The following is a 138776-nucleotide window of genomic DNA, read 5'->3' on the forward strand; positions in this document are numbered from 1 at the left end:
AATGGGAATGGGGTCTGCAGAAGCCCCTGAGATGGCAGGGGAGACTCTAGCAGGGAAGTCTGTTTGCTTGCTGGTGGGACCTGGTCTCCAAGCCACGGAAAAAAAGCTGGCGGACTGCACCTCACCACAGATACCTCAGAGGAAGGACTATTGTTAGGAGGGTTTTGTTTCTTGTTAGGAAGCCTTTGGGTATGTCTACCGTGCAATAAAAAATACATGTCACCGAACCTCAGAGCCCAGGGTCAGTTGACTCAGGCGACAGAGCTAAAAGCAGCAGTGTAGGCATTCAGGCTCAGGCTGGAGCTTGGGCTCTGAGACCCATCACCTCACGGTTTCAGAGCTTGGGCTCCAGCTTGAGCCTGAACAGCTACACTGCAATTTTTAGCTCCTCAGCCTCATCCCTGAGAGCCTGACTTAGCTGACCCAGGCCAGCCACTGCCATGCCACAGGTCTTTTACTGGAGTGTATACCTACTCTTTGTTATCTAGTGGGGAGGGGTGGAACTGGTGGAGGGTAATTTAAAGGGGTGAGGGAGAAGCACAGCACAAGCCCTGTAAGGAAGGGTATGAAATCCCCTTAGCAAAGAGGGCAGGGTCTGAGCCTAGAAGGCCACTAGAAATGGTAAAGACCAAATAAATTATACCCTAGAAAAGGAATCTTGTTCTAAATACTTTGGATAGTGGAAATTTAGTGGGACATGCAGGAGGGAATTGAGGGGGGTGCTGTAGGGTACCCCATGCACTGGAGATGGCGGTGCTGCTACATTAACAAAAGAAATTATCTTCTTACTGAATTTTTTTCAATATGACTAGTCCTGAAAAGGGACTGTCACTAAATGATGCCACAAATGTTTTAGAGGCAGATGAAGTCATATATTTTATTGGACCAACTTCTCTTTCACCAACAAAAGTTGGTCCAATAAAAGCTATTACCTCCCCCACCTTATCTCTCTAATATCCTGGGCTCAACACGGCTACAAAACTGAAAGTCACAAACATAGGTCAAAAAGAAAAGGAGTACTTGTGGCACCTTAGAGACTAACCAATTTATTTGAGCATGAGCTTTCGTGAGCTACAGCTCACTTCATCAGATGCATACCGTGGAAACTGCATACATAGTTTCCACGGTATGCATCTGATGAAGTGAGCTGTAGCTCACGAAAGCTCATGCTCAAATAAATTGGTTAGTCTCTAAGGTGCCACAAGTACTCCTTTTCTTTTTGCGAATACAGACTAACACAGCTGTTACTCTGAAACATAGGTCAAACATCCAATGAAGTGAGCTGTACCTCATGAAAGCTTATGCTCAAATAATTTTTTTAGTCTCTAGGGTGCCATAAGTCCTCCTTTTCTTTTTGCGGATACAGACTAACACAGCTGCTACTCTGAAACCTGTCATTTTGCATCCGATGAAGTGAGCTGTAGCTCACGAAAACTTATGCTCAAATAAATTTATTAGTCTCTAAGGTGCCACAAGTCCTCCTTTTCTTTTTGCAAACATAGGTAGGTTCACTCCTGTCATTCCAGGAACATTGCTGCCCTCTGCTGCCACAAAGGGAACATAGCATGAATATCAGCACACCAAAATTCATTTCATAGGGTATGTCTACACCGCAATAGAACAGCCAACCCATGGCTGGCCCACATCAGCTGATTCAGGCTCCTGGGGCTTGGGCTGCGGGGCTATAAAATTGCACAGAAGATGTTCAGGCTTGGGCTGGAGCCTGGGCTCTGGAACATCATGAGGGGGAAGGGTCCCAATGCCTTGGCCCAAATGTCTATATTACAATTTTATCGCCCTGCAGCCTGAGCCCTGTGAGCCCAACACGAGACAGCCAGGGGTGTTTCATTGCCATGTAGACATACCCATAGCGGTCCCGCAGAACAGATTCTACCACAATGGAATGGAACTTGTGACAGTTTAGGGGTGGCTTGATTACAGTCTGTATGTATCTGCATGGGGAACAAATATTTAATAATGGGCTCTTCCATCTGGCAGAGAAAGGTCTAACACAACCCAATGGCTGGGAGTTGAAGCTAGCCAAATTCAGACTGGAAATAAGGTGTCAATTTTTAACGGTGAGAGTAGGGTTGCTAAGCCTCCAGGATTGTCCTGGAGCGTCCAGGAACTAAAGATTAATCTTGAATTAAAGATGATGTCATGTGATGAATCTCCAGGTTTCATCCAACCAAAATTGGCAACCCTGGGTGAAAATAATTAACCACTGGAAGGTTTCAGAGTAACAGCCGGGTTAGTCTGTATTCGCAAAAAGAAAAGGAGTACTTGTGGCACCTTAGAGACTAACCAATTTATTTGAGCATAAGCTGTAGCTCACGAAAGCTCATGCTTAAATAAATTGGTTAGTCTCTAAGGTGCCACAAGTACTCCTTTTCTTTTAACCACTGGAACAATTTCCTGGGGGGTCGAGGTGGGTTCTCCATCACCGATCACTTTAAAATCAAAACTGGATGTTTTCCAACAGGATCTGCCTAAGGAATTCTTTGGGGGCAGTTCTCACACCGGGTCAGACCGGATGATCTGGTCCCTGCTGGCCCTGGCCTCGGGGACTCGGGGCAAGCAGCAGGCCGGAGCAGGGAGCGTCGGCAGCTGCTCCTCCAGCGCACTCTGGAGCAGAGATGAAAACAAGCAGGGGGTCCTGCTTTGGCCTGAGGTGGGAGCCCCGGGCCCCGCACCGCCGGGGGGTTCGGCTCCGCCGCCCCCTCGTGGGCCACAGGCATTCACCCCTCACCGGCCAGGAGTAGGAAGCAGCCAGTGCTCCTGAGGTGCAGGTGCAGCTAAGGGGGGGATTTGGGGGTGCAATGGGGCCCAGGGTTGGAGGGAGGGAGAGCCACCCCCTTGTGACCCTGCCCTTTGCCCAGGGGAGATGGCCCCAGACAGAGACACTGAGCCATGCACCCCGTGCGCATGCGCGCCAAGCACAGCTGCGTCCCTCCGTCCCCCCCCCCCCCCCCCGTTGGCATCCTCTCCCAGCATGCTCCGCGCTGCGCCGGCGGAGCCAGCCGATGGCAAAGGGGCGGGGCAGGTGTGTGACTGGCGTTGGGAAGAGCCAGTCAAACGGCGACGTCCGCGCCCCACGGCCGTCCCCGCGAGCCAATGGGAGAAAGGAGGGCGCGGCGGTCGCCGGAAGTGGGGGCGGGACGGAGCGGTGGGGGTTGCGCTCGTCTCTGCTGCCGGGACGGTCAGGGGAGCCGCCGCCGCCGCCAGGTGAGCGCTGGGTCCTGCCGTGGAGCGCCTCCCCCCCCCCTCGCACCACAGAGCCCAGCCGCCCCCCCCCCCCCCAAGAGCCTAGCTCCTTGCCCCTCCCCCCCAGCTCCCTCCGGGCACTCTAGAGCCCAGCCGCCCCCCCCGCACCACAGAGCCCAGCCGGCCCCCCCCCCAAGAGCCTAGCTCCTTGCCCCTCCCCCCCAGCTCCCTCCGGGCACCCTAGAGCCCAGCCGCCCTCCCCCCACAGAGCCCAGCTCCTTGCCCCTCCCCCCCAGCTCCCTCCGGGCACCCTAGAGCCCAGCCCAGCCGCCCTCCCCCCACAGAGCCTAGCTCCTTGCCCCTCCCCCCCAGCTCCCTCCGGGCACCCTAGAGCCCAGCCCAGCCGCCCTCCCCCCACAGAGCCCAGCTCCTTGCCCCTCCCCCCCAGCTCCCTCCGGGCACCCTAGAGCCCAGCCCAGCCGCCCTCCCCCCACAGAGCCTAGCTCCTTGCCCCTCCCCCCCAGCTCCCTCCGGGCACCCTAGAGCCCAGCCCAGCCCCCCCCCCCACAGAGCCTAGCTCCTTGCCCCTCCCCCCCAGCTCCCTCCGGGCACCCTAGAGCCCAGTCCAGCCCCCCCCCCCACCACAGAGCCCAGCCGCCCTCCCCCCACAGAGCCCAGCTCCCTCCGGGCACCCTAGAGTCCAGCTGCCCCCGCCCTCCCCGCACCACAGAGCCCAGCCGCCCCCCCCACCACAGAGCCCAGCTCCTTGCCCCTCCCCCCCAGCTCCCTCCGGGCACCCTAGAGCCCAGCCCAGCCCCCCCCCACCACAGAGCCTAGCTCCCTCCGGGCACCACAGAGCCCAGCTCCTTGCCCCCCTCCCCCCGCACCACAGAGCCCAGCTCCTTGCCCCTCCCCCCGCACCACAGAGCCCAGCTGCCCCTCCCCCCAGCTCCCTCTTGGCACCCTAGAGCCCAGCCACCCGCCCCGCACCACAGAGCCCAGCTCCTTGCCCCTCCCCCCTCACCACAGAGCCCAGCCTCTGCCCCCCCCCAGCTCTCTCTGGGCACCCTAGAGCCTGCCCGCTCCCCCCCCACCACAGAGCCCAGCCTCTGCCCCCCCCCCCCCCCAGCTCTCTCTGGGCACTCTAGAGCCTGACCCCCCACACCACAGAGCCCTGCTCCTTGCCCCTCCCCCCAGCTCCCTCCGGGCACCTAGAGCCCAGCTGCCCCTCCCCCCCGGCTACCTCCAGGCACTCTAGAGCCTGTCCCCATCTCCCTCCGGGCACTACAGAGCTTGCCTCTTCCCCCCAGCACCCCTGTGCCCAGCCAACCCCAGGCAGGTGCTGGCAGCGGTGTCTGGGGCTCACCTAAGATGTACAGGGCCTGTCGCCGGAGGCACTGGGCCGCTCGCAGCCCCTAGTGGTTCCTCCTCACTGCCAGGGGCACAGAGAGGGGCGCAGTGACTTGCCTCAGGTGATGCAGGAAATGAGTGGAGAGGTGGGTGATTACAGCCAGGTTTCCTTGGTGCCAGGCAAATGCTCTAACCGCTGTACCACCCTTCCCCCGGGCTGGGGCTTTGCTCACTGCTGACAAGGGCTTGGGGATGGGTGCGGCCTGTCACTGCCCAGGGCAGACCATATCAGGGTGGTGTGTTGACAACTCAGTGCCCGGCCTCACTCGCAAGGATGAGAGTTGGGGATCCTCCCTCATTTTGGATCCATTTAAAGGGAAGGATTTAAAGTTTGTCTTTTTGAAGGGCAGTTATGCTGTGTCTAATTTTAAATTGATCGTTGGAGTGACTCATCCAAAGCTGGGGGCTGTGTGGTCAGGGGGCTGGTTATGGACGTGATGGAACCTTTTATCTTTGTGACCAGTCTCTTTGTGACCAGTCCGATGTGGCTTAAGGTGGCAGGGATGGAAAGTGTCTACATCCGATGGCTGCTTACTGGCCTGTGTGAAATTTAGGAAGGTTTCTGCCTCATTTGTAGCGGACAAGCGTCTGACTCTCAAAAAACACCAAACATAGCACCCTCATCTACAGTCCGAGCGGAGATCCCAAGCACTGAATGAGTGTCAAGGCTGAACCCTGCTTGTGCCTCTAGAAGCCCTTCGAGACCAGGGCACGTTAACTAGTGGGAGAAAAGCTTGTTCTGTTGCCATACCTGTTCTGTGGATAAACCAAGAACTTCAGCTTGTAATTTTGATAGACCAGTCCCTACCATGCTTGGTAAATACTAAATTTGTATCTAAAGAACAACACTGGTTTTAAAAATGTATCTTGTAGCATTTATAGTAGTCCATTTTCCTATAGTTGCCAGTATAAGAAGTGATTAAAGAAATCACTGTAATATTGAAAGCCAAGGTCTAATTGGAGATCTTGATGGGACAGGTGGTATCTTTCTAGCAGTGACCTTACATCACATTTGCTGAAAGAGGTAGCTGCACTATATTTAGATATGCTGTAAAACTAATTTATAACTAGCCTAATCCTACATTTTTATGGGTTATTCCACAGGTACTTTCATGCGCCACAATGGGTGAACCTCAGCAAGTGAGTGCTCTCCCTCCACCTCCAATGCAGTATATAAAGGAATATACAGATGAAAATATTCGGAAAGGTCTAGCCCCTAAGCCTCCACCACCTGTGAAAGACAGCTACATGATGTTTGGTAACCAATTCCAGTGTGATGATCTCATTATTCGACCCTTGGAAAGCCAAGGCATTGAACGATTGCATCCCATGCAGTTTGACCACAAGAAGGAACTAAGGAAACTCAATATGTCTATCCTGATAAACTTTTTGGACCTCTTGGATATCTTGATAAGGAGCCCAGGCAGCATAAAACGGGAGGAGAAACTGGAAGACTTAAAACTGCTTTTTGTCCATGTCCATCATCTTATAAATGAATATCGACCCCACCAAGCCAGGGAGACTCTAAGGGTTATGATGGAGGTGCAGAAACGTCAGCGTTTGGAGACTGCTGAGAGGTTTCAGAAGCATTTAGAGCGAGTTGTAGAAATGATCCAGAACTGCCTGGCCTCCTTACCTGATGATTTGCCTCATTCAGAGGGTGGGATGAGATTAAAAACTGAGCCCATGGATACTGATGACCGCAACAATTGTATTGGACAGAATGAACAGCAGAGAGAGCGCGCTGGCTGCAAGAAAGATCAGGTTTTAGACAAAGATGCTGCTATGTGTAGCATTATTGATGAAATGACATGAAAAGACACTTTTGTAATTGTATAAAGTTTTGGGGGGCAAGAAGTGGACTTGATGCTAGAGGTCATATGGCATGGGGTTTTTTGTTGGATTTCTTTTTCTTCTGCTTTTGGTATCTATGTAAATAAACAATCACGGAATTTAGTGTATATAAAATAACCCAGAAGTCTTTATTTTTGTAATCCTAGGTAAGAATTTTGCAGGTGACCAAACAAACAGAAGCATTGCTTGATATTTTGTAGATGCAATTTGTGTGGCGTGCTGTTCAGAACAGAAAAGAATAAGTCTTATAATATTTTGTTGAAATAAGTGAATCATGTCAGTTGAAGTAAGCTTTATTCCATGGCTTTATTATATTTTCATCAATCATTTGCTGGTTTTATAGATGCACTTATTTTGTGAATTTCCATAAAATATGGGATTGAGAAAAGATCAGCCTCTGTAGGAAATCTGGAGTTGACAATTTCAAATAAGTTAAAAGTACCTTGTAAAAATGTTATGGTAAGTAACTATATAAAAGTATATTCTGGTATAAAAGATGGGTTTATTATTATTGCTGACAATGTTGGTAGGTCAAAATTTCATTCTCTCCTTTTTAGTTTTGTAAAGTCAATATAATTCTTGTCTAAAAATGCTTGCTTTCATTAGTGGCTTAAAAATTCAGTGTTGGTAGCCTAACATTCATAAGTAACTCTACAATAAACTCTGTGCATGAGACAGTCTCGGTAACAAAATAGATTTAAATTTTCCAAAGACTAATAAGCAGTAGTTCTTTTAAAACAGGAGATACCTAGATACTCACTCCTTTAAACATAACAGGGAATATTCTTTAAATGCTAACTCTGAATTAAATATACACGTTCACTGAAAATAGCTGACGTGAGAGCACGTGCCACTTCCCTCTTAGCCAGGATCAAGTCACAGAATCAAGCCCTGTGTAAAGACAGGAGGATTTAACCAATAATTTTTAGTATTTATTATTTTCGTCTTGTGAACACTAACAAATTAATCCCAGCAAAAAATCCATTTTGTACAAAGACTTTACAGCCTGTTTTGAATAAAACTTAATCTAATTCCTTTCAGTGACTGAGAGGTGAGTCAGGCCCTGGTACAGTACAATTGTTAAACAAAAACAAAAAAACCTTTTTGTGCAACTATTTTTCAGAATGTTGCAGCCTCCCGTAATCCCTCTTACATGCTAGATTCCATGTGATGCACCAGTGTATATCCGTGACTCTCTCCCCCACCCCACTTGTTCCTTTTAGAAACATCATAGACTTTCAGGGAGTAACGTTAGTACAATATCCATGCCCTTTGCAATGAAACCGCATTGAGTACTATTTCCCAACTGAAACTAGAGCAGCATACATGTTACTCCTACCCACTTATCCTCTAATAACATGCAGGCAGGAAAAACAGGAAGGTTCTAAAATAAAAACTTACATTTGCAAACAGATGAAAAGACTTTTACTTCAAAACCCCTTGAGACTTGTCTCTGATTAAATTCTTTGTTTTTAAAAATCTCACCCACTGTATCTTGGACTTAAAGACTGATTCAGGTCATTTCAATGGCGTTGTACATAATTTTTTTGGTGTAAAAACTTCCTAGGTTGACAGACTGTTGTAAAATGAAGACCTTCAACCATGATCCTCCTCCCGCTGGAATCAATGAGAAATTTTGACACTAAGTTCAGTAGGAGCAGGATCACACACTTTAATCACAAAAGTATATTGCTAGCAGCGATGAAGTGCCCCAATTTGCTGTAGTGAGTTGAGACCTATGCCCATCTCTACTGCCAGTAGAGTCACCAGTCAGGGCAATCTTTATCTTGTGGACAGTTGCTGAAATTTAAACAATGCTTTTAATAAGTTTGTAGCAGATAGTGTTGAAATAAAGGTCATTCAACTGAAGAATCTATTAACCTGTGCTTTCTGTATAAAATGAATGTCTGGGTAAGCTCTTTATTTGGTTCTTAACCCTGATTAGAGAGGTCTGGAAGTGTTCGGTCACAGCTAACAAGAATGACTAGATCCTGAACTTTGACATTTAAGGTTCAAAACCAAATGGCGTATGTCTAATCATACTTGCTCATTTATTAAAGTGCCCAGTATCTCTTTTGGGTTTCAGAGGCCATCTATGCTTATTGGTTTCAAGGGAGCTGTAAATAACAATTTTGCACTACTCTAACTCCTTAGCTACGGAAATGTTAAGATGGGTGGTTCAGAAATATGTTTTGTTAATTTAAATCCACGGTCGAGGTTTAATTCTAAGATCTCGTACACAGTCATGTAACATGATTATTGACATATTTTTGAGCTAAAGTAATTTTTAAGATCATACAATAAAACTTCTCATCTAGTAACAGAAATTTTATATGGCCACTACTGACCCTTTGAGGCAAGATTAGAAAAAAGCAGCGTCTCCCATCAACTTTCCACCAGAAGAATGAAAAAAGTAAACCTTGGGCCAGCTTTACAAAGGTATTCAGCTGCATAAAGATCCAGACAGGCAGCTAGTAGGAATTTCAAAAGCACCTCCTAAGCAGGATACATGTTTAAGTCCTATTGAAAAATCTTTCAAAATCTGGCTCCCTAGCCACACTTGACTGTACAAAATGAAACAATGAGCAATAACTGAAAACTACTGTTATTATCGGAGGTCAAGATGACTTTCAGTTTTATTCTGTGTAATTTAACCTTTTTAATGATGTGCCTTCTAAAGTGCTAATGGAAACCTTTCCAATTACTCTGCCTGAGTCCTAACATTTTTGAAAATATAACACCACTCCTAGGATCACATAATGCACTATCAGATCTTTATATGGGCATCAAACAGTATCAATGGTTAGGGCCAACAGATTTATGGGACAGTTTGCATTGATTACTGCCCCCTGCCCATTCTTGATAAAAATACCTATTAAAGTCTTGGGCTCAAACACATTTAGAAATGCATTCTGAAAATACCGCACTCCCTGTACCCTGTTCAAGGGAAAGGTGCACTAACAATGGTCCTGTGAAGTTGTCCAGTAGGCCGGTCACCTTACCTATTTCTTGAGTGTTTGTTTAATAACACCCTGCACCGCCCTGCAGCGGTTTAGCAGGTGGGGTTTTCCAATGTTTTTTGGTGACCTATAGACTTACCTGGATGATTAATAATCTGCTGCAAAAATACTGTGACCAATCTGTGTTCCACCACATGGAAGTAGCCAAAATTACATTTGATCAAAAAATTAATAATTTGAGGTATGTTTTGGGGGTAATTTAAATTATAAAAACTAGGGAATCGATTAATAAAAACTGATTTTTCTCCTAAGAACTCTCTAGCCCTCTGTCTCCTTTTCCTCTTCCATTCTGCAGTACACATTAGGATAATCACTTTTCTGATATCTATGCAATGTGGCTAAGCAAAAGGGGAAAATGGGCAGAGAACCATCAAAAATATTCTACCATCCACCATTGTTTTGGAGCCAGTGCTTGTTTCCTTCATATTATTTGATGTAATGTAGTTATGTTTTCTTGTGAATTCAGTTTCCTTTTTATTTGTCAGAATGGACAATTAAAAATAGTCATTTGTTGGGATGACAGAGTTGGAAAAAGGAGTTTCTCCTGTTGGACAAAATTTTCATGTCCTCACTTAATTTAACAATCTGTTGCCTTTTCTTAATTTTGCAAAATTGCCCATTGTTGTGATTGGGTGTAAGGTTCCTCTATTTTAGGAAGAGAGGTCATGGTTAGGTCAGGATTACCCAACCTATGTTAGCCTCCTACCTAACCTTGATCTCCTTTTCCAGTTTAGACACACCCTAATTTATACTCAAGATGGTTGGAAAAAAATTGCATTGGAATTCTGCCTGTGTAGCATCAGTTTTCAGAGTAACAGCCGTGTTAGTCTGTATTCGCAAAAAGAAAAGGAGTACTTGTGGCACCTTAGAGACTAACCAATTTATTTGAGCATAAGCTTTCGTGAGCTACAGCATCCGATGAAGTGAGCTGTACTCCTTTTCTTGTAGCATCAGTAGGTGCTTGAGTGAGGAATTCAAGCAATTGAAACATTTCATTTCATAGGATGTTTATAGTACCAGTTATGCCAAAAGCAGTTTCCTTTGAAATATAAGGAGTTAGAATGAATATCCAAAGCTCCCCGTCGGCTGATGGTGTCCAGTGATGGGGTGGCTTTGGATCGTCTGACTACCAATGACTTACGTTAAATCTTCTGTATGAAGAATGGTAATAAGTTTGGATTCAGAGTAACAGCTGTGTTAGTCTGTATTCGCAAAAAGAAAAGGAGTACTTGTGGCACCTTAGAGACTAACCAATTTATTTGAGCATGAGCTTTCGTGAGCTACAGCTCACTTCATCGGATGCATACCGTGGAAACTACAGCAGACTTTATATACACACAGAGAATATGAAACAATACCTCCTCCCACCCCACTGTCCTGCTGGTAATAGCTTATCTAAAGTGATCATCAGGTTAGGCCATTTCCAGCACAAATCCAGGTTTTCTCACCCTCCACCCCCCCACACAAATTCACTCTTCAGTTTGGATGAGCTATTACCAGCAGGAGAGTGAGTTTGTGTGTGTATGGGGGTGGGTTTTTGGAGGGGGGTGAGGGAGTGAGAGAACCTGGATTTGTGCAGGAAATGGCCCAACTTGATTATCATGCACATTGTGTAAAGAGTTGTCACTTTGGATGGGCTATCACCAGCAGGAGAGTGAATTTGTGTGGGGGGGTGGAGGGTGAGAAAACCTGGATTTGTGCTGGAAATGGCCTAACCTGATGATCACTTTAGATAAGCTATTACCAGCAGGACAGTGGGGTGGGAGGAGGTATTGTTTCATATTCTCTGTGTATATATAAAGTCTGCTGTAGTTTCCACGGTACGCATCCGATGAAGTGAGCTGTAGCTCACGAAAGCTCATGCTCAAATAAATTGGTTAGTCTCTAAGGTGCCACAAGTCCTCCTTTTCTTTTTGCGAATAAGTCTGGAGTGTCTTGTAGCAGTTATAGACAAAGACTCTTTCTGGCCCAGATATGTAGCTGCTTTCTAGAACTCTGTGCTCTGGATGTACCTGTGAATGTGTTAGAATTACAGGAAAACCCAAGTGTTTGTTACTGCGGGATTAGGTGGCTGCAGAAAGTTTCTCTTACTCAGAATATGTGAATTAAAGGAAGACGTTCAAAAACAAAGTACCAGTGCACCTTGCCCCAAACGGTTAGCCAATATTCAGGGCCTTACTGGGATTAGTTGTTAGGAGGAGAAAATGATAGTCGGGTATTTCTATGGTGAATCCCTGTTTATGAAAAATTTACAAAGTCCTGTTAACCTGAACTCAGTATGAATAAACAGGAGACAATGTCCTTGTTCAGAAATCCAAGTCTGCCTCTTGCTATTCCTGTTCCCAAAAGAAGTCTTGGCTTCTTGCTAGAGCCCCACTACATTACTACAATGCTGATTTGGGTTTCTCCCTGCTTTGTTGTACCTTTCATGTGCAGACACACACAGGTGCAATCAAATCAATGTCCTGCCCCCTGAATTTTGCTGTCAGTCTCAGGGAAATCTCTGAGCTAGCATGGCACAGCTTATACTCCAGGCTTTCCATGCTGCTCTGTGCATTGGGTGTTGACTTCTATTTTAGCTGTCACTAAACTAAATAGCATTCAACTGCTTCTCAAGTTAGGCTGAATGAAAGGTGGCTAGCAGTCCCCCCATCTGCAAGGAGGTCTGTGGCATTGGTCAGAGACGCTTGCTGGCAGCAACCACCAGCCTCCAGCATAATAATACAAAATAACGGAATAATAATCTAAACTGCATTGATATGAGTTGGGCAGCTGTGTAATCTACGAGGAGGTTTCAGAGTACTAGCCGTGTTTGTCTGTATTCGCAAAAAGAAAAGGAGGACTTGTGGCACCTTAGAGACTAACCAATTTATTTGAGCATAAGTGAGCTGTAGCTCACGAAAGCTCATGCTCAAATAAATTGGTTAGTCTCTAAGGTGCCACAAGTCCTCCTTTTCTTTCTACGAGGAGGTGGAGTGCTAGAATGGCAGTCATTCTAAAAGGAATTGCTGCCCAAGGGCTTTTTTTTCTCCGATGAAGGTGATGGGGCTACAGGGTCAGTGGGGGATTTCACAGCATCTAGAATGAGTTCTGTAGTTTGTTGTTTCGTAGTGCATGAGAACACCCTAAATCAAGGGGGGGGGGGGGGGGAAGAGCTCACTTAAAGGGTTACTACATTTCCAAAGAGTTTGTGCTACTAACCTGGCCATATGCAAACACCATTTCAGGCGCAATGGTGCGGCAGCTCCCAACCACTTTTAAAGGAAAGTGCCACAGAAGGTCCAGGATAAAGTTCAACCCTGTGTACGGAGTCGGCAGGAGGTTTAAATCCTGCTCAACGAAAGGAGAAAACGAATAAGCAGGACTTGCGCTCTGAATTTGTGCTGGCCCTCTTTTTGAATTTCAGCAGGATTAGCTTGAGGAATAAGTCCAGAAATTGTGTGCATCAAGGAATTTTCAAACCACCCCATGTAAGTGGGACCTAGAGGTCTGTGCCACCATTTACACCTGGTATTGCCTCCACCAAGAGACGAGCCCATAGCAACTGTCCTATTTTGGCTCATCAGACCAGTCGTGTTACCCATCACAGAGACAAACACCCAGTAACATTTGTGTCCCCACAGCGGTAACATGCTCCCTCCTCACGCTGTGTCCAGCCTCTGGCCCAGCAAGGGCAGAAAAATGGATGAGGGTCATGGATTGAGTAGAACCCTGCCAGATCCACACAACAAGAACTACAGGGCATGAGTTAACAGTTCCAGGTACCGCAGGGACAAGTCTTGCAAAGATACAGGTGAGGCTCATACTGTGAGTAATCAGTTACAAGGCGGTCTGGAGAACTGCATACAGACAAAAGCCATATAATAGCTATGGTGGTGGTTGTCATCGCTGTCTTGGGATGTCCTGCAGAAAAGTGCCTGTGAGGACCATCAGTGGACCCTTCGGGGTTGTAACACGCTGTGCCTCTTCCATGAGCATGGAGAAGTTTGAGAGCCGCTGTCAGGAGGATTAGTCAGGATAGCTTCCCCCAGAGACGAGCAACACCAACATCAGTGCAGACTGTGAGCCTTTGCATGCTTCCCAAACTGTCCTGGGTCCTGACAACTGAATTCCGGTTAGGTCAGGGAGCCGCACACACAGCTGCTGAGAGAATCAACCCTATGTAAGCTGGACAGATCAAAGAACTGCTCTCTCTCTCCCTGCATTGTCCTGGCTAGGGTCAGGAGGGTGAGACTATGCGGCAGCTGGGCACATCGGTGCTTCCTGTGCTTGGACAGAACCACATCTTGGGCAAAAGCACCATAGCTTTGGTATGTGTCCTGCTGTCACCTTCACCCTGATTTGGCAGTTGGGGGGGGGGGGAACACACATCAATAGACCCACCTGAAATGGAAATATGTGGCAAGCTTATTGGGATGGTGGTGTGACTGAGATGTAAAGCAAGCCCCATTACACTGAATTGTATCCTATCCCCATTTCAATTACTGTTGTATCTTTGTCTGCAGGTTCTGCCGTATCAGGCTCTCCATTGAGAGGAGTGGTGGGTCAGACTGTCGTTTTACCCTGTAAATACCATGTTGATAACAAAAATAACATCAGAACAATGTACTTACCCAATCATAAGGGAAGCGACAGTTGCTTTCTGCAGTTGCTACTTTCGGTTGAAAGTTCCCCATCAAGGTACTGTATATGCTTTAGTAACTCTTGGGTGAATTTGTCCTCTGAGGCTTTGAGGATCTTGATTAAAATCTCCTGTGGTCAAGCAGGTTTTAACTAAGGTTTCTGAAATACTGCTGAACAGTTTGCTTTTGAAGCTAACCCATTTCAGGTGCAGCCATTGCTAATGTGGACAAGGAGAAAGGAGCAAAGGGCTAACTACAGGAAAAGGCAACCCTCATTAGGGCTATGAGAGAGTATTCAGTATGGCAATAACTGACATCATTTGGAAAGTGAAAATCATAAGTTTTTTCGGAAATGAACATTTTTTTCTTCAAGCCCTTGGAAAGTTTAAAGAAGGCTGTTCTCTGCCTCTTTTTCAGTGATCACGATGGCTCCTTGCTTCATCCTGAAGAGGATCCTAATGGTCCTATTTACAGGTAACTAAGGTGAATAAGAGAATAACAGATAGTGGATGGGGCTGTGATAGGTAACTACTGCATAATAGAAAAGGAGGACTTGTGGCACCTTAGAGACTAACAAATTTATTTGAGCATAAGCTTTCGTGAGCTACAGCTCACTTCATCGGATGCATAATAGTTACTGAGTTTTCCTGGAGAGTAACTAAATATGGACTAAACTGGATGTCTCCTAAAGAAGGCTGGTCATGTGTCACAGTGTTGTAATTTGCCACAGCCGCTGCAATCTTCTGCAATGTAAATAATAAGCCAGAGCGGCTCAATACCCTTCTGTGGAGCTCCTCTAGCTTTCGTTTTGTTTTATAAAAAATAAATTTCTGGGCATTGTGGTTGCAGAAATAACCATCCAAATGTGAACCGTGAGCAGCGGGGTCTGAAAGGCCTACTGACAAACAGCAAATGCACAGAACTTTTTCCTTTCCATACTGTTTCACCTGGGTTCCAAGATCTATGTAGCCGTGTCATTTAGAAATGTATTGAAAGACCTACTTTCATTTTTGTAAAAGTTTCATCGGTAGTCTGTCTGCATTATGCTTTTCCTGGATGCTAACACATCCATCTTGCCCAGCTAAATCAAGGTTAAAGGTGTAAGACTTTGTTTTCACTGGGAAAAGGTCAGGATTAGCTTAACTAACTGCTACCTAATATTAATCTTCTTTCCCATACAAACGCTCATTTATATTGGACCTGTTTGGAAAAATTGCATTGGGAAGTATTAACACCCACTGCAGAGCATTCTACCCCAGTAGCGTTAGGAGTTACTTGAGTGACGAATTTAGGGTATCAATAGCCTTCTATTTTATTTGAGAGGAAGCTTCCTTTGAAATGTGAGGTGCTAGAATGAGTATTCAAAGCTCCCCTTTTGTGTGCCCGGTTAAGGGCTGGCTTTGATTGACATTTGGATTATCTGACCAGGAATGACTTTGATTAACACCCTTAGCACAAAAGATTTAATGCACTGGAGGTGCAGTAAATACACAGGTTTCAGAGTAACAGCCGTGTTAGTCTGTCTTTGCAAAAAGAAAAGGAGTACTTGTGGCACCTTAGAGACTAACCAATTACTAACCAATTACCAAGTACTCCTTTTCTTTTAGTAAATACACAATATCCTGTAACTGTTACAGAGAGAAACAGTCTAGCTGGCACAGAAATACTGTTGCTTTCTACAGCTCTTGTGTGCTGGTTTTGTCTGTGAGTACACTAGACTTGCAGGGAAACTGAAGGGATTTTTACGACTGAATTAGGTGATTAGACAAAACTTCTCATACACAAATATGTGAATTAAATATAGAAGTGAACGTTGAAGTTGTGTAATCTGGTGGGAGTGCAGAATGATATTCATGGTAATTCAAACAGGAAATGCAATCTGATGCCATGTATTATTCAAAAGGGAAGATGGTTATAAGGAGCATTGGGGGTTTCCACAGCATTTTTAAAGTGAGTTCTGTATTTTATCCACTGTTCTATTGTCTCATGGTGGGTATGCTCATGCACGTGCTCAGTCAAGAAAGCAAGAGAGAGCTAGCTCACTAAAAGCTCTGTTACATTTTCAAAGGGTTTATGCCACTTAACTGGCCACTTGCAAACACAATGTCCAGTCTAACATGCAAGTTTACCTGCCCAGCACTTTTCAAGGAAGGTGGAACTGGAACTGAACATCCAGGGTGAATCTGTTCCCTGTACGTAGGACATAAGAATGGCCAGGCTGGGTTAGACCAATGGTCCATCTAGCCCAGTATCCTGTCTTCTGGCAGTGGCCAGTGCCAGGTGCTTCAGAAGAAATGAACGGAACACGTAATCATCAAGTGATCCATACCCTGTATCCCAATTCCAGCTTCTGGCAGAGGCTAGGACACCCAGAGCATGGAGTTGCATCCCTGACCATCTTGGATAATAGCCATTCATGGACCCTATCCTCCATGAACGGATCTCATTCTTTTTTGAACCCAATTATAGTGTTGGCCTTCACAACTTCCCCTGGCAATGAGTTCCACAGGCTGACTGCGCGTTGTGTGAAGAAATACTTTCTTTTAAACCTGCTGCCTATTAATTTCTTTGGGTGAAGGAGTAAATAACACTTCCTTAGTCACTTTCTCCACACCAGTCATGGTTTTATAGGCCTCTCTCATATCCCCTCTTAGTTGTCTTTTTTCCAAACTGAACAGCCCCAGTCTTTTTAATCTCTCCTCATCCGGAAGCTGTTCTGTACCCCTAATCATTGTTGTTGCCCTTCTCTGTACCTTTTTCAATTCTAATATACCTTTTTGAGATGGTGTGACCAGAACTGCACACAGTGTTCAAGGTGTGGGAGTATCCTGGATTCATTTTAGCATTATGATATTTTCTCTCTTATCTTTTCCTTTCCTAATAGTTCCTAATGTTGTTAGCTTTTTGATTGTTGCTACACACTGAACAGATGTTTTCAGAGAACTATCCACAATGACTCTAAGATCTCTTTCTTAAGTGGTAACAACTCATTTAGATCCTATCATTTTATATATATATAGTTGGTATTATGTTTTCCAATGTGTGTTACTTTGTATTTATTAACATTTAATTTCATCTGCCATTTTGTTGTCCAGTCACCCAGTTCTGTGAGATCCCTTTGTAACTCTTTGCAGGATGCTTTGAACTTAACTATCTTGAGCAATTTTGTAACATCTGCAAATGTTGCCACCTCACTGTTCACCCCCTTTTCCAGATCATTTATGAATATGTCAAATAACAGTGGTCCCAGTACAGATCCCTGTGGGATACCACTAGTTACCTCTCTTCATTCTGAAAACTGACCATTTATCCTACCCTTTGTTTCCTATCTTTTAACCAGTTACTGATCCATAAGAGGACCTGCCCTCTTATCCCATGACAGTTTACTTTGTTTAAGAGACTTTGGTGAAAGACCTAGTCAAAGGCTTTCTGAAAGTCTCTAAGTACACTGTATGCACTGGATCCCCCTTGTCCACATAGAATCATAGGACTGGAAGGGACCTCGAGAGGTCATCTAGTCCAGTCCCCTGCACTCATGGCAGGACTAAGTATTATCTAGACCACCCCTGGCAGGTGTTTGCCTAAACTGCTCTTTAAAAACTCCAGTGATGGAGATTCCACAACCTCCTTGGGCAATTTATTCCAGTGCTTAAGCACCCTGACAGGAATTTTTTCCTAATGTCCAACCTAAACCTCCCTTGCTGCAATTTAAGCCCATTGCTTCTTGTCCTATCCTCAGAAGTTGAGAACAATTTTTCCTCTCCTGCTTGTAACACTCTTCATGTACTTGAAAACTTGTTATCACATCCCCTCTATCTTCTCATCTCCAGACTAAACAAACCCAATTTTTTCAATTTTCCCTCACAGGTCATGTTTTCTAGACCTTTCATCATTTTTGTTGCTCTTCTTTGGACTTTATCCAACTTGTCCACATCTTTCCTGAAATGTGGCACCCAGAACTGGACACAATACTCCGGTTGAGGCCTAAGCAATGCAGAGTAGAGTGGAAGAATTACTTCTCATGTGTTTTGTTTTGTTTTTTGACCCCTTCAAAGATTTCTAATACATTTGTGAGTCATGACTTCCCTTTACCAAAGTCATGTTGACTCTACCACAACAAATAATCTTCATCTATATGTCTGATAATTCTGTTCTGTATTATAGTCAAATAATTTGCCTGGTGCTAAAGTTAAGCTTACCAGCCTGTAATGGCCAGAATTGCCTCTGGAGCTTTTGTGTAAAAATAGGTGTTACACTATCTTGCCTCCAGTCATCTGGCAGAGAAGCTGATTTAAATCATAGGTTACAGACCACAGTTAATAGTTCTGCAATTTCATATTTGAGTTCCTTCAGAACTCTTGGGTGAATCCCATCTGATCCTGGTGACTTATTACTGTTTAATTTACCAGTTTGTTCCAAAACCACCTCTATTTACAACTTAACCTGGGACAGTTCCTTAGATCTGTCACCTAAACAGAATGGCTCAGGTGTGGGAATCTGTGTCACATCCTCTTTAGTGTACACCAATAAAAAGAGGTTTCAGAATAGCAGCCGTGTTAGTCTGTATCCGCAAAAAGAAAAGGAGAACTTGTGGCACCTTAGAGACTAACCAATTTATTTGAGCATAAGCCTTCGTGAGCTACAGCTCACTTCTCCGCTTCCTTCCGTGCTTCTTAGGTCCAGCACAAGTTGGCTCTTAAATGATCGATGGGATTCAAAGTGAGCAGGATGTAAGTGGTGCATATACTTTGTGCTGGATCTCTGCACAGGGGGTGAATTTCACATGCCCTGAGGGTTATCTTGAGAATCTAGCCCAGAATATGTGCCCATTAGGGAATTTTCAAACTACAGCATCTTCATGCAAATGGAATCACTCGGGAGAAGTCTGTCACCATTTTCTCCTAGTATTGCCTCTACCAGGCAATGCCAGCTGACCTATGCTGGCTCATTAGACCAGCCAGGTTTCGTTCTGCAGCCAGACACAGACAGGCAGTAATCTGGTTTGTGACCCTGCAGCCACGGCCGGCTCTAGGTTTTTTGCCGCCCCAAGCAAAATGCCGCTGAAGCGAAAAAAAAGAAGGCTGGAGTGCCGCCCCAAGCACGTGCTTGGTTTGCTGGTGCCTAGAGCTGGCCCTGCCTGCAGCAGTGACATGCCCCCACCTCACACTGTGTCCAGACTCTGGCTCAGAAAGGTCAGGGAAGGGGAGGGGAGGATCATGGACTGAATAAAACCCAGACAGATCCACTCGGCAAGAACTACAAGGTATGAGTTTGCAGTTCCAGGTACTGCAGGAACAAGTCTTCCAAAGGTACTGGTGAGGCCCATTTACTACACTGAACCCCTGTGAGTGAGGAGAGACAAGGGGGTCTGGAGAACTGCATATGCACAAAAGCCATATCATAGCTGTGGTGGTTATAGTCACCACTGTCAGGGGATCTGTAACCATTGTCTGTGGGAACCATCCAGGGACACCTCAGGTGTTGTAAGCCACTGTGCCTCATCTCTTCCATTAGAGTGGAGCAGTTTGAGAGCCACTGTCAGGTGGATTAGCCAGGATAGCTTCCCCCACAAACAAGTGACACCAACCTCAACACAGACCTGTGTGCCTTTGTGTGGTACCCAGACTGTCCTGGGTCCTGACCATGGGACTCCCGTTAGGTCAGGCAGCCGCACACATAGCTGCTGAGAGAACCACCCATCTGTAGGCTGGGAAGATCAAAGAACTTCTCCCTGCATCTTCCTGGTTAGGGTCAGGAGAGCGAGGATGTGCAACTGCAGCATGCATGAGTGCTTCCTGTGCTTGGACAGAACCACATCATGGGCAAAACCACCATGGCCGCGCTGCGTGTCCTGCTGTCATCCTCCCCTGTAGAGAGGAGATGGGGAGAAGAGGGGAAACACACACCTCAGTGGATCCACCTGCAATGGAAGCATGTGGCGAGCTTACAGGGACAGTTTTGTGTTGTGCCTGAGATGCCAGGCAGGTCCCATTAGCCTGTGCATTGTATCCTAGCCCCGTCTCAATTACTGTTGTATCTTTGTCTGCAGGTCTCACAGTATCGGGCTCTCCAGTGAGAGGAGTGGTGGGTCAGAACGTCACTTTGCCCTGTAAATACCGAGTTAATCGCCAAAGTGACATCACAACAATGTGCTGGGGTCGGGGCAGCTGTCCTTCTTTTCAGTGTTCTCAGCCAATTCTCTGGACAGATGGACGGAGGGTAACCAAGCGTCAGTCCAGCAGATACCAGTTAGAAGGGAATCTCGCTCAGGGGGATGTGTCCCTGACCATAGTGAATGTGGCAGAAGCAGACGGAGGGGTGTACTGCTGCCGTGTGGAGATCCCTGGTTGGTTCAATGATCAGCGGAAGAATCTGGAAGTTGCGATTGAGACAGGTGAGCAGAGCTTTTCTTTTGTATGAGTGTCCTTGAAGGGTAAAACTCCTGCCCTCTGGCTGACTCTCTCAGCTTGTGACAGAAACAATGTATTAATGTCCTGCAGTGTTAACCATTATGACTTTGAAGCTGTACCGTTACCACTGTGGAAAGGAAGCAGCCTCTGCCATCAGTGTAACCCAGCAGAGCCAGTGCACGGGAATGGAGACTTCAGGTCTTTGAGCCATGGCACGTGACTCATCAGCATTCTCAGCTTTTCCACATGTAGCATCCAAAAGAATGGGCCATGGAGTAGGTGTCTTTCCTGGCTTATGCACAGTAATCCTCCCATTGATGAGGGGCATTTTTAGCAACCAGCCAGGTGCCCAAACCACTGTCAACTGCCAGTCCTGAAATATCGATTATTTTGCTTATTGCCAAAAGTAGCTACGTGGCAGGCCTTTGCAAGAACTTAACTAAGGCAAGCCGGGTGGGGGTTAGCAGCAATCCCATGGAGTAAACCTGACTCAGTCTCCTCTCTGATGTGCTGGGGTAAATGTCTGTGGAAAATCTGGAAGTCTATCTATATTTGATTTTTGGTGTGAGTGTGTTGGGGCCCATGAGGCTGCAGACCCTGCAAAAACACATCTGTATACCTAATGGATTAAAAAGTGCTTCCTTAATGGTTTTTCTATGATTGACATGTTGTTGAAGTAATTGTAGCAAAGCAGAGTCAGGGTGAGCTCCACCCTGACATCTGGTGGTGAGGTGTGGCAAATTGTGGAAAAGAACTTCAGGGGCTGATCTCATTTGCATAGGCACACCCACCCCGCCTAGAATGAGGCCAGAGCTGCCCAAATGGTCACTTTGGCTACTGTGGGATCCCCAGTGTCTCTGTTATTGGGGTAGGAAGAATAAATTGTTATTATCCTGATTATGAGAATCAAGGACAGTGGAACTGCACTTGGCCTTTTGTTATGATGGAGGGACTCGCCATCAACTAAGTAGCACTCGCTAGGCAAGGGACATGGGTTCCAAAACTGTGAATTGAGAGAGGCTGGGAACAGGTATTAACACTTGGTGGCATGGGCCCCCTGGGGAGGGCCTTACATGCTAATTGCACTTCCTCCTCTCTCCACTGTGGAATATCAGAGCTAATTTTGATTCCATTAGGAGTCTAGTTACAGGCTGCTGAGCTGAATTCACTTTGGGCTAATGGTGCACCAGCACTGAGGCTCCCCTACTACAAGCTGAAATCACTGAGCGTTGTGTTAAGTAGTGGGGGAGCCTGAAGATATATGGTGGAGCAGTTTGTGGGAGGGCGAGCGGAGTGGCTGGTGGAGCAGAGCAGTTTGTTGGAGGCCTAGAGCAGCCCATGGGGCGGCTGGCAGAGCGAAGCCCCATGGAGAGGTGGGGGCATCAGCTTTGGACCACGTAAGGTGCCCCTTAACCCCCCCCCCAATCTCCACCCAGGTTGGGAGGTAAAACTCTGCAGATAAACCTTTGGACCTGGGGCTGCCTTGATCAGGGACAGAGACTTTTGGGTCGTTGGACTTTTGGGACTTTGGGTGATTTTGGGTTGCTGGACTCAAGAACTAAAGGGAAAGGACATGCCCCAATTTGCTTGGGGTGGGTTTGCCTATGCAAATGAGATCAGCCCCTGAAGTTCTTTTCCACAACTTGCCACACCTCACCACCAGATGTCAGGGCAGAGCTCATCCTGACTCTGCTTACACTAACATAAAAGGGGTAGACAGATCTGAGGAATTTGGATTTGACCTTCTGGACATCTCTTGGAATCCCCAGTGACAGGTGGATAGCTGGCCAATTGTCGTTTGACCACTTGAAACCCTTCCAGACTGTGGGTAACTATTGTTTGGGGGTGATCTATAGTCTGTTGTGTTTGTATGTGCTTGAGACTAAATAAGGCAGAGACTTTGGGTAGAGGCATTCTGGTGAGAGTTCTGGAGAATAGTAAAGTGAGTGCTTTAAGTAAAAGCACTTGATCTTGATTAGTTTGTGCCTGCGAATCAGAGAAGAACTGTCATCTGTATTAAGTGATGTTTATTTTCTATTTGCGTAGTTGCTGCAACTGTCACCCAGGTATCCTCTTCTGTCACACCAAGATGGCTATCTATTTCTAGCTCAGAAGCCCCTCAGGCTGTAAGTATCTCTGTTGTCAATTAAATGGTGCATATATCTTCCCTACGGGTCACTACCGGTAGTGCTCTAGTTTGATTGGAACAGAGAAATGTTCATAAGTAGTCTTTTAGTTCGGGTGACCAGACAGCAAGTGTGAAAAATCGGGACAGCGGATGGGGTGGGGGCGTAATAGGCACCTATATAAGAGAAAGACCCAAATATCAGGACTGTCCCAATAAAATCGAGACATCTGGTCACCCTACTTTTATTGGGTCAACTTCTGTTGGGGAAAGAGACAGCCTTTCGAGCTACACAGAGCTGTTCTTCAAGTCACTGGACCTTGAAAGCTTGTCTCTTGGTCCAGTGAACGATATGACCTCGCCCGCCTTGTCTCTCTAATATCCTGGCATCAACACAGGTACAACACACTGCAAACCACATATTTAGTCTGTCCATTTGCTGTCTCAGAAATAGTCCTGATGGTTTAACTGTCAAAAGAAAAACAACTCTGATAACAAATCTAAGGGACTAATCCTGCAGTTCTTATTCCATCCTTATGAAGGCAAAAACCTCAGATTTCAAGGCTAAACTTAAAATAAATATTTAACTCTGACTCCTGGTTCATGTAACCTAATATAGCAACTCAATGGAAGTAGAGCATTATCTCCAGTTGGGTGCATCACCTCAAGTGTGTGTCTACCATATTTTTCCAAGATGCCCAAATGGCTTTTGAATCATGCATATAATTAATACCCACTAATACCTTCATGTCTGTGTTTCAGTTTGCTGTGTCTACATCAGTCCATCTACTGGAGCCTGAATCCAGGGGGACAGGGATGTATATTAGAATTGGTGTCATTCTGTCACTTCTAGTCCTCCTAGTTTTTTCCCTGTTAATCTTCACATGTAAGTAAAATCAGAGAGAGAACAACTCAAGGGCATTAATATTTTTATTTCTCTAACTCGACCAACAGCAACTTGTAGGGGGATGCACCGAATCAACTCTTCCCCAAGCTGCCCTGGAAATGGCCCTTCCTCGGTCATTGCTGTCCACTTTTCACACTGTGCTGCCATGGCCCTGCCCAATCATAAGGGGAGCGGCAGCTGCTTTCTGCAGCTACAGACACTACCTTCCCTGGGAAACTCCCCATTAGGGTGTCCAGTGGAGTCAGTTAACCCTTTATGCTCTGAGGACCTGGGTTTAAATCTCCCTTATTGAATTTCTCTCACTTGGCTCTTTTTCCTGTCCTTGCTGCTTTTTTAGAACTTCTGTTCTCATAACCATGTGCTTCTCTCCCCCCCACAGCACTTACTTTGGATAATCTTAAGGGTATTTGCACAATACATAGAAGCTGGGGAATTTGGCCAGGTAAGTGCTATTCATTTTGTCTCTTCTGTACCTATAAGAAGAAGCCAGTATTGCTATATCTTTGTTAGGTTGTTCAGAACAGACAGTCCCACACTCACGCTGGCTTCTCACACGTGCATTCTTTTAATTTGAGTGGCTTTTTCATACCAGGATAGATAAACTTTCTTGCATTGTTATCTGCAATTTCATTCAATGAGGCATGATCATTGCTATTTGTTTTTAATACGGCTGGCAAGCAATTACAAAAATTAAGTGCGATTAATCACGTGAATAAAAAAATTAATTGCACAACTAACCACGTTATTAAACAATCATGGAATGCCATTTATTTAAATATTTTTGGATGTTTTCTACATTTTCAAATAGATTGATTTCAATTACAACACAGAATGCAAAGTGTATAGTGCTCACTTTATATTTATTTTCTGTTACAAATATTTGCAGTGTAAAAAACAAAAGAAATAGTATTTTTCAATTCACCTCATACAAGTACTGTAGTGCAGTCTCTTTATCATGGAAGTTGAACTTACAAATGTAGAATTACGAAAAATAACTGCATTGAATAATAAAACAATGTAAAACTTTAGAGCCTACAAGTCCACTCAGTCCTACTTCAGCCAGTCGGTCAGACAACCAAATTTGGTTACAATTTGCAGGAGACAATGCTGCCCGCTTCTTGTTTACAATGTCACTGGAAAGTGAGAACAGGTGTTCACATGGCACTTTTATAACCGGCGTTGCAAGATATTTACATGCCAGATGTGCTAAAGATTCATATGTCCCTTCATGCTTCATCCACCATTCCAGGGGACATGGGTCCATGCTGATGTTGGGTTCTGCTCGATAACGATCCAAAACAGAGTGGACCAATGCATGTTCATTTTCATCTTCTGAGTCAGATGCCACCAGCAGAAGGTTGATGTTCTTTTTTGGTGGTTCGGGCTCTATAGTTTTCACATCAGAGTGTTTCTCTTTTAAGACTTCTGAAAGCATGGTCCACACCTCGTCCCCCTCAGATTTTGGAAGGCACTTCAGATTCTTAAACCTTGGGTCTAGTGCTGTAGCTACTTTTAGAAATTTCACATTGGTATCTTCTTTGCATTTTGTCAAAACTGCCGTGAAAGAGTTCTTAAAATGAACACGTGCTGGGTCATCATCTGAGACTGCTATAACATGAAATATATGGTAGAATGCGGTAAAACGGAGCGGAAGACATGCAGTTCTCCCACAAGAAGTTCAGTCACAAATTTAATTAACGCATTATTTTTTAACGAGCATCATCAACATGGAAGCATGTCCTCTGGAATGGTCGCTGAAGTATGAAGGGTCCTATGAATGTTTAGCATATCTGGCATGTAAATACCTTGCAATGCCAGCTACAAAAGTGCCATGCGAAAGCCTGTTCTCACTTTCAGATGACATTGTAAATAAAAAGCAGGCAGCAGCATCTCCTGTAAATGTAAACAAACTTGTTTGTCTGAGCGATTGGCTGAACAAGAAGTAGGACTGAGTGGACTTGTAGGCACTAAAGTTTTACATTGTTTTGTTTTTGAGAGAAGTTATGTAACAAAAAAAAATCTGCATTTCTAAGTTACACTTTCAGAATAAAGAGATTGCACTACAGCACTTGTATTAGGTGAATTGAAAAATACAATTTCCTTTGTTTATCATTTTTACAGTGCAAATATTTGTAATAAAAATATCAAGTGAGCACTGTACACTCTGTATTCTGTGTTGTAATAGAAATCAATATATTTGAAAATATAGAAAAACACAAATATATTTAATAAATATCAATTGGTAGTCTATTGTTTAACAGTGCAATAATTTTTTTAATTGCGATAAATTTTTTCGAGTTAATTGCATGAATTAACTGCGATTAATTGACAATGAGGCATGATCATTGCTATTTGTTGTTAACCAGTAAGCAAAATATGAGCATAACTGTTTTTGCTTGCATTGTATTAAGAAGCAGACCTTTGGGCTTGGAATTCTTTCTAAATACTCAAGTATTGATTATAAGTATTGTTTAATAAGTTCTGCTCTGATTCCCATTTTCTTAGTGAGCTGGTTGATTTCACTACCCAGCCTGTTGTGTTACTGTCAAGACCTTGTTATTTAAAGGTCTGGGCTTATTACTCTTGCTCCAACCCAATCTCATTTTGTGGCACAAAACATGGAGGGATCTGAAGCACACTGGAAGCTGGGATCAATGCAGAGGAAAATGAGTACAGGATGGATAGATATTGTGTGTGACTGTTCTGAGAATGCGTCTGTCAGTTTACGCTTCTCCTTTTGTTTTGTGAGTATCGTTTGTGGTTGTAAACCTGCATTCAGGGTTATAACCGTCATTTTGTGAATCATCCTACAGTGTGTCGTGGGCGGAGAGCCGGTTTGGACTGGGGTGTGCATAGCCTGAGGTGGTGATCAGCGAGGAGGTGGTGTTTCTCACCTTACGCAGAACTAACACGGGATGGGTCACCCGGATGGCTGCAAAGAATTATTGACTTGCTTATGACTCTTATCAGCCTCAGCCCCTCCAAACCATGGCTGGGACATGAGGTATCACACTGGGGTTCAAGACCAAGTTCATGTATATAAACGAGGGGGCTTCTGTGTAGAGGGAGCCACCGATCGCCAGCAGCAAGAGGGACAAGGGAGTCTCCACCTCACCTGACCAGGCACACCTCAGACCCAAACGGAAGGAAGAGATCATCTGTGGGGTGGGGCCGTTGCATTCAAGTCTTTATTTTTTCTGTAGCTCTGTAAATCTCTTGTGCAGTCTAAAGTGTGCGTGTGAAATTCCTTTGCAAATTGTTCCTTGATTTAACTGTCACATGGTCTCTGAAGGGTTAAACCATAAATTGGAGTGCCGCAAGGGTAGAATTTGGCGGGTAGAGTGCATAAATTACCAGGGACAGTTGGGGGCTTCAGCAGAGGTCATGGGGCCTACGACAGCTGCATCCAACATCCCAAGATGGAGGTGCCTGACAGGCCAAACCAGAGACTGTGTCTTGACACTGCTCAGACCCAGTGGCATGAAAGCATGCAGGATCCAAAGGTTGAGGCCAACACAGCAGGCTGAAAACTGTCCATAGAAAAGATGTGAGTGCAGAGAGCCGCCCTGGCTGAAAAACCGTAGTATTAGCCACTAAAGACAAAGAGAGCCCATTTTATGCTGCTCCCTGAACTGTATGTTCCACTGACCATTGTTAGTCATTGTTTATACATATTCTTAGTTCTATCAAGCAGCAAAACTAAGAGGGATGCTCCCTGTGTTGGGAAAATTGACTGCCAAATATTACAAGTATCACCTCCAGTCAAGCTACAAGCTTCTATGGGTTCTAAGCTAAACCTTCACCAGTCTAGCCCAGGCTCCAGTCTCTGAATGTAAGAAAGCAAACCATCTTTCTCAGAATTCGTTCATTCAGTCATGGAGCACAAAAATATACTTATTATCAGATGCAAACTGTTCCTTCTTTTCTTTGAATGAGAGCAAGTGCCACAGTAACTGAGCACCTGAGAAGAGGAAACCACAAAGCTCATGCGTCCCCACAGAGAACCATAGGGATCCCTGTAGAAATCAAGACAATCTGCACAGAAGCTCTGAATCTCCATAGCGACTCTGGGTTTCTAGCAATCCTCCAGATGTGGCAACATGGTTCTTTTCATATATACCGAATCAAGCTGTGTGCAAGGACCTCAGGATTTAATGCAATAATACCTAGTATTTACAAAGTGCTTTTTCATCATGCGAACTTTAACTAATTAGTCCCAACGCCAACAAAAAACAAATACATTTGTGCAAAAATATTTTTATGCTCTCTTGACAAAGGGCCTGATCTAATTCCTCTCAAAGTAAATGGGAGTTGGATCAGACCCTGTCAGACAGTGGCAATTGTTGACCAAAACATACATACCCTTTCCGCAGCTATTTCCCAGAATGTCCCAGGGTCCCTTTATCCCTTTCACCCACTAGACCAGGGGCAGGCAAACTTTTTGGCCTGAAGGCCACATCCGGTTTCTGAAATTGTATAGAGGGCCGGTTAGGGGAGGCTGTGCCTCCCCAAACAGCCAGGCATGGCCCGGCCCCCGCCCCCTATCCGACTCCCCTGCTTCTTGTCCCCTGACTGCCCCCCGGGACTCCTGCCCCATCCAACCCCCCTGTCCCCTGACAGCCCCCCACAGGACTCCTGCCCCATCCACCCCACCACCCCCTGCTCTCATTCCCTTGACTGTCCCTAACTGCCTCCACCGCCCCATCCAACCTCCCCCTCCTTCCTGATTGCCCCCCCGGGACCCCTGTGCCATCCAACTGCCCCCCACCACCCCATTCAACCCCCCTGTTCCCTCCTGACTGACCCCCCCCAGGCGCCCTGCCCCATCCACCCTCCCTGTCCCCTGACCACCCCCCACCACCCCATCCAACCCATCCTCTCCTTCCTGACTGCCCCCCTGGGACCCGTGCCCCCATTCAACCCCCATTCCTCGCCCTGTGCCCGCCCCGACCCCTATCCACGCCCCTGACCACCCCTGAACTCCCCTGCCCTCTATCCAACGCCCCCTGCCCCCATTACCATGCTGCCTGGAGCACCGGCGGTGCGACTGCTCCAGGACAGACAGCCATGTCGCGCAGCACAGAGCACCGCGTCAGGCCGGGCTCTGCAGCCCCACCGCCCAGAGTATTGTGCCGTGCGGTGGCGTGGCTGCGGGGGATGGGGGACAGCCTCCCGGGCCAGGAGCTCGGGGGCCGGGCAGGACGGTCCCGCGGGTCGTAGTTTGCCCACCTCTACGCTAGACTCTGCCTGCGCACCTGTATGTGTCCCTGTGATTTTTCTCACATCTCTGAGGCACCATAGATTTTTCAGGGGTTAACTTCAGTGCAATATCCCTCTAGCCCTTCTCAAGGAAACAGCCCAGGGTGCTGTTACCCAGCTGAGACTAGAGACGCACCCAGCATCAGTGGTTCGGCTCCTGTGCTCCACCCACCTCATAACAATTTATCCTCCGTTACCGTGCACCCAAGAGACGCAGGAAGGTTCCAAAATCCAACCATTTACATTTGCAAGCAGATGAAAAGACTTGTCAGACTTCCAGACTCCTTGAGCCCTGTCTCTGATTAAATACTTAATTCTTGTGGAAATCTAACAATGTTTAATTTTCAAAAATGTCACCCACTGTGTCTTGGGCTCACTGAAGGACTTGGATCATTTTATTGACATTGTAGATCATTTCAAATGTGCAAGTGAATTCTAGTGGATGCAGAAAACTTCCGGGTTGACAGACTGCTGTAGAAATAAGTCCTTCGAGGCCTGTGCCCACCTCTGCTGCCACTGCCGGCAGAGTGGTCAGTCGCCATAGTGATCTTTATGCGGTGGAGAGCTGCTGAAGTGAAACAAAGATTTTAATTGGTGTGTTGCCAATTTCTGGTAGCAAACAGAATTAAATAAAGGTCACTTAACTGAGGACTCTTATTAACCTGTGCTTTTGGTATAAAATGAATGTCTAAGTAAGCCCTTTATTTGGTTTTTAACCAGAGGTGAAAGTAAGCCAGTACGGTGTACCAGTAAGACAGTGGCCGTCGGTACACAGGCGACCGTACTGGCAGGGCCACTGATCGGGGCGGGGGAAGGGGCAGCTGTCCCAGGGCCCAGTGATTTAAAAGGGCCCGGAGCTCCCAGCAGTGACCAGAGCTCTGGGCCTTTTAAATCGGGCAGCGCTGAAGGGCTGGCTGGGGGAGTCTGGCCGCAGCCCCGCCCCTTCTGCACGAGGCCACGCCCCTTCTGGGGGCACAGAGTGGTGTGCCCCCCCCACCTTGCGCAGGACCGCAGCCTCCCTGCGTACTGGTAAGTCCTTTAAGTTATTCACCCCTGTTTTTAACCCTCATTACAGAGATCTGGAACAGTTTGTGGTCACAGCTAACAAGAATAACTAGAGCCTGATCTTTGACATTTACGCTTCAAAACCAAGTGGCACATGTCTAATCATACTGGCTCATTTATCTCACTGCCTGATATCAGTTATAGGATTCACAGCCCCTCTCTGCATAGTGGGTTCAAGTGAGTTGTAAATAGCAGAATTTTGCACAACTCTCACACCTCAACTATGGAAATGTTGAGGTGGATGGTTCAGAAGTATGGTTTTGTTAATTTAAATCCATGGTAGAGGTTTAATTTAATTATAAGCAATTTGTTGCAGAGTCACGTAACTGATTACTGGAAAACTTGCAGGGGCTAATAGGTGCTAGATGTAGGTATTTTTAATTAAGATCATGCAATAAAGCTTCTCTACTGATCATCTGGTAACAACAACTCTATATGCCCTTACTGACCCTGTGAGGATAGAGATTAGAAAAAAGCAGCATTTCCCTCCAAGATGCCACCCGAAGAATGAGAAAAGTAAATCTGTTAAAGACTTAGGCTCAAAGACATTTTTAAAGATGTTTTCTGGGAATCCTGCACTCCCTGTATCCTGTTGAAGGGGAAAGTAGCTAAGCAGTGGTCCTGAGAAGTTGTCCAAGAGGCCAGTCATCTTTTCCATCACTTGAGTATTTTTAGTGACAACATGCTGCAACTCCCTGTAGGCTACAGCAGTGGAACAGTGTGAGTCTGCCAATATTTTTTGGTGGTGGGTCTCACAGTCTTATCTGGGTGGTTAATAATCTGGATGGTCAAAGTATTTTTGCAACATCTGCCAGCCAGATGGAAATAGTCAGAAATATATTATTCCAAAAAATGAACAACTGTTAGGGTAGTATGAATTGTAAACGCTTGGGAATCCATTAATACCAATGTTTCTCCTAGGAACTCCCTCCCCTGTCTCTCTTTTTCATCTGTCTCTCTGCAGTACATACTCATGTGAACTCTTTTGCTATATCTATTCAATGTGGCTAAACAAAGGGGCACGATGGGGGGCAGGGAGAAACATCAAGAATATTCTACACTTCACCACAGTTTGGGTGTAAGAAACGGGTGCAGCTGAACAGAGTTTAACTGCAAGTGGCAATAAGAACAATCTGAGCTCAATGCTATTTCAGAAACTGTGGTCAAGCAGGTTGTAACCAGGGCTTCTGAAATGCTTCTGAGTGGTTTGCTCTTGCAGTTAAACCATGTGCACCCATTGTCAGCAACAGCTAATTGCTAGTGTGGACATGGAGAAAGCGAGCAAAAGGCTGCTAACCACAGGAAAAGCCAACCCTGATTAGGCCTATGAGTAATATTCAGTCTATTAAGTGTGACATCATTTGTGACATTAGGGAAGTGAAACTATAAGATTGTGTCAGAAAAGAACATTATTTTTTTTCCTCAAGCCCTTGCAAAGTTTAAAGAAGACTGTTCTCTGCCGCCTTGTCAGTTATCACCATGGCTCCTTATTTCATCTCGGAGTGGATCCTAATGGTCCTGTTTACAGGTAAGTAAGGTGAATAAGAGAATAACAGATAGTGGATGGAGCTTTGATGGGCAGTTAGTGAATAATAGTTCCTGAGTTTTCCTGGAGAGTAACTAAACATGGACTAAACTGGATGTCTCCTAAAGAAGGCTGGTCATGTGTCACAGTGTTGTAGTTTGCCACAGACTCTGCAATCTTCTGCAATGTAAAAAATAAGCCAGAGTTGCTCAATAGCCTTCTGTGGAGCTCCTCTAGCTTTCGTTTTCTTTTATAAAAAGGAAATTTCTGGGCATTATGGTTACAAAAATAATCATCCAAATGTGAACCATGAGCAGTGGGGTCTGAAATACCGACTGGCAAACTACATTTGCATAAAACTTATTTGTCTTTCTATACTCTTTAGAGATGAGCATAGATCTATAAACCCATGTCATCTAGAAATATATATAAAACAAGACCTAATTTACCGTTTGTGAACATTTCGTCTGTATTATGGACTTTCCCTCTGTAAACGAATTGAGTGTTTTTAGTGCACTTTTAAAATGAACCGTTAATATATTAGAGAAAAAATGTGTGCTGTGACTTTGGGTGGGGAGCAGTTGTGAAGATAATGGGCCACCTAATGCCGTCAGGCCAGGGAGATCTGCTTTAAATACAAAAATTAAAAATGGCAGGATATGGTCCATATGCTGTAAAAGTGAGATGACAGGTTCTGTCTCCTTCTGTTTTTATTTCAAAATATTTCTTTTTGCTAAATAAGAGGTGGGATTCAAAAATGTTTCTTTATGAACTGCTAATACCATATGTTGTCAGAGCTGAGTTTCTCACAGGTTACTGTGGCAAAGTTGCAGTAGGAAGCAGTTGTATTACTGAAAAGGTCCCTCTTTTTTAGGAAAAGAGGTTGATTAGCTAACGTTATCCACCTTGCCCACCTAAATCAAGGTTAAAGGTGTTCAACAGTGTTTTCATTGGGAAAAGGTCAGGATTAGCTTAACTAACCCCTACCGAATATTGATCTCCTTTCCCATACAAACCCTCATTTATATTGGACCAATTTGGAAAAATTGCATTGGGAAGTATTAACACCCACTGCAGAGCATTCTACCCCGGTAGCATTAGGGGTTACTTGATTGAGGAATTAAACCTATTGATACCCTATTATTCAATTGGATAGGAAGTTTATAATACCTGTTCTATCAAAAGCAGAGCTTCCTTTGCTCTTCCATGAGAGATGAAATTCAAAGTGAACAGGATGTAGGTGATGCATATACTTTGTGCTGGATCTCTGCATGGGGGTGAATTTCACATCCCTAAGGGCTATCTTGAGAGTCTAGCCCAGAATATGTGCCCACTAGGGAATTTTGAAACCACAGCATCTTCATGCAAGGGGAATTCAGCCATTGAAGCCTGTCTCACCATTTTCTCTTAGTATTGCCTCCACCAGGAGACCAGCCCATTCCAGCTGCCCTGTGCTAGCTTGTTAGACCAAACTCGTTACCCGCTCCCACCTGCAGCCAGAGACCGACAGAGACAGTAATCTGGCTTATGACCCTGCAGCAGTAACATGCTCCTACCTCACCCTGTGTCTGGGCTCTGGCTCAGAAAGGACAGGGAAAGGAAGGAGAGGATCATAGACCAAGTAAAACCCAACAGATCCTCCCATTAAGAACAACAGAGTCTGAGTTATCAGTTCCAGGTACTGCAGGAACAAGTCTTGCACAAGTCCTGGTGAAGCTCATACTATCTTGAACCCCTGTGAGTGAGGAGTCAAGAGGGGGTCTGGAGAACTGCACACCCACAAAAGCCGTATTATAGCGGAGGTGGTTATAGTCACCACTATCATAGGATCTGTAACAGTTGCCGGTGGGAACCATCCAGGGACACCACAGGGGTCGTGGGCCACTGTCAGGAGGATTAGCCGGCATAGCTTCCCTCACAAACAAGTGACACCAACATGAAGACAGACTTGTGTGCCTTTCCATGGCTCCCAAACTGTCCTGGGTCCTGACAACTGAACGCCTGTTAGGTCAGGGAGCCGCACACACAGCTGCTGAAAGAATTGCCCATAGCTAAGTGGGGCAGATTCAAGAACTGTTCTCCCTGCATGGTCCTGGCCGTGGTGAGGAGGGTGAGGTGCGGCAGCAGCTGGGCACATCAGTGCTTCCTGGGCTTGGACAGAACCACATTGTGGGCAAAAGCGTCATGGTGTGTGTCCTGCTGTCATCCTCGCCTGTTGGGGGGAGGAGGAGAAACACACACCTCAGTGGATCCACCTGCAATGGAGGTATGTGGCGAGCTTACAGGGACAGTTTTGTGTTGTGACTGAGATGTCAAGCAGGTCCCATTAGCCTGTGCATTGTATCCTAGCCCCGTCTCAATTACTGTTGTATCTTTGTCTGCAGGTCTCACAGTATCGGGCTCTCCAGTGAGAGGAGTGGTGGGTCAGAACGTCACTTTGCCCTGTAAATACCGAGTTAATCGCCAAAGTGACATCACAACAATGTGCTGGGGTCGGGGCAGCTGTCCTTCTTTTCAGTGTTCTCAGCCAATTCTCTGGACAGATGGACGGAGGGTAACCAAGCGTCAGTCCAGCAGATACCAGTTAGAAGGGAATCTCGCTCAGGGGGATGTGTCCCTGACCATAGTGAATGTGGCAGAAGCAGATGGAGGGGTGTACTGCTGCCGTGTGGAGATCCCTGGTTGGTTCAATGATCAGCAGAAGAATCTGGAAGTTGCGATTGAGACAGGTGAGCAGAGCTTTTCTTTTGTATGAGTGTCCTTGAAGGGTAAAACTCCTGCCCTCTGGCTGACTCTCTCAGCTTGTGACAGAAACAATGTATTAATGTCCTGCAGTGTTAACCATTATGACTTTGAAGCTGTACCGTTACCACTGTGGAAAGGAAGCAGCCTCTGCCATCAGTGTAACCCAGCAGAGCCAGTGCACGGGAATGGACATTTTGTTCCCTTGTGCCATGGCGCACCGCTCTTACTAGCAATCTTCGCAATACTGCATGTAGCATCCAGGAGAGTGGACAGCATAGTATGCTTCTCTCATTAGTTAGGCACAATAATCCCCTCTTGTGGGTAGATGTGTTCACGTTCCTCCTCCTTGGGCAGATCCAGCGGCCATTACAATGAATGAAAGGTACCCATCCACCTTACTGGGCTCTGGGTCACACCCTAATTCATGAAGATAAAAAGGATACTATTGTGCCCGCTGTGACAGACATCACAAAGTTCTGCAGGGCTCCCGAGCCCCTGGCGACATGTTCTCCTCGGAAAGCCTGGTCCCCTCTCTGGTTTCTGGGATTCCAATGTTATAAATCCTCACCCTGGTGCCGGGAAACCTGCTTGGAGCAGACCCTAACTGACTTTTGTTCCTACCCCTAGAAACCTAGACTTATCTGTTTGCCCTACCACAGAACCTCTATATCTTCCCCTACCAAGCCATGTTTCCTTTCAAACTTGTGGGGCCAAATGCAGACCTGGCATCAGCAGGTGCAGCTCCGTTGAACTCAGTGTTGTACTCTTGCACCAGGTATGAATCTAGCCCTCTCTCGGCTGAGGAGGAGTTAAGCGGTGCCAGGGCCTGGCTTTCAACATATAGGTGAATTCCAGCCCTCGGTGAGCACTCATGAAAGTACTCCTGTTGGAGCCAGTGCTCATCAACGTAAGTCAAGTTTGTACAACCCAGCCTTAAGTCATGACTGATTTTTATACACAGAAGTTTAATCTCAACACGGGCTCCCTACAGCTCTGTTGTCTGGCAAATAACACATTTTAAAATGTACAACTCCAGTTGTGGCAACAAGCAAAATCAAACCTCAAACTTTACCCCAAGCCAACTTTTTTACCCAGAAAAGGCAGAAGTCCAGACCCTCCAGGAAGTCTGCTAGGACCTTCGTTAGTGATTTGACATGGAAGGTGCTCAGAGGCTATGGTGACAGGTGGCAGGATAAAACCCCCAAGCAGATACATCGATAGTGTAACTGTGATTTTCATTCTCTCTCCTTTTGCTGCACTGTATTGTCCTGCAAATAAAAGTTACAAAGTCATTTTCTTCTTGCAATAAACCAGATGGATAAAGGGATATGGTTTTATTGCTGGTGATATGTTGTTGTTAAAGCATTTTATTTCTTTCAGTTTGTTGGACACATCTTGCTGACTGTTGTAATATGTGTGGTTTTTGTTTTGTTTTTAACACCAGCTAGGACCTCCACTGCAGGCCCTCACACTTACACATCTGAACACACTTCAGGTAATGGTTATCCAAGTATTCCGCCTCTCTGGTGTGTGTGAGTCCCTTTGTAATGGGATCCCAGAAGGGGAACTAAATAACAAACAGTAGTTGAAAATATTCCCTTTGACTTGTATATTATAAAATCTGATCCCCTGTGATCTAACAATAAGCCCCAAGCAAAGATGGGAAGGTCTGAAGGGGTCTTTTAAACAATTTGCAGCCCGCTAAAACTGTTTTATGTTTTAATATTTATTTTTTATATTTTGCTTTTGAGCCTTCTGAGCTCAGCTTGAACTTGAAACCAGAAATGCCAGCTTCATTCATCTGGATTTTGTGAGCTCAGCAACTCGAACATGTTTCCACATAGTTCTGTTGCCCTCTCAGAAGAGGAAGTGAAAACTTTCTCAGCATGTGATGTGTCTCTAGCTGCAGAGAAACTTGTATACTTATGTGTATAATGGACACATCCGTGAAGAAGCCTCAAAAAGAGACAGACAGTTGTGTTACTTTGATGTCAGGAAATGCCACCCTTTCCCGAGCATAGACAACAGCTGAAGCAGACCATCTCATTTAGAATCAGTCCCCTTAAAATAAACAGGAGGGGACTCCATTTTCACTAATTGTAGATCCTCAGATAGCACATTTTCAGTCTTGGGATTGGTGGGTTGGTTTTATTGCTTGTGGGGTTATTCAGTAATCAAATGACACATTCACTGAACCATTGTAGTAAAGTTTTTGCATTTTCTAGCCCTGTGTTTTAAATGTTATACGGTGCTGCCTTAAGCCGGGAAATAGGCACCGCGTCAAGATGCTGTAGTTGCAAGTTTTGCAAGTTTGTCTCACTGTGGCCAGCCTCAATGCTACATAAAAGTGTTCTCAGCTTTGTGAAGCCTTGTATGCAACACCACTTGCCCTTTACAGTGCCGTCAAAAGCCCATCGGTTCTCAGGAGAAATCAGTTCACTTTAGATAGAGAAGTTGGTGTTGTCTAGCTATGAAGACGGAAAGAATTATTAGCTGTGCTAAGTGAGATGTTGGTTTATCTTATCATTGCTCAGCTGCTGCGAATGCCAGTGACACACCTTCCACCGTCGCCCCACAATGGCCGTTGGTTTTCAGTTCAGAAGCCCCTCAGGATGCTTCAATTGTAAGTGGTCAGGTCGGAATAGTGACTATATTGTCTCTGCAGATCACTTTCCATGCTCTCTTTTGGTTGGAAAAGAGAAATACTTCTATTGAGTCTGTCCCTCTGGTGCCCGGGAAATAGCGCTGATGCCTTTGTTACCAAAATGCAAACAAACTCCAGTGACATGTAGAAAGGGCTAATCCTGGAGTCCTTACTCGCTCCTTACTGAGCTGAAAGGGAGTTTTGTCTAATTAAAGACTGAAGTCAATAGGAATTGAAGGCATGCGTCGCTTCTCAGGATCAAGGCTTGAATAAGGGCTGCAGTGTTTGGCCTTAAATGCAGGCTTTTGGAATGAAGAGCTGCTTCTTTAAACTATAAATAAAATTAGAATATACACCTATTCTACATAAATGAATGGGGTTTGGACACCTCGCTCCCTCTAGGCACTTTTGAAAATCCCAACCGTAATCAGAGTCCAGCTGTATGGAATCACACACTGTCTCAAGTTGGGTGCATTATCTCTAGTGTGTGTTTACTGTTTACCTTGCAGCCAAATGATTTTTCAAGTCGTCTATATGATTTCTATTCCTGCCCCTCATACCCTCGTGTTCTGTGTTTCAGCAGACTATGTCCACGTCAATCCATCAGCTAATGGAGCCAGAATCCATGGGGGCAGGGATGCATGTTGGAATCAGCATTTTTGTGGTACTTCTAGTCATCCTGGTTTTGGCCCTAATTCTATCCAAAAGTAAGTGATTTGAGATAGACGATAATCCAAGAAGACTGATAGTTTTATTTCTCTGCTTCCCTAGGACCTTGGCCAGTGGTGGCTACTCAGAGGATGCCCTATATCGGGGTGGCCAGACTGCAGCTCCGGAGCCGCATGTGCTTTATTACAGTTAAAGTGCGGCTCATGGAGCCCCCCCGCCCATTCTCCGTCTACCAGACTGGAGCGGGAGCTTGGGGCTTCTGCCCTGTGGTGGGATGGAGGGGCTGGGGGCTTCTGCCCAACAGGGATGGGGGTCTCAGGACTTCAGCCCTACCGGAGGCACCTGCTGGGGCTTCAGCCCCAAACCACGGCAAGTCCCTCCCCTGAGGCAGAATTTCCTAGCCCACAATGCCACTGCAGGGCAGGAGCACTGGCAGGTGTGCCCCACAGAGCTGAAGCCCCGAGCCCCAGCAGTCACGCCCAGCTCTCGAACTTCTGAAGATTATCGTATCAGAGGGACAGTAAGTTTGGCCACCCCTGACCTATATCAATCCATCTCCATGCTGCACTGGCCATGCCCCCACCCCACTCAGTGTGGGTGCTGTGCTCTCCTGGCCTTTCCTGATCACAAGGGAAGCTGCAGCTGCTTTGTGCGACGCCAGCCACGATGTTCCCTTTTGCAGACTTTCTCCCATGGCGGCTCTCAATCAGGGTACACACGTGGGTAGCCCCTACGGGAGTTTGGCCTCTTGTAAACAGTGGGTGTTTCACATATTTAAAAGACCCACTTTAAAGCTCCCTTATTTCAACTTTTGCACTTGACTTTTTCTCATTGAACCTGCTGCTTTCTTTTTTTTTAATGATTTTCAAACACATTTCTCCCTCCCCCGGCTTTCCTATTTTGGACGATCCTCAGGGTATTTCCACAACAGACAGAAGCTGAAGACTTTGGCAAGGTAAATGCTATTCGCTATGCTGTTTTCTGCTGTAGCCATAATCAAAAACTAGGTCCCAAAATGTCTGCACCTTTGGTAGGACAGAAAGAAATGTGCCAAACAGACACTCCAGGACACACGCTGACATTTCCAGAGCTGCATGCTTTTACTTTGATTGGCTTTGTCATATCAGGACAGATAATCTGACACAACAATGCAAAAAGAGAAATTCATTATCATTGCTATTCCTCATGTGCTTCTTTTTGTTTACTAAGCAAACGGTTGATCTGGCTCGTGGTTTGTATTTCTTGATTTTACATTAAGCAACAGGAGATCTTCAGGCCTGCGGTGCCTTATAAATACATAATGATTCATTATTACTAGCGTCTAATAGTAAATGTTACTATAGTTCATATTTTCCCAGTAAACCATCTGCTTTGGATATCGGGTGTCTTGTGTTTCTGGTTTGTTGTTTATGTTTTAATGGTCTGGGTCTGTTACTCTCTCTGCAGCTCAGTCTCATTCTCCAACCCAGAACATGGAGGCTTCCAGAGCACGCTGGAAGCTGGGGTCCATGCAGAAGAGAATATTTATACGATGGACTAAAGAATGGTTGGATCCGTTCCCTGATCAACACTGTGGCTTTAGCCAGTTACTATAAAACTAGCCCAGTTTATACAACACTCTAAACTATATGTTCTACTGACCACTTTTAACCCTTGTTTGATACAACTGAGAATTTCGAAGAGGGGTGTTCCTGGTGGAGGGCACATGGACTGACAAACTAGTATTTGCATCACTCCAGTAAAGCAAGAAGTGTCTACAAATTCAGGGCTAAGACTTTGCCAGTCTATTGCAGACACGAGGCTCCACAGTTTAGTGCCATTCTCAGCATCCATTCTCCGAATGGAAGCGATACGTGTATTACATTTGTTACCAGATACAAATTGCCACTTCTGAGAATGAATGAGAGCAAGACCACAATGCCTAAGCAGCTGAGAAGACAGAAGCTACAGTCCACTTTCATATTTACCCGTGTCTCCAACACTGTTGTCTCTACCTTGATGCTGGATTTCCTGGGGCAGGATGGCACAGCCAGGAACCATACCATGCCATCTGCAGGGGGAAGCAGGCTGTGGCAGTTGTGATGATGTAGCTGTAAAGAGGAATTTGTTTGTGAATGTTTCAAACAACAAAAGTTTAACTGTATTTTTGCTAAGGCAAAATATATTCATTCTTCGTTACCAGTGAGAGTTCAATCCTGCTGGATCCTAAGTGCTTTCAGGAAGATGCTGAAACTTCTCAACTTCTAAGAAGTCATTAGGAATGGAGAGTACTCAGCACTTCCCAGAAGGCGTTCAGCACCTTGGCAGGTCAGGCTCTTAATACATAGAATACATACATTTTGTTGTCTCAGTTAATTATGACTAAGCACGTTTTACTCTGGAAACAATACATCCGGTTCTTCCTCTGCGCTTTTTAAAAAACGGATATGATTCATACCATGAACCACATTAGTGACAGGATCTCCCATTTCCAGAACTCTAGGAAACTAGAAAAAACACTAGCTACCCTGAAGAATGAATAATAAATTCCTCTCACTGCTATTACCAAGGGGAAACCGAGTCATGTTGGAAGAGTATGTCAGAGATCTTGGTAACTCAACAAATGCTGGGACAAAATCTGCTCTTCACTTACATCAGTATAAATCCAAAATAACTCCACTAACCATACTGAAATTTGAATGGGATTTAAGCCGTGTAAGGGGACAGCAGGCTGAGACAAATTCTGCTTCTCACATACACGACTGTAACTGGCACCCCAGTTAATGGAACTGGTATTGGACACGTGACCCCCATGCTTTTTGGTCGAGGGACACTGCAAAACAAAGATTGAGGCTGTCCCACAATGAATTGGATTGGGATGAGCCAGCATATTTCATTTTGTACGGTCATGCAATAGAACACAACCTAACTGATACAAATTCAGGCAGTTCTGGTGGGAAGAACAGTTTTGCTCAGCTGTTTTTTAAAACCCACTTTTTAGCCAGCTATATCTAGGAAACTAGAGCAGATTTCCTGAGAATGCAAAGACCTAGTATGTGCAAGAGAGAGCCAAATATCTCCTGATATCAGTCATGATAAACTTATTAGAGTTAGTCCAGCTGGTGATGCAGAAAAGCCAATGTGGGGGGTACTTTTAAAGGAATGATTAGGAAAATTAAAGTAAGCAAACTTTCCATCCTCAGTCATTGCTTTCAATGGAGTTACACTAGGCATGACCTTCATTCATTCTTATTGTCCGCCAAGCCGTAGAGAGACAATAATGCTGTGTTGATTTTAATCACATCCTGTATGTGAGATTCGCTGGCTCAGAGAAAGTGTTTAGAATAAATAGGAAATCAGGTCTGGAGTCTCTCTCCCTAAACTCTGGGTTAAGAGAGCAGCGGTATCTGTCAATGAGAAACAAAACACAGGACGAGATTGAGATTTAGAGAAACTTCACCTTCTTAGTCGTTATTATTGTAATAGCCTAATTATTTTGCTATATCACTGGGATTGTCAGAAAACCAGTATGTATTTTACTGAGACATTAAAATGAGCTTCTGGTCTCTCACCTCCATTACTTCTGTATTACACTGGTGTGAGTGAGGTCAGAATCTGTCTTCGAAAGTCAAACAGTGAGATCCTATCCATAGTCTGACAGCAGGACTTCCAATAGCACTTACTGTTGACTTCACTAGGAGCAGTGAGGCCAACAATGAAGGATTTTTAAAACCCCATGCTGAATGACCATTGCAGCACTGACTGTTCTTTGGATCAGCTGTGTGTTGCACCAGACCGAGTCCTAACCAGTCACTCTTCCAATAGTTTAACAATTGAGTCTGCTCATCTCTTACTAGAAATCACCCTGACTACCTGAAAATCTTTGTGTTTGTTTGTTTTAAATCAAAATTACAAAATTTTCTATGAGAAGCACCTTCGGGGATCTTTGTACAAAATTATATATAGGTTATATGATGATAAAAGTTATGGTTACAGCATCCTTCCGGTTTGTCTACTCCACATCCTTATCTGTAAAATGGATCTCTGTTAATGTTGTGAAACAGTCTGAGATTGTATTGCATGCTTATAAAAATGTGCACAGAGTTCACGGCTCCTTCTGCTTTTGCATGCCAACTGCAGGAAGTCTCTGAACCCCCCAATACCTGAAGTTACCTGGTAACAAGACAAAGTGGTTCCAACATTCAACTTTGGTCAGTAAACAATTAATGCTGCAAAAACTTAAATCGCTCCCCATCAAACATTGATGCGTGGCTCTGTGATACAGCTGGAATGCACAGCTAACAAACGACTGGCATTCCGCAGAAGAGGAATGCCCAGAAAATTTAAAGCAATATGGGCTGGCTTTTTAGAGGTCAATGATTAATGTAGATCCTGAAGATAGAGATGTCACTTCCCCTGTCCTTCTTTTATCCTACCTCTCTTTGCTTACTTTGTGTATTATGATGAAACTGGTATTTGGATATATTTGTATTTGGAATAATAAAACATTATAAATATACATAAAGGAAGGTCCTGATTCCAACCTCCCTGCAGTCATTGCAAGTCTTTCTGCTGATTTCAGTGAACTCTAGATCAGGCCCTTAGGGTATGTCTCCACAGCAAAAACACCCCAAACCCTACAGTGCTGAGTCTCAGAGCCCCAGTCAGCTGACTCAGGATTGCGGGACTAAAAATAGCAGTCTATGTTTGGGTGAGGGGGATGGGTCTCCGAGTCTATGGAGGCTCGGGGGCTCTCTTTCCAGCAGGTTTTTTGTGGTGGGGACGTACCCTTAGTGATCAGCAACAGAGATGTCCAGATCTCAGCAGGAAGCTGTCTTCCTCTTAACTTCATGCATACTCTAAAAAACTGACACGTTCGTTAGCGTGATGACAGTGAGCAAGAAGTATTGGGAACTGATTCTCAGAGAAGCTGGCATTTCCTTGTCCATCTGTGAGAAGCCCCCACTTGGCAGCAGTGTAGGGGTTAGCTCTTTAGAGAGCTCTTATCAGGTTGTCAGTTTCCAGTCTGCACAGCTCCTGTCCCTCATTGGATAGTTTCTCATGGCTGGTACAAAACACTGTGCTGAACTGAGTCCCGTATTTGTTTTGCCCGATCCCTCAATGTACAGTTATTGATCGGTAACTGAATGCAGTTTGCTATAAGGCAGATAGTAACATAGTGCAGTCTGCCTAGCCCTACAAATTCCTATTTACTCTGTACTGCAGTGCATTAAAGATCTGAGACTCCAGCTGGTAGCCAAAGCAGGATCCTTTGAATACTCGGAGAAGGATCCAACGGTTTTGACTGGACTTTCTCTGCCCTGAGCTGACTGGATGTTTGCTCCAGCCCACCTCTCCTCCTTCACAGTCCCATCACCTCTGTTTTGCTGCACTCCTGCCCTTCTTTTCCTTTTCTCCCCTGCCCTGACCCCTTCATCCCTCTTTTCTTTCCATTTAGCTCACCCCCCACCCCCCGACTAAAACCACCTGCCAAAACAACCCTGGGACTCATATTGTTCGCTCTTCTTCGGTTTCCTACCCCTTCTCCCACCCTGTATCTGGCTTGTCTATTTAGACTGTAAGCTCTTTGGGGCAGGGACTGTCTACTACTCACTCTGCGTTTGTACAGCGCCTAGCACAATGTGCCCCGTTCTTAGCTTGCTCTTAGTCCCCACATGTTAAATAATAATAATTAGATACAGAATGACAGTGCAGTTCCTCTCAATTTCCAAGTGAGCGGTTAATGCTCTTTGAGCGTCAAGGTGCAGTAACAAGTCATGAACAGTGAAGGTTGGGTCATGGCAGGCTCCATGGCAGTAGTCTGTGGTGGAAGAACCCACAGAGACTTGACTGGGGCATGCTGTGATCCCTGGTTATAGTCAGCAATAACTTGTTTCTGGTGGTCAGTGTGTGTGAAAGGGTACAGCAAAGGCTAATGTTCCTGGAGCAGAGGACGGGGAGGTCGGTGAGAGAGCCTGGAGCAAATCCAAGAGATCTAAAGAAAACCCCCAGAAGACCATTTTTGCACTGGAGATTGAAATGGGTGGCACATATGAGAAGGTGGAAAGTGGCATTTGCACACACGGGTCCAATCTGTAGGATAGAACTTTGGGAAGTGTCCAGGATTCCCATGTAATAAAGGTGCATGTGATGAACTGGGGAATCTCTCTAAAACGAATTCTGGTTGATGTTATGGAGTTGTATCACAGAATGCCTCGATGTGGAGTCAGGGCTGTACTGAGTTCCTCCCAGACCAGGTGTCACGGTGGATCATTAGCCCGTTCATGGTCACCTATTCTGTTGGAAGCACCTTGGCACAATGGGTTGGCTGAAGCTTAGGGAAATAGTTTTACTAAGTTTCCCTACAGAGAGCTGGAGAAGTAGAGAGAGGAAAATCCCCAGCAGTGGAACAAAAAAAACCCAGGCCTGTTGATGCAGGCCTTTAAAAGCCACAGACTCAGTACTCTGCAGCCCTCTGCTGGGCCAAAGTGCCCTATTTAACCCTGGAGTGTGACCCACAAAGTTGTCTGGGCAAGCACACAGACTTTAGACCTGGTGCGACTCCAGACATAGCCTAATCTCTGATCCCAGCATGACTCTGACCCAGACTCCAGCCGGGTACTACCGCTGGTCTCTGACCACAGCCTCACTTTAACCCCGACTCTTGCTAGGGTGACCAGATGTCCTGATTTTATAGGGACAGTCCTGATTTTTGGGTCTTTTTCATATATAGGCTCCTATTATCCCTCACCCTCTGTCCTGATTTTTCACATTTGCTGTCTGGTCGCCCTAACTCTTGCTCATTGAATGTGGCTCTAGCGATTCCTCTGACCCTTGCGCACCGACCACCATCCCTGATGTATGGACCTCAGCCCAGCCATTCTGACCACCTATGCTCTGGTCCTTTACACCTCAGTTTTTACTCAGGTGGTACCCAGAAACCCTTCCTTGGAGCAGGGCTAAAGGAGAAGTTTCTCTGAATCTCTTATATCATGCTGGATGCTGTGTCGTAAACCAAGAAAATGATAGACAACATTTAACAGTCGGGTGTTGGGGGAGAGCAAAAACTAAACCATACTATTATACGGTAGTGGGTTTAGAAGCTTCATTTGCCACTAGGGCTGCATTGTGCTGGGCACTGCAAAAGGATACTGTGAGAGATAGTCCATTCCCCAAAGAGCAAAACAGACAAGTCAGAAAAGAGTGGGAGGGGAAACTGAGGCACAGAGAGGGGAAGTGACTTGGCCAAAGTCACATACAGCCGATCAATGGCAGAGCCAGGACTAGAACTTGGTTTTCTTGCCACCCCCTGCACTAGACTATGGTGACTCCACCATCAAATTTCCTGACTCTGGCAACAGCTTGTACAAAGCTCGGGGCTGTTTAGTTACATGTTCACATCCAGACTTTGGAGCTCTCAATCCAAACCAGCAAAAATAAAGTTCTCTCAGACAGTTCCAACTACCTCGTTTATTATGGTGTAGTGCCTGGGGCCCAACCAGCAAGCGTGCTAGGCACTGTACAGACACAGAGTAACAGGCTGGGCCGGTCTGTAATTACCAGCTACAAAGCAGCTCACTTGAAATGAGGTGTGAATGAGCAGATCAGGAACTGACAGACTGATGCAATGTTATTTTTTCAGAGGCCTTTTTTGATCTCAGACCACTTATTTTGCGAGACACAATTCTCATTTCAGCTGGGCAAAGAGCTCTTACCTTAGAAACAAAAGAGAACAATTTTCAAAGCATCCCGCTGTACAAGGAAAGCTAGATGAAAGAATGACGAAGCCAGTCATTTCCCGAGGGATTTGACTACAAATTAGTGAAATAATGTTACCCCCTTTGACCCAAGCAGTTAACCAGTATTCAGGTTCTTGTGGATTCTTTCTCTCAGGGGAGAAATTGATGATGGAGTCAGGTATTCTTTGATGCAATCTGGTTTGTTTGCAAAGAATGCACATAAAGGTCCTGTTTCCCTGAACACAGCATGTGTAGTTAGTCATTGGCTCCGTGTGTGTCCTCTCTGGTTCTGACCAGATAGCCCGTACAGCATGCTCTGATCAAATTGCCCAACAAGACCCCAAGACATGGTTTAGTAGCAAAGCCACCCAGCCAGGTTTATGGTTGACAAACCATGGCCTAGCTCCCCGGATCAATGTCTACAGTTACTCTGGCACATGTATGTCCGTTGCAATGGACACAGCACAGTGAATGTCAGGACTTTCCATTCCCACCTCGGCTGGCCAAAGACACCCTGTAGCGGGGTCGTTGTGGAAAACCCGGGGAGTGGGCGGGTGCAAGACCACCCACTGCTAAAGGCCCTTCCCCCAGCCTAGCAGGAGGGGCCCCTGGAGCCAGGGACCAACTGATTACGGGGGACAACTAAAGAAAAACAGGGATCGGAGTGAGGGTCAGAGGTTCAAAATGAGGAGACCAGATGGGGACACCGAGCAGAGAACCCCGGACAGCACCCACTGCTCCTCAAAGCTGTCGAGGGAGCCGGCGGACACTGCCCAGTGGAACTCTGTCCAGATGCGTGCAACTAGAGAGGAATGGAAATAGGCCCCACAGTCACAGAGCACCCCCTCTTCCAACATCCTCCTCCTGGTATTATAGATGGAAACTTTGGCCAGAGCCAGGAGGAGGTTGATGAGGAGGTCTCGCAACTTCGTGGGGCCATGGATAGGGTGTGCAAAGAGGAACAAGTGTGGGGAAAAGTGCAGCCAGAACCTCTACAAGAGGTTCTGGAGGAGCCGGAATAGGGGCTGCAACCTGGCACATTCAAGATAGGCGTGCGCCAGGTTCTCCCTCACGCTGCAAAAAGGGCAGGCCTCTGGTATAGGGGTGAACCGCACCAGGTGCACACCCGTGCTCACGGCTCCATGAAGGAGCCACCAACTAATGTCCCCGGCGGGCCGTGGGACCAAGGTGGAATAAATGCTGGCCCACCGGGGCTCCTCACCCTCTTTAGGTGGAAGATAGTCCCACCATTTGGTGTCGGGTCGGAACATGAGGGTGAGGAAATGCAATGTATGAAGCACGAGCGTGTACAGATGGTTTCTGGGCGCAGTTTGAAACCGGACCGGCTGCAGGGTATGCAGCTGGCTCGGAGTGTGGGAGCGGGGAGGCCGGGGTGGGGGGGGAAACGACTCGCGGAACAGGGGCCCAAGAAAAATGTCCGGAGGGCCAGGGGTGAGGGGTGGGCGGGGAACGCCCTCTCGCAGGGCTCGCTGCAGGAAAGCGAGAGAATCAGGTGACAAGGCGGCCTTCACCTCCTGGAGTACACGCCTACGGGTCGGAAGGGTGGAAAGCCCCATGCGTCGTCCGAGCGCGCAGGGCTCCACCCAATGCCCCCTGTCATAGTCCAGGAGGTCTCTGACTCTGGTGGTTTCCGCCAGGACCAACCTCCGACACACTGAGGGAGACTCTGCCATCTGCACACGGAGATCGAGGTTGTGTAGCAGGAGCTCCGCAAGGAGGTCCGCTCCCTCGGTGGCCACAAGTGACCTGGTCGCCGAAAAGAGCTTCCAGGTCTGGAGGAGGTCCTGGTAGAAGACCGGCAGCTCAGAGAGGTCTCGCGGAAGGCCTCTCGGATGGAGGAAAAAGAGCCACCGGTCATATCAGAGCCCTCGGAGGCGGCGGAGGAAGGTGTGCACCAACGTGCTCCACGCCGGACAACCTGCACCATAAAGGAGCCTCTGCAGGGCCTGGAGGCGGAAGACATGGACCTGGCTGCGCAAGCAAACCAGGCCCTGTCCTCCCTCCTCCAGGGGAGGACTCAGAACCCCTGCAGAGACCCAGTGCAGACACCTGCTCCTGCCTTAAAAGGCTTAAAACAGCCTGGGGAGAGGGCTGTGGCAGGGAAGGAAAAGCGGGGCTGACTGGGAGAAGCAGCCTCAGCTGGGGGCAGGGCCAGCTCCAGGCACCAACTTTCCAGGCAGGTGCTTGGGGCGGCATTCAGAATGGGGTGGCCGGCCGTGTCCTGCGGCGGCCATTCGGTGGCAGCTCCGCGGCTCCTCCCGCAGCGACAGCTTTTGGGCGGCAGGCCCGCCGCTCTTCTGGGCGCAGCGGCCATCCGGCGGCGACTGCTTGGGGCAGGAAAATTGGTAGAGCCGCCCCTGGCTGGGTGCCACGCCCCAACCAGGCCACGGGTGGCTTAGTCAGGGCCCAGCTGGCCCTTATAAGAGCTGTGGAGGGAGACGGGCTGGGCTGGGCTGCTGGGAGCATACCATAGTAGCTGAGGTGGAGCAGGGCTGGGGGAAGGCCAGGAAGCTCCGGTCTGGAAACCCCCCTGGCTGCAGGCCTAGTGTAAGGCCAAAAGGGGTACTGCGGTTGCAGGGGGCAGCCCACGGGTAGGCAGGGGCAGCAGGTCCAAACCCCGCTTCCCTATGATGACTGGCTTATACAGACTGCAGTCAGTCCCAGTCAAAGGGGGCTAGATGGTGACTGGCAGTAGCCCATAGGCTGAGGCAAGGTGGGGATAGAGGGTGGGGGGTTCCCTGGGGGAGGGGAGACCCAGATCTGTGGGGGTACTGCCATGGGGCAGCACCCTGACCTGAAAGGGGCACTGGGGTCCAGGAGGGACTCGGGGCCAGTGATGGTGAGACACCGGCAGAGGGCGCTCCGGAGCTGGTGAAAAGAGCTAATTGCCAGCCAGCCAGCAGGAGGTGCCGCAGGGGTGAGTCCCACCCCTTGCACACCCCCTCTGAGGCTCCATTTTATACACCGATACAAACAAGTTACGTATTGACCCTCTGACGTGGTTAGTTGCCATCCTTTACCTTGCACATGTTGGTTTGATCAAAACATCTCTCTCCATCATCCTGTCATCCTGTCAGTGTGTCTTTGTATCCTCTTCTGGGAGTGTGTTGGTATCATACTTAGTATCAGGGTGTTCTGGTACCACCCTTCTGGAATGTGCTTGTATGGGTGTCCTGCGCTTAGCGCGTCTCAGGAATGTGTGTGATTTTGCAATACCAGCCCTGTTCTTGCCAGTTTCTGTGAGCTTGCAAGCAGGCAGAGCCTGGCTTCTGCTCACAGCCTGACTGTTGCTAACTTTGCTTTATAGTAGCAGGGCTTGACCACTACTTTGCTTTATATTAGAGTGGCTTGAACTCTACCTTAGGCCTCATACCAGGCCTCTTATTACGAGGCCTTGATGTCTCATGCTCTCTCTTTCCACTACAGCATGAATCAAACAGCAGGAGGCCGCTTGCTCACAGTTCCAAGTCTCTTTTCAGCCAGCACTCTACCCAGAAGCTCTCTTTGCCTACATCTACATTACGAGCTGGGTGTGTGATTCCCCTGGCTGGGTAGACATACTCATGCCGGCTCTCCCTGGGTAGCCGCGGTAGAATGGGTTGTGGCAGCAGAGGCGTGGTGGGGCTGTGCTGAATACAGACCCACTGGTTTCAGGCAGGTTTGTACTTGCGGCCACTAATTGTGCTACCATGGCTACACTGTCAGTGAGGGCAAGCAGGACTGTGTGTACTCAAGCGAGGCATCACATGCCTCCCTCGTAGTGTAAAAATAGCCTTAGCTGTTTTCTCAGGGTCATTCTACAAGTGCTTCTCTGGCTGTGTCTGGGGCTTCCTTGCTGCCTTCTCTGTCTGCTTCCATCACATATCTGCTGCTCTGTCTCATACAACTCCCTCAAACAACGCCCAGTCCCCTGCATTTGCATTCAGCCCTCCACCCACATAGCTAAGATTCCTGAAAGGTCTTTCATGTAGCCAGTATTTTGGGTGGTGGGTTCTACTGTGGCAACTCTGTATTCCAGAAAGGAGCTTAATTGCTTTTTTTATATTTATCCTGAATGAAGAGCAGCTGCTATGCCCCCTAGCCACACCAGGGTTTCACCCAAACCGTGGCAGAGCAATAATTTCCACCACACCAGGGTTGACAAAAATATGCCTGCTGTGCTTTTAACCATCTGTGGTTAAGATCTGCAAAGAGCTTAAGGGGTTTAGGCACCCACATACCATTGAAAGTTGAGGGGCTATGGAACTTTGGAGGCTTTGAAAATCCTAGCCTGTAGTATTAAACAGGAAGGCCACACCATACATCCTCTTCTGAGGTCAGTTCTGAGGTTAAGTGAATCTCTGAGAACAAGGCCCAAAAACCAGAGCTCTGTCACCTGGTCAAAAAAAGAGCAAAAAATGTTTGTTTTCATATGTGACTTGGCAAGAGTTTTGAGGAGGGATTTGAATCTGGTGAGGAAGTGCCTTGCTGAACACGTTTTGAGAGGCCCTCCAGGCATGGAGGATGCCATGGAAGAAAGCATGGAGGCAGAAGGAGCGAATGCGGGAGTCATCAAGCAGAAGGCAGCATTGGCACAATGTAGGGGACCGGGAAACTCCTAAAGAGACAAGGTCAGTGGCATAGACTGGGTTGAGGAGTCGTGAATGCAAGGACAGGGAGCTTTGTTCTTCATACCCTGTACAAAGGGGAGCTAGTGGAAGGACTTGAAGAGGAGGGTTACTTCCTACTGGAGAAGAGGAGGTTGCAGTATGTAAAGTTTTAAAAAAGGAGAAATTGCACTACAGCCAGGCTCACTCAGCATTTCTGAAAAGTATACGGTCTGGTCCTCTGTCAGTTCTGGTACATTCCTGGAGTTTCTAATCAGCCTAAATGGCCCATTCCCTGTTGCTTCCCTGGATCATGCTACAGCTGTATATAGGTGAGTGTTTGCTTGCTTTACCACTGTATTTCTTCAGAAGACAAAGTGAGATTCATTTGAGTTTTGGAATGTTACAGAGCAAATGGTATTCATTGTTTCTATTTCTATATACACCCCTACCCATGTATAAGGTTGTAAACATGTATGTGACTCGCATTCATTGTTTCTGTATGCGTATATACAGTATATTCCTTTTCGCATATGAGATTGTAAATATATGTCACCTTTTAGAAGATTGTAAAAATTATTTGAATTAGTGCCAATGCAGAAGAATGTATTAGTTAATTAGTTTAGTAATTATTCAGGCGTACTATCTGGTTCCCCTTTATATGCAAAAGTTGTGTGTAGGGTCTGTTGGTTATTAAGACAGATTTACAAAAAAAAATTACTTCTGTGTTGTTGTTATAGTTATGCAAAGCCAACGTTTCCTGTCTGCCCTGAGCTGAGCTGCCAGCCCCAGGTTGGAGCCATTATTTTTAAATATTAATGGAGAAATGTTTTTATAAAATGAGACAAAGCATGGGATTTTGTAAAGCTCTCTGCCTTGGCTGCACTCTGTTCCAATTAACATCAACGGCAAAACTCCCAATGGAAGGAAGGTGGGAGCAGAGTTATAGCAACACGCAGCACTTTCAGAAATCCCACCCAAAACATTTAATTATCTTCCATGTAAAATCTGGCGCAGAAGTACTACAAGAAATGCATGTTACAAGGAGAATTAGAAAAACTTGAGAGACTGGGTAGGATACTGGCCACAATTTCCAAACCTGGGTGCCTAGAGTTAAGCTCCTAAATCCATATTTAGGCATCTAGGGGAATTTTCAGAAGAGCCAATGGCCTTAGGAGCACAGTGGGCTTTGCTCCTAAATCAAACTCCTAAATAAAACTTTCAGTGGGCCTTGTGCTCCTAAATCACTTAAGTACTTCTGAAATTCTGTCCTAGGTGCCTAAATATGGACTGAGTAGCCTAACCTTAGTCACCCAGGTTTGGAAATATTGTCCATGATGTATAGAACTGTTAAAATGCCAAACAGGAGGAAGTAGCCATTCTAATGCTTACAGTAACTGCAATATTCGTAAACCACTATCTGTCAACCAGGGAAAGATCAGGAAATTGGTAGAAAACAGTGAGAGACAAAAGTTGATTTTATCCCTTCACCAATTCCCATTGAGATTCAGCGGGCAAGATAACATAGCACCAGGGTACATGATGCTTTCTGTGGAGCCAAAACCACATCGGGATTTGCTGCAGCCACAGGGAATCCAAAATATTCCTAACCTATTACCATGCCCCTTATGGACCTAATGAGGAGGCCCCTGAGGACCCTTTACCCACCACTCCTTCAACCTGAAAGAAAGTCAGTTTTTAGGCCTTCATTTGTGGTTGCTTCAATAATATCTTCATATGGAAACATACTTAGGGGTCAAAATGACCGTTAGTCTCGTCTCACCCATCTTAACTTAGCTCAGCATTGTTAAATCTTGGAACTGCCAGGTTTCGACACAACAGAGCGAGAAGTCAAACACTATATTTATCCTTTTATCAACTCGGCCCCTGGAGAACCTGTTACTCATGCTATTATCTAACTTGCTCTAAGCGAATATGAACAATGGAGCTGGTAGGGGAAAAAAAATCAATGTTTTTTCAACAAAAAAGGCAAAGTTTTTTTGCAAAAATGATCCCTTTTTCAACCAGCTCTAATGTACAACCCACACTAGAAGCATATGCATCTTTGCGTCCCCTTTAGTAGCTAGTCTACATAATAGGAAAAGAGTCTTTTATAGTTACCCCTTAGTGGAGTTACTCCCTTATATCAAGTAGCAGAGATGTATGCTTTTAGCACTGGAGGCCACAGGTTCAAACACTGCTGATGACCCAAAAGAGACATTGATAAATATGGTGTGAGTAGCCAATTATGAGCTCAGTTGTGTTTTGACCTTTATATGACTTTAATTGCCCTTCTCTGTTTAATCAACAATTGCACTGAGTAGCACTTACTGGGTAGACACACTGACCTCAGTGGGACTGCTCATATGAGCAGTTGCGACTTAATGTGAGTATTGGGCCAAGAATCAGGCCCCAATGGAGGTATTAAAGTGTTTAGATATAGCTAGGGCCCTACCAAATTCATGGTCCATTTTGGTCAATTTCACAGTCATAGAATTTTAAAAATAATAAATGTAATGATTTCAGCTGTTTAAGTCTGAAATTTGACAGTGTTGTAATTGTAGGGGTCCTGACCCAAAAAGGAGTTGCGGGGGGGGGGGGGGGTCACAAGGTTTTTGTAGCGGGGGGGTTGCCTACAGCCACCGCTTTCTGGCCACCCAGCTCTGAAGTCAGTGCAGAAGTAAGGGTGGCAATACTTGACCTCCTACAATAACCTTTGGTTTCAGAGTAACAGCCGTGTTAGTCTGTATTCGCAAAAAGAAAAGGAGTACTTGTGGCACCTTAGAGACTAACCAATTTATTTGAGCATGAGCTTTCGTGAGCTACAGCTCACTTCATCAGATACATACCGTGGAAACTGCAGCAGACTTTATATATACACAGAGAATATGAAACAATACTTCCTCCCACCCCACTGTCCTGCTGGTAATAGCTTATCTAAAATAATCGTCAGGTTAGGCCATTTCCAGCACAAATCCAGGTTTTCTCACCCTCCACCCCCCCACACAAATTCACTCTCCTGCTGGTGATAGCCCATCCAAAGTGACAACTCTTTACACAATGTGCATGATAATGAAGTTAGGCCATTTCCTGCACAAATCCAGGTTCTCTCACTCCCTCACCCCCCTCCAAAAACCCACCCCCATACACACACAGACTCACTCTCCTGCTGGTAATAGCTCGTCCAAACTGACCACTCTCCAAGTTTAAATCCAAGTTAAACCAGAACATCTGGGGGGGGGGGGGGAGGAAAAAACAAGAGGAAATAGGCTACCTTGCATAATGACTTAGCCACTCCCAGTCTCTATTTAAGCCTAAATTAATAGTATCCAATTTGCAAATGAATTCCAATTCAGCAGTTTCTCGCTGGAGTCTGGATTTGAAGTTTTTTTGTTTTAAGATAGCGACCTTCATGTCTGTGATTGCGTGACCAGAGAGATTGAAGTGTTCTCCGACTGGTTTATGAATGTTATAATTCTTGACATCTGATTTGTGTCCATTTATTCTTTTACGTAGAGACTGTCCAGTTTGACCAATGTACATGGCAGAGGGGCATTGCTGGCACATGATGGCATAAATCACATTGGTGGATGTGCAGGTGAACGAGCCTCTGATAGTGTTAATAAACAATGGTCACATAAACACCACCCTATACCGGAAACCTACTGACCGCTATTCCTACCTGCATGCCTCCAGCTTTCACCCTGACCACACCACACGATCCATCGTCTACAGCCAAGCTCTGCGATACAACCGCATTTGCTCCAACCCCTCAGACAGAGACAAACACCTACAAGATCTCTGTCAAGCTTTCTTACAACTACAATACCCACCTGCGGAAATAAAGAAACAGATTGATAGAGCCAGAAGAGTTCCCAGAAGTTACCTACTACAGGACAGGCCTAACAAAGAAAATAACAGAACGCCACTAGCCGTCACCTTCAGCCCCCAACTAAAACCCCTCCAACGCATTATTAAGGATCTACAACCTATCCTAAAGGATGACCCAACACTCTCACAAATCTTGGGAGACAGGCCAGTCCTTGCCTACAGACAGCCCCGCAACCTGAAGCAAATACTCACCAACAACCACATACCACACAACAGAACCACTAACCCAGGAACTTATCCTTGCAACAAAGCCCGTTGCCAATTGTGCCCACATATCTATTCAGGGGACACCATCACAGGGCCTAATAACATCAGCCACACTATCAGAGGCTCGTTCACCTGCACATCCACCAATGTGATTTATGCCATCATGTGCCAGCAATGCCCCTCTGCCATGTACATTGGTCAAACTGGACAGTCTCTACGTAAAAGAATAAATGGACACAAATCAGATGTCAAGAATTATAACATTCATAAACCAGTCGGAGAACACTTCAATCTCTCTGGTCACGCAATCACAGACATGAAGGTCGCTATCTTAAAACAAAAAAACTTCAAATCCAGACTCCAGCGAGAAACTGCTGAATTGGAATTCATTTGCAAATTGGATACTATTAATTTAGGCTTAAATAGAGACTGGGAGTGGCTAAGTCATTATGCAAGGTAGCCTATTTCCTCTTGTTTTTTCCTCCCCCCACCCCCAGATGTTCTGGTTTAACTTGGATTTAAACTTGGAGAGTGGTCAGTTTGGACGAGCTATTACCAGCAGGAGAGTGAGTCTGTGTGTGTATGGGGGTGGGTTTTTGGAGGGGGGTGAGGGAGTGAGAGAACCTGGATTTGTGCAGGAAATGGCCTAACTTCATTATCATGCACATTGTGTAAAGAGTTGTCACTTTGGATGGGCTATCACCAGCAGGAGAGTGAATTTGTGTGGGGGGGTGGAGGGTGAGAAAACCTGGATTTGTGCTGGAAATGGCCTAACCTGACGATTACTTTAGATAAGCTATTACCAGCAGGACAGTGGGGTGGGAGGAAGTATTGTTTCATATTCTCTGTATATATATAAAGTCTGCTGCAGTTTCCACGGTATGTATCTGATGAAGTGAGCTGTAGCTCACGAAAGCTCATGCTCAAATAAATTGGTTAGTCTCTAAGGTGCCACAAGTACTCCTTTTCTTTTTACAATAACCTTGTGACCCCTCCCCCCACCCCCACAACTCCTTTTTGGGTCAGGACCCCCAATTTGAGAAACACTGGTCTCCCCCGTGAAATCTGTATAATATAGGGTAAAAGCACACAAGACCAGCTTTCATGGAGGGTGACCAGATTTCACCGTCTGTGATGCGTTTTTCTTGGCTGTGAATTTGGTCGGGCCCTAGATACAGCCAATAGTGTGATTTTGCTTAACTGAACTAAAGGTACAGTTACACTGCCGCTGGGAGGTACTTCCCAGCTCAAGTAGTCTGCTCAAAATAGCTGTGAAGCTGGAGGTAGCATGGACGGTTGCTCGGGCTGCCCTGCTGAATGCATGCTCGGGGGTTCAGGCGGGTTAGCACACAGGCCATTCTGAACTGCCACCCATGCTACTCCCTGCTGCACGGCTCTTTTTAGCTCCGACAGAGTTACATGTGTCTGTTTCCTCAAACTGGGAAGCACCATCCCAGCTGCAGTTTAGATGAGGCCTAAGATTAAGAGATGCTGTAACGAGCCGTTGGAAAGCCCTTAGCTAATTTAAAAGGTGGTTATTGGATTCATATTCTTCCATCTTTGCTAGTCCTCTCAGGAATGTTAGTAACACAGGAAGAAAAGAAGGAAGGGAAACTCCAGGGACCACATTTTTCTAGTGCCAGTGCTCTCTGGAAACAGTGTCTTAGACATTCTGGTGCCTCATTCCATTTTTTTGTAAACTTCAATTTCCGCTGCTCTCCAGGGTAGAGAATGCAAATGAGAGACATTTTCTCATTGAAAGCGTTTGCCGAATGGCGCTCCCCTTGCGTCATGCAGGGTTGGATAACATGAAGGTGGACAGAAGATGTTCACATTCCCAAAGCCGTAGGGTTCCTACTTCCTAGCAGCTTGGAAATGAACAGGCTGCACTCCATCTGGTCTTATTTTATGCACCTCTGAGCTGGGCTACCCTAATATGTATTAATGTTTTCCGCTAACTAGCCCCTTCTCCTGGCTCACCACCTTGGGCTGCCAAGGCTGGTTAAGTGAGTTACTTTGCTGTGAAACCATGGCAAAGAGGGCTGAATTCCCCATTGCAAGGCATTGCATGGCAAAGAGGGCTGAATTCCCCATTGCAAGGCATTGCATTGCATTTTGCTGCAGTACTGCAGCAAGGCAAATAAATTTAGGCTGCCCTAGTAATAAACTAGATCATCATCTTGCAAGGTCTTATGTCTCATAAGGACACTCCTTCGGGTTCCCACGGACATCATTTTGAAGGGCAGAAGCCCTTGCATGTCACTGCCTTCTGTGCTGCTTTGTCTGTATGTCTGAATCAACCATTTGAATTTAGAAACCCAAATTGCCATCTGGGTAAGTGATAACGGAACCAAAATGTCATCCCAATAACGAGTTCTGTGGCAAAATGGTACAGACCAAATGTCACCCAGGGAATTGTGCATGGAAAAAACGATGGGCCTATTTGGAAGAATCTCTAGATTACCTGGGAGTCATGCCAAGAGGAAAGGAAGTTCACTCAGCTGGCTAAGAGGACCTGCTGAGCAGAACCAGGGCTATGGCTGCTGGTAACAGCACCAGCTGCCTCTCTTCCTCTTTGGAATAAGTGAGCTGGAGAGGGCCTAGACCAATAGGGTCATCCTGCCACTAGGGCTGCTGCAATAGCTAGGCACTGGAGCTGAGGTGCAATGTGTTATGGGACCAACTATCAGGAAACCAAGTCATGGGTGGTCTGGTCTAGTGGTTGGAGCAGGGGTCAGCGTCAGAGTCTGAATATCCAAGTCCAGGGTCAAGACAGAGTCAGAGCCAGAAATCAGAGCTGAGGGTGAGAACTGAAGCCAGTTCAAATGCCAGAGCCAGGAATTGAAACTGGGGTCAGAAGGGGATTACATGGAGCCAGGGAAGGCAGGAACAGGGCTGGTTCTGAGGCTGGGACAGGACTGGAACAAGGCCATGTGAAGGGCAGGTCTGGGCTGGAGCAAGGAAAACACAAGGAGACATGCTCCTCCTCATGGCCCTTGTTCAGCATGATGCTAGAAATGACCAGGGACAGAATACAAGGAAGGTAGAAAAAATAATTAAAACTTCAGGGGACATGGGGCAGGTCATACAGCCTGGAATAGACAGGAGGGGGCAAATCCTCCACTGGCTAATGTCCCTTCGAGTCAATGGAGTTAGGCCAGTAGGGAATTTGCCCCAATATGCGAACTCTTCTTTTTTTATTACAGTGCCCTTAGCTAAAAGAACCATCCCTGGCTGAACCATCCCTGTTAGCTCTGATTTCAGAATCACACCCACAGCCATTCAGTGGGGGTGCTGTGTGGCAGGGAGACAAACCCGGGGCTAAATGAGATGGGTTTGTCTGTAGATGCAAAGTAAAGCTGAACACGCTGTTAGCCCGAGCCTGCTCTTGCAATGTAGCTCCAATGGACTTATTCCAGCTTTACAGCGGTCTACTTGAGGAGCATCAGGTTCAGTATGCTTTGTATTCAGGTATTCAGGAAAGGTGCTGGCCCATTTGATAACTGGGGTCGGGGGGTGGAGCCAGCTCTGCAGAATGAAGACCTACCCTTATTTATTCTCAGAACAGGCACGGCATAAGCAATGGCAGGGCAAGCTTCCAGCACTGGCCTGCCAATGTACCTCAACCCTGAGTGGAGAGATTACCTTTAGACACACATGGGTGATTCTTGGCCTCACTGCCGAGACAGGCATTTAGAGCCAATTGTAACATCTTTCTTTTTTTTTTTTTTTTGGTGGGACAGGGATGGGGATGGACTGAGACTGCCAAATTCATTTCACACCAGGTCACCAAATAGATGGCAACCACTTTCAGACCAATTTGGGCTGGGATTGAAATGGTGACAACAAGCTGAAAGTCTTTCCTGCGTAACTTGGGTCCCATTTTCTCAGCTTTGCTGTGGAATCTGCGGTGCTCAAGTGCAAGTGATATCGTCTCCATTTCAATAGACACGCCAATTGTTCAACCCATGGGTTTTAAAAGATTGTTGCTCTGTACTCCCTCCTCAGGCATCTCCTTTGCCAGGATGCCTGGAAAAAAATAATGATGATAATAATAATTAATAATAGTACTCTTCACAGCTCAGGAGAGATGGGAGCATTCCCTATCTTTGTCTCCCTCCCTTCCCTCAGGGTAAGTGAGTATTGACCTCCCATCACCTTGTAACTCCTTCTCCTCCCACACTGGAGCCATTGGCTCAATGTTCCTCACCTTTTAGGGAGCATTCTGGTGGTCATAAGTCTGCTCATCCCACTGCACAGCACAGCTGCAGGATAATGAGAGCAAAGACTAATATACAACAACATGCAGGCCTCTGGTCAAGACTGGGAAGGCTGCCATCTTCTTTGCTAATAGCACTTGCTTATGTCCTTTCCCGGAGTATCTTAGAGGGTTTCTCCGGCAGGGCTCAGACTGGGATGACCCAAGGGGTCACTATTCCACTATTAAAACAAACTAACTAATGGAGGGTGCATGGGGGAAAGGCAAAAGGAGATTCCCTTCTTACTTAAATATTTACCTGACTGTCCTGTTCTTGGGATACAGTACTGCGTGAGATTGAGGAGTAGGGCTGTGTATCCATGGAGTAAAAGGTCTTGACTTTGCTTTTCCCTGCTCTTTCTCCCCAGCACATGGTGTGTCTCTCACAGTAGTGAGAGCAAAGGTGGGGCAGTCCGTCAAACTACCCTGCACCTACAGCGTTAGACAAATGAGTGACATCAGTGTCATGTGCTGGGGCCGGGGAATCTGTCCGTCATCTAAATGCAGCAGTGAAATTGTTCGCACGGATGGGTGGAAGGTGATATCTACAGCGAGTGGCAGATACCAACTAAAAGGTCCTATCCCCAGAGGGGATGTCTCTCTGACTATAAGCAATGTGGACCACAAAGACAGAGGGGCATACTGCTGCCGCATAGAGATTCCTGGATGGTTCAATGATATCAAACAAAACCTGAATTTGCAGGTTTACAGAGGTGAGCAAAATTCTCTTCTCTCTCTGTAGAGAGAAATCCATTCTTCTGCCATTGAGGCTTAGACTATGCACCTTAGAGAAAAGAACAGGAGTACTTGTGGCACTTTAGAGACTAACAAATTTATTTAAAATAAATTTGTTAATTTTAATAAATTTGTTAGTCTCTAAGGTGTCACAAGTATTCCTGTTCTCTTTGCGGATACAGACTAACACGCCTGCTACTCTGAAACCTAAAATATATTACTTCACCCTCCTTGTCTCTCTTTATAGAGAAACAGCGGTGTGCTCGGTGAACTTTCAAGGCCAGTGATCTGTGCTGTGCTCTAAACTATGAGCAGACACGTGTAGACATACAGTAGTGAACAATCCTATTTCATCACCCAAGAGCTGGGTGGGAAACAGTTTCCCATCCCATAAATAGTCTCAAGAACAAAAATATTTTTTTGTCTTAAATCAGGACAAAAAGTCAAAATCTTGAAAATATTCACAAACTGAAAAATTCACAAACCAAAGAACAGTTCTTTTTTTTTCATTTCAAGTCAATCGAAACATTTTGTTATGCTAATTTTGAAATGTTTCTTTTTGACTTTGACCTTTTAAAATCTTTTTCAGTCTAATTAGTCTAAATTTCAAAATGAAGAGTCATTCTGAACTGGAAGATTGGAATTTTTCATTTTGAAAAAAAATCAAAATGTTTCTGTTTGACTCTTTTGAAATGTTTTTTTTTTTTCTCAACACTTTTTGTTTGAGTTAGGAAATTCATCAAACCCAATCCTATTTTGGGAACCATCTTGATTTTCATGAATCAGCATTTTTCAACAAAGAACTATTAAAAAATTCACAGCTGCCTCTAGTCATGGGGAGGGACTAGTGAAGTCCTTTTCAACCTCAGTCTGAAGTGCACTTTCATATTACAGCGCCCTAGGGAGATTCAGTACAAACAGGTGCAATTCCACTGAAGTCAGCGGAGTCACACCTGCTCACATCACATTAAATTTGATCTCATTGCTTTAGCACCAGTTGGTCATTCAGTTAATTTTTTTGTTTTGTTTCCACAGCCTGAGGAAGACACAGTACAACTCGGGATGATGGCTGGTCAAACATTATCTTGCAACTTTTTTTTTTTTTTCTTTGGACAGAAAATTGAGTGTTTTGTTTTTAGCTTAACAAAAATGTTCATAGAATGTGTCTGCTTTCCTTGAAAAAAATTGATTTTTCATCCCAAAAATGAAAATTCCAAATTGAGAAATGTTTGGCTTTAGGGATTTTGGCTCTAAATTTTCAGTTTTTGGATTGTCCATTTTTGGACAAAAAATCAACATTGGCCACGCAAAAAAAAGTGTTCCAACCAGCTCTAATTTGAGACTCATTTCTGACCTAATTAACTGGCCTTTTAAATTACCTGTTCATCAGCCTCTTCTCAGAGTTTTGGCAAATAGATTGTTTAAATTCAGTTATGGTTTGGCTTTGTTTTACTTAAGTTCTATTGAAGATGTTCTGATCCGGCTTCTCTTTATTTCGTTTCAGCACCCGCTACTCCCGCAACAACCACCACAACTGCCCTCCCAACACCCACTACTCTGCCCCTGACAACCACTATTGCACTCCCAACACCCACTACTCCCACAACGACAACCACAGCTGCCCTCCCAACAACCTTTCCTGCCCTGACAACCATTTTTCAGACAGCTTCTGTGTGGACTGAAGATGATGATTTCATTTTTTTCACAACAGAACTTGTTCTCCCTACTGCAGGTATGAAAAGCAGACAGCTCTGAGCACCTCTCTCACTGTGCCATGGCAAGGTTGGCACAAAAAGGGCAGAAAAACCTACCTTAATATGGAGCACTCCTGTTACCCCAGCACATGCTGATGAATTATCTGTTCTTTTACCTATTAACTGAGGGAGGCTTTCAGTCTACTTTGCCACCCATTTTAGGCTGAAAGTTTTTAATGTAACTTTGTTTCATTTTGATGCTATTGAGCCATGTCCTTTCACTAATACTGGTATAAATTTACAATAACTCCATCGGCGTCAGTTCTCTGCTGGAAGGCATTTTAAGAATTAATGTTGCAGGTTTCACTGTGTCCAGAAGTAGTGCTGACTCCTCTGTGTCATATACACTTATCCCTGTTGCAGTCATACATCTCTCTCTGTGCTGTCTCCACTTCCCTGCTCCACAAGACACAGTCCAGTTCCACTTCCCTTCCCTTCTGCTCTTTCTTGTTTTCCTCAAGCACCTTTGTGATGTGAACAGCTATGCCACTTAGATACTTTCTGGAGACTAGATCCTCTTGTTTAGAAGGCCTCAGGCTGGTAGTGAGTGGTGGGACAACAGGGCGAAGAAACAAAGATCCACTCAAGTCTTTATATTAACTTGGGCACCAATTCAGGAAAATACCCCTGTTGAGGAAGGTTGCTTAAATACCTGCTGTGCTTGATGAAGTCAACAGGACTCACGAACATATTTAAAATGAAGCACATACTTCAGGGCTTTCCTGCGTCAGGGCCTTATTATTAATTAGTTAGCAGCACTGATAAACTACTTGCCTTTTCATTCATTTTCTTAACGCTGATGTTGGTCTTGTTTATCTCCAATTTTATCTGTGTTAATGACTTCATTTCCCCAGACTGATGTTTGCACACAGTGCTGCTTGCAACTGTTTCCAATTTTTATCTTGGTTGGTACTCGTGACATGAACATTTTGGGACAGATTTTCACAAATGGCCTCCAATACTGCACCCATAATTTCATGCCCACAGTTAAAGGCGGGCACAATTAATTATGCCCACACCTGAGTGCATTTAGATGCCTACCCACCAGAATTGCCAGTGAAGTAAGTTGTCATAGTTAGGCACCTGAATTGCCGACATAAATAGTGTCTACACATTTTCACCCACATTTAACTAGCAGCTCAAAATTGTAACAGCAATTTGGAACACCATTTTTAAGAAAAGGCTGGTCTTCTTAAGTATCTTATTTTATTTTGTCTCCATGACTACAGAATCACCAACTCCGGTTCTGATCTCCGAGGGGACTGAAAATGTCAATCCTGCTTTCGCTACAGAAGGTGGTGTTCTCAGTCCAGGTATGTGTGATGATCATACCGGTGCAGAAGACATTTGATCACTGGGTTCAGAGCTCTGACAAGTCACCATAACCAGAAGTGTTGGCTGTTCTTGAATGTGAATCAAAGATTTATTATAGTTATTTAATCATCTGGAAACAATCTGTATCACGAGTCCCTGTGGGTGCTGACTCAGATCAAAATGCTTCAGCTGATCAGGAAATCACAGTGTGAGGAGTGAATCCACATCATGGGCGAGAAAGCGTTAAAGGCCAGTTAGGCACATTCACTCCACTGGAGCGGTAATTAGATCATTACTTGTCAGCTAGAGAGCATGGGACTAAAGGATGATCAGCTGATGAACTCAACAAACACCTGGGCCTTATAAATAGGCTGAAGGAGTTCAGTATGGAGGGAGAACCTGGAGGCTGGCTGGTTCCTGTGAAGGGACAAAATGCCAGAGACTGGAGGCCGCAGGAAAACTTGGGCTGGGTGGGACAGTGCTTGATACCTGAGCCAGGGAAGGCAGGGAAACCCCATGGGAAGGTTTCAGAGTAGCAGCCGTGTTAGTCTGTAGCCACAAAAAGAAAAGGAGGACTTGTGGCACCTTAGAGACTAACAAATTTATTTGAGCATAAGCTTTCGTGAGCTACAGCTCACTTCATCGGATGCATTCAGTGGAAAATACAGTGGGGAGATTTATATACATAGACAAGATGAAACAATGGGTATTACCATACACGCTGTAATGACAGTGATCAGGTAAGGTGAGCTATTACCAGCAGGAAAGCACGGGGGAAAAAAACCTTTTGTAGGGATAATCAAGGTGGGCCATTTCAAGCAGTTGACAAGAATGTCTGAGGAACAGCCTGGGGGGGGGGGGATAGTTTTACTTTGTGTAATGACCCATCCACTCCCAGTCTTTATTCAAGCATAAGTTAATTGTATCCAGTTTGTAAATTAATTCAGCAGTCTCTCGTTGGAGTCTGTTTTTGAAGTTTTTTTGTTGAAGAATTGCCACTTTTAGGTCTGTAATCGAGTGACCAAAGAGATTGAAGTGTTCTCCGACTGGTTTTTGAATATTATAATTCTTGATGTCTGATTTGTGTCCATTTATTCTTTTACATAGAGACTGTCCAGTTTGACCAATGTACATGGCAGAGGGGCATTGCTGGCACATGATGGCATATGTCACATTGGTAGATGTGCAGGTGAACGAGCCTCTGATAGTGTGGTTGATGTGATTAATCCCTATGATGGTGTCCCCTGAATAGATATGTGGACACAGTTGGCAACAGGCTTTGTTGCAAGGATAGGTTCCTGGGTTAGTGGTTCTGTGGTGTGTGGTTGCTGGTGAGTATTTGCTTCAGGTTGGGGGACAGAATATTATATCAGAAGTACAAGGAAACTTGTGTTCCACAATGGGGGATTTAATATACATAAAAACACAGCTTCATTTTTTATACAACAAATTTAATTATATTAAGCACAGTAATTAAATTCTAAATAACAAACTTTTTCCCTCACATCCATCTAAATCTTCCTTATAAATCGAAACACTGGTGACCTCTTGTTCACCAGATTGATTGGCTTGAGTCTGGAATGGTAGTCAGTTAATGTATGGGAAGGGTTAGGTTGATTCTCTTGGACTTTGGACTACACTTGCACATTTTGTTACTCTGGAAGTGGTTTGAACTGGCCGCTTCTCAGCCAGTGGGCTGAGTGACACATAAGGACAGGTGTCCTGCAGGGGGTGGTGGAGATGCAAACCTCTGCAACACTGCACTTTGACATAAGGGGGACTCTTGAGGTGATGATGCACCATTACACACAGTTTCTAGTATCCCAATGGAAACTGGAGGACAGTAGATCACTACCGTAGGGTCTCTAATGCATGTCAATCTCCATCTGGCTGTAACATTTCCCCACTTCACTAACTGGAACAGGCCTTGTTTGTTCCTGAGTCCTGTCCTTGTCCAAGGTACTGCTTTCTGAGATTTGATCTGACATCAATTCAAATGTGGCAGCCACCCTCTTGGCCAGAGACTGAACCAGGGACCTCCAGAACTAAAGGCATGACCTGTGTGTTGTCTCTCCCCCCCCCCCCGCCGCAATGTCAATAGCCCACTTGGGAAAATGTCAGCAAATAGGGGCTTAAAAAAGAGGAAATCCAAACTTCAAGAGTGACAATGCATCAGGAAGTCATTGCTCTGACCGTGGGAAAGTCATTGCTGTGGTCTTCAGCTAGCGCCATGCTGTCTCTCAAGGGCCCCAAGAACAACAGATTTGAGAAATTCTCTTGGTTCAGTTACTTCTTGTAGGCACATTTGCTTTCCTGTTTTTTCAGACACAGCTGATTTGTGAAGAGAACATGGGCTTTCTAAAAACGCTGTCTCACCTTTTGAAGGAAACATTTGTTCCAGCCTTGTAGCTCCCTCCTTGGTTAAGACACAAGTGAACAGGAGTGTGCTGGCCCTTGTGGATATTCATTCAAGCCTCATAGCCCGTTAGCCCCCATTGGCAGGCTTTGTTCGGGAAAGGCTAAAAACTCGAGCAGCAAATCAGGACTGAGTAGAGCTGTGTGGGAGAAGCTTGTCCACAAAGTCGGCCCACACAGTTCTCAGCATTAAACTGAGCTTTTAGCCCCTCATTCTTTCAGCATCTGAAGTGGAGGCAAAGCACCAGAGGTGTGTACTGCTCAGCCTTTGGTGGTAGGACCCTCAAGGTTCAGAGGTAGCAGGGCGAGGGGATGAGGTGTTTGAATTGCACTCGGATCTGAATTTTGAGGCCAGACTGAAATCCACGTCTGGCTCCATATTCAGCTCTCCGTTTCGCACTTTGGGCCCAGGCCTACGTATCATACCATCCACTTTCCTTCCTTGTGCTCCATCAGCTGGGCATCGCTCTGCAGGGACGTTACTGGAGTAAAAACATCATATTTAAGCTGACCGATGAAGCATTTATTAGGTTACTTTGAGGAGCCACTGAATGATATCTTCTCACATGCTGTAGCCTAAAGTGATTTGATCCAGTGCAAAGAACATATGAAAATGCTTACTCTGTAAGTGGTAACCCATGTTCTAAATGGTCTGCAAAGTGCTCTGATGGAGTAGAAAAACATAGTAAACCATTGCAGCTTAAACTCTTTGATCGGATCATTCAGCATATGTCTACACTGCAATAAAACCCTGTGGTGCCAAGTTTCAGAGCCCGGGTCAGTCTACATGGCTATTTTTAGCCCCTCAGCCTGAGTCCTGTGAGCCCAAGTCAGTTGACCTCAGCTCTGAGACTCAGTGTTGTGGATCTCTTCATGCAGTGTAGACGTACCCTCTTTGTGTTTCCTTATGCATTCCATGGCTGAGAAAGGCAGCAACAGGACTGATGAAATCACGTGTTGCAGTCCTTCTTCTTCTGAGCTTCTGCATTCCAAAGCAGTGTTTACTCGAGGAACTGCTTTTAGCTTGTCTTCTTACGCTTTGTTTCAGTGACGGGAGTTGCCACTGTCCAAACATCTACTGTGAGGTCTGGTGATAGTCACACATCCATAGACAGTCCATTTCCTACAGGTAGAGAGAATGTCACCATTTGCAAATATACCATGTTTACATGCTAGCAGTGCCTTCCAGGGAATGAGCCAAATTATCCTGTAAGGTGGCTAGATTTGATCTGGGTGTGGTCTGCTCTAGGGGGAATCAGTGGCTGGAAAAAATACATTGTGAAAACGTGACCTGACAGGATTTGGACCTCTTTGTTACAGTGGCTCTGACTTCAGTATGCTATACATGCATACTGATCAAATGTAGCACAGCTTATTTCAGCAAAATAACAGGACAGGCCTACTGTATTGTGAAAACTCTGAAATCTGGGGTGAACCCCAGGAGTCCTGAGACTCTGTTAGAAGTTTCTGTTTATTTTAATTCCAGGGACAGTTCCCCCAGTTACGGTCCAGACAGCCCCTGAGGCAAGTGAAGTGAATGCTATTTCTTATGCTACATTTCCCTTGACATCTGCGGGAGACTCGCCGAAAGAGGGACTCGGTGAAGGTCTGGAGAGTATAATTAATTTTTATATTTGCTGTAGCCTCGTCGGGGTGTGTGGGTTTGCAGAGGACAGTGGAGTTGTCAGTGAAGATTAATTAAGTGGGGTGGACAGGCAGTTTTGGAAGAAAGCTGAGAAGTTCCCTTTTTTATATTATCCTGCATGAACAATAGAGAACAGGGACATAAGGAGAGGATCCTGCTCCCAGGTGTACATGCGGGTAACTCCACTGAAAGCTGTCTGATTGAGAGCAGAATATGACCCACGGAATTCAAATCTTTCTACTGCCCTTAATAAAGCAGTGTACTTTTCCTCCTCATAAGGGCAGGCTGTGGTTGGGGCAGGAAATCCAATATATATGCATGCGCTGTACCATCTGCTGGTTAAATAGTTCATCTCGGCACTCCACAGCCTAATCTGCGGAGCACAGCACGGTTCTGCAGGTGGCTGCCGAGCAATTCAGAGGCATATTTATTATGTCTGTCATTGTTGCAGTTTTAAATTCACAAGTCATTCATTTAGGGCAAAGGTCTGATGGCACTGAAGTCAGTGGCAACACCCCCCCTCCTCCCCACCGCTGACTCCAGGGAAACATCGTTTGTCCCTGAGTGTGTTGCTACATCCTATAGAAAGGAGAAGTGGGATAGATGAGGTGGTCACACATTTTTGTTGCTTCTGTAGGCTGTGCATTGCCCACACACCAGGGGCCCCTTGCATCCTCCCCCATGCCCACCTCCACAAGTTACCTGCGTGCCACACTCCCATCCCTCTCTATTCCAGGGACTCTCTGCACCCCCTGCCACTCATGCCAAGGGCTATATGTACTCTCCATTTTCCCCTCCCATGCCAGGGGCTCCGTGTGCCCGCACTCTCCTCTTTGCTCGGCCGGTACAGTATTTCATACCATGAGGCTGTTCCTAAATGCAAAACTCAACTCATGCTTAACTACGGAGTCTTAATTAGTACCTGCCCAATATTTAGAGGCTCAACCTGAGAGCTAATTTGGATCTCTCTCTTTTAGTGACCACTCATTGTGCCTGCTCTTTGAATTGTCTTGTTGGTGTTATGAGACTGGAATATCTGACTTTAGTTCTGGGTTTTGGTGGCACTTGTTTTTAAAAAAAAAATCTGTTTTGTTTCAGAGACAACATTTTTTCCACCTGCTAGTCACGCTTATCAAGGATTGAATAAAAGTGCATCTATTTCTTATATATCCCCCAAAAAGATTGCTCTGCGGGTAGGGAGAACGTTATTGAAATTAAATACAATGATCCAAGCCGTTCTCATGACTACTACTGGCATTTGTCACGTAGCAGGACGGCTGGAATTGAGACCGGCATGGGGTAGTATGTCTCCTGATGGTTCTCATTTACTTTAGCAGGTCCTTGAATAATTGGTCCTTTGCTGAAGGCAAGACTCTAACATGTTTTGTTTGAGCAGCCTCTTTAGTATAGCTAAGGAGGAATTTATGCCAGAAATCAGATGATTATTGCTTTTTGATCAGGATGGGAATCAAGCACAGATGGACTGACCCAGCCCAGGAGGAAATGCAGTGAATGTGCTATTGTGTTGAGTACTTTATTTTACAAAAGGGCTGCCCTGCTGATGTTCTAGCTGGAACTCTAAATGGAACAGTGTGGTATCAAGACCAACAACAGAGCCTGAACCAGCAAACAACACACCACTGTTTAAATGAGTCACACTCTCACACACCCATGCAAAGGAATTATGACTGACTTCTCCCAAGAACAGAGTGAAGTGGATGTAAGTGACAAAATACTGAACAGCAGTTGAATGATATCGAATAAAAAAAAGAGGCCAATTTTTGCTGCTGACTGTAATTCCATTTATCATGCCATTGCATTAGATCCTTTGTGAACAAATGTGTTCAACACAATACATTGATTAAAAGCACACTGCACTTTAAGCATGGTATAAGTTAAGGCTAGTACATTGCTAGTGAAATCTTGGCGTGAAAGTGAGGATTGGAACTGACCTCTCTCTAAACAAAAATTTCAAATTCTGTGGGCTAAGTGCTCAAACCTAGGCAGCTGACCTACATCCACAAGTACAGTATCCCTAACTGAGCACTAACATTCCCACATAAGCAGACGAACTCTACATTTGCATGTGTAATTTATGAGGCCAGTTTGGCAAACTGCTCCCTACTATTTTAATGACCAACATCGCACATCACTTTGTTCATTGTTGCATATTCCTGCAAAAGCAGCATCTGGAGGAATGTGCTTCTGGAATTAATGAACTCCAAGGTGGTGGAATGCAGTAGCCTGAAGTTGGATCGAAAGAATGCTAGACCCAGGCCCCAACTGATAAAACCTTCTGTGTTAAGAGGTGCCCAGGTTGGAAGCTGTGGAGTTGTAAGTCAAGTCAGAATTGGGCTCCTTTTTATCAGCTACTTTCCACAGCTCCACTCACATGTCTTCTTAAAAATTTTATTTTTGTTTCTTTCAAGATAAATAAAAAGAGAAACAGCTCCAGGGGGAGCAAAGAGGACAGAATATTATATCAGAAGTACAAGGAAACCTGTGTTCCACAATGGGGGATTTAATATACATAAAAACACAGCTTCATTTTTTATACAACAAATTTAATTATATTTAGCACAGTGATTAAATTCTAAATAACAAACTTTCCCTCACATCCATCTAAATCTTCATTATAAATCGAAATACTGATGACATCTTGTTCACCAGATTGATTGGCTTGAGTCTGGAATGGTAGTCAGTTAATTTACCATTTAGTGAAGTCAAACGCCCAGACACTTACCACAGAGGTGGTCTTAGGAAGTCTGTTTCTATGTACGGGTGAATGTGCATGTGACTCATTCAGACACCAGAATGTTTTTGCCAGTATAGGTTATGTGGTTAGTTTTTATATCACACATTTGCCTTCAGAGCATGATCTGTAATGTCACTGCAGCAGTCTGTTTGAATGTTAACGTGCCCAACCCAGTAACGCATTGAGTTCAGTGGGCTGCTCTTTAATCACAAGGGGCCCAATCCTGTGAGGCATTTAAGTATCTCCTGTGAGGAGCTTACAAGTCTAAGACGTCAGCATCTTGCAGAACTCGGTCCATTATAAACTAAGGTCAGTCCATTGCTAGCACTATATCACCATGGCATGATTTAAAGTTCACTGTGAACATGGTTTAAATAAGAAATGAGCAAACAAAGCTTTTCAGAGCATTGCACTTTGTGATGCATCAGAAATTCATTGTGTGGGGACCACAGCTTCCTTATTTTACAAGTTAAAGAAAATACATAAGAACAACCGTATTGGGTCAGACGAATGTTTCATCTAACCCAGTATCCTGTTTTCTGACAGTGGCCAATGCCAGATGCTTCCAGGGGAGTAAATAGAACAGGGCAATTATCAAGTGATCTATCCCCAGTTGTCCAGTCCCAGCTCCTGGCAGTCGGAGGTTTAGGGACACCCAGAGCATGAGGTTGTGCCCCTGACCATGTTGGCTAATAGCCATTGGTGAAACTTATCTAATTTTTTTCCACCCAATTATAGGTTTGGTCCTCACAACGTCCCCTGGCAATGAGTTTCACAGGTTGATTGTGTGTTGTGTAAAGAAGTACTTCCTTTTTGTTTGTTTTAAACCTGTTGCCTATTAACTTCATTAGGTGACCCCTGGTTCTTGTGTTATGTGCAGGGGTAAATAACACTTTCACTTTCTCCACACCAGTCATGATTTTATAGACCTCTTTCGTATTCCCCCTCATTTATCTCTTTTCTAAGCTGAACAGTCCCAGTCTTTAATCTCTCCTCATATGAAAGCTATTCCATGCCCTTAATAATTTTTATTGTCCTTTTCTGTACCTTTTCCATTTCTAGTATATCTTTTTTGAGATGGGGTGACCAGAACTGCACACCATATTCAAGGTGTGGGGGTACCATGGATATATATAGATCAGTGGTTCCCAAACTTGTTCTGCCGCTTGTTTGGGGAAAGCCCCTGGCGGGCCGGGCCGGTTTGTTTACCTGCCGCATCCGCAGGTTTGGCCGATCGCGGCTCCCAGTGGCCACGGTTCACTGCTCCAGGCCAATGGGAGCTGCTGGAAGCGGCGGCCAGTACGTTCCTCGGCCCGCGCTGCTTCCAGCAGCTCCCATTGGCCTGGAGCAGCGAACCGCAGCCCCTGAGAGCCGCAATTGGCTGAACCTGCGGACGCAGCAGGTAAACAAACCGGCCCAGCCCGCCAGGGGCTTTCCCTGCACAAGCAGGGGAACAAGTTTGGGAACCACTGCCTTAGCTACAAATGAGATTCATCCTACAATTTAAAGCTTCTTTTTTATTTGGGGCCAGATTCTGACAATTTTACTCACACTGAGTAGGACCTTTCTTCACAAATTTGACTTCACATAGTTCGGTTCTGTTCGACAAGGGATCAGACTTTGGGCCATACTCATTTTATTCTCTGCTTTTTCTGTTGTCAGAGGCTTCAACAGATTCAAAACTTCAGTCAGAGGAAAGTGTAGATAATCCAAACAAGGTAAAAACTATTCTAAGTCTGAGAAGCAGAGCTTGGCAAAAATTTTCATGCAAACAGTTTTTCCATCAAAAAAAATGCAAATTTGGGTTGACTGAAACCATTTGTGAATTTAGGTCACATTTGATGAAGCATTTGAGCTGGAAAAAAAAAAAGTTTAAAATCTTTTTTTTGGAAATGTCAAAACCATTTTGCCTTTAGTTTCAGAAAGACATATCGTGTTGGAATGTAAAAAAATGGAAAGTTTTAAAAACTCTGGAAAACAAAACAAAACCTTCCAACATTTATTTTGAGTTGAACAAAATTATTTTTGTTATTTTTCAGCTCAACCACAAAACTAAAAAAACTGCTATTAGCCCAGCCCTGCTCAGAAATGTCTGATTAGCTAACAGCCTGCCTGACCTGTCAGTCATTTATATAGCATTTTATGCTAAGGTTACACTGTCTGCAAAGTAGCATGGTAGGTGGTTTTAAAATTTTTACAGGGGAACGTAGGAATTCCCAGACTGGCTCAGACCTATCGTCCATCTCATCCAGTTTGCTGTCTTTGACAGTGGCCAGCACTGAATGGTTCCAAGAAAGGTGCAAGAAACATTGGCTGATGTGTTGTGCCATTTTTCATGTCACCTACTTTTTGTCCTCTACTGTTCCATACAGCAGTATGCTAGTTTGTCCTCATAGATCAGTTGTGTGTGGATGACCTGTACCAGCTGAAATGAAAGAGGGGAAAGGGCTAGAGTGTCTTAGTTGGATGTGTCATGCTGAGTCTGACCAAGTGCAACGTATGGATTTTTATAAGATCAGATGACAATGGCTGTGTGCGAGGCAAGGAAAAGTTTCTCTGCCTCCCTGATCTCACACCCCAGAACTGATCCAGATGTGCTGGGCACGGTGATTCTGTGCTGCCTCCTCTCAGTTCCAGAATTAAGTTTTTCTTACTGTATAAAATATTCATGAACTTTGCAGATAAAATTTCTCAGATTCAAACCATGCTGTCTGCTGCTGTGGAAACAGGGCAGTGTTTGAAAGGGACAAACACTAAGTCACCCATCTTTGAGGTTCAGCCAGCGGTGTTCACTGATGGCTTTGTGGTGCAACCTGTGAATCAGACTTTTTCGCTTCTTGGCTAGTGAAGTCTAAAAATCTATAGTTGGTTGAGGGAATATCTTTTATGGGACCGACTTCTGTTGGTGAGAGAAACAAGCTTTCGAGCTACACAGAGCTCTTCTTCAGATCTGTACCTTTCCCAGACTTGAAGAAGAGCTCTGTGTAGCTCGAAAGCTTGTGTCTCTCACCAACAGAAGTTGGTTCCATAAAAGATATTACCTCACCCACCTTGTCTCGCTAATATCCTGGTACACAAATGGCTACAACAACACTGCATATTGTTGGTTGGGAGAGACAACCATTTCATAATGGGGGCCAGGATCTGGCTCAGATAAAACTGGGGCCTAGATCCAACCACCCCTGATTTGGGTTTTGCTTAACCAAAACCCACCCAAGGAGATTTTGCAAAAGTAACCTGTGGTTTTGCCAAATCTCCAACTTATGCAAAACAAAAATAAGCTTGGAATTATCACAATACACAATCCAACTATCTTTCAAAACATATCACAAAGTTGCATGTAGAATTCCTGATTTTTCTTCGTATTCATGAGGAAGGCTCAGAAAATCCATCCTGAAATTTACTCTGCAAACTCCTGCTGATTGCAGATACAGTATTTCAGTGTACTCATCGGTCAGACCAACCAGATTTTAATTAAACTTAGCAGAGAAAAAGCATAGTTTAAAAGTCATTTCTGCTTTCTTCCCCCCATTAGCACCTAAAGAATGAAATTCCAACCATAATCATCTCTGTGGTAGTGACAGTCATTCTTCTCTTCACATTGGTGCTGGTAGTGTTATTGACATGTAAGTACTGGATGGTAGGTGTCCATCTTAATGCTCTGCATTGGCTGCCTGTCCGATGTGGATCCCTTTTGCATCTTTCTGTCCTCCAAATATTGAATTGCTGACACAAAGGCAGATGTGAACTATGCATTAAATCTTGCTGTTCATTGCCTGAGTGCTTTTGATTCTTGCTGACTGCATATATGTGAAAACAGTTCATTTTTATTTAGTGAAGACTGGGCCAAAAGTGGGGCCTGGTCATAACCAACCCACTATGGAGAAGGAATTTGATTCTAACCTCATGCTAGTTTTACACGGATGTAACACCCCAAGGTATTTTGGAGCTGTATAGCAAAAGGCAGATGCTGAGCTGCAAATCCAGACACGGGGAAACTGATGCTTAAAAGCTTATGCTTAATACATAAGTAACAGCACTGTTTTACAGGCAAGGGAAAAGAAAGGTTTGGGGTACAATGTCTTGCTTGGTGGGTATTAGTTACATTTTGTCAAATGAGGAACAAACTATAGAATTTGTTCTTGGAAGCAGTTTAATATATAGATATGTACAATGGGCAAATTCTGCTCTCAGTTACAGTAGTGTAAATCTGGAGTGACTCAGCTAAAGCAGAGTTTGGTGGCTATACTGAGCCTTAGAGATGAACACATTTATTTGGGCATAAGCTTTCATGGGCTAAAACCCACTCCATGAAAGCTATGCCCAAATAAATTTGTTAGTCTCTAAGGTGCCACAAGGACTCCTCGTTGTTTTTGCTGATACAGACTAACATGGCTACCACTCTGAAACCTATACAGAGCCTGTTTCTCCCAGTGGTGTTAATGGAGTAACACCTGCGTATGGAAAAGCAATGTGAGAAGAGAATCAGGCTCACAGTACCTATCGCTTATCAAAAGGATGATCTCTCATGCAAATGCATAGGGGAATTAACCTTATCACGGTGTTACCTTGATTCCAGGAGTGAGGAGAATACTGATGAACTGGCAGCTAGTAAGACCAGCACTGGTAAAGTTTTTCTTTACAAGTGCAGTGAACCTATTTCACTCCAGAACATTACTGGTTACACATAGCCATGTGAGTTCACTTGTTCACTTGTTTAAAATGTTTTAAAACATTTCAGTGTTCTTTATTCCCCTGAGGATCGTGTCACCCTGTTCGTTTGGTGGAGGTTTGTTTTCCTCACAGGCAGGACTGGAAGAGTTTAGGAGGAATTCACTGCTGGCTGTGATGTGGAGGAAGCAACCTCTAAGGAGCCAAAGCCCGTTCATTACACATGCATGTAACTGGCTTGATTCTGATCTCACTGACAGGTTTAGCACTTGTGAAAATACACTGAGTTTACTGGAGTTACTCCTGACACAGGCCGGTATAACTGTGAGTAATGTCTACACAGCAAAAAACCCAGCAGCACCGAGTCTCAGAGCTTGAGGTAAACTGACTTGGACAGGAGGCTTGTGCTGTGGGACTAAAAATAGCAGTGTAGATGTTCTGGATCCAGGCTCCAAGACCCTCACCCTCTCTGGGTTTCAGAATGTGGGTCTAGCCCAAGCCTGAATGTCTACGCTGCTATTTTTAGCCCTGCAGTGCAAGCCTGGCGACCCTGAATCAGTTGACGCAGCTCTGAGACTCACCGCCATGGGTCTTTATTTGCTGTGTAGACGCACCAGGGCACTGGTCCCTGCTCAGCTGCTACAACAACATTGTCTCTGTGTCCGAGTGCATTAGAATTTCATTAGAATTATGGGTTTGTTTTTCCTTGTCAGATTCTAATTAGCACTGCTTTGTTTCTAGATAAACGCTTGGGGAAGTATCAACTGCATACCATAAAAAGGTAATCTGTTTTGTCATTTCCTACGAAAGGGTCCAAGCTTGATCCTACTGAAGGCAATATGGGATTTGCCATTGATTGCAATGGGAGCAGGACAGATTGCACATGCTGCGTTAGGACACTGACCTCCAGACCACTTTACTCCAGACAATCAAGCATTGCTGCTTAGAAATTGCACATAATGGAGTAACAAATAGACAACCAGAACACTGAAGAACTGCTAATGGTGATGCTTGATGTCATGTAGTGACTTCAGTTCAGCGAACTAAATAACCCACTTCAGGATTTGATCAAACACCTGGAGGAAATGGCACATAAGGACCCAATCACCTGCCACATGGGTGTAAATTAGGAATAATCCCTTTGGTGTTACACTGGAAGAGAGAAGAATCTGGTGTGCACAACTGGCCTGGTTCTCCTCTGACTTACACAGCTTTTACACTAATATAACTTCAGCTAATTCAATGGGGTGAGTTATGATTTACACCAGAGCAAGTGAAGGCAGAATCTGGCCCATTATCATGCCCAACCAGGAAAACAGTTTATTCTGCTGGCTCACGACAACATAAGAGTTTCATGTACAGTCCACAGTGAAGAGGTGTTCATGCCAAACAGGCAAAAGAGGATACTATGCATGATGAAGGTCTCAAGAGAGGAGTGAGGCAATTCTAATTCCTTCTTCATAAGAGGGGTTGTGTTGAAACGTTTTGTTGCTTAGTCAAAATAGAAGATGGTCTGTAAACAATTTGACCAGTGGCTCATCAAGTGCAGATGTTTACCAGTAGTCAATAGCTGAATTTTCAGTGGAAAATGGCCCCCAGCCATCTGCCTTGTCTTGCACATAACCAATTCTACTGTGCTGTACAAGGGAGAAGGGGAAATTCTTTTCCGATCCCCTATGGAGATCAGTTGACACCTACAAGCATGAGACTTGAAGCCCTCTCTTAACCTGCATATTAATGTAAATGGTCCAGCTGGTGAAAATTGGCATTACTCCATTAACGACAATGCAGAGATGCCAGTTTACATTAACTGAAGATCTGGCCCCAAACTTCAGTAGGAATTGCCCAGGCAAAGATTAAGTTAAGATTTCAGGATTTGGCCCACCATGATGGGCCCATGTATCTGTTTGCTACCCCATTAATAATCTGCACTTCTTGTTACAGCTCAGATTTATCTGCAGAGCCTGAAAAAATTCTCAGTGGAGTAGAAGAAGAGAATACCCTTTTGACTCTGCAGCAGATACCCGACGGCCATTCAATATCACAGGGAACATGTCACGATCCTGTGGAATCCAGTATCTAAAAGAGGCTCTTTCATGGTAGGCTGGAAAATAAGGATTAATTCCTTGCTAACCCTGGAAATAATGGATTCAAACCAAAACCCAGATCCAAATATCTGAACTGTGGGGAGTTTAAAAACTAGAAGCAGATTTTACTCTAAGGTTTTTAGGCACCTAACTTCCAGGGGATCCCCTGAGGATCTGGGCCTTTTCCTCTTGAGCCATCTTTAAAACTGCTGGATAAAGTAGCCTCTATTAGAAGATTTTTTACCCATTGCTTGAATCTCAAAATTCTTAGTCTCTTAAGCCCCAATCCTGGAACTCCTTGCTTATGAGTAACTTCAAAGCACCAGAATAATCTTGCTGAAGTCAACTGGACTACACATATGCTTAGGATCTGGGCCTTATTTACGAGTAACAGCAGGGGTGCTGGAACAATTTGTATAGTGAACCAAACTGTAAACGCTGAATGTGATGGAAACCACTTGAAGCCAGGGGGTGCTGTATTACTGCTGGAATAGATTTTAACCTTTCCCTATATTCCCCTGACCTGACTGCCTGAATCCATGCTGTGGAGTGAGCAATAATAAAGAGAAGAACTAACTTGGATGATTAATAGTTTTGCAATGTCAAACCCCTCAAATGTTAACTCTTATTCCTTTTGCATAATCAAAGAAAAATGAAGAAATAAGGTTGATGATGATCTAAATCAGATGTGACCACACTGTGGATCAGGGGCTACTTGTGTTCCTTGGGCTGGACATCATGGCCTCAAATGTGCCTGGGTTGATAACAATTTGTATTTGATTACACATCGAAACTCTGTTCCGTGGGCCGCACCGTGAGACTTTAAAACTGAAATGTGTGAAGCACTTACATGAGAGGTCTCCAAACTGTGGGGTGCACCCCCTGTGGGGGGCAGTGAGGAGCGTTTGGGAGGGGGGGTGCAGCAGGGCCTGGACCAGCCCCCACGGGAGGTCAGGAGGGAGGGCTGCCCGGTTCCACTCTGCTTCTCTCCCAGTTCTGTGCCAACCCCAATTCCAGCTGCTGCCCTGGCTCCCAGCACCACACCCAGCCCCAGCCTCGGCCCCTGATGACTGTGTCCTGGCTGCAGCTCTGCACCTGCTGCTGGTCCCACCCCCAGCCTTGGCCCCTGGCTATGGATCTAGATCTGTCCCTACTCCCAGCCCCAACCCCAGCTGTGGCCCCAGCCTTGGCCTCCTTACCTCATCCACGTTCCTCCCCCAAGCCTCAGCCCCGCTCCTGGCCCCAGTTCTGGGGGGAGGGGCACAGACAGGAGTAATGGGGGCATGATCATGGAAAGTTTGGGAACCACTGAGTTACACCCACTGGGGGACCCAAGCAGGGGCCTGAGGGTGGTTTTCATTCCCCATTGAACAGCCCAGGTGGTGTAAAGGAAGCAGAGCAGAACATCTCCTCCGAAGTACTGATGGGAGCCCCTGGGGCCTTTAGAAATGACACGGTCAGCCCTGATTCTGGGAAGGTTGGGCCATAAATAGTCACTAAATAAAGCCCTGTTTATGGGTTCATTTTAATGAGTGTGTAGTTCACAGAGGCAATGGAAGGGTTAATCTGGGCCGGAGAGGCCAGTTATGCAACCTGGCTGCACCTGGAGGATGGGCCTTGTTTAACTAGGGATTGAACCCGCTGTCTCTCCATAAAGAAAGCAGTACAGGGCAGTGAAAGAAGGTAGGGAGGAGACAAATACCTGGGAGTTTCCTCTTCTGGCCCAAAGGCAGAGAGAGAAACCAGAGCTGGAGAGTTCTGAGCTGGGGGAAGCTTGGGGCCAGGGGAAGCCAGAGGCAGTGAGGGGAAAGCCTCAGGGGCATTTGGACTGGAGTTTGGGGGCTGTAGGAAGAGAGGGAAGAGCTCTTCAGTGACTCTCTGGGCACTAGATAAGTGGAGTTACCCAGAAGACACAGGATTAGAGCTGCTTCTGTGGCTGATCCTTATTGAAGGAGTAGGAACTGACTCTCCGGGGAGATATCCTAGGAGGTGTTGCTTGTTACACAGAGCCCAGGAAGGGACTGGGGGAAAAGCCTTGTGAAAGACTAATGGTAGGAAGGTGCCTAGGGAGGCAGGGATAAGGTGTCTGACAGAGTAGACCATGCTGTTTGTCTTAGAGTCTCTGGACTAGAACCCAGCATAGAGAGTGGGCCTGGGTTTCCGCACCAGCCACTGGGAAGGCAGTATGAAGCCCCTGATGTAAGGGAATAAGGACAACTCAAAGCCTGGAGAGAAGGGTGTAAAGACCACTGGGCCCAGAGTCAGAGGCCACAGACCTGACACGAGATTATTTGTGAATGCTCTGTTACCCTGGAAACAGTGGGATTAAAACCTGACCTGGCTAGAGGGCTGAGCGGCAAGAAGAGAGACCACCAGAGTGACTGTTGGCCATGGGAATGAGAGCAGAAAGGGCTGCTATACAGTGCCCTGCTATGAGGGGGTGCTCCCATGCTGAGTCAACCCTTTTACAGGATGAAACAAATAGTAAGACTTTGTTTGCAAGTCCTCCATGCATAATCACCCTGTTGCCTTCTGTAGGTGTTCCAAGGGGACAGGCATGCCGAGTGGGCCCTTTCAATGCCACCCAAGCTCAGATCTGTTCTCTGAAGTTCCTCACTACTAAAGGATTGAGGGTAGGGGGCTTTCCAGACATAGTCTCCTGTGTATGAAAAGCCAGGGTGTGACTGTTCGCCATTAGGTGCCTAACACAAGTACTAGACCCCTACAGTGGTATAGAATGAAACAAACATTTATCTTATTGCATTGGCATCAGCTCACTAGCTTATTATATTATAGGAATAGGACAACATTGCAACTTATCATGACGTGGTCGGTATTGGGATAAGGTTAAGTCCTCCTTTGTGTATATCCCTGAAAATGCTGACTCTCGCTAGACTATAATGGAAGCAGTGCACTGTTAAACCTCTCTTCCAGTCAACTCCTTGCAAGTGTGGCCCCTGTATATCTCCAGGGCCATCTGGCTGATATATTGCTGTAGGATGAAGTGTCCTTTTTCTACAATAATGATCAGGGAGAGCACCTCTGTTCACATGGTGCTTTTGCCTGCCTGTCTTTCAACTAGAGTTATATTTAGCTGAAGATTGTACATGTTCTCATAATTAACTTGGTTGGGTGGCTGTTCAGTTGGGATCCATTTGATACTCTCAGCTTGGAAGTGAAAGGTCTGCAGTAGATAGGAAGGTTCTGCCTTTGATTATGATTGATGTAAGTAGCATCATTCTGTGGAAATTCAGGTGCAGGACAATAGATTAGGCAATGAAACATTTGGGCCTCAGAGGAAAGGATCATGAATTGAGGCTGGTACAGTGAGAAGTTAAGTGTTTTTTTGGGGGGGGGTGTTGTCTTGTGTTTTTGCTTCAGGTGGCAGCTGTTTTAATGGAAAGTGACTTTCTGGAAATGGCATTAGAGGGGAAGAAATGGCGTATTTGAATGGACAGGGCCTGATTTCTCCTGCCTCCCCTCCATTGTTTATGCCAGTTTCATTGTTCTGCTGTTCCACCTTCAGGGGCAGGACAGCAGGGTAGAACTGTAGTAACAGTGTGGGGAATGAGTCTCAAAGGTATTTAGGTGTCTGACTCCTGGACCAAAAGCCTCCATTCTGAGTCAGTCCTCATATAAACCATTTTTGTGCCCTGGACTAGAATCACTGCAGTATTGCAGCTGAGCTGTTCGTGGACAGTTTGCACAGCACCTGTCATGATATGCCTGGCTCCAGGAAGTGCTAGTGAGTATGAAGCACTCTCATATGCTTAAAGAATAAGGAGGGGCTCCTGGTTTTGAAGCAATTCCTTAAACAACAAAAATCTAGGAGCCTCTGATGATGTCAGTCAATTTTTCATTTCAACCAGGGTCTACCAATTAAGGGTTTGATCAGGTCCTCAGCTGGTGTAAATCAGAATCTCTCATTTCAGTGGAGTTCTATCTTCTGTGGAGTGAGACCAGCGTACACCAGCTGAGGATCTGGCACGTTCTCTGTGATGACTGTTGTATTTATAACGTTTTTGGACACAACACTAGAATTGAGGGACTTAGCCAACGAATTCAGTTTGATCTAATCCACCCAGGTGAAAGCAAATCCCAAAAGTGCAACTGAGAAGCTATAAATAACTTGGGTTTCTAACAATTCTCCCTCCCACCCCCTAATTATTTACTCAGATTTGAATGTACAAAGGAAATGACAAGACAGAAAAGAACATGGCTGGAATTTTAATGAAGCCAGGAGGGACATATTTAAATGGAAATGTGTTGAACCAATTCATGAGGAGCTGATACCAGCTGTCTGTGCATTTAATGAAAAGTTAAAGGGAGTCCTTTTGAGAAATGACTAGGGAAGCAGTGCCTTTCTCGAAAGAAAACAGAAATCTGAGGAATTCAACCCTGGAGGAGAATTGGGCGGGGGTGGGGGTGGAAATCAGATCAAAGCAGCAGCTTTCAGAAAGGAAAGATTGTTAGAAAATGAGCCATAAGCATCTGGAAACTCTTTTTTTTTTTTTAGAAAGCCTAGGAGAAGAATCAAGATCAAGGGAAGGAGGATTAGGCATGAAGGTAATACAAAGCATTGCTGGCAGAATTAAATTAAGGTGGTGCTTTAAAATCCTATATGATGCAGTAGGAAACAACTATTTACACTGTCCAATATTTGAGATTGCCATTAAGGCGTTAACTTGGAAAAGGCAGATGTCCGAGGAGGCCAGAAACACTGTAAACTGATTGGGGGTGGGGTGGAGGGGTGTTAATCTAATGCCTTTTCATTGAATAAGGGTCTTCCTGTGATATTTTGCTGGAGAGATCCCACTAGTCTGTAGTGTCGCTCCCTTTCAATCTCCTGCTCCTTCTAAGGTGTGTCTCTGCCTTTCCGCACCCAACCCTCGAGGGTCTCTGCCCACATGCCACTTCTCCTGGTGCCTGGGAAAAATGGGGCTCCCTGCTTCTTCCATGGGCATGCATGTGCCACCTTGCTTCTATAACTGTTCCATGGACTGTCACAGGAACTGGGGGCCAAAGACATGCAGATGAGCTGTCAGATTCAAAGGAGCAGCCAGGTGCATTTTCCTACTTTGACAGCAGTGGGAAAACTCTTGCAGTGAAGGAGACTTGGCAGCTTTCTCTCCTCAAACGCTGGGTCTCTGATGATCAGTGCTTCTCTCCAACTCTCACCCTTGACTAGGCAGACTGTGAGGAGGGGCAGCCAGGCAATCCTCGACAGTAGAGCTGTTCAGGAACTGGAATTTTTGTTCCATGGGAACTCAGACACTTACAACGCCTTATTCCAACCTGGAACACACAGCCCGTGTGGTGGTGGTCTGTATAAAATTTTAATAGAATAATTGAACAAAATGGAACATAACCCTGTCGAGATAAAAAATTTTAGGCTTCTTTTCATCAAAAGCAACACATTCCTGCAAGAGGCTTCACTTTAGAGTAAACTGCATTTTTCAAAGAAAACTGGTCTATCAGAAATATTTGACCACCTCTACTCTGCAGCAGCAGCTCCTGCAGGGGTAGCAATGATGCTTAGGCATTCCATGCCCCTTCTTCCTCCTTCAGCTTCCCAAAAATCAACCAACACACACACATCCTGCTTTATCAACGATCAGTCCTGTTGTGATGACAACCACTGCGGTTTGGTCTTCTGAGCAGGTCACCTTCCATCTCTGCACCTCCCCAGGCATCAGTATGCACAACCCTCATTGTGTTTTCTGCCTACTCCCAGGTGAGCCTAGTGGAAGGGAAAATGGAAGCTTGGGAGCTTTAAGAGACTCCTTCATCTCGGCTTGTCAGCAAGCCAAGTGATTTGCTGCAACATTGGCATGTGTCTACCACAGAGCCTGCAAGACTTTCCGCATCACCACCTTTCTAAATTAGAAAAATATCCTCCAGCTTTAATGTTCCCCAACCAATCTGCATGGCTGAATTTATTGCAGTAATGATGGCATTACATTGGGAAACTGCAGTTGGACCTAAGCGGGTTTTGATTTGTTTAGATTCAATGTCAGGACTAAATGGTATTTATGTCTGGGAAGTCTAACTGGAGGATGGCTCTGATCACATGAAGTGATGTGGTTAATTAATCAAGGATTTACCATAGTAATCTTACATGGACTCAGTACTTGTGGGTGACTGGCTGTATCAAAATGACCAATTTTTAAGTTGGCTAAAGGAAGTCTGAAGTGAGAAGATAATGTCTGAACTATACCAGTTAGCATGGACGTATAGAAAAGTAATTAAAAACGGAGGTATATTTAGGGATAGGATGGGATAACCGGAAAACAGGAAAGAACCACTGCCTGGCTTTTCTGTATTTTTAAGATAGGACTAAGAATCCCCCAAAAAGAAGCCAGAGGAACAAATTAAAAGATTTTAAGATTACTAAGAGACCTCTCTTAATAGACATATGGTCCCTTTCCATCTTAGTGGTGTATTTCATTACTTCTCTGTGTTTGCTTCCCCACCTTAATGTTCTCTCCTAGATACTTAAATAAATCTTTGGGTTTCAAAGCATGGCCGATCATTGCAGGTTAAGAAATAACAACAAAAGAATGTTGCTGAGGGTAAGGGAATAGGGAATTAGGAGTAAAAATAAACACCATCCCAGGAGGTGGGGAAGGAACAAATGAATGCAGGCGAGAGAGTGGAATATTTCAACCCTAGTTGAAAGGAGTACAGTAGTTGGAGGATATTTTCACAACAGTGACAGCAGATGGCACAAATGAGCCATAAAAGCTTCGCTGAGGAGCAGCCAGGATGACTAGGGTGGATGAGGCTGCTACTGTGCTTTAGGAATTCACTGTGACAGAGCACAAGAAATGCAGACTTGCCCAAGTTAGATTGTGACACTGCTTAGGCTCGACGAGGTGCCTTCAGTGGGTTGTAGAAAGCCCAGCCTGATCCAAAGCCCATTGAATTAATTGGGAATCTTTCAACTGACTTTCGCTCAGGTGCCTGCTCCTTTGGCTGTCTGAGTTCTACTAATACTATAATTAAACCTGTTCCCGCACCTGCACCTCTCAGTGATGCAGTTACTTCCTGGGGCTCTTGGCTATGTCCTTCGTATTAGCGATGCATCGCATTATTTTATTATTCATTTTATTTCTCCTGATTTCTAACCTCCTTGAAGAGCAGCACCAACCATGGCTCTGGCTGCCCTGGACCAATTAAAAAAAAGTGTGATTAATGATTCAGCATCTCGCTGTGACAGGGTGTCTACACCCCACACAAGAGGTGAAAAGATTAATGTGGGCCTGACAGGCCAGTTAACACACTTGGGTGGGTCTTGCCCAAGTCAAAGATGAATCCCAATTGGGGGAGGACCTGGGTGGCTCCCATAAAGGGAGGAAACCCAGAATAGAAGGTGCTGCAGGGAAAGAGGGAACAACGCTGCAGTCTCTCTAAGTACTGCAGAGCGCAGAGAGATACAGAGAAGCTACCCCATGGAGTACGCTCCAGTGGTGAGCCCTGACAACAGGCTGGACCTCCAGAGAAGAAACCCAGGAGGGTGCTCAACTGAAGAGGAGCTTCAGGAGGGAGTTTCCTCTCCAATCAGGGCCTGCGCCAGGGTGTATAGGAGGGGTGAAGTAGAATCCATAGAGAAGGCCTTGGTTGTAGACAGCAGTGGAGGATCCAGAGGGAAGACTGAAGGGAGGTAACTCTTGAGTCTGCATTCTGCAGAAAAACTGGTAGGAGAGAACCCAGGAGGGATTAAAATCTTAAATGTGAGGAAGGGGCAGAAATTGCTTTTGTTGTGGTTTGTTTTGCTTTTGAGTTTGGTTGAAAGGCTGCAGGAAAAGCCCTGGGGCCACTGCTCTGACAGATTGGGATGGAAGAGAGTCTTGATGGGGTGAAACAGCCTATCAATGATTAGTGTTGTGTGGGACCCTGTTGGTATGGGACACAGATACCCCAGAAGGGAGAGATTGTTAAAATGATCAGGCTAGAGGGCTGGGTGTTGGGAAAGAGGCCAGAGCTGCTCTTGGCAAGGGGCAATGAGGAAAGAGCTGCTATGCCAGGCGTAACCACTGGGGGCGCACCAGCGGAGAGTCCGTTCCACACTTCTGCAATCATTCCTCAGCTAGGAATAATCCAGTAGTGGGTGGGGGAAAAACAGCTAGATTCCCAAACGCTAGCCAGCCTCAGGATCTCCCCACCCTGTAAAACCCAGGGAGAAGGAGTGGCCTTAGCCGCATACCCTGAATATTTGGGCCACTTCACATCTAGGGGAAGAGTGAGTTATAGAGATGAGAGGCCTTTAAAGGAGATCTGAGCAAAAAGCCATTTTTTTTTTCTGGTTTGGTGCCTGAACCAAAAAATTGTGTTCTGCCCAAAACGTCCGTCTTTTTGTTTAGTTTCCACATGTATGTTTTTAAATAAACAAAATGGAATCTAGCTACATTTCTAAACAACGTGACTTTGAAACTACAGTAAAATCACTTTGTTTAGAAAATGTCTAAACAAAACATTTTGACTTTCCTGTGCAGTGTTGTAGTCATGCTGGTCCCAGGATATTAGAGACACAAGGTGGGGGAGATAATTTCTGATATATCTAAATGAAAACGTTGGTCCAATAAAAAAGAGTACCTCACCCATCTTTGGCTTTTTTGACTTATTTCCCCTTTTTAGAAGTCAAAACTACTTACCCAGTTTGACCCAAATTCACGATAGTTTTGATCAACTTGAAAACGCTTTGGCAAATAAAAACTTGGTCGAAGAGTTTACACCCAGCGCTGCCCCCCAGGGAGTGCTTTGGCGGGAGTGTTCTCTCCTCTTCAAAGAGCACTCCAGCTGAAGGGTCCTTGCTGCTTATACCTACATCAGCAGCACGCGGAGAGATGAAGTCTCTCAGGAAGATTAATCCCAGGAAGAGTGGCTCAAAAATTTGCCATTGCTTTTACAATGCAATGGGGTATTGTCAATGAAACTTTTCACCAAAAAATCTCGCTTTGTATTTTAAATCTCTCCAAAATTCCTGGAACTTCTGAGCAAAGGGTGAAAATCTGTATGGGGATGTGTGGTTTTTTGTTTTGTGTTTTTTTTTTTTTTTTAATCTTGAAATGGTGGTAACATGCCCAACTTCTGTGTCTCGTTTATTTTCCATTAGCGTTGTTTTGTTTTCTTTCTCTCCAGTTGGAAAACGGTCAAAATGGGTGGGGGGGGGGGGAAAGTAGCCTTTGGGTTTCCTTCTTCTTTCTTAGTATTTTTAATTTTACCACAGTAAAACCAGTATTTCCCAAAGGGAATATTCCCATTGTCAGGCCAACTGTAGTCCAGGGCCAGTTAGGTCATGATCAGTAACAACCCCTTCTTTCTGTACCCCTTCCAACTCCTCCTCTTCCCCCCGCCCCATCTTAAAGTCAGCCTGGAAAGCAAGAGGCAGACAGAAGAGATCATGGAGCACAGGTAGAATGTACTCATAGCAAGGCATACAGCTTAACAAGCAGGCTGCTGGATTTTGAATTCTGAGCATCCTCCGCACCATTCTGGATCAGGCCCTTGTGGCCGATACAGAACCGTATCTTCCAGCCTCTTGAAGCACGCTGCACAGTAAGGGCACTATACAGCAGAACCAGTTAAAAATCAGGTATAGTCAGTTCTATGAAATTAAAACTCAGGGACCTGATTCTCCTCTTAGAATCACAGAATATTAGGGTTGCAAGAGACCTCAGGAGGCATCTAGTCCAATCCCCTGCTCAAAGCAGGACCAACACCAACTAAATCATCCCAGCCAAGGCTTTGCACGTACTAGTGCAAACCAGAAGTAATTCCATTGAAATCAATGGAGTTAGACCAGTGTAGAATTAGAAGGAAAGGAGAATCCAGCTCAATATCTCTTTCACAGAGTAACTTTCAAGCTATGCTTTTAAATTAGCCTAGTGTTTCTCTTGGCGCACACACCCCCACCACCAATTGCTGCAAACACAGGAGCACAGCTCCCTGAAGGTAACCCCTTTTCATACCTCAATATACATCAAATCAGGATTAATGGCTTCAAAATTACTCCCAAGAACTCTGGAGCTGGTATCAATCTTAGCCAAGCTGTACAGTAGATAATACCCATCACACACGCATATGCATATTTAATGCAAAGCAGAGAATTTCTATGGAGGAATCTATAGCTTTTAATCCAGTGATGAATCATTTATGGGATTTTGGATTATTCACTTTGCACTGAATTAAGCTGTCTTTCTTAGACAAAACAAGCCCCCCCTGACATGATCTGCGTCATAGACCTGGCTGAGTAATGATGTCTCTTGCCAGGATGAATTATTTATTCGACTGTTGGATCACTCTCCTGGTAGTGAATTAAGCTGTTTAATTTTAAATTTGTTCAGAGTCATTCCTAAATACATAAAAAGGATTTTGTGTACATGAAATCATCATTTTTATTTTTAATCTGCCATTGAATTATTCATGGAGTTCAGGCTGCCCTTGCCTTGCGTCAAGTCAAGTTTTCGTTTAATGAAACAAAACCATGTGCCTGACCTCATTGCATGGCAGACCTGGCAATCCACCTTGCTTAGCTCTTGAGTGCTAAAGGAGCACTTGTGAATCGCCTAAGCCTTGTGTGAATGTGTGTGGTGGTTCTTTTTGGGTTTTTTTTGTTTTTTTTTAACCTACTTCTAAAACTGTTAGAATCTGAAGGGTACAGGCTGCTGGGCCAGATTGTCAATTTACATGAATTGACAGAGTTCCACTATTGTACCAGTTTACACCAGTTGAGGACTTGGCCACTGGATCCACTTCTTAAATGTACACAATTCTCACTGGCAGATTCTCAACCATTTGCCCTTTTGACATTGAGCTCATCGGTCCAGAGATGAAAGCTAAATTCACTTCCAGGAAATGGGGACACACTCTCTCTCAGCTGAGCTGGGAGTGGAATTCAAGCAGCATCCACTCAGTGTTTATGTCCTTGGTCCATTATCGAGCTAATGTAGAACCTGAGGAGGGAATTACGGAAATGCACAAATTCCAACCTTCTGAATACCGAAGAGATTCGTGGTGATCCATGTTCTGAGAATACATAAGCACAATTCATTTGTAATGTGGGGAGCAGTTAAAGGTGAACAACTGTGTGTTAGATCGTAGAATTGCACCCAGCTGGGCTGAATTCTAACCCAAGGGCTTGGCAGAGGGTTTTAGGACCCCATCCTATGAACCCAAAAGGTCAAAGGTGGCTTGCATATGAATCAGAGCTAATAGTACAAGGCCCTTCATTTAGCAACTGATTTGAAAATAGATGTAAATAAAATATCATTGCTGGACCTGGTGGAGCTGCCGCACCTCCTGGCTTGAAGTGGTTTCTATCCTATACCGGGCTTACAGTTTAGTTCAATGGCTTTCAGCACCCCCACGATACAAATTGTTCCAGCACTCCTAATTGCTGGGGTTCTTGTTCCCATTGATAAAACCATTGTTAGAAACACAATGTGTTCCAGTTACCTCTTCAGATCTGATCCCGCTAACACTGAAATTGTTGGTAATTCTGCAGTTCCCTTTGGTGGTAGGATTCCATGTTTTATGCTGTTGGACTAGATGTCCTCCATCAGTTATGGCGTCCTAGCTTTAAAAATAGAGTTGCCAACCATCTAGGGTTGTCCTAGAGTCTCCAGGAATTACAGATAATTTTTAATTAAAGATTAATGTCATTTGATGAAACCTCCAGGAATATATCCAACCAAACCTGGCAACCCTAGTTAAAAATAAAACCTCTTTAATAATGTCAGGTTTCAGAGTAACAGCCGTGTTAGTCTGTATTCGCAAAAATTGGTTAGTCTCTAAGGTGCCACAAGTACTCCTTTTCTTTAATAATGTGTAAGGCTGTACTATACATCATAAGGAAACAGGTAAACAAGCACATTGCTCTATCTTTGGTGAAAGGTTAGTCTGCCAACCAGGGACCAGAGGCCCAGCTGATGTAAATCAGCATCACTCTTGGCCTCATGTTAAGGCCATTTCACACTTTATTCTAAGTTACTACTAAGAATACTTGGGAATTCTTCAGCATCTTTCATCTGAGTATCTCAAAGTGCTTCGCAATCGTCCATTAAAGTTTCTCAAGAGTGTTGAGAGACTCTAACGAATTATTGTAAAGCACTTTTGGTATTTTACAGATAGAGAAGCTAGGGTTCGGAGATGACTTTGGGCAACCTGTTTGTCACTGAATACATACATGGTAAAACTGGCAGGAGAACCCAGGAATCCAGCCCTGACCACTACTTCATGTCTCATCTCCTTTCTCCGGGTCAGCCAGTATCTCATTTAAAGCCCAAAGTGGGAGAGGATTCCAAGAAGTCTGCTCTCCAGTGTTTGAGATCTTTTGTTTATTGAGCAGGGTACTGCTATGTTTCTCCATCTCTCTGGCAGTGCAGAATGTGAAGGCCAGAGATGTGGTTATTGGGGAGAGGGGTGCAAATTGGGGCTGACTGTGTGAAGCCTGGCCCTTGTTATATGAGTGATGTATAGGGAGATCTGTGTATCTCTAAATAGTTAGTGCTCAGACAGAGGCAGCATTGTTCCTGGGTTTTGTAGGACCAATAAAACATCTTGTTGTGTGCACTGCAAATTGTTTCTTGTGAAAATCTTTAAAGCAGCTCTTAACAGCATGTATTTATCAGAGGCTCTTCTTGCGCTTATATTGGGGCGTTTTCCTCCCTTACTAATTGTGAGTGATCATGTGTTGTCCCAGCCTCACTGTTTCTAGGTGCCAAGGGAATATACTTTGGCGGGATAGAATGTTTTCATTTCTTTTTTTCCAGATAACTTGTAGTTCCAGCTGCCCCTCTCTCCATGGGTGGAAAAGAACACTCACCACTCGTGGTCTTGTGCAGGGCTCAGAGCTATTACATGTTGGGAGAGACTGGGACATTATTTCAGTTCAATTCTGTCCCAAAAATGGATATGGAAGCTTAATGTAGTCAGGAATTTGTTTGAGCGAGAGCACCACCAACAAACCAGTTCCCACTGCCCATCTTAGACCGTGCTGGGCCATTAGTTCTACAGTAACTGAGAGAAGAGTGACTCACAACAGCGCCTATTGCAGCAACTTCTGATCCTTTAGCGTTGTCCCTTCCATCACTTTGGAGACTGGACAGGCCTGTGTTACAAGGTAACAGGGCTTTCTTTCCTCTGTGGGTGACCTAGTATGGGATCTTTATATCCCTTTGGGGTAGCTTGCTATTGTCTGTCTTCTAAAATGAGTGATGTCTGCTTCTTCTGTGGGATCCTGCACTTTCCATGAGTGGCAACTGCTCTCCTCCCTGGTCCTAATCTTTCCTTTATTGCATTAGGATAAGCATTCATCAGCCAGAATTCAAAGGAAGTAAGAACTCTCCAGCGGCAGTGGTCTCAATGGAACTGGTTTATATGGTTTGTGGAGCAGTTCTCACAAGAGAGATGCCCAAGGAGGGACATAGTGATGAATGTAGACCCTGGGGAGGAGTAGACCACTTTCAGAGTCTGTGTAGGACTTTCATATATCCGAGCGGTGTAAAATCTGTGAATTTATTGAATCAATAAAACCACGTGGCCCATTAGCTGGAGAAGGCAAACAGAAAACTTGATCTTGCTTTACCTTCTACCAAGCGAGGCTTGCAAGTGGACAAGGAGTAGCGAGTAAGACCTTGCGAAGGTGGTGGTTGTGATAGTGACTCCAGACTCATGTAGGGCAAAAATCCTAGGCTCACCTTTGGATGTCTCCTGTGGATGTGTCTGTGTAATATTAAAGGAAGAAGTACTACTTTGCGTCTCCCAGGTGCTAATGATGACCATATTAGTATTTCATATTGGCTCTCAGGCCCACACCTTCAAAGGTATTTAGGTTCCTAATTCCCATTGACTTCATAGGCATTAGATGCCCAGATACCATCTGAGATTCTTGGACTCAGCTGAGGAAGCACCTTTATGGAAAAAATACCTATCACTTGCTTTATGATAAATCCTGTAGGAAGCAAATGTGAACACAATGCAGGGAGATTCCACCCACCCCTCCCCCCCAAAACCCACTCACCATAGCTGCTCCAAGCCCTTAATTAACTCCTTTCCTCTGCACTTTGCCAAGCTTGACTGGCTGAATATTCTTCCATAGGGGCAGCATTCACCAATTAACTTCCCCACTCCAGTTTTTCATCATCTCCCCCAGTATCGTTGAATTTTCATGCAATAATGGTACCGTGTGGCACTTTCCAGTGCAGTCTCTAGTTTCACAAATCTTGATGAGGAGAGGAACGTTCCAAGACAAAAATAAGAGTCCTGATTTATTGCACAGGAACAACTCCCTGTATCTTCTTAGCAGCAGCATGAGAAAGCCTGGGGATTTAGATTAAGCTTTATAATTCACATTGAAATTCATTGTATCTCATACCTCTTGTAAGGACTACATTTTGAATTATACACAGAACCCTATTAAACAGGTACTCATTAAACTACAACACCTTATCGATTCTTCCTGGGTTTTGTTGACAGTACACATCAAACACAAGCTGTTAAGAGCTGTTCATTTTCCTGGTAGTGTATGATCGTAATGCATTACATGACAAAATAATGTGTTTACATGACAGATTTAATGCCTGATCCGCTGCAGGAAATGCCTTTGAGCACCAATAGATAAGAGGAAAAAGTAACATACTTCCGAGTGTCTATTAATTCTTAACTAATAATAAATTACAGCGATAGGATACTGATAGAAAAGGATGTGAGAGCCACATGAACAGTGGAGGAATTCACGAGGATTGCAATGAATACTAAATGCAGACCTAATAACTACAGCTAACATGAAGAGCTCTCCAGGCTGGGGGGAACTGCCAAACAGCCCCCGATGGCTACTGCTGTTCACCAAATGGGGTTGGTTCTTCCTTGTCAGACTGAAAGTCTCCGTGGGACTTGGTGAAATGCATGTTGGGATAAACCTACCAAAAGTAGTGCTGGCAAGAAATTCTGGCTGCTCCATTTACGGCAGCCAACAGACATGCTGAAAAGAAAGGTAATGTTCATAAGAGAATGTCTGTGGTGGTTTCTTAGGGACCGTCAGTGGGCCTGGTTCTCCGCTATCCCATCTTTGCACATGAGACATTGACAGGGCAAAGCCACTTTTGAGCTCTCTGTATTCTGGCTCTGTGCCTAGACCCAAGTTAGAACAGTGCTGAGGTTGCTCTGATTTATGCTCTGCTTCCATGGGCCATGGGATGCAGAGAAGAGATGTAATGTAGTGCTGGGCACACGTGGATGAGTCCTTGGCTTGCCCATGAGCTTGGGACTGGGAGCACGGCCAGTGGAGAACCCTTGAGCCAACTCTGCACTCGCTGGGGGCAGGGGGGGAGGCCCCCTCCTCTGGGATTTAGAGACCCATTTCTACCCACTTTAAAGCCCCTGTGGGCTGCCAGAGTGGTGTAGAGTGGGCCTTACTGTCACTTACTTAAACACACAGGTATTTAAATTAAACTTGTGTTGTCCCTAAATCAAGGGGCACCTCCCTAGCTGGTGTGAAATAGCATCGCCCCATTGTGGTCAGTGGAGGGATGCTGACTCTCACCAAGTGAGACTATAGCCCCATAGCCTTTGAAAGTAGGTTCACTTCAATCATTCCCAATGGATCAAAGTTGCTGAACCTCAACACATGAATTTTGAAAAATACTATTATTCATGTGATAGTTTTAATGCTTAATATTTCTGTAGCCAGCCACAGTTGCCTTATTCAACATCTGCCCTTTCCCATGGGAGGTGTGGCCTAGTCCACTCCCTCTCGTTGATGGAAAGCCCTGCCCCGTTGTGCTTCAAGCCCAGAAAAGCTCCATCCTGCTATCGTAGACCAATTCCAGGGACACGGACTTGGAATTGGCTGAGCAATATTCAGTCACCTTAAAAATCTCCAGTCCGAGGCCAGCTGTATCTAGTCCTCTTTAAAAAGACACCCACATGCACTGTTTTATTGCAGGTATGAGCGAAGAAGGAATTGGTATGTGTGAAAACAATGCCGTAATAATGACATACAACCAAAGGAAAGATAATAAACCTGTTAGCTCTCCATATTTCCTGAGGGAGTTGGTTTGGGGAACAGTGGATCAGACTAGTTTTAAACTGCTGGTGGCTTCCTCCTTTTCAGTTTTTTTTTATAGCTTTCTCAATCGCTTTACTCACCTGCCACCAGAGGCTTTTATTTGCTGATAAGGGCTGTTAACCAGTTGGAAAGTCAGAACAGTAAAGTTTGATATAAAATGACACAAACTGTGTTGGCAGGTTAAAGCTGATCCTGTCAGGAGTGAATGAAGCACATGGGAGAATGTTTGGGGTTTTTTAGGGGAAAGCACGCTCTCTGTGAAAGCCAAGCAGAGGAGTGAAATCCCAATAAAGCAGTGAAATAAGCTATCTGCTGCACCCTCCCATGGCTTGAGCTGTAGATGATGGACAGAGAGGAGTTTACCCTGCTTGTTCTGTTCCTCCTTTTGCAGCTCAATCTCTAATGACTGGTTTAAAGAGGAGTGCTTAGCGGATGGAGCTTTGTAATGGAAAGGGTTAGTCTCCAGACTGTGTTCACCTTTAAATGCAGGGGAGGTGGCCTGTCTGGGGAAGGGGCATTTATTTCTGAGGCAGTTGCCATTTAGCATTTCAGTTCAGTTGCAGAGTGTTAGACAGTGGCTTGTTCCCTCTCAAGGTGATGTCCTAGTCGTTTTCCTCCTCCTGGAAGGGAAGTAGTTGAGACTACAAAACACAAGCCTTTAAAACTGCAAACTCCTCGCTTCCTTATAACGGCCTTCAGACTTGCATGTTTCGCTGATTCCAGGCCAACAGAGAGACTGTAATTGCCATATGGTGTTTTTGGGGGACGGGGGAATGAGGAAAATATTAATGGGGGAGATTTTTCAAAGGTATAACTGGAAGCGAAGCACCCAACTCCCATTGACTTTCAAATATACTTAAGCACCTAACTCCCTTTGAAAAACCCAGCCGTTACTGATGTATAACAAGAAAAGGAGTACTTGTGGCACCATAGAGACTAACAAATTTATTTGAGCATAAGCTTTTGTGAGCTACAGTTCACTTCATCGGATGCATTCAGTGGAAAATACAGCTGTAGCTCACGAAAGCTTATGCTCAAATAAATTTGTTAGTCTCTAAGGTGCAACAAGTACTCCTTTTCTTTTTGCAAATACAGACTAACACGGCTGCTACTCTGAAACCTGATATATAACGGTACTTTTCATATACAGCTTTGCAGAGTGATCCATCTTGGGCAACCTGCTCACTATTCCACTACCTCCTCTCACTAATCTTTGCCTTCAACTCTTCAGTAGAACCAAGCCATTACATAAATAGTTTTCCTGAGCACTTAAAAAAATAAATGAAAAAGCAAGGATCAGGATGTAAGACTCAATCCACTCTGTTTCCGTTTGGTTATTTTCAGATGGTATTGTCATCCCAATAGGTAGCTTCATCTGGCAAATTTTGGAGGCTGCACCTGCTGCTGGTTTATTTGGTTAACTTTATTCTCTTGCTGTAATCCACTAACCTATCTGGCTAAGTGATTCTGCAGATATTGCTGATTGCTGTTTAATTTTTACTTCCGTCACACGGGTAAACGTCTTGCTTACAACAGAACAGAGGGAAGGGTGGTAAGTCCACCCTGGCCACCAAGTTAATTTAGCCTGAAGAAAGCCACATTCACCCTCTTGCTGCCTGACAAAAAGCCCACAGGGATGGAACTGCCATCCCCTTCAACCAAATGGGCTGGGACCACTATTGCTGATTGCACCAACTGATTTGCTTATTTTCCCCAGTATGGAAATTATTATTTCAAAGCTCCCTGCAGTCCGTTAGCCTGGAAGGTAACAGTTAAAAGGTCCAGATCCTCAAACGTATTTCGGTGCCTAACTCCCATTGTAATCAATGCTGCCTTTTGGGTGCTCAGGGGGCTACATGTAGATTCAAACCATGGGATTTAGGATTGTTATATTGTGTTTGTTGGATTCCGGTTACCTGTTAATAAATGGAGCAGCTTGTAAAATGCAAAGGTTGGTGGAGTAGTGGAATACAAGTGACTTTTAGAGGACACACTAGGGCTTCTCTACCAAACGCTACTCAAAATAATTTTTTCCTGTTGTCTGTGAAATTAGAGGCAGCTCTTTAAATGTAATACTAATTTGTCATCTTTCCCAAATATGCACTAGCATCCTTAAATGCTCTTTTGCCCGTATTTGCTCTTCACTCTAGAAAGTCAACACTACAATAGATTCCTGTATAACTCCATAACTTTAAGACCAGAAGGGACCATTTGATCTAATCTGACCTCCTGCATAACACAGACCAGAGAACCTCATACAGTAATTTCTTCAGCACTCTTTTCAGTAGTATTATGTTGATAGTAATATCTTTTGGGGGTCACCTGTAAAAATGGGGTTCTGACCACCTGTGCTTATTAAGGATCCTCTGGCACTTTTCATCTGAGGAAAGGAAAGGTATTAATTCTAGTTCTCCTCACCACGTTCTACCTTCAGAAGCTACTTTCTGCTACTTTAATTCTCTGTGCAGTTACAGCAGAATTAACGGTTGTGCAGTGTTGCTCAGTGCTGTTAAACAGCTGCTGCCTTTCTCCTCAAAGGTGTCTGCATTTTGGTGATGGATTTAGTGATCTCATTATCTAGTTCATATCTATTTAGGTTTATAAGTGCTTTCAGATCCTGTGATAGACAGATATAAAATATGTATATAATTATACATAATATATTCAGTAAGTAGCAACATTCCTCCAATGGTTATTGGATAAATATTTATGAAACTTACTCAGTACGTCTGTTGTTTTCTCTTACAAACTGTAACATCCAAGTGTTGTATAATTAGCTGTTAATTCTCATGAATCGTAGCCTCTGTGATAGTAAAGTATGGTGTGAATCCACCCATTCTTCAGAGACTTCGTGCATAAAGAGACAGTTATTACTGTTGTGGCTTTCTTTTCACCACCACAAGGAAAGTTTGTGATCATATTGGGTATTAAATTTTCAAAAGGAGATCCATCAGAGTGATTAAAATTAGGGCTGTCGATTAATCACAGTTAACTCACGTGATTAACTCAAATTAATTGCAGTTTTAATCACACTATTAAATTTCAAAAAAAGAAAAGGACTTGTGGCACTTTAGAGACTAACAAATTTATTTGAGTATAAGCTTTCGTGAGCATCCAATGAAGTGAGCCGTAGCTCACGAAAGCTTATGCTCAAATAAATTGGTTAGTCTCTAAGGTGCCACAAGTCCTCCTTTTCTTTTTGCAAATACAGACTAACATGGCTGATACTCTGAAACCTGTTATTACATTTCAATTGTTCTATTTAATAAATATTGGATATTTTTTACATTTTCATATCTTGTATTCTGTGATTTCGATTACAACATAGTATATATTCTTATTACAAATATTTGCACTGTAAAATGATAAACAAAAATAGTATTTGTTCATACTATAGGGCCTTAGTCTTATAGGGCCTTAGTCTTTCTCAATAGTCTAGCTCAATCAGATGAGGGATAAACCCAGGGAGATGAGGATTGTGTGTTTACCCATTGCTTCCCCTCACTAGCTGAGATGGAGCCCCAATATGTTAAAATGCTTAACATTGGGGTGTCTTTCATATCTGAATACTTGTCGCGCCTTAGAGACTGACAAATTTATTTGAGCATAAGCTTTTGTGGGCTACAGCCTACTCCATCAGATGCATAGAATGGAACATATAGTAAGATGATATATACACACACACACACATACAGAGAACTATTTAGTCTATTCTTTTGCCTAGACTAAATGGACACAAATCTGACATCAGGAATCATAACATTCAAAACCCAGTAGGAGAACACTTCCACCGCTCTGGTCACTCAGACTCCAACGAGAAACTGCTGAACTGGAATTAATTTGCAAACTAGATACCATTAACTTGGGCTTGAATAGAGACTGGGAGAGCTGGGTCATTACACAAATTGAATCTATTTCCCCATGTTAAATATCCTCACACCTTCTTGTCAACTGCCTGAAATGGGCCATCTTGATTATCACTACAAAAGATTTTTTCTTCCTCCTGCTGATAATAGCTCATCTTAATTAATTAGCCTCTTCGAGTTGGTATGGCAACTTCCACCTTTTCATGTTCTCTGTATGTGTGTGTATGTATGTATGTATGTATAATCTTCTTACTATATGTTCCATTCTATGCATCTGATGAAGTAGGCTGTAGCCCACAAAAGCTTATGCTCAAATAAATTTGATAGTCTCTCTAAGGTGCCACAAGTACTCCTGTTCTTTTTGCGGATAAAGACTAACACGCCTGCTACTCTGAAAGCTTTCATAGCTGAGCGTGTCAAAATCGTCCCTAGCCAATGCTTACTTCAGGTCCATGAAAATGGTGTTGCATTAGCATGTGGATTATTTTTTCATGGTTTCCCAACAGACAACAGCCGGAAAACATGCTCTTTTGAAGTCAAGTAGCACTGACATGGGGACCCATTTTGCCAGCCCGCCTCCCTGGTCTCAGGTGCATCTCCCTTCAGGATGCCTTTCTTCCTATTTCATCTTCCTGGACTAGACATAGCAAGGAAACTGCAGAAATACTGTCCTACACTGGCATTTCTCATTCTACTTGCAGACTCTACCAAGCATGCTCGCTAAACCAAAAACTTCCTTGGTTGGATTCGCTGGGCAACAGTAGCCACATCTCTTGTCTGGCTCTCCTTAAACCATAGATGGGGCCAAATGGCCCATTCTTCCTCACCCCACTGCTCCTCTCCCTTTCTCTGGATGCCTAATAATAAAAGCAAAGGAGCTGTTACACAGCACCTTCTGCACTGTGGCAAAACTCAGCCTTCACTACTGCAGGATCGGGTTTAGTTTGTGGGAATATTTGTATCAAAACCCAAGATCCTAATAATGCAACCACTCCAGCAGCTTCCTGAATTCTGCCACGGGACACACAAGAGTGAAATAGTGGAAGGACATCTTGGTTTGGTTCAGCAAAGAGTCTTCTGGCAGCTGTAAATAAGTCTTTCCCCTAGACACCTTGATGGGTTTCGTAATGAGTGAGCACAGAAGTCTCGCAGATAATCCTCTTTTGCCTTTTTAGGAGCACGAAGAATGCTCCAGTTATTAATTCTTCTTTTATTTTCCAGCTCATCAAGCATACTGGTCAGGCTTTTATCCTTATTCGGGCTGGAAATGAGGTCATAATGTCCTGAAACAGTATCCTCTGACATTGCCATTCTGCCACCTCCACTCTAAGTGTAAAGACCACCCCATTTCAGAAGGCATGCTCATTTCCTGTTGGGTGTTTTGTGCACTAGTTCTAGGGTCCTGGAAGTTAACATACTAATTTCTTGCACTTCAGTTTTCACCTGCGGTATCTGTTCTTACTCTGGACTTCCAATAATTTCCCCTGTGATGCTTTCACTGTGCTTCCCTACCTTGCCTTGTAATTAGTAATTATTGCTTTTATAACTGCTTAAAAATAAAGCTTTCCAGCTACTAATTTTCCCATGTGACATTTTCTATGCAAATATGTTCAAGTAGAACCACAATACACCTCCCAGTTCACCATTACCAGCAGCATGTCAGAATCTGAAACTGGACTAAATGGATCCAGAAATACTCCAGCACCTCTGAACTTAAGTGCAAGGAATTCATAGGCTTCCTGAATCTCCGATGATGGTTGCCCATAGCAAATTTTAAATGTCATTTCCAGATGGTGTGAAAACCATACTACTTGGAATAAAGCAGCTCTATTGGATACACAAATTGTCAGTATGATACAGTTAATGATATCACTCCGTTCAGAGATTTTAAAACCAGAAGGGACCATTCTGATGGTCTAATCTGACCTACTGTGTAACACAGGGCATAGAATTTCAACCAGTGATTCTTGCATCAAACTCATAACTTCTGGCTCCGCTCGAGCATCTCCCTTGATTTAAAGACTTCAGGTGATGAAGAGAAACTCCTTTCCTAAGGAAGTTGTTTCAATGGTTAATTGTCCTCTTTATTAAAAAAAATGTCACATCTTATCTCTAGTCTGAATTTGTTTAGCTTCATCTTCTAGCCAGTGGGTTGTCTTTATGCTTCTCTCCTCTCTCTCTCTTCCCCCCTGCTAAATTTTAAAGAGCTCTCCGCTAATAGAAATCTTCTCCCCTTGTGGATACTTGAGCCACCTCTTAACCTTCTCTTGGCTAAACTAAACAGATTTTGCTTCTTTAGTCTCTCTCACTGTAAGATAGGTTTTCTGGAAGAAGGATGTTGGTTATGCCCAGTTGCACTTCATGAGTATCTGTAATTGAGGGAGCAGTAAGAAGCAAGTATTTACATTGTTGGCCCACTTTCTGATAACAGAAAATAGATTTGCTGGAGAAAGGGAGGGGATCAGCAAGGGAACCAGAACCAAGCCTTCATCTTCTCAGGATGGGTACATTAAGTAAGTTTCCTTCTCACCTGTCTTCATGATTCAAATTAACAGGCAACTAATGGAAAAATTAATCAACACTGTTTCATCCATCTCCATCACAGAAAGGCAGGTGAACATTAAACTACCTTAAACATTAAATTTTTATGATCAAATTGAGATTCCATAGAAATACAGTTAATTAAAGTTTTAGAAGAGCATATCACTTCAATTTATATGGGAAGCTTGACTGACCATGGACTCTGAAGAGCTGGGGAGTAGAAGAAAAGAACCTTAACTTTCCCACAACTTGGCAGCCCTAATCTGTGCAAATGGGTTTCCTTTTATAGACAGCTCCACAACTGCAGTTAATCATTCATGAAATGATTATTGTGCTGGAAAATGGGACCAAAGTGACTGATAAAAGAGTTTTTGAGATGTAGCGCTAAACAGTCCTGGGGATGGGAACAGAGAGCCATAGTGAATAACCTACCAGGAAGGACTTTCCTGGAAATGGCAGCAGATAAGTAGATTTGCACCCAAAATGAAATCAGAAAATCTTTTAACCCACTCCCAGGTCTCTTTCACTTCCGCACTCTCACAGCTCCCAGCAAGTTTGGCTGTGTGTATTGCACTAGGACCGAAGAGCCACAATCAGGACCTCAAAAACAACAAGGAGTCCTTGTGGCACCTTGGGGACGAACAAATAAATTTGTTCGTCTCCAAGGTGCCACAAGGACTCCTCATAGTCTGTATCAGCAAGAACAAACACAGCTACCACTCTGAAACCAATCAGGACCTCGTTGTACCAGGCACTGTACACACAGGTGTAAAAAAAAGATGGTCCTTGCCCCCCAAGAGCTTAAAACCTAAGTACATCTGTTTGTCTGAAATGGCAGATATTTGGAGCTCATTTGTACGAACTCTTATTCATGTGAGCGAGCTCTTACTCAACAGGGCTTTCTGTGAATGAGTAAAGGTAGCGCAACCTCGCACTTACATTTCAGGAAATTTGGGAGACTGGGTTTTGCTGGTGCGGCTGAGAGGATCCCATGATTTTAAGCAACCTCTAAACTTGTGTATACACATTTTCCAGAAGATTAGAATTTACACCTGCAAGTCTTTCTGCAATGGAACATTTATACAATAAATATCAATGTTTCCGTCCCTTACGGAACTGATGGAGGGCTGCTGTAGGGTAACTAACTATTTAGATCTCTGTGGATATGTCTACACTGAAGTGTAAGCCCAGGGTTCAAAGTCAGGCTCAAGCCTAAGCCCCGCTTCTGTCTACACACAAATTGCACTAACCCAGGATCCAGCAGGGATGGAGGATCTGAGCCTGAGTCAAGCTGGGACTCGGGGTTCAATCCTTTTGCTTTGCAATGTAGACACAGCACGACTGGACTCGTGCTCTGGGAGGCTGTTGAAAGTATCCCACAATCCTATGGACTAACTTTCTTTGTCCTCTGGACAGTCAAGTTTTCCCACACTACATTATGAACAAAGGGCTAGAGCAGCCACATTTTGGGAGGCTGCTAGGAAGCCTGGGATATGAGTGGTTGGGACTTGGGCCCGCAGTGTAAGCACTGAAGCTCCAGGTTAGGATCCAGGATTCAACAGTTCCTAACCTGGGGTTATAAACGAATGTAGATGCTCAAGTCCTAGGTTAGCAGACCCGGGGTCTGCTAACTCAAGTTTTACTAACCCTGGGCTTACACGGCAGTGTAGACATAACCTGTGTGTGTATGAGAGAGAGAGAGAGCAAGAAGAAATAATTGTTAGTAAGAATCTCCCCCTGAATACTGAGGGTATGTTAATAAGAGGTGGGTTTTTGTGGAATAGTTTAACTGTTCAGTCTAAGGCATGCAAAGCAAACAAACAGTCTATTCTGAGTTTACATTATTCAATAAGCATTACAATGAGTGTTATGGAGATACATTTAGCTTTTGACTACAGTTGTATGGTGCAATATAACTTGGTTTTCTGTAGTGTTTTTCATATATGAAGGGTCCAGATCTCATGCTTCAGGGCTTAAACTATCTCTAACTAGTGGAGGCTAGGAAGAAAACCTGCCCCTAGGGAAATTATCCCCAAACTGCCTACAGCATGGTTTCCTGTACCTTCTTCTGAAACATCTGGTACTGGCTTCTGTCAGAGAGAGGTTGCTGGATTACTGTCTGATCAAGAATGGCAATTTTGGGTTCTCAGTTACACAAGCCCATGTACAGTCATTGAGCAACGATCAGTTTGCAAGCACATCTGACTCAACAGGTATCTATCAAATTAGGTGCTAACACACAAATCACATGCCCATACAGTTATACACACAAATGCAAGAAAACTTTCTCTAGACTTTTTGTGCTATAGTCACTTGACCACTAGAAAAACAGAATGAGACCAGCAACACATTTCACACAATCTTAGCACATAAACGCTATCATGTGTTGTTTTTTTTTTGTTTTTGTTACTCTAAAGTGGTTTGATGGGATGTGTAAACTCTACACTGGCTGAGAAGGAGGTAAGTACAGTTTGAGAGCACTTTTAGCCCCACCTCGTTCCAATAGGAGGGGGTGTCAGGCTCAAGGAGGAATTAAAAAGGAAGGAGTTCAGTTCAGAGAAGACCTAGGAAAGAGGTGGTCTGGAGTTCCCCCTCTGTGGAGCAGGCCTGACAGAACCCGGTGGAGGGGGAACCATCGGAAAAGTACAGCAGTGGACTTAGCTCCTGTAGTGGGTATTCCTGTTGGCTGGCGTTTGGCACAAGGGCGGAGCACTGAGGAGAAGTTAAGATGCACTCAAAGTTCTAGCCTGGGATGGATGGAAGTTGCTTAATTTGTATTTTTGTCTGGTGGTTGGATTTTGCTGAGGGACTCTGAGCAGAATCCATGTGTGCTGCTATCCTGGAAGAAGAGTGAGACGGGGGGGGGGGGCAAAAGACACAGTGGTATTTGCCATTATATTGTTGGATGTTCTTTGTTTAGGATGTTGATACCCCGAAAGGGGTTGAACTATTGTGTGACCTGGCCAGAGGGCCACCTCGCCACAGTACCAGACCGCTGAAGTCCCAAGGAAGAGAGCAAGGTAGGGTTGCTACAATGCCATGTCACACCACAAGGGGGCACTCCAAGGAGGTGTCAGAGGTGTGAAGAAGGAATCTGTGTTCTATGTGAAATGTCACTACTAGGCTACACATAACCACAAAACAAAATATCTAGTAGCAGCATTAACAAACCCCGTGTTATGAATACATGTAGACCATATTTACACAGTAAACATTCTTATTTTTCTCAGGAATGAGATGCGTGAGATGGCTAGAAAACCATCTAGAAAAGATGATAGAAAAGATCATAGAAAGTAGAAAGATAGAGACGTTTCTTGAAAACATAGTATTCATTTGGCCATGAGGTGCCACTATTTTCCAGTGTTTCAAACAGCAGAGGCAGTCGTGCTTCATTTTGTTCATTGCCACTCCCTCATTTTTCTGGGGTGCAACAGTGTTCTCATCACAGCAGAGTCATTTTGTGGATAGAGGTGATAATGCCAATAAAATGAACTCCGTCTTTTCTCAGTATCTTTGAGGAGAAAAACACTTACAGATCTTATGGTAAAATATTTTTCTAACCAGACACACACTGCATTGTTTGCCTTGAGTAAACCATGGATAAATGTTTCCTTGCGCTTTTACGTACAGTGGGACTTCACAAGAAATTTACCACTGACGAGCCTTCCACTTAATTCTGTCATGGGTTAATTTGCTCAAAACCTCATGAACCAAATAATTTGTATTAAAAATAATACAACTGCCAATTTATTCCGATCAGTTTTGATCTCTTTAGGCAGGTATTCTACGATAATTCAGTCACTGGTTCGAGAAGGTTATGATTTAATTTGAAAGGAAGGCTAAATTTCTGAACTCAAAGAGCACAAGGAAATTGCATGAGTAACTAAAGATTGTCACCACTCCTTCCTCCCCCCCCCAAAAAAACCCTTTTAATTCAGTAAAAAAAACCTTTTTAATTCATGCATCTGATGAAGTGAGCTGTAGCTCACAAAAACTTATGCTCAAATAAATTGGTTAGTCTCTAAGGTGCCACAAGTACTCCTTTTCTTTTTGCGAATACAGACTAACACAGCTGTTACTCTGAAACCTTTTAATTCAAACTCCTTGTTCTGCCATTGACCTGTTCTGTGACCTTGGGCAAGTTACTTCACTTCTCTGTGGCTCTGTTTCCTCTCCCCCTTTTCATCTGCTTTGCCTGTTTAATCTGTAAGCTCTTTGCAGCAGGGACTCTCTTGCTATGTGTGTGTATAGGACCTAGCACATGGGGTTTCCAGTTTGGTGCTACCACCATGGCCCATGCAAGCTGTGATGTGCACCCTTAGTTCTACCCAAGAGATGCATTCAAAAAAAGACTTGATCACAGTAATGAGGTGCTGTAGCAGCAGTGAGGTACACATACATAGCTGATTGTCTCCAGGAAACTCTTCCAGGTTAACAGTTGAAATAAAAAAAAATCTGAGTACCATGGAATCCAAAAAATCCTGAGACAGAAAGAAGCAGTTTTGTTTGACACGTAATATAGGTGTCCCTTCTTCAGGGGGTTGGCTCCTCCTGGCTAGCAGCCCAGGTTAGAGGATCTTGGGATTTTTCGGGGCGCCAGCCCAGCCAGAAGCAGTGGGAGAAGGAAGGAGCCTGCCAGCCAGCCTGTTGGTGAGCTGAGCGCTCCAACCAGGGGCTGGTTGTCCACACAGCACTGGGAGAGCACCATGCCCTACCGGTGGGGAGATGGATGAGCAGTGGGGCTGGTGGGGGAGAGGGGGCAAAGCAGGGAAAGAACAGTGAGAAGGGGAGCACGTAAAGGGCCGATGGGTGGGCAGCAGAGGTGACATGTAACTGGCCGCTGCTTGGCGCCTGCCCGCACTCACCAGTCACCACAGCTCAGAGCACGCGGCCAGCGCTGGCCAGAAACGGGATTGGGAGCAGGACCTTGCTGGCCAAGAGCTGGCATGTAGTGGGGACTGCGCTGAGGGGGCAGCAGGGGGAGCGGCCAGCCCTGTGCACTGCATCTTCGCCCTGCCACCAGCCTTGCACCCTCACTCCCATCGTTGGCCACTGGATCCCCCCACTCACCGCTGGTGGGCGGGTGGCTGGCGAGCAGGGATCTGGTCAGCAGCAGCAGGACCCACCAGTATTGATGGGGAGAAGACAGAGAAAATATGGGACAATTTGCTTCTTTTTAAGAAAAAGTTGGGATACCTACAGGAGGGCTTAAAAACGAGACGTCTAGTCACCTTGACAATAAAATGGTCACACTGTGACATTCCATAGCCATTGTTGGGTGAAGACTTTATTAGGCAAAATAGGACCACCTATGATGATCTCTTCATCATCTTTTCTGATGGCCTTTGCTACATACGTCCCTTTTTATGATTTAGCCAAACTGTCTCCACGTGAGCTGTTTCCAAGTTGTCATTTGGCTTTGACTAGCTATTTACCCACATTTTTTATTCTGTTTTCTCACATAAGCCATTGCTGAGCAGACATCTGCTCATGCTTTTGTGTCCTTGTTCTGGTTTTTGCTCAGTGTTATTGGGACGGGTCTGGGTTTCTGCTCTGAAATGTATGGCCAAAACCCTCTCAATTTATATTTTAAAAAAGAAGGGAATAGTTTGTACCTTCTGGAAGCTGAGTCTCTATTCCACTTACACTCCAACCAGTTTTCAACCTTATCTCTTACAACTATGATACATGCTTGCCTGTTCCACCACAAAGCTGCTGTAGCTTCTCAGATTACATCCACATCATAATCACACACCTGAGAAATATGATTTACATCCAAGTGGCAGTGACATTAAATTCTTCGGCAGCATTTACAAGATTTGTAGCAAATTCACTTCTCTGTTCCAGGGAATTAACTAGATTATCCCTAATTAAAGAATGTATTTTAGGTTTTAAGAAACACATTCGCAGGGGAAAGGGGCTCCTAGCTTTGTCAGTGTTTATTAAGGTTTTGTTAGTTGCTGGAGTCAGCAAATGGAAAATCTCATCTTTCTGCATCGTACCTTGCTGGGAAGAAAATTGTAAACATAAGTAGTGCGAGAGCCTTGAGGGAAAGACTTTATACGTTCCTTTTTAATATCTATGTTTAAAGGACACTACGCCCTGGGGTGACCCTCTCCCCTGCTGACTGAGTACATTTGCTGAAGGTCACTTATTTATTCCTGTATTTGTTTACTTTGAAGCCCACCTATCTTCTTGAATCATGCACAAGCACTTTTGGGCCCAGGAACCTGCTTCAATTAGTTCAGAAAGCAGCCAGAGTTCAATGCTTTAATCAATTTCAAACTGCTGAAGTGTGGCACTCGGAGCCTGGTGCAGAGAGTCAGGGGTCCAGCCCGTGTGATAATGTTATTGTTCTTGCAGCAATTTACACTCAGTAAGAAGCGAACAAGGGATAAACTAACCACAGACTCCAGTGGGAAGCTGTCGGACCCCATCCTGATGTTTCTCTCTTCTTAATACCTTCAAGATAATTAAACCTGACAGAGCTGAGGCATATAGATCTAATTTCTGCTGGGAGGGCTTTTCTGTTCCTCTCAACTTTTTCAGAACTGAGGCTGGATTCTGCCATTTTTTACTCTAGTGTAACTTACACTGTGTGTAGTCCCTGCTTGTGGAGTAAGGTGCTATTCAATGTGTGTAGGAGTGGTAGAACTGGATTCCGAATACATAAATTCAGACTGCTGTACTGTTGGGCTCACACCAATCTCTCTCGTATATATCTGTCTTATCCTATGATTTCTTTCCAGTAGTGAGCCATGTGCTTGGCATTCATAAACATGCTTATTCGTTGAGGAAAAACTGAATCTTCCTGCCCCTTACTTTTGCTTTATGTCAATATTATTGGTTATGTGAGAAGGGAGATTAGGTTTACACATGGTTCCTAGGGTGTCCTTAACTCTGCAGTGCGGTTCAAGAAAAGACCATATGAAAATATCTATGAATTTATGAATCACAACAGTTCTAGCCTCTCTGTTGTTCTAGTATCAAGCCCCTTCTATCAAAGACAAGTCAGTGAAACCAGAGCTCCACATTCTTGTGTTAAGACTCCCACACATCCATCTATGAATTTCTAAAGCTTTGAAATTCTACTCCACAAAGATACTATTACTTTTATATGGATTTTCCACACAATCAGGACATTCATATTCATTTTTTGGCAGGAATCTAGGTGGGTTTTTTCCATCCTTCTCTGCAAGTTTCACATTTAAAGTGAAGTACTGCAGCTGTTTTGCAAAGGAGAATCCCTTTTTTTAGCGGTCACCTTTGTTTTGTGGATTGCTTTTGGGTGTCTGTAAGAAAGTGGATATACCTGAAAGATTGGGGGAGAAGTGTGCATGAATAATGACCTGAAGGGTCATCTCAGGACCCATCTATGCAACGAGCAAGATTTTCAGTTGGTGTAAATTCCAAGATAGGCCCATCAAAGTCAATAGATCTACGATAACTTATATTAGCTGAGGCTCAAGCTCTAAACCTTCAACTGAATTTGTAACAAGTTACTGGTGTGGTTGATTCTAAATGTGCTTTGTGGACACACACATCATATATGGTGGTCTTTGCTACCGCTCTGGCTGTTAACAGGGCTTTGTCCCTGCAAATAGCATAGGTGGCTAGAGCTGTGGGGATTTCAGAATTTTGGAACGAAACCAAATAATTTTTTAAATTTCATGTTAAATGAGAACTTTAAAAAATGTTTTAGATCAATTGCAACATTTCATTTCAATTTTTGACTTTTTACAAGTTTTTATTTTTTAGAATGTAAAATAAAATTTTGAAACCAAGTTGTTTCAAAACCAAAAAACCTGAATGTTCCATTCCGAAACTATTGATCTCTGAATGCTTTGTGTTGTCAATTTTGTTTAAAAAGGAGAGAGGAAAAAAAAAGTCAAAATGGACACATTCCAGTGGGGAAGTTTCAATACCAATGAAACATTTTCCAGTGGAAAAACATTCCATCTCAAACTTTTCCTCTAGCTCTAATGGTTTCTTTCGTTAGATCAGCACGCTGTTTCTGTGCAGCGGATGGTATCCTCCTAACCAAGCCTGTGAGGTTTGGACCATTTTCCTTGTTCCCAGCTCTGTCCACTGTGGCCTCCCAAAGGGCATTGTCCCACATGCTTCTAGTGTTGCTATATGCACATCCTCCATACGGTCTGTGCTTTGCTGAGGCACAATAGAGTAGCTGTCCAAATCTCCCAAAGACTCGCCGATTCAGAAATGGCTCTGTTGCAAAGGACCCGGTTATAACAACTGTGCTGTTGCATCTATAGTGTAAACAGTGCCTACATGAACATAAATGTTAGTAGAGGCCTGGTCGAGATCAGGATTCAAGTTCAGATGTTAGGACCAGGAGTCCTTTACTTGTGGAATATGCATAGAGTGGTGTAGACAGGTTCTGTGACGCTACCCAGATCTAGCTGAAGAGTACCCACAGAAGCATTGCTCCAAAATATGGAGATAGTTGGAGCACATGGCACAGTAGAATCTCAGAGTTACAAACCCCTCGGGAATGGAGGTTGTTGGTAACTCTGAACAAAACATTAGGGTGGTTCTTTCAAAAGTTTACAACTGAACATTGACTTAATACAGCTTTGACGCTTTGCTATGCAGAAGAAAAATGCTACTTTTAATCCTCTTAATTTAAATGAAACAAGCACAGAAAGTTTCCTTACCTTGTCAAATCTTTTTAAAGCTTTCCCTTTATTTTTTAGCAGTTTACGTTTAACACTGTACTGTACTGTAGTTGCTTTTCTTGGTCTCTGATGCTGCCTGATTGTGCTCTTCTGGATCCAAATGAGGGGTGTGGTTGACCAGTTAGCTCATAACTGTGAAGTTCTTCTGCAGTTTAGAAATGCTCTGCAGCATTGAAAAACTGGAACAAAGATAGCTGGATAGTATTTGTATGTTTATGTAGCACATGGCCATCTTAGGCCTCATCCAAAGCCCACTGAAGTCAATGGGCTTTGTAACAGGCCCATTATGTATTGTGCGCTTATCCATTGCTTTAGATTTATTAAGGCTGTTATTGTACATTAAATGCCAGTTGATTGTTAAAACATAGCTCAGGATTAACTATGTAATTTATATATCTATTATATAGCTGTTAAATTGCAACGAATAATAGCTGCATTAGTAAATTGGTATTTAACAAACAGCAGTAAATGCCTTTATGAAATCTAAATTTAACCCTTGTTTGTTCTTCTGAGTTTACGCTACAGAGACTGTGCTGTGCGTTTGAGGCAAGAGAAGATATGGCTGTAGTGGCAGGATCAGAGTTGGGTGTTTTGAGCTTAGTCTCTCTCCAGATAGACAGGGAAGTGAGCTCCATGGAAGCAGCATGCTGAGACCTTGTGGGAGGAGGAATGGAGCATCTCATGCTGCTGTCTAGCTGAACCCCGGCCAAAACCAGATTCGTTTCCCACCCCAGGCTGAAGTCAATTAAATCTGGTGAACCTTCAGGGCAGGCTGCAAACCCCTTCCCTTCTCTCTGGCGATTGGGGAAGAGAGAAGGTGAGGGCAGAGGAGGTGTAACCAGTCATGCCTTTTTTATTGCTGAGCTGTGGTGGGTCAGGGAGTGATCGGGGAGGCTATTGACCCGTATAACTGTATGACTGAAACAGGATCTCCAGGGTATCTGGCCAGAGGTGTGGCTGGGGGCTCTTATTGGCTGCGATATCTCAAAATAAATAACCATCAAATCAGCGCTGGCAGGATTCAGGTGGAACTTGTGTCCTGCCTGTTTTGGGGAGGGAGGAGGAGTGAATACAAGGCCAGGGAGCGTTATATAGAAACAAGGAAGCAAGAGCTTGGATCCGGTAAGGTTCTTTGTGCCCTTGACTCCTTGAGCTCGCAGGCAAGAGGGAGCCCAGCATTTGGCACGCCCAGGCCCTAAAAGGGGCTCGATTGAACCCTGGAAGCTAGCATGTCATCACTGCCATTTTATCGCTTGTCCGTATTTAGCTCACACAAAGCCATTGACTATCCTAGTGGGTGCTGTAGAAAATGAACCAATATATTTCAAAGGGCAGGATTTTTCCTATGAGTTGGGTGGACAGTAGATGTGGTGCTTTACATGCAGCCAGGTTGTGGGCAGAAGAACAGCACGTGTGTCGGCTGAGTTGCAATAGCTGATGACCCAGTGAGACAGGGTACCTGGCCCCTGAGGGGATCAGACACCCAGCTTACCTATGACAGGCTCCGCTGAGGAGGATGAACCAGCCTGTTAATAGCCTAAGTAGCTGGGCAGCAGTTAAGTATGTAAGGAGCACCTGGGCCTAATACAGGCTTATGAGGGCTCAGTCAGGGAGCCCTAGAGCAGAAGAAACTCTGGAGGGGAGAGACTCCACAGGGGAGCTGGTTAGGAGGCCACTCCCCGTGGTGTTTCGTGAAGAGCAGGGGCTCACAGAGAAGGGTCCAGAGAGAGCATTCTCCCAGGCAAGGGACCGGAGCAGCCCAGGAGAACAGACTGGATCAAACCTTCCAGGGGCTACTAGGGACTGGCTCAGCAGAGAACGACGCGCAGTCACGGGAAGAGTGGCATCTGGCTAACTGCCCAGCAGTGGTTTGAGTTCAAGGCAGGGAATTCAGCCTGGGGTTGCCCCAAGGCCGTGCTTTGTAATGTCCTTTTCTGTTAAATAAATGAGACCCTCTGAAGAGGGCACACTTAAGTCCAAGAAGACCTTTATAGGATTAGTTTATAACCTGGGTGAAGGAAAACAGAAGCAGGGGCTTATCTGCAGGGAAACTTCTTTTATGCAAGCTGTGCCTGAATGCATGCCAGGTTTAAACACCCACAAAAGGTACAACGTGCAGATCTAAAGACAGATGATGAATGAAGGGGATAATGTGCATTATTGTTTTTGGTCTGGAGAGGGCACTGCAGTTCCTTTTCTCTGAACCACACCAAGACTCATGTCACAAGTGATTTGTCGTGGTCCAAAGGGCAGCAGAAAAGTCTGACCAAATTTAACTAAACAAAAGGGCACAAAAGGGATTTTAAACAAGCTGAGTGGCTTATTTGCCCTGCCCACCCCTTCTCAATTATGGAGCGCAAATAACTGGCAAGTAATGGATGTGGGGTAGATGTGGAGGGGAACTAAAGTCTCAGAGGTCGAGATTGTGAGCCTCGTCCGGAAAAGAACACGAATCCCGGATTATTTGTACAAATACGCTGTGCATGTGTTTGACTTGTGACTTCAGAACAGGCCTAGCATCTGTGACGCTGCTCACTGGCAAATAGTTCCGTATTTGGGGCCAGATCTTGGGGGGGTACCTGTGTTGTACAGACCACAAGACAGAGGTGTTGGCAAAGGTGGTTTGAAGCTCCCTTTACAATCCACTGATCCTGCTCTCTGCAAGGTCGTGCACTCCCCCCAAATGCATTTGAGAAGCCTGGGGTTTGCGCCAACTCATGCTGGGCAAGACTGATGAAAAGGCAGCTGATGATGAGCAGGCAGAAGGTCATCCCAGCGCTGCTGCCTTTTCTCCTGCTATGCCCCTGCTCCTCTGCTATGCTGGCAGCTGGAAGGTGCCTGGTACAAGATCACTTGTACGCTGGATGAGCTCCTTGAGGGAGCTAAGGTCAGATTGCCCTAGTCTAACTTCAGGCACCCAAGTTGAACGACATTCACACACATTTTAAAAAATGTAACTGTATCTAGTTGAAGTTTTTCCTTTATTTAAGCAAAGGTCATGGAAAAACCCAAATTCAAGGAAATGAATGCTATCTTTGGATGCCTAAGCAGGGAAGTATCAAGTAGGGGCAGAGAGGTCGTATTACATCTATATACAGCCTTAGCAAGAGCATTACTGGAATACTGTGTCCAGTCTGGTGTCCACACTTCACAAAGGATGTTGATCAATTGGAAAGGCTGCAGAAAAGACCTACCCCAATGATTAGGCTGAAAGACATTCCTTATAGTGAGACGCTAAAGAAGTCAAATCTGTCCAGTTAATTATCAAGAGAAGGTTGAGGTGATTTGATCATAGTCTACCAACACGGGGTAAAGATGACTCTCCAATCTAGCTAAAAAGAGATCTAATGGTTAGAAGATGGAACAACTTACCTAGCAGTATGGTGGATTTTCCATCACTTGGCTATCTTTCTAGAGGATAGGATAAAGCTCAAATGGAAGTTATGAGTTTGATGCAGAAATTACTGGGTGGAGCTCTGTAGTCTGCTATGCAAGACATCAGACTAGTTGCTCCTCGTAGTCTTTTCTCTGAACATGAATGTGTGATCACATGCAATAGATCAGTCCAGAATGTATCCCAGTTAAATTTGTACCATTATGCAGCCTTTACAGGAACAACCACATCCAGTCTGGCCAAATTCTCCCCTTTGTGTGTTACATGGTGCAGTAGGAGAGGAGAGATCACCGTTCCTGGCCTGCTATTGCACTGCTGAATAACCCACTCTGGGAGTTGGTGCAGATCTGAGACCATGAGCGGCCTATTGCATAAGGCAGGATCTTCCAGAATTCTTTAACCTTCTCATAGTCATGCCCTGGCTCTCTGGCTTTCTTAGTGCAGCCTTATGCCCAGTTTGCCCCACACCTTGAGGCCACTGCCTAACCCAGCTTGAGCTGTCGCTTTCTGGCATGCCTGTACAGCACCTTGCACAAGGGGGCCCTGATTGCAGCCCGTAGGCACTACTGCAATATAAACAATAAAAGATGTATAGTGAAGGATCTAGAGTAGCCTATATATCCCTCATCTGGCTTCCTGTTTTTTATTTGGAGAATATCACTGGAGGCAAATAAGACTCTCCTCAGTAGTATCTATATAGCTAGCTGATATAACAGGTGGAGCTCAATAAGATGGACATACCTCTGACTCAGGGTACAGAGCACTGTGTTCCGGTAGGACATGTGCGAGGCCAGTTTTCCATTAACAATCCCCCGGCAATTTATTGTGATTGCACACAGTACGGTCAAAGTATATGGACTGAGCTGATGGAAATTTAGTTTAGATTGAAGTGCAAGTGATGTAAAGCAGATGGATGGTTCTTACCATCACAAGATGGTAAGTCTTTCCTTTTTTGTTAATTTTTTGACTATAAAAGAGCTGGATATGAAACAACTATTAATGTACATAAAACGCTTATTCATCATACCCATAAATGAATTGGAAGTATATTAATGCTCAGTGAGCCTCTCCCCATAGAACAAACAGCTGGGCAGGACATCACATTAGAAAGCATCACATTAAAGTCGTGTGCATCACTTACCATAAACCTAGGAACAACACCACGGTAACTCAATTATCCAGTCGCAAAGGATACAAGACGCTCCCATTGGCTTTGATGGGAGCTATCCATATCATTGGGCTGCAGGTATGAATAAATAAAAATAATTAGTGCCTGTATCGTACATAGCATTTTTCATGAGTACCTCTCAAAGCGCTTTACAAAAGGTCAGATATTATCCACATTTCATGATGGGGAAACTAAGGCACAGAGAGAAGTGACTTGCTGAAGGTTACACAGCAGGTCAGTGGCAAAGCTAAGAATAGAACCCAGGTCTCCTGAGTGCTAATCTAGTTCTCTGTCCTCTAGACCACACCACCTTGGGTGGTGGAAACCTGCCCTACATTATATAGAAGAAGAAAAGTAAGAGGTAAAGCTGCCATGATCAACAGTATCCATGGAAACAGTAAGTAGCCAGCATCACTGTAGGTAAAAAATAAATGCTTTTTAAACACAGGGCATTGGACTACTTCATCCTGAATGACTTAATGTCACCCCATGTGCTCCGTCCACGGACTTCTCCATGACCGCTGTCAGATTTGCTCAAAAAATATACAGGGACAAAATCTTTGCCCTTTCCTTTTGCTCTACAAAGGGACTGTAAAAACGTTTTAACCAGCTCCCCAGGTATTCCTCTGGTGTTGGGGGGGGGGGGGGGGAATCACCAGCGGCGAGGAGCTGGTGTAATGGGTCTACACAATGCTCCCCTTGGACCCAGATATCAGGTGCAAGTGCTGAAAAAAGGCAGTGTGGCCAGCATGCTAGAGTGCACTGACAATTCCCCACTGCTGGAATGACCTGTTGGGGCAGCCTCAGGGCTGTTCTAAGTTGCACCAACCAGCTTCAGTGTGGCCCCAGAGGCACAGGAACGTAAAGGTGGTATGAAGGCATCTGTGCATCCTCTCCAGTCCTGTGCTGGAGCACCCCTCCCCCCCCCCCGCCAGCCCAGAGAATCCAGCTCCTGGCAGCTCAGCCATGCAGTTCCTTTGCTCCGACTTGGCAGTCCCATCTCTGAGAGAACATCCCAGCAGTGTGAGGCAGCGGGGGGTGGCTGCATTTCCCAAGTGGAGAAGTGGAGCTCTTTTCTTTTCTCTCTTTTTTTTAAGCCAATGCAGCCCTGAAAAACCCATTTCTCTTTATGGTTATGTATAAACAAAACACCAAAAAAAGCCCCTCTTTTTGACTCTGATGACATCAAGTATTGCTGACTTCGTTATATTAGAAATCTCACTGCAGGGCTAGGTTGGTCTGAATTGTACCTTCCCTTCAGAAAGGAATGACCCGAGAGCATTTCCCTTGCACATAAGGAAAGCTGCCTTTGCTAGCATGATGTTTTCAGCATACTCTTTAGGTAATATCTTCATGGAGGTCAATACACACTGCATGCTAAACTCCGATCTGCCAAAAACCTGTTTTCTAGGGCTCTTTTCCCTGGATTTTAGAATTGTTTGTGACAGCTTCAAGCTGCTGCTGGGGAAAGTAAAGAATTGCAACAACAGGGGTCGTCGGAGTTTTTGTGAACAGGGATTGGGATGCGATTAAAAGAGACGTACCTGAGCCATGGATTTTGGAGCTGCTTGGATTTCCTGGTCTGGTTTGGCCCATGATGCCTGAGTCATCCTGCCTGGAGGTGGGTGAGGATATGAATCTGAAGTTCAGAATGTGGAGGGTTTGGTGGTGGTGGTCCATCTCGATGGTAGTGTCCTGTCTATGCACACAGTTTGCTGGCAGACGCACAATATGTGAGTGCTGTTTAGAAGGCTCCTTTAGAAATGATGGTCCTGGCCTCAGGCAGGCCCCTCTTCTTTATCTAGGGAGTTCCCAGCTTCCTACTCCAACATTTCAGCATCCAAATGGCTCTTCACCTGGGCTAGTAAGTGGGGCCCAGATCAACCAGAAGGATAGTTCCCCCAGAGAAGGACCCCTTCTGAACACCCAGGAGAGGCTCTTCTTCACAGTCCTCCATGGAATAGACTATCCATTCTAGCTACTCTTGTCTTCCTCCCTCCTTGGGGTCCTCAATCAGCTTCCGAGGTGAGGCAGCTATGAACTTGCCCCCGGACACTGCCCTGTCTGGGTATCCTCTCAGCAAGGGCTCTATGCACTGTCTGAATCTCCACCAGACCAGCCTGTCCTTCCTCTTTCTCCTCACAACGTGCCTTCTCCAGTGACCACTCAGATCCCCCAGTGCACCTCCTCCACCAGAACACCCTACCTCTGTGTTTCCCCTAACTTTTGGGGCTCCTCACAGACTTCCACAATCCTGGCAGTGTGAGCTCTGTGGCCTCCCTGGCTAGGAGCATTTCTCAGTTTATTGTGCACCTCTGACCAAGGAAGCCCTGTTCTAGGGCACCTCAATGCAGCGGCAGTTGGAGAACTTGCTGGATCCTGCAAATATCTTCATCCAGAGCAGGGCAGCCCGGAGGGAGCCTGGGAATCCTATTGGGGAAATGTCAGGGAAAGAGGAGTGGGGTGGGTGAGGTAATGAGATGGAGGAGAGGCAGAGAATGGAGGGAAGGATAGACAAACACTCTCCATGTTCAGAAAAGCCACTGAACTGAATCTCTGCACCTCCTGGAACTTGCCCGCAGTGTTGTTTAATTGCTAGTTTTGTCAGTTGTGCAGCAACCCAGAGTAAATCTCTGTGTGCTCAGGCTGCACGCAGCTCTTGAGACTAATGCTCATCCAGGCTTCCTAAGGACTCTTGTCTGCTGGTGTTATTTATTTGGAATTGGTTTAGCGGCATAATACAATGAAACCTCATTAAGAATAGGACCAACTCTCCCATAAAGGATAAATTCTGATGAGTGGGTCTTTGCTCTTCTCCCTAAGCAACCATAAGGGGGTCTTGAATGAATTTCATTTAAGCAGCAACAAATACTGCGTAAGCAGCTATATGTGCTCCTTCTCTGAATGGCCATTTATCAGGACTTTGTTTTACTTCCCTATGTTTTACAGCAGAAAATTAACAAATGTTTTGCAGATACCATCTATCCAAGGTCTGCTGCAGTTGCAATTCACTCAGACTAGATGGCTATTTTCTTCCGTCCCTGTCTGACCCCAGTGAATTTTATCAGTGCCTGCGCGTTTTTACAGTCACTGATTGTCATAATATTATAACAATGCCAACATACTCCTCTCTGATTGTCGTGTCTCGGTATGACCCCTCCGGTTTAGAAGCAAAGGACATGTCATACTTGGGGGGAAAATGTACATGTATTGGACACTTATGGCTCTTACGTCGTCTTTCCTTGAGCACGTCCCCCAACTAGCACCATGTAAAAACAGTTTACCCACTCACAAATGTTGAGGGTACCAGACAGCTTGGCAGGATTGACAATGGGCTACAGAGACTCTCAACTGCTGGCTCAAGTGGAGCCTGAGTTGGTAACGAGTAAATGCTTCCACCCTCTTGTAGTTGCTCAACAAAATGGTTTGCTGGTCTTACTCTGCTTTGTAAGGAACAGGTGTTCCCATCAAATACCGTATTAGGGTGAAAGATCCTGGCCTTCTTGAAGTCAATGGCAAAACTCCCACTGACTTTAATGGGCCCCGAATCTACCCTTTGCCATCACCACAGGCCCATTCGGCAAGGTGCTATATTTCGGACCCAATATTTTGGACCCAATACTGTGTTCCAGAAACTCTCCCATTGAAGCCAGTGGGTGGCTGTGTCATGCAAAGAATGAAATACGGGGTCTTTCCTTGTGTTCCTGGCAGGCTATGCAACCCACGTTCGGAGAGGGTAGGTCTCTGTTGCCCCTTAGTGGCTAGTCCACCTAAGCTGTTTGAGTCGTCTACTAGTGCTCCCAGCTGGTGGGCCTGGTCAGTTAGCCCAGTGGTTCTCAACCTTTTTGGGCTCAGGAGGTATTTGTAAATGTTTATGGCCTGGCAAGACCCAGGAAATAGTCTGAGGTGGAGGCCCTGGGGTGGTTTCAGTCAGATCCTGTCCCTGGGGGAAGGAGTCCTGCCCGGCACTCACCCCACAGTATTGGCTCCTGCAGCTCTTGTGCTGTGGGGCTGGCTGTACTTGGCTCTCTGCTCCAGGCATTGCAACCTGCTCAGGTTTGGCCCCGCCTCACTGACTGGACCAAATTTGTGTGACTTGGCTCATGGAGTTACAGTGGCTCAAATGTGGCCTCCCGGGCTCCCATTGTCATGACAGCTGGCCACACCTGAGTGGCGCTGGGACCCCAGAGGTTGCAGTGGCTGGAGCAGGGAGGCGAGCCCAGCCAGCCGTATGGGACAGGAGCTGCCCTGCAACCCTTTGAAATATTCTAGTGACTCAATTTTGAGTCCTAGAAAACCCTGACTTTGCCCAAGTTGCACAAGCTCATGCCTTTAGCTCAGTAGGTTCCGAGTTTCAAATCCCAGCACTGATCTGAAAGGGGTTTATATTCAGACAGTTGTATTTTGTAACGTTTAGCAGCTTTTCAATAAGCAACATACAAAATGGTGATACAGTGAGCCTCACTGTAAATTTTTAGAAGTTATTATGGACCTCATCTGTGCTGAGACATTTGGGCCATGGATCTTCCCCCTGCTTTTTACTTTAAAAATCTCCATGAAGGAGAAGGCAGGCCCAGAACACTGGAATGTAATTCTAGTAATACTTTCCACAATGCTGTACATTTACTCTTCTGTCTTATTCAACTATTCTGTAAATTCAGCATTGGTGAGGCCTCATCTGGAATACTGTGTCCAGTTTTGGGCCCCACACTACAAGAAGGATGTGGAAAAATTGGAAAGAGTCCAGCGGAGGGCAACAAAAATGATTAGGGGGCTGGAGCACATGACTTATGAGAAGAGGCTGAGGGAACTGGGGATGTTTAGTCTTCAGAAGAGAAGAATGAGGGGGGATTTGATAGCTGCTTTCAACTACCTGACAGGGGGTTCCAAAGAGGATGGCTCTAGACTGTTCTCAGTGGTAGCAGATGACAGAACAAGGAGTAATGGTCTCAAGTTGCAGTGGGGGAGGTTTAGGGTGGATATTAAGAAAAACTTTTTCATTATGAGGGTGGTGAAACACTGCAATGTGTTACCTAGGGAGGTGGTGGAATCTCCTTCCCTAGAAGTTTTTAAGGTCAGGCTAGACAAAGCCCTGGCTGGGATGATTTAGTCAGGGATCGGTCCTGCTTTGAGCAGGGGTTTGGACTAGATGACCTCCTGAGGTCCCTTCCAACCCTGATATTCTATGAATCTATGATTCTATGATTTCCAAGCAGTGTACACTCGTAAGAATGGCATTCAAAGGAGGGCCACAGCAGAGAGGCAGCTCTGCACACTAAAATGCCTCTTTCAATGAACACTGACAAAAATAATGATGATAGGGAATTTCAACTGCATTAGTGAAGGTGCAAGTGGATCTAGCACCATGAGGTAGCAAGTATGATTCAGAGTAGCTGCCAGAAGGCTTGGATTTCATTTAAAATATCTGGTTTGGGTAAACATAACTCTGCGTATGGATTATCCAGCTCAGAAGACAGGAGAAACACAAGAGCCGCTATGCTGAATGTGAGCTCCAAATGTGATGCTGTGGCCAAAACAGCTGCCTTCTCTGATCCTGGGGTGCATAAACAGGGTGGGATCTCAAGTAGGATTAGAAGTTATTTTGCCTCTGTAGTTGGTCCTGGTGCAGCCACTGCTGGAATCCAGTATCCAGTTCTGGTTCCCACAATTCAGGAAGCATGTTGATAAATTGGGGAGGGTTCAGAGAAGAGCCATGAGAATGATTAAAGGATTAGAGAGAAACTCCAGGAGCTCAATCTATTTAGTTTAACAAAGAAAAGATTAAGGTTACAGTGCCACGTACAGTGACTTGGTTACAGTCTGAAAGTATCAAAATGGAGAACCAATACTTAATAATGGGATCTTCAATCTAGCAAAGAAAGGTATAACGTGTTCCAATGGATGGAAATTGAAGCTAGACAAATAAGGTGTACGTTTTTAACACAGAGTAATTAACCACTGGAATAATTTGCCAAGGGCCGTGGTGGATTCTCCATTACTGATAACATTTTAAAATCACAATTGGATGTTTTTTTCTTGAAAATCTGCTGTAGGAATTATTATGGGGAAGTTCTCTGGCCTGTGCTGTACAGGTCAGACTGGATGATCACAATGGTCCATTCTGGCCTGGGAATCTATGGTAAAGCACAGTTGAGCCATTGCTGATGCACATTAACCTCACTGAAGTCATGTAATTGTACTCCCTCCAATCAGGGAAAAGTACTATGGGCCAAGACCTGGCCCTTTCTGCTCTAACCAAGGAGCTCCCTGCCCCAGTGAAAATGGGTGTGTGTGTGCTGCCAAAAGGTGAGAGGGGAGGATCTCAGAACCTGGCACAGGGTTTCGTGTTCCTCGGGTGCCAAGGAGGTTTGCACTTTGCTGGGCTCCCTCGGGCCTGAAGTGGGAGTAAACCAGGGGAGGAACCTATCCAGAGCAACTACTAGGTGGAACCACTGGCAAGTCTTCCTGTAGATTATGGAGGCTTGGACCCCCACAGGACTATAGCTGTGCCAAAGCCACAGCAGCTGTTGAGTTGCTCCAGTGCCCTATTACATGTTATTTGACTGTCCCTCAAACGACCATTAATATTGTAGAGTAACCACCCAAGGGGGAAGGCCCAGAGTCACTGAATTTCATCAGTAGGGTTGGCTGGATGGTTGTGGCTGTTGAGCGAGATCTCCATGCTCATGGCAAAGCACAAATATGGATTAGTAAGAATCCGTTTCAACCTGGGAACTAGAACAGAATGATCTTATGCCAAGACCCATGAGCAAAATCAGACGAGATGCATTAAAAACCTGATAACTATAATAGCTTAGAATCCTAGAAACTCCAAGCAAGAAAACCCTATTGGGCCATCTAGCATGTTAATCCTAATTACTTCATTATCTATATACGGTATGTATCTGATGAAGTGAGCTGTAGCTCACGAAAGCTCATGCTAAAATAAATTGGTTAGTCTCTAAGGTGCCACAAGTACTTTTCTTTTTGCGAATACAGACTAACACGGCTGTTACTCTGAAACCTTTCATTATCTATAGTAGCAGTATGCATTTGTTGGTGGTGCCAGGCAGGGCCACCCATGGGTGGGGCAGAAGTGGCAGTTTGTCCCAGATCCCCTATTCCAGAGGGCTCCCAAACCTCATGGTGTTGCAACATGGCACATGGTGGGGTGGTCACAGTGCCACTCAGGTTTGGCCTGGCCACCTCTTTCTATCTCCATCTATGGAGGAGTGAACAGGCCAAACCTGAGTAGCACTGCGACCCCGGGCACCAGGTTGCAACATCTGGAGCCGTGGTCAGCCTCGTGGGACAGGAGCTGCCACTGAGGGGTAAGAGTCAGATGGGCTCGCTCTTCAGCTCCCCCGTCCCATGACCTCCCCTCAGTGTTTTTGCACTCTTGCTTTCCAAAGTTGGGGATACTCAGTTTAAGTCATTGCCCCAGGCCCCCCAAAACCCCTGTGTGGCCCTGGTGCTACGCATCATTCGGGAGAGCAGAACTCCACTGTGCTAGGCACTGTACAGTCCCTGCCCCGGAGAGCCTGCAGTCTGAACAAGTCACAACAGGTGGAGGTGTTAGCCTGAGACAGTTGGAACTAGGTTTTACTTTACAAAAGATGGGCTATCTTCAGTGTTTTACCCCCTCCGCATCTATTATCGGTAACTGTGTAGTTAAGACAAAGGCAGACTGAGGTTGCAAACAGCAAAATGGTGTTTATTGAGATACCTTAGTTGCAGGGAGTCTTAGTTTGTTGTTGTGTAACACAAAGAATAACTGCTTGGTTGTTAACACAGATAATGGAAATGGGGATGAACCCCAGAGTCCAAACCCTTACCCAGTGGGGTTCTACAGAAATAACAGAGAAAGACTATACCATGTCTTGCAGACACTGGACAGGAGAACGGGAACACAGACGGGAACCAGGACCTCAGGGACAGGTGTCAGGACTGGGAACACAACAGGAATCAGACCTCAGGAACTTCGGTGACAGGTAAGTAGATCTTCAATATGGTGTCTTCTGTCTTCTATTCTTGATCTCATCGTCCTCCATGCTGAATGCGAACACTATCTCACGTGATGATGGAACAGGTGAGTGGAGGTAAGTTAAGGGAACCCTGATAGATGTTACTGGTTCACCTCAAGTCCTATTCCCTCAGGGCTCTAGCTAGTAGCAGGACTGGTATACACTGTGGGAGGGCTTCTATGCCTCACTGGGATGACCTGCTTCCACAGCATCCAGAGACACAGAGCTCCCCTCGGAGGGTGACACTCCTTAAATGCATTCTCTGTTGGTAGGCAGATTCTACTGCCACAAGACACCACCTTTCCTGCTTTTTCCTTGCTTTTGGCACCAAACTTGAAAAAGAGCGCCAAAGAGCTGAAGGAGAAGGAGTGCCAAGATGGAGGACAGGTTGTCTTTTTACCAATCCAAAATGGCGACTATGTACACTTGATAAATTGAACCTTTCCTACTCAATAGAGGAGGCTAACAAATGGGATGGGGAGTGGGGGAGAAGGTAACAAAAATAAGGTTGTGTGCTCTGTTTAACCAACTAGGGAGCAGTGATCACAACTCGCTCCCTGTCTAGCCATTATGGCAATTTTCTGTAAGCATCACACCAGAGGTGTGTTTTGAGGAGACACATGGAGGAAAAGGTGGCAACTTTATAGATTTATTGAGATCAAACAGCACCCAGTCCATGAACCTTCCCCCTAATTTAGAGACATTCTGAGCAGAACACTCTGGTTGCGTGCTTTCAGCCATTATTCCCAAATTACCCTTGGTGTGAGGGAGAAATTGGATTTTCCCCAAGGATTCTGCATTCAGAAAGAGTGGCCGTGGAGTCTCCGATACAAACAGAAGTAGTAAAGCAGCAGCAAAAGCATGTTTTTAACAATAAATTGAGTACATTTATTCAACAATTGCTATCTTATTAATTCTAAACAAAAGGCTTGTTTCAAACACTTCCTTTCAAGTGCTATCATGACCCTTTCTGGATAACTTGAGTGTGTTATTTTTTCCCCACTGTGAACTTGTAAGTGAACAGCTGGGCTGTGTCTGGAGATTTAGAACATGGGCATTTGCCTAATTATTAAAAAAAAAAAGAAAGCGAGAGAGAGAGAGCGTTGTGGGGTTTTTTCCAGTAGAGTAACACTTTAAGGAGCTTCGCAATTAGAATTGCTAATGTTCACATATCGGAACAGCCAGGATACCATGGCATAGCCATTTGCCTTGGCACAACACGCTGAAGAATTATTAGGAATAAAAACAAATTCACTTTATTAAATTAGAACTGATGCCAGAGTCACTGGGAGTGTTAATAACCATGTAATTATGCAAAATATTTGGATTTTTATCAACATAAAACACTGCAAATATGCCAAGCGTGAAAGCTCAAGGAAAACAGCCATAACCCAGCCAAGGTACATGGGTTAGCAGCATGTTAGCTCCCTTGTTTCCCTCCTGACAATGATGTTCAATCACATTCACTGATCAACAAAAGTTAGTGTTTAGGGATGCCTTATGTCGCATGCTGTGCCCGTAGAAGAGAATGCAAAATTCAGGAATTAGATCCCTTAGTTCCCTGGTTCTCAACCAGGGGTACGTGTACCCCTGGGGGTAAGTAGAGCTTTTCCAGGGGATACATCAACTCATCTAGATATTTTGCTTAGTTTTAAACAGTCTGCATAAAAAAAGCACTAGCAAAGTCCGTACAAACTAACATTTCATACAATGACTTGTTTATACTGCTCTGTATACTATCCGCTGAACTGTAAGTACAATATTTATATTCCAGCTGATTTATTTTATAATTACATGGTAGAAATGAGAACATCAGCAATTGTTCAGTACTAGTGTGGCTGTGACACTTTTGGATTTTTATGTCTGATTTTGTAAGCAAGTCGTTTTTAAGTGAGGTGAAACTCGGGGGGTGCACAAGACAAATCGGACTCCTGAAAGGGGCGCGGCAGTCTGGAAAGGTGAAGAGCCACTGCGCCAGTTGTAAGGAGTATGGCTGAGCTGCTAGAGGATAAGCCTTGCTGTAGTCAGCACTATTATCAACTGACTGAGGCTCAGGGCTGCTGTCAATCAGCCAGCCACAATCAGTGCCCACTGTCCCTCCTGGAGGAATAAGGCACTAGACTAGCTGGGAAGCCCTGGCTAAGTGGACAGAGAAAATCAGATGTGATCCAGACGTCAATGAAATGCTGTGGTGCTAAACACATTTTTCCCTTTGTCTGATAGTGTCCTACTTTAGAGCTCTCAATGGGGACACTCAACGTTTTTCAGGCTGAACTGTTGTCTGATTTTTGTCATCTCCCAGGTAATGATCAAACCTGAGTAGAGGTGAAACATGTACAACATTAAGGCCAGGGGTGAACAGTGATTAACCTTCACCACGCTCCGGCTTGACCCTTTTTGTTTCTGTGGTACTACCTTATAGGATGAGACGGGAAAAAGGCTAATAAAGGGTAAGAAGATTGAGACATTTCAGCCCAGCCACATCGGACAAGGCTGAGCCCAGTGACTGGGAAGGAACGGTTCATAATAGAAGTGTCTCTATTTCTCTTTCCTGTTTTGTTTCATATGTATCAGTGGTGACATGAAAAGCTTTGCAAGTAATTTACATTCCTGCTTGCTTTGTGTATTCTCTACGTGACTTTAGGCGCAAAAGTAAGGAAGGGAATGTTCTGGAACCATCTCAGTAGGCAATCTACCTTGAGACACCCCTCTGAGTCTTTCAAGAGTGGGGGGAATGGTAATTTACCACTAGCTTATACCAGCCACAAATTATTATGACTCTCAACCTTGTGCTGCATCAGCTACTCTGGCCAGTGAGTGGGGAGCCAAGTCTCCCTCCAATTACCGCCCTTCCCGCTGTCCACCAGCTCAAAGGAGGAAGTAAACAGACAAGTAGCCCTGTCTATCCTTGTGCAGGGCTCCTATGGTCTGGGTAGTCTGTAAGGGAGGGTTCTCGCTCCCTCTCACTCCATTGCATGGAGACACAGTCTGAGTCTCAATCTACCCTGAAACAGTAAGAGGAAAAATGGTGACAAAACACCAGACTTATGTAAAATCGACAGACCCTGGAAACTGGGACATTCCTGGTTCTTGGGGGAGATGTGTTGAGTCCATTTGTTATATATCCAGGGTAGCAAACCCCTATTGCTAGTGTCATGGACTTGGACCCTCCGTTCCCTATTTTAGCCCAACTGCCAAGGTCTTGTGGTTCTTAGAAGCACATGGCCAGGCATGGACTCTAATACTGACCTCTTCATTCTTTTGCTGATTTCATCCAAGGTGTCCTCCCCTTTGGATGCTGTTGCTTTGCTCACCTGTTAGGAGAAGGTGGCCAAGCTGACTTGAACCAACCAGCTATTCTTTCTGTGGCACAGAAGGAAGAGGCGTGTTATGCCAGGCCTGTGGGCCAAGGTTTCCGAAAGCGTGACTAGTGAACCTGACTGCAAAACCTGGACACCGATGCTTTTTTAATAACCTGGCTGGCTTGTCCATTCATTCTGATTCTCATTTATGTTGCACTGGTTTACGCTGATCTAATTCCATTGACTTAAATGGAGTCTCTCCTGATTCTGATTTTCCCTTTCTGTTTTAAGTGGAAATCCGACGTTTAGTCTCATTTTATCATGTACATTATTCTTCTGAGGAATTATGGGGATCCTACACATCGTGGTCATTTTTGCAAGGCTTCCTCTGGCACATATTTGTCTTCTATATGGAAAAGTTATTTGGGAAGCAACTCCTTTTAAAGGGACAAACTATCTGCCATCAATAAACTGAGCATTTCTCCTGACTGATGTGCATATCAAATGGCCACAGCCTGAAAAGTACAAACCCACCCATGGTCCCAGGAAATATGCAATTTCCTCAACAGGCTTGAGAGGTTGATGACCTTTCATCAAAACTAACAGAGTTCTGGAAGACCAAAACACTCTTCCCTCGCCCCTCCCCCGATACTTTATATGCAATACAATGTGGGCAACAGAGTTTAATGAGACATCTCACAGGTCTATAGAAAATCTGTTATTCTTCCATATGATCAGTATTATGAGTAACTTTGACAGACTGTTTCGCTTTCCTTTTCTCTATGAATGGCACCCAGAGGAAACTACGACCTTTATGTGCAATCTAACTTTTAAATATCCTAGGGTCTTGTATGTTATGGGATTGTATATCCCCTCCTCCTCCTCTTACTGTTCTCAGCAAAGGGTTAGGATTTCCCCATAAAAGAAGAGTGGGGTGATACTGACTGATGAGTAAAATAGCACCATCATGGCATCTCACTGATCTGTTCCTTGCACATCAAATCCTGGTCTGATTGAAATCAATGGGAGCTTTATGACTGACTTCAGTGGAACAAGATTCAGGCCTGCTGCATTCCAAATAGTGTTGCTTCGTCTGTTGAAAAACATTTGTATTATTGTTGGTCCCAAAGAGGCAGGCTGGTTGCTGACGTGTAAAAGCTGTGTTCTAGCCTGTCTCCTACTTCACACCAACCAATTACCAGCTAATCCTGGTAACTGCTGCTGGTGATGCTGCACAAAGCTGAAAGACTACAGCTTAATTTCCAGCTATTGCATTAAGCTGCGCGGGCTGTGCTGAGGGGAGCAAGACAGGGTTTCTGTGAAATTGTAAACCAGGAGAACTCAGCAAGGAAGGAGGTAGATGGAGAATAAATACAGAGCACTGAGATGTCATTTTGACAGTCACTCAGATTGTTTGTAAATGTCTGTCTCAAACCAAACATTCCCACTTCGTAGCACTTCAGTCAAACCATTGCAGCTCCAAAGCCCTGCGTGAAGTGTTAGCCATGTGACTGCCATAAAAACTAATAAGCCAAGTTCCAGCCAGGTGATGCCTAACTCTTTCAATATGTAAAAGTGAGGTAGCATCGGCCTTCACTACTGCAAGTGGAAAATGATTGTGGCCGCCTGCTTTGTCATCTTCAGCTCACGGCCGTTCCTCTGTTGGTTGGCTTCCCCCCCTGGATTTGTGAAGTGTTTGGATATGTTCATTGAAACCGAAGGCAATTACAGCTGTATCTAAAGAATACCAGTGCTGATGTCTGCCCCTCTGATTTAGATGAAGGCTGAGATTTTCAGAACTGCCTGAGGGCTCTGGGTGTCCAATTTTCCAAGGCATCTTTGAAAATCTGACCCTAAACGGCTTTTGGATTTTAAATGAGGGACAAAAAGAAAAGGAGTCCTTGTGGCACCTTAGAGACTAACCAATTTATTTGAGCATGAGCTTTCGTGAGCTACAGCTCACTTCATCAGATGCATACCATGGAAACTGCAGCAGACTTTATATATACACAGAGAATATGAAACAATACCTCCTCCCACCCCACTGTCCTGCTGGTAATAGCTTATCTAAAGTGAGCATCAGGTTAGGCCATTTCCAGCACAAATCCAGGTTTTCTCACCCTCCACCCCCCCACACAAATTCACTCTCCTGCTGGTGATAGCCCATCCAAAGTGACAACTCTTTACACAATGTGCATGATAATGAAGTTAGGCCATTTCCTGCACAAATCCAGGTTCTCTCACTCCCTCACCCCCCTCCAAAAACCCACCCCCATACACACACAGACTCACTCTCCTGCTGGTAATAGCTCATCCAAACTGACCACTCTCCAAGTTTAAAACCAAGTTAAACCAGAACATCTGGGGGGGAGGGAGGAGGAAAAAACAGGAGGAAATAGGCTACCTTGCATAATGACTTAGCCACTCCCAGTCTCTATTTAAGCCTAAATTAATAGTATCCAATTTGCAAATGAATTCCAATTCAGCAGTTTCTCGCTGGAGTCTGGATTTGAAGTTTCTTTGTTTTAAGATAGCGACCTTCATGTCTGTGATTGCGTGACCAGAGAGATTGAAGTGTTCTCCGACTGGTTTATGAATGTTATAATTCTTGACATCTGATTTGTGTCCATTTATTCTTTTACGTAGAGACTGTCCAGTTTGACCAATGTACATGGCAGAGGGGCATTGCTGGCACATGATGGCATAAATCACATTGGTGGATGTGCAGGTGAACGAGCCTCTGATAGTGTGGCTGATGTTATTAGGCCCTGTGATGGTGTCCCCTGAATAGATATGTGGGCACAATTGGCAACGGGCTTTGTTGCAAGGATAAGTTCCTGGGTTAGTGGTTCTGTTGTGTGGTATGTGGTTGTTGGTGAGTATTTGCTTCAGGTTGCGGGGCTGTCTGTAGGCAAGGACTGGCCTGTCTCCCAAGATTTGTGAGAGTGTTGGGTCATCCTTTAGGATATGTTGTAGATCCTTAATAATGCGTTGGAGGGGTTTTAGTTGGGGGCTGAAGGTGACGGCTAGTGGAGTTCTGTTATTTTCTTTGTTAGGCCTGTCCTGTAGTAGGTAACTTCTGGGAACTCTTCTGGCTCTATCAATCTGTTTCTTTACTTCCGCAGGTGGGTATTGTAGTTGTAAGAAAGCTTGACAGAGATCTTGTAGGTGTTTGTCTCTGTCTGAGGGGTTGGAGCAAATGCGGTTGTATCGCAGAGCTTGGCTGTAGACGATGGATCGTGTGGTGTGGTCAGGGTGAAAGCTGGAGGCATGCAGGTAGGAATAGTGGTCAGTAGGTTTCCGGTATAGGGTGGTGTTTATGTGACCATTGTTTATTAGCACTGTAGTGTCCAGGAAGTGGATCTCTTGTGTGGACTGGACCAGGCTGAGGTTGGTGGTGGGATGGAAATTGTTGAAATCATGGTGGAATTCTTCAAGGGCTTCTTTTCCATGGGTGCAGATGATGAAGATGTCATCAATATAGCGCAAGTAGAGTAGGGGCTTTAGGGGACGAGAGCTGAGGAAGCGTTGTTCTAAATCAGCCATAAAAATGTTGGCATACTGTGGGGCCATGTGGGTACCCATAGCAGTGCCGCTGATCTGAAGGTATACATTATCCCCAAATGTGAAATAGTTATGGGTAAGGACAAAGTCACAAAGTTCAGCCACCAGGTTAGCCGTGACATTATCGGGGATAGTGTTCCTGACGGCTTGTAGTCCATCTTTGTGTGGAATGTTGGTGTAGAGGGCTTCTACATCCATAGTGGCCAGGATGGTGTTATCAGGAAGATCACCGATGGATTGAAGTTTCCTCAGGAAGTCAGTGGTGTCTCGAAGGTAGCTGGGAGTGCTGGTAGCGTAGGGCCTGAGGAGGGAGTCTACATAGCCAGACAATCCTGCTGTCAGGGTGCCAATGCCTGAGATGATGGGGCGCCCAGGATTTCCAGGTTTATGGATCTTGGGTAGTAGATAGAATATCCCAGGTCGGGGTTCCAGGGGTGTGTCTGTGCGGATTTGATCTTGTGCTTTTTCAGGAAGTTTCTTGAGCAAATGCTGTAGTTGCTTTTGGTAACTCTCAGTGGGATCATAGGGTAATGGCTTGTAGAAACTCGTGTTGGAGAGCTGCCGAGCAGCCTCTTGTTCATATTCCGACCTATTCATGATGACAACAGCACCTCCTTTGTCAGCCTTTTTGATTATGATGTCAGAGTTGTTTCTGAGGCTGTGGATGGCATTGCGTTCCGCATGGCTGAGGTTATGGGGCAAGTGATGCTGCTTTTCCACAATTTCAGCCCCTGCACGTCGGCGGAAGCACTCTATGTAGAAGTCCAGTCTGCTGTTTCGACCTTCAGGAGGAGTCCACCTAGAATCCTTCTTTCTGTAGTCTTGGTAGGGAGACCTCTGTGGATTAGTATGTTGTTCAGAGGTATTTTGGAAATATTCCTTGAGTCGGAGACGTCGAAAATAGGATTCTAGGTCACCACAGAACTGTATCATGTTCGTGGGGGTGGAGGGGCAGAAGGAGAGGCCCCAAGATAGAACAGCTGCTTCTGCTGGGCTGAGAGTATAGTTGGATAGGTTAACAATATTGCTAGGTGGGTTGAGGGAACCATTGCTGTGGCCCCTTGTAGCATGTAGTAGTTTAGAAAGTTTAGTGTCCTTTTTCTTTTGTAGAGAAGCAAAGTGTGCGTTGTAAATGGCTTGTCTAGTTTTAGTAAAATCCAGCCACGAGGAAGTTTGTGTGGAAGGTTGGTTTTTTATGAGAGTATCCATTTTTGAGAGCTCATTCTTAATCTTTCCCTGTTTGCTGTAGAGGATGTTGATCAGGTGATTCCGCAGTTTCTTTGAGAGCGTGTGGCACAAGCTGTCAGCATAGTCTGTGTGGTATGTAGATTGTAATGGATTTTTTACCTTCAGTCCTTTTGGTACGATGTCCATCTGTTTGCATTTGGAAAGGAAGATGATGTCTGTCTGTATCTGTGCAAGTTTTTTCATGCAGTTGATAGATTTCCACTCCATACGGCTAAATGCAGTGCCTTGCATAATGACAGGTTTCAGAGTAACAGCCGTGTTAGTCTGTATTCGCAAAAAGAAAAGGAGTCCTTGTGGAACCTTAGAGACTAACCAATTTATTTGAGCATGAGCTTTCGTGAGCTACAGCTCACTTCATCAGATGCATACCGTGGAAACTGCAGCAGACTTTATATATACACAGAGAATATGAAACAATACCTCCTCCCACCCCACTGTCCTGCTGGTAATAGCTTATCTAAAGTGAGCATCAGGTTAGGCCATTTCCAGCACAAATCCAGGTTTTCTCACCCTCCACCCCCCCACACAAATTCACTCTCCTGCTGGTGATAGCCCATCCAAAGTGACAACTCTTTACACAATGTGCATGATAATGAAGTTAGGCCATTTCCTGCACAAATCCAGGTTCTCTCACTCCCTCACCCCCCTCCAAAAACCCACCCCCATACACACACAGACTCACTCTCCTGCTGGTAATAGCTCATCCAAACTGACCACTCTCCAAGTTTAAAACCAAGTTAAACCAGAACATCTGGGGGGGAGGGGGGAGGAAAAAACAAGAGGAAATAGGCTACCTTGCATAATGACTTAGCCACTCCCAGTCTCTATTTAAGCCTAAATTAATAGTATCCAATTTGCAAATGAATTCCAATTCAGCAGTTTCTCGCTGGAGTCTGGATTTGAAGTTTCTTTGTTTTAAGATAGCGACCTTCATGTCTGTGATTGCGTGACCAGAGAGATTGAAGTGTTCTCCGACTGGTTTATGAATGTTATAATTCTTGACATCTGATTTGTGTCCATTTATTCTTTTATGTAGAGACTGTCCAGTTTGACCAATGTACATGGCAGAGGGGCATTGCTGGCACATGATGGCATAAATCACATTGGTGGATGTGCAGGTGAACGAGCCTCTGATAGTGTGGCTGATGAGGGACAATTTACAATCGATGCTGATGGTCTGGGCCTCACCCGAGAAGCCTTTGTTTTTGTGAGTAGACCTGGCAAAATACCATTAATCAGATTCACTGGTCAATTGATTTTGCCATTTTTCATGGAATTATTGAATTGAAGAATGACTCAAGTCTTTCCAGTGTTGGATGTGAGTGTGACTGACCTTCACAGTGTTGTTGGAGCTATTCATGCGAGTAGGGATTTACACAATATGGGCCCTTTGTTAGTTCACTTTATTGAACCAATATTAAAATACATGGACCTTAATCTCTTTTCAGGAAATCCAAGGGCTTTCCATTTAGCAGCCGTTGTGCCTTTTGGAGAGGCAGCTTCTTCACTATAATCTTGCTTGTAACTCAGCATCCTGTTGATTTTTCCACTGTCACTGGTGGATAAGGGTCACTCCTCGGAGCATAGTAATAAGTTATTTGGATTCACACTGTGCTCCTCAGAGCCATGTGCAGCTGGGGAGCTCCGATCAGCAGAGGATCAGGCAGTGTCTGTGTTCAAGGATCGGAATCTCTCATTTTTAAAAGTAGTTCTGGAGCAGGATTTGAACAGAGCAAGAGTGTAATATTCTTCAGTCTCCTAATGGTCCTAGCTGATGTTGCAAGGCTTCTGCCCATGTTTGGATTGTGAAGGCTTCTTTTGTCTGGGAAGGCAGTGATGATGTCACATTTATATACAGTTTCAAAAACCCCTGACAAGAAGTGATTTCTTCTTGACCCCTAAATGATCAAGATCTGTACCCAGTTTTAAATCAAGTAAACAACTTTGAATCGTCTGACATGGGGCACCTGTGGTTGTATTTAGTCTTTCACCAAAGGCCATAAGTAGAGTTTAGTAGATGTTGATCTGTGTTTAGTGGTCAGCAAAGCATCGTTGCATGGAATTTCCTTTCTGCTCTCTTCACAAGAGGCTGGTATGGGATCTAACAGCATGTCTGTGGTTTGAGGTAGGGTGGTAGTTACCAGATTAAGGAGGGAGGGGACACTCCAGTTCTAGCTTTGATAGCAACTGCCGTGCACTGTTAACTCAGTTGCGTGTGAAAGCTGGGTTCACTTGGGAATCATGTGGTGACCAATGAACAGCATTATTAGCTAGCATTGAATCTTAGGACAATTTCACATGGCTAGGGCTAGTGGGTGTTTCTGCTTTATGGAAATACCAAAGTGGAATGCTGCCTGACTGAGCTATAACTCCTCCTGAAGCTCCCAGGAAACATGCATCATGATGACCGCATGTATAAATTGAAAAGAAAACAGGATGAAAGCAATTAAAATGCTCTCTAAACCGTTAGCACTAAAATATTCTTCTTAATAGCTGCTCTGTGAATGTAACACATACAGGGAACTCTGAGTCTCCTGCTGCGCCTGTGTGCATCTAAGTTTTAAAAAATTGCGAGAATGTTCTCACTTTTTTCTAAGTTTTCTTCTTGTTCTCAATAGCCCTAAAAAGGAGACTTAAGTGAAACTTGCTAGCCCTCTGCAAAGGGGTGAATAAACTCCATTTGGTCTTAACTAGCATTTCAATTCAGAACTTTTTTTGTGCAACAATTTTCCTGGAGACCAACAAGGAAGAAAGACAGACCAAATAGGAGGAACCTTAATTGATTAAAGAACAAAAGGATTTAGACCAGGAAAAGGAGTAATAAGAACATAAGAACGGCGAGACCAAAGGTCCATCGAGCCCAGTATCCTGTCTTCCAACAGTGGCCAATGCCAGGTGCCCCAGAGGGAAGGAACAGAACAGGGAATCATCAAGTGATCCATTCATTCCCTGTCGCCCATTCCCAGCTTCTGGCAAACGGAGGCTAGGGACACCATCCCTACACATCCTGGCTAATAGCCATTGATGGATCTGTCCTCCATGAATGTATCTAGTTCTTTTTTGAACCCAGTTATCGTCTTGGCCTTCACAACATTCACTGACAACATCCACAGGTTGACTCTGCATTGTGTGGAAAAAATACTTCCTTTTGTTTGTTTTTAAACCTGCTGCCTATTAATTTCATTTGATGACCCTAAGTTCTTGTGTTATTAGGAGGAGGAGTAAATAACACTTCCTTATTTACTTTCTCCACACCAGTCATGATTTTACAGACCTCTATCATATCCCTTCTTAGTTGTCTTTTTTTTCCAAGCTGAAAAGTCCAAGTCTTATTAATCTCTCCTCATATGGCAGCCATTCCATACAACGAATCATTTTTGTTGCCCTTTTCTGAATCTTTTCCAATTCCAATATATCTTTTTTGAGATGGGACAACCACATCTGCACGCGCTATTCAAGATGTGGACTTATCATGGATTTATATAGAGGCAATATGATATTTTCTTTCTTATTATCTAGTCCTTTCTTAATGATTCCCAACATTGTTTGCTTTTTTGACTGCTGCTGCACATTGAGTGGATGTTTTCAGAGAACTATCCACAATGTCGCCAAGATCTTTTTTGAGTGGTAACAGCTAATTCAGACCCCATCATCTTTTTATTTATATATTGGGTTTACATTTTCCAATGTGCATTACTTTGCATTTATCAACCTTGAATTTCATCTGCCATTGTGTTGCTCAGTCACCCAGTTTTGAGAGATCCTTTTGTACCTTTTTGCAGTCTGCCTGGGACTTAACTATCTTGCGCAGTTTTGTATCATCTGCAAATTTTGCCACCTCACTCTTTACCCCTTTTTCCAGATCATTTATGAATATGTTGAATAGGAATGGTTCCAGAACAGATCCCTGGGGGACACCACTATTTACCTCTCTCCATTCTGAAAACTGACCATTTGTTCCTACCCACCTTTGTTTCCTATCTTTTAACCAGTTACCAATCCAGGAGAGGACCTTCCTTCTTACACCATGACTGCTTACTTTGCTTAAGAACTTTTTGTGAGGAACCTTGTCAAAGGCTTTCTGAAAATCTAAGTATACTGTATCCACTGGATCCCCCTTGTCCACATGTTTGTTGACCCCCCTCAAATAATTCTGGTAGATAGGTGAGGCATGATTTCCTTTTACAAAAACCATGTTGATTCTTCCCCAACAAATTGTTCATCTATGTGTCTGACAATTTTGTTCTTTACTATATTTCAACCAGTTTGCCTAGTACTGAAGTCAGGCTTACTGGCCTTTAATTGCCGGGATCCCTTTTTAAAAATTGGGACCTCTGGATCCCTTTTTAAAAATTGGCGTCACATTAGCTATCCTCCAGTTATTTCATACAGAGGCTGATTTAAATGATAGGTTACAGACTACAGTTAGTAGTCCTGCAATTTCACATTTAAATTCCTTCAGAACTCTTGGGGGAATACCATCTGGTCCTGGTGACTTATTGCTGTTTAGTTTTATCAATTTGTTCCAAAACTTCCTGTAATGACACCTCAGTCTGGGACAGTTCCTCAGATTTGTTGCCTGAAAAGAGTGGCTCAGGTTTGGGAATCTTCCTCACATCCCCAACTGTGAAGACAGATGCAGATAATTCATTTAGTTTCTCCGCAATGGCCTTATCATCCTTGAGTGCTCCTTTAGCATCTCGATTGTCCAGTGGCCCCAAGGGTTGTTTAGCAGGCTTCCTGCTTCGATGTATTTAGAATTTTTTTTTGCTATTACATTTCGAGTCTTGAGTCTAGCTGTCCTTCATATTCTTTTTTGTCCTTCCTAATTATATTTTTACACTTCATTTGCCAGTGTTTGTGCTCCTTTCTATTTTCCTCACTAGGATTTAACTTCCACTTTTTAAAGGATGCCTTTTTGCCTCTCACTGCTTCTCTTACTTTGTTGTTTTGCCACCGTGGCGTTTTCTGTTTCTCTTACTATGTTTTTTAATTTGGGGTATACACTTAAGTGGAGCCTCTATTATGATGTCTTTAACAAGTTTCCATGCAGCTTGCAGGGATTTTACTTTTGGTGCTGTACCTTTTTAATTTCTGTTTAACTAACCTCCTCATTTTTGTGTCGTTCCCCTTTCTGAAACTAAATGCCACAGTGTTGGGCTTCTGTAGTGTTTTCCCCGCCACAGGGATGTTAAATTTAATTATATTATGGTCACTATTACCAAGCGGTCCAGCGATAGTCACCTCTTGGACCCAGTCCTGTGCTCCACTTAGGACTAAATCAAGAATTGCCTCTCCTCTTGTGGGTTCCAGGACTAGCTGCTCCAAGAAGCAGTCATTTAAGGTGTCAAGAAACTTGATCTCTGCAATCTGTCCTAAGGTGATATGTACCCAGTCAGTACAGGGATAGTTGAAATCCCCCAATATTATTGAGTTTTTAATTTTAATAGCCTCTCTAATCTCCCTGAGCATTTCACAGTCACTATCACCATCCTGGTGAGGTGGTCGGTAGTATATCCCTACAACTATATTCTTATTATTAGAGCATGGAATTTCTATCCATAGAGATTCTATGGTACAGTTTGGTTCATTCAAGTAAAAGTACTGATTATTGTTTGGAAGAAGGTTCTTGGGAATAGCCTCATAAACCTAACCAATAATTATAATGACTCTAATGGAATAGGAGGGACCAAATGGAAAAAGAATTGAACTCTTGAGTGCTGCATTCTTAATCAGGAATGTCTGATTTTTGTTGATTGTCAAAATAATTCCCACACTTAGAAAGTCCCTTTATCTCCAAAGTTGCCTCAATCTTTCTGATCCTCTGCACTGTGACTGGGTCATCAGCCATCTTGTCAGCTGTGACGAAATCTGGTTGCAGCTTGTTTATACTGCATGCACCAAGTGGGGAAAAAAATCTGTTTGCAGGTCACGACAACCTGGCAACTTGTTAACTCACAATGGCCTCTATGCTTGCAGAACATGCCACAAGAAGTTTGAGCTGAGGGATACTCCGTTTTAAATGGCCACACATAGGAGAATTACAGCCTGTGTCCCTACCTCACTTTGAGTCAGCACAGCAGATGCACGGAAATGCAATTTTGTGATGGATAATGCGTATAAGCAGTGCTTGATTTTTTACTGAGTATCATCAATGGCTTAAGTGCCAATGTACAATGCAGATGAGAGGCTGCCAAGTCGTGATGTCAATATTCTAGTGGGGAGAATAAAAGAAGAGGATAGAGTGACAACTGCGGACAGCAAATTCGTGAAAATAATCCCTCACAATGTGACTTTATACATTGTTAGACAAGAGAGAGTGAACAACTAATTGGAGCATTATTTTCTAGCACAGTGGCTTGCAGTCTGCTCTCGGTTACATGTCTGCAACCCTACCAAACTAATTGGAATTGCACCTCGATGGCAGAAGGAGCTCAGATACCATGGTGATGAGTTACAATATAGGAACTTGGATAGATACAAAGAGGACAGGGATTGGCTCACATAAGTGCAATTTAAACCTTCTGGGGAGATTATCACCTGTGGCTCTATTCCAGATCAGTCACTCAAACAAATAATCTTTATCTAGATGGTTTATTATTTGAAGAATTTCAGTTTTGCTGAAAAATCCTATTTTCTCTGAAGTCAATGGGAGTTTTGCAAGTCTCAGTTGTGGTCTCATTTATTTTATCTCACTTATTACAAAAAACCTAGAAAGTATACAGTCCATAATTTGAAAACACCATGGCTGCTATATCAACCTGAAGAATATTTTTTTACTGTAATGCCTTTAAGATGTGCAGGGCAGGAAATGAATTTGAAAATTCAATTAATGGCACCTGGTTGCCAGGATTTGAAGCACGGATAAAAATGCTGTTGGTAAAGCTAACTAGCAGGTGTATACATGCCTCACTGCTGTGAATGTTTGCCAAAGATCTGTTCCCCAGAGACTGTCGCTATAAAAAACATATTCATTCTTCTCCTTCAAAATTACCTGTTACATTTTTCTCCAGCTAACAGCTGAAACTAAAATAGGATTAACAAAACTCTGCTTGTGTTGTGGTGTTTCCCCCCCCCCCACTTTGTGTATAACAGAGAGCCATTTGGAAGCCGCTATCTGGGAGTTTAAAATGACTGATTAAATTCACTGTTCTCCAGTGGGTCACAGTTGCTACAGATTTTTTTCTGTTAATTCAAATTAACTGCACACACAATCTCCAGCAGGCGTGTTGCTGTGCCTCAGATATAGGCAGTCTGGCATTCTCAAACCAACACTGAACTGATTTATGTGTGATAAAAAGCATCCCCTAGAGCATCTGCCACAATCTAGGGGAATAGAGTACTGATAACCTGATAACCAATGGGAATTGGATTGGGCCTTCCTTAAGAAAAAGAAAAGGAATAATTGAGCTGCTTAATGTTTCCTAAAAAAGGATGATGCTTTTGGTGCATCTCCCAAGAAATTCATCGGGGTCCAGAGAGAAAGGTATTTTCTTAATGCATCCCATAATTTGGATGTTCAGCAGCTGCAGTTGTGCCTGCAGTCATGTAGTTTGTACAACAGCATCAGCTGCACACCCAAGTTCTGTACACGGCTTTTTACATATGCAATTGCACAGTGCGTATTTCAATATCTGGACCATTGTTAATAACGGATGGAGCCCCACGGGGATGGATGGTGGTATACAGACATCTAAAAGACACAATCCTGAGGATCTTACAGTCCCTTGTCTTGCTGATTAAATATCCTATATCTTATATAATGGTACATACTTACCCATCTGCAAGGATTTGCAGATTTAACTCACATAGATTAATTTAAAAGCAGTGCCTAAAAAACGGATGCCTGAGAGCATGCGTTTGTTTACACTTGCCTGTAGTCTCAGTTGTAGTATTAACATATCATTTGCATTGAAGCAGGAAAGTGCGTTGAATTATAATGATCTTAAGCCACACCTTTAATCTGGAAACCTCCAGAGGACACAGCACTGAGATGCTTTGATTTCATTTAGCCATACAGTCCATCAAAGCTCGTTTCAGTGCAAAGATACTGTGATGTTTAGCAACAAAAAAAAAAAAATTCCTGCGTGCCACTAGTCTCATTTTAAGTAGAATTGTAGACTTATAAAAGGATTATTAACCCCACAATCCATTATTAAAGGATAATGTCATTGCTTGACAGACTATCTCTGACATCTAAAACAGGGTGTTCTGATAGCACTCCCATAGTTAGAGAAACTGACATTTTAATGTTGTTAGATCATTCCTCCCATGCACACCTGGGTCCTCTACAAGCTATTAATCACCTATGTCCTCAAGTTGCAGTTACCAGATTGAACAAGGGAGGCTAAGGTTCCAACCAGAAATTGTATTCAGGATCTCAATTCAAAGGGGGCAGTAAATGTTGGGCAGTGCCTTTATCCTTGGAAGGGACTTCAGGATTGAGTCAATATATAGATTTTCAGTCAGAACTTATGACATTTTCCTTTTGAAAGAAGCCAGAACTAATCACCTCTGCCCTATCAGACTCTGTTACTTCCTCTTTCTTTTTTTTGACTCTCTTTGGAAATTTGAAATGATCAAGGTCTGTTGTGGAAATAAAGAGATTATACTGCACAGGGATGTGGTGAGTAGTAGGGGTGTATCAGGCATCAGCATGAGTCTTGTGAAAGTACAGTTCCTGAAGTGGTGGTGTTGCTTTACTAATCCTTACAGGGTTGTTCACATTCTTTTTAGCTAGTCCCTTCCCCCTAAGAAAAGATTGTATCTAGAGGCTTGTCCATACGGGGACATCCAGGAAAGATAATCCAAATGAACTAAAGGTGTGAATTTGAAGTGGACTAGGTAAACTGCATTAAATCCCTGCCTGGACACTATTGTTCAGAATTAAAGTGGCATTCCCTTCACTTTGGAAGTAAATTAAACTAAACTGAATTGCAGAGTACTGGACTAGATGACCTCTCGGGGTCCCTTCCAGTCCTATGATTCTATGGCAAAGCCATTTTAATTCTGAGTGAGGGTGTTCACACAGAGGTTTAACTAATCCACTTCAAATTCACATTTTTAGTTACTTTTGGATTAACTTCCCTGGGTGTGCCTGGGTAGATGAGCCATAAACTAGAGCTGGGGGAGAAAAATTGGCCAAAACCAATCTTTCCTACAAAATGTTTTCGTTTTGAGAAAAGTTTTAACTTAAAACTTTTGAAGAGTTTCTAAATGGTCTAAATGTTTCATTTTGACACTTTTCAACAGAAGTTTTTCCAGTTTGAAACTTCACATTTCAAAATTTAATCTGTAATAATTAAAAAGAACAACATCTCAAAATCAAATATTGCAACTGATCCAAACAAAACCATTTTTTGGGGGGGGGAATTGGGGGGGGGGGCTTTTTGGCTCATGAAACTGAGATTTTTGTCTTCGTGTCCTGATTTGGGATGGGAACATTTTTTGCACGCTCAAACTTTCACAGATTGGGAAACCTGTTTCCACCCAGTTCTAATCTAGACCCCGTTAGACGTTTAGGCTCTGATTTAGGGAGCACAGTGGAGAAGCAGCTCAACTGGAGCTCCCTGTGTGATGCTCTAGCCAAAAAGGCTAATATAATCCTGGGATGTATAAACAGGGGAGGTGATTTTTGCCTCTGTGCACAGCTTTGAGACGGATACTGGAATACTGTGTACAGTTCCAGTGTCTGCATTTTATAAAGATGTTGCAACGTTGGAGAAGGATGCAGAAAAGGAGCCACAAAAACGGTTGGAGGACTGGAGAAAAAGCCTTACAGTGAAACGCTTAAAGAGGTGAATCTGTTTAGATGATCAAAAAACCTATGGTGTATACGGTACCTCTTGGGGGGAGAAAATTATGTGAGCCTTAAAAGACTCTACTCTAGTGGAGGAAGGCATAACAAGAACGAATGGCTGGAGGCTGAAGCCAAACAAATTTGTATTAAAAGGAGCACGTGTTTAACAGTGAAGGTGATTACTAATTAGCACAAACTGCTCAGGCGGGCAGTAAATTTTCCATCTCTTGATGTCTTCAAGCCAGGACTTGTTAGTCTCTAAGGTGCCACAAATCCTCCTTTTCTTTTTGCGGATACAGACTAACACGGCTGCTACTCTGAAACCTTTCTGGAAGGTATGCATTGACCAAAACAGAGGTTATTGGGCTCAGTACAGAGGCAACTGGGGGAAATTGAATGGCCTGCGATATACAAGACATCAGACTAGATGATCTAATGGTCTCTTCTGGCATTTAGCTCTATGAATCTGTGGTCCAGCAACACACTTATGTACCTGCTCACCTGTAAGTATGTGGCTAGCCCCATTGGCGGGGACTACTCATTTGCTTACAGCTAAGTATTTGCCTCACTGCTTTGCTGGATCAGGGCCTTACTAAGATCCATGTCTGCGTACTGCTGAATGAAGAGAAGTATTTGAAGAGTTTATGTAACAACACAATATTTTCAAGTCTACAATTTGGAGGCGTCTAAAAGCTTTTTTACTGAGTGTGGAATATCTGAGCCTCTCATACAGGCGCAGACAAGAAAATGAGAGAGTCATTAGCAAGGACATAATAATTTTCTGTACAGTATAAACTGATAATTAATGGAAACTGAGTGCACTGTCAAGGAAACTAAATAAGCATATAATTAACCATTCCTTGAGTTTAGCAGGGGCTTTCCATATCTAGGCAGGGAGGTGTAGCCTGGCTGACTGCGGGAGTCATTTCACTGTTGCAATGCTGAAGCTGTGTTCTATACAGACCAAAAAGAAAGCAGTAGTGAGTTGTCACCAGAATGAAACCCATGCCACTCATTTGCCTCTACCATGCAATGGGCCGCTGCAACTGTACGCCCTGATGTCCGCTGCATCCACCATGGAGGTATAGCTGAGGAAGCCACGCTGACCTGTCTCGCCTGCGGCCCGTTGGAAGAGAGGGGAAGAGTGGTGAACAACTTGGAGCCTGGTATCCTGTCACGTTTCTTTCCCAGCTGAATGTCTGAAATGAAGACTGTTCCCAGATACCTGTTCAAATGCCCCAGGGCATCGGGTGGTTTGCTAAGCAAACACATGGAGGTGACGGAGGATTGAAAACAGCATGACTCGGGCTGTTCAGCATGTCTGGTATCCTATTAATAAGCTTGTAGCTTACCTCACTTCAATTGTGGCCTCAAAACTAAGGATCGGTCAACCAGCTTAGAGAAAACCGGAACTATTCTGAGCTACCCCCAAACCTCATGCCAAATTGACCCTCCTTATTTTTCTTTTACAGACGTTTGGGGGAACTCCTTAATACCTATTTTGGGGCTAAATTCAGTTAAATTGTCGCTGTCTTCAATGGGTTGGAATGGGTGCTACCGAGGGCAGAGATTGGCATTTATTTGCTTCA

At 44.7% G+C, this 138776-nt stretch overlaps 3 protein-coding genes across 4 annotated transcripts; all 3 read left to right on the top strand.

Moving 5' to 3' along the window:
• Positions 1-3148: 3148 nt before the first annotated feature.
• MED7 (mediator complex subunit 7) lies at positions 3149-7060 on the top strand. Of its 2 annotated transcripts, none has more exons than XM_077824848.1 (2): positions 3149-3225; positions 5719-7060. In XM_077824848.1, the coding sequence occupies exon 2, from the start codon at positions 5737-5739 to the stop codon at positions 6427-6429; it is 693 nt and encodes a 230-aa protein (XP_077680974.1). In that variant the 5' UTR covers positions 3149-3225; positions 5719-5736; the 3' UTR covers positions 6430-7060. The 2 variants fall into 2 exon arrangements, with proteins under 2 accessions (XP_077680974.1, XP_077680973.1); XM_077824847.1 differs by lacking the exon at positions 3149-3225 and adding an exon at positions 4451-4700.
• Positions 7061-14531: 7471 nt separating this feature from the next.
• Positions 14532-41906, top strand: LOC144269160 (hepatitis A virus cellular receptor 2-like). The gene is made up of 13 exons (XM_077824661.1): positions 14532-14584; positions 20160-20504; positions 22567-22646; positions 23408-23531; positions 23932-23994; positions 26366-26386; positions 31348-31404; positions 33786-34130; positions 35591-35641; positions 36681-36769; positions 37374-37497; positions 38375-38414; positions 38906-41906. The coding sequence occupies exons 1-13, from the start codon at positions 14536-14538 to the stop codon at positions 38997-38999; spliced, it is 1482 nt and encodes a 493-aa protein (XP_077680787.1). The 5' UTR covers positions 14532-14535; the 3' UTR covers positions 39000-41906.
• Positions 41907-50067: 8161 nt separating this feature from the next.
• On the top strand, positions 50068-75512 carry LOC144268616 (uncharacterized). Its single transcript, XM_077823651.1, has 9 exons — positions 50068-50116; positions 58509-58853; positions 60380-60607; positions 61859-61942; positions 65845-65964; positions 70421-70476; positions 72294-72384; positions 74171-74210; positions 75374-75512. Exons 1-9 carry the CDS (start codon positions 50068-50070, stop codon positions 75510-75512), a joined length of 1152 nt encoding a protein of 383 aa, XP_077679777.1.
• The last annotated feature ends 63264 nt before the right edge of the window (positions 75513-138776 follow it).

The sequence above is a fragment of the Eretmochelys imbricata genome, chromosome 8 (genome assembly GCF_965152235.1).
Source record: "Eretmochelys imbricata isolate rEreImb1 chromosome 8, rEreImb1.hap1, whole genome shotgun sequence".
Lineage (NCBI taxonomy): Eukaryota > Metazoa > Chordata > Testudines > Cheloniidae > Eretmochelys > Eretmochelys imbricata.

Bases quoted from the DNA above. Each gene is read 5' to 3' on its own strand.
- MED7 (XM_077824847.1), top strand. From the start codon at position 4,680: ATGCAGGAAATGAGTGGAGAG. The intron at 4,701-5,718 runs GTGGGTGATTAC...GTTATTCCACAG, and splicing joins TGCAGGAAATGAGTGGAGAG to GTACTTTCATGCGCCACAAT.
- LOC144269160 (XM_077824661.1), top strand. From the start codon at position 14,536: ATGGCTCCTTGCTTCATCCTGAAGAGGATCCTAATGGTCCTATTTACA. The intron at 14,585-20,159 runs GTAACTAAGGTG...CTTTGTCTGCAG, and splicing joins CCTAATGGTCCTATTTACAG to GTCTCACAGTATCGGGCTCT. The intron at 31,405-33,785 runs GTAAGTAAGGTG...CTTTGTCTGCAG, and splicing joins CCTAATGGTCCTGTTTACAG to GTCTCACAGTATCGGGCTCT.
- LOC144268616 (XM_077823651.1), top strand. From the start codon at position 50,068: ATGGCCCATTCCCTGTTGCTTCCCTGGATCATGCTACAGCTGTATATA. The intron at 50,117-58,508 runs GTGAGTGTTTGC...CTTTCTCCCCAG, and splicing joins CATGCTACAGCTGTATATAG to CACATGGTGTGTCTCTCACA. The intron at 74,211-75,373 runs GTAATCTGTTTT...TTCTTGTTACAG, and splicing joins CAACTGCATACCATAAAAAG to CTCAGATTTATCTGCAGAGC.